General features: G+C 29.6%; 3 protein-coding genes across 11 annotated transcripts; 1 reads left to right on the top strand and 2 right to left on the bottom strand.

The window, feature by feature from the left end:
• Positions 1 to 8239: 8239 nt before the first annotated feature.
• LOC142319452 (beta-1,4-glucuronyltransferase 1-like) lies at positions 8240 to 22413 on the bottom strand. Its single transcript, XM_075356758.1, has 3 exons — positions 21312 to 22413; positions 14131 to 14256; positions 8240 to 10410 (listed from the first exon to the last, which is right to left on the bottom strand). Exons 1-3 carry the CDS (start codon positions 22395 to 22397, stop codon positions 10204 to 10206), a joined length of 1419 nt encoding a protein of 472 aa, XP_075212873.1. The 5' UTR covers positions 22398 to 22413; the 3' UTR covers positions 8240 to 10203.
• Positions 22414 to 25963: 3550 nt separating this feature from the next.
• Positions 25964 to 69846, top strand: LOC142319453 (transmembrane protein 41 homolog). 3 transcript variants are annotated; one of them, XM_075356759.1, is made up of 6 exons: positions 25964 to 26006; positions 32560 to 32716; positions 45975 to 46103; positions 52544 to 52742; positions 57463 to 57601; positions 60424 to 69846. In XM_075356759.1, exons 1-6 carry the CDS (start codon positions 25979 to 25981, stop codon positions 60591 to 60593), a joined length of 822 nt encoding a protein of 273 aa, XP_075212874.1. In that variant the 5' UTR covers positions 25964 to 25978; the 3' UTR covers positions 60594 to 69846. The 3 variants fall into 3 exon arrangements, with proteins under 3 accessions (XP_075212874.1, XP_075212876.1, XP_075212875.1); XM_075356761.1 differs by lacking the exon at positions 25964 to 26006 and adding an exon at positions 26253 to 26618; XM_075356760.1 differs by lacking the exon at positions 25964 to 26006 and adding an exon at positions 26254 to 26417.
• Positions 69847 to 78347: 8501 nt separating this feature from the next.
• On the bottom strand, positions 78348 to 110728 carry LOC142319451 (UNC93-like protein MFSD11). Of its 7 annotated transcripts, none has more exons than XM_075356756.1 (8): positions 110330 to 110726; positions 105510 to 105651; positions 98438 to 98614; positions 94297 to 94562; positions 91491 to 91616; positions 89595 to 89766; positions 80406 to 80541; positions 78374 to 78675 (listed from the first exon to the last, which is right to left on the bottom strand). In XM_075356756.1, exons 2-8 carry the CDS (start codon positions 105551 to 105553, stop codon positions 78520 to 78522), a joined length of 1077 nt encoding a protein of 358 aa, XP_075212871.1. In that variant the 5' UTR covers positions 105554 to 105651; positions 110330 to 110726; the 3' UTR covers positions 78374 to 78519. The 7 variants fall into 7 exon arrangements, with proteins under 7 accessions (XP_075212867.1, XP_075212868.1, XP_075212871.1 ...); XM_075356755.1 differs by having other exon boundaries at positions 78375 to 78675; positions 110326 to 110725; XM_075356751.1 differs by having other exon boundaries at positions 78376 to 78675; positions 105482 to 105651; positions 110330 to 110725.
• Positions 110729 to 111664: the final 936 nt, after the last annotated feature.

The following is a 111664-nucleotide window of genomic DNA, read 5'->3' as shown; positions in this document are numbered from 1 at the left end:
GGAGACACAGTAAAACACTGGAGGTAATGTCAAAATTTAATAGGGCTGCTTGTCTTTTGGGAGATAGGTTATGCAATTGTACCATAGCTGCTTACACCATTTAGAAATCCTGATAGTAATGAAAAAAAAACTCTCAATAAACAACTAAACAAAGAAAGCAATTATTGAGAGAGTTTTGGGTAAATGAAGCAGTTATTTCCATTGTTGGAAGACTTGGTTCGAGTAAAATTAGAAAAAGTTCCAAAACCTTTACTTGCTTGCACCATTTTACACAATTTTGGAAAATTGATGAATGATATAAACAAAATAGCAAATGAAGGAATCATGCTGATGATGAAGACATTTTGGAAAATGATGAAGTAGAGCAGAGGTTCCCAAACTTATTTTTCTCATAGACCACTTTCAAAATTTTGCTGGTTCCGGTGGACCCCCTGCAGCTACATTTCTACCATATTTCCAGTCGACGGAAAATGTGAAGATTAGATCTAACTATGAAAATTTGCGTTACGGCTGAGTTCCACGAACTAACAGCTTCCGAAAAAAAAGTGAAAATTGATTGGTTAATTTTTAATTGACTGTGCTGTGAGTGGATGTCAAAAAAGTAAAGTTGGCCAATCAAAAAAAATGCCTCCATCCAACTCTAAATTTTTGACATCTACTCACAGTACAAGAAAGCAATCAATTCTCACTTATTTTATTTAGAAAACTTCCCATTCAGAGTGGTAAAAAGCAAAAGATAAATAGTATATTTTTTTGTGTTGCATTTATTCAAATATGTAATCATTACACTATTAATTATTATTGTTATCATATTGTAATGTAATATAATAAAATTGTGGTAATATGATTAAAATTAAACATTAATAGCGTAATGTAACTTCTACAATGACAATCACAACATTTTAGTTCTTCACTATCGAAACCAGATGAATTTTCGTGGACCCCCGCTTACGAATTGTGAACCCCCATTTTTTTGTCACGCCAACGTAGACCCCCGTCGAATCTCCCGTGGACCCCTGGGGGTCCACCTGGACCACTTTGGGAATCAATGAAGTAGAGTAAGAATTAGGTAGACAGATAAAAAGAAGAGGAGAACAGAAGAAAGATGAAGTAATGGTACACTTTAAGTTAATAATTGAAATAAAAATCCAAATCTTTAATCTTTTTGTTCTGTGTGCTTTCATTTGATTAAAATAAATAATTAATGTTACAAGAATGGAGTAATGTAGAGAGTAAGAATTTAGTTGTGTCTAAAAAAATTGTAAGTAAATAATGTTAAAAAAATTAAGCTAAAATTAAGCTAAAATGTATGTTTGTAGTACATATTCAGGAAAAATACGTACGTATATGAACACACGTACATACATATGTATGTACCTAGTTATGCCTCAGACGTATGAGACTACTAAACGTGCACAGTTTTTTTGTTTGTTTTTTATTGATTTATTTATTTATTTTTCATTAGAATAGGATGCGATAAAAGAAAACGAACTTATTTACAAAACACGTTTGGGAAAATATCACATTGAAATATCAATTGAAATAAGACACATCTAATTGATCATTAATTTGTTCATTGGAAGATGCAAACGAAGTGCTATCAGTTTTCTTGTCGTATTCCGCTTCTTTTTACAATTTGTTGAACTCCAGTACAATTCTCTCTGCAATTCTATTTCTTTCTTTTCATTTTCACTGCTTGACAGTGCCCCTAGCTTTTGCGGAGACCGGGGCAAAACTGAAATTGCGGGACCCTTTCTAAAAATAAACTAAGTATTAGTAAAAAGAAAAAAACTAATAAGTGAAATAATTTAACTGTAACTTTTCAAAAATTTATTTAAGGAAAACTGCGGAAATTATAAAACAAAAGTGTAAAAAAATATTTTTTTAAGATTGTATGTTTGTTTTTATTTATTTTTATCTTCATTTTTTAATGAATATTTCGTACTATTTTATGAAATATTAATTTTCCGGGCTTTTATTTCAGCAAAATTTTTTATTAAATCATCACAGTTTAATTATTCACATATTTCGTGCTCAATATATGTAAAAGTGTCAGATTTTTTAATCGTTCCTGTGACATTATTGTCCGTAAATAATTTTTAATTAGTTTTAATTTTAAAAAACTTCGTTCTGCTGATGCTGTTGAAATCGGAATTGTTAATAATATTCTTAAACTAATGGCCAGATTTGGAAAAGAGTCGTGCATATTTCTCAGAGTATTCAAGCACTGTACTGGTGTTGCATTTTCAATATTAGTACAAATCGAACAAAATATTTTAATTTCTTCATATAAATCTGCTCCATTAAATCACATTATCATCTTGCCTTAATTTTAAATCTAAATCCACACAAAACTTTTTAAGTTGGTCGTCTTCCATTGTTCGTAATTATAATAAAACATTATTATGGTGCATCCTCTTCAGCGCGGGACCCGGGGCGGTTCCACGGCTCTGCTTCTTGTTTCATTTGAGTTCTGATGAGTTGTAATTGTTCACTGAAAACAATTTTGTTTGACAAGGGAGCCGTTTCATCAATGTCGTCTATTTTTCGTTTCAAAGTCGGCTTGGTATTACGATTATTCGCATCAGTTACAGAACATACCGGTGTTTCACATTCTTCTGGAGTATGTTTATCTTTTCCATCTTTGACTACAACACTTGCTGCCGCTGGAACTTGTTTGAAAATGGGATTTTCATATTCTTCTACGAGACTTAACAAATCCTTCTACCAATTTAATAATTTTATCGTCTTGTCTGTTTTCTTTTTAATCTCATGCTTCATATTGTAAAGCATTTTCTTTATTTTTACCAGTGTCATTTTCTTTCCCGTGGTCTGTTCAAATTCTTTCAAAATGTTTGTCCGTGCTTTTTCTTAACTATATAAATTTAAAGGCTAAAGACTTATTTGAAACAACTTTATAATTTCTTAATATATTTACTAAATTTGCCATACCGTCTGCCACATTATTGGTATAGTCCAAACCCGGTGAAAATTGTTCTTCTTCTTCTTCTTCACTTGACGAAATGTTTAACAATCCAATTGAAAAATAGAATTGACTAGCAAGGAATACGTGATATACTTTTTTTTCTTTTTTAACCTCCGGGAATACATGATATACTTTTTTTTTTTTAACCTCCGGGACCACCGTTAGGTATTGCTTCAGAGGATGAGATGGATGACAAGTAGCGTGTAAAAATGCCATGCCTGACCGGGATTCGAACTCGGAACCTCCGGATGAAAGGCCGAGACGCTACCATTCACGCCACGGAGGCCAGTAATACGTGATATACTTACTTTCTCCTGTTTAGCCTCTGGGAATCACCGTTCAGGGTTTTATTTCAGAGGATGATATGTATAAGTGTAAATGAAGTATAATCTTGTACAGTCTCAGTTCAACCATTCCTGAGATATGTGGTTAATTGAAACTCAACCACCAAAGAACACCGGTATCCAGGTTCTAAAATTCAAATCCCTATAAAAATAACTGACTTTACTAGACTTGAATGCTGGAACTCTCGACTTCCAAATCAGCTGAATTGCAAAGACGCTTTCACCTCTAGACCAAGCCGGTGGGTAATACGTGAAATACCGAGATGATTACCTTTAACGGAAATAACATCATCATGGACGGACGTGAATCAACAGGTTCTTTCCATTTTTGTACGAACAAGTTTAAAGACGCAGCCTTATGTTTGAAATCAAGGTAGCATCAGGAATTTCTTAAAGAAAAGTAATTGATTAGAGAAAGATATACTTTTACTTAAGTAAACTACACACAAACTCTTAATCTTAAGAAAAAGAAAAAAAGATTTTCTTTTCTTAAGAAAAAGAAAATGTTTATTCACTAACTTTTAAGAGAATACTTTTCTTAACAAGTAATTATTGATCAGTATTCAGTATAGTTTATTCATTCACATCACCCAATTAGTTTTTACTAATTAGCTTATTTTTCGCCCTTTAAGGTGTTTTTGGACAAATTTGGCAACCAAAGAGCCTTTGCTTACCACCATCTTCTGATCACCACTGAAAAAACAACTAAACCACTATCATATTCCTTTTACCGATTATACTAGAAAAGGAAACAAACTAGGCACGTTCCATACACACGCGGAGTAAAAAAAAACCTACCTCCCACCAGCATACCAGGGTCGACAATGTGAGAGCGACAGTGCTCTCTCTTCCTTGCAGCTTCCTATGTGCGCATGTACATAACAGCCAAACACCATGCCCCTGGAACGGTGAAACGCACAGTTTCATACACAGGTTTTTGTACCTTTTTCATAAACAGGGGAATGGCTACTGACATTAAGCTTAAGGATTATATATTGTACAAGTATAAACAAAGAATTAAGTAAAAAAGGGCACACTATATTAAATGTTATTGATAATATCAAGTGGACATAGGGGGTGCTGCAGTTCCACAGTGCCATACGCGAGCTGCCATTGCATATGATGTTTGGCAAAATGTATATTGGGAGGAATGTTAATATCCATAACAAACTATCAGACTTTCAAGAATTTTGATTATGAAGAGATGGAGATTGGATGGACTCCAAAGTATCTCATGTCATAAACTTTATACAACTGCAGGAAACAGTATGTCATATGTAATTATAAAATAATAAATTGAAACAGTGTTATGTTACTTTATTGCTGAAGTCTGTAAAAACAACATTTAAGTGTGTAGGAACCACTTGATACATAATTTATATTAATCTGCATACAATTTGTCATTGAATTCACAAAAAAAAAGTATATTTTATGTTTTCCTACTTTATTTTCTGATTAGTTCATTGTAATAGTTAATATTTCTACCAGAGTTTACCAGTTAAATAAATGGAAAAGAGTATTAACAATACTTAACCACTTTACTTTCCCATCTAGCACTACAGCTTTAGAAAAGAAAGTATTGCAATTGGTCCAATTGGGGCATATGCAGTATTCACTGAATCTTTAAATTTTGATACCTAAGCAGTACAAAAAACCAAAAACACCAGATGGTATTTTTCAGATATTCAAATGCATGTGCGTGTATGTAAATCATACAGTGTGCCACACTGTAAATCACTTTATATTTCCAGAACTACTGGTCTAATTTTGGCCAAACTTGGTCAGATGTCTTCTATGTATGGGTCATTAATGCCAATAAATTTTCAACATAAAAAGTCAAGGGGGTGATGCTGAAGACCAAGGTCACCTTTTGTATTTTGAGATTTCGCCAAATTTAGATCTTATTTTTCTTAGGCATATTTGTTAACAATTAAAAAATAATATTTTCAAAAAAGGCTTTGCAAAATTGCACTCCCACCCCAAAAAAATCTCTAAACTATTGGTTAACAGGGTGTACTCCATCAATAGTACCCCCAGTCACCACAAAGAGTGCTAATGTAGCACTAAGTGCTAGATTAAGTTATGTGTGTATGCGTCTGTAAGTGGCATGACAGGAAAGTCTTACAACTGTGTTGTCAGCTTTTTTTTATTAGAAAAGAAAAAATTTGTAATGTATTAATTACATGGTACTTCTTCCTTAATTCATTCATTGAGAAGTTATTGCCTATCAAGACTTGGTAAAACTGGCTAGTGAAATATCACACACACTTCTACACAATGAATAATTACTTTTTACAAATACAGCTAAAAAAAATGAGCTACATACAGTAAATGAGTTAAATTCTGAAATAAATGCTCAAGAATGTAAAAGACATGAAATGATTCAATCCAGAAAATCAAGTAAAAGATTGGCTACAGATGAAAATTTATATTACCCACTACAGTTTTTTATTTTTGTATGATGTAACCACCTAACAATTACATTTAGGAAATAACAACAGAGTAAAAAATTTAAGTGTGCTCTTTTCTGTCACAAAATATCATGAAAAGTAGGAATTACTTAAAAAACTAATAAAGTTCAATCTGCCATCTTTGAGCTAAAATAGGAAATAGAAATTTCTCCAGTGTTCAAGCTATATACATTCACATTGCTTTTTATTTTCCCTAATCTTCTGTTTAATATTTAAACCATACCTCAACTTTGAGACATGAATTTCCATTACCTAAGAAAACTCATCCACATCAATGTTAGTATAACCTCTATTTGCACAATCTCGCAAGTCTCATAAACACTAATCAAAAGAAATTCATCACAAAGGTTTTGGATTCTCTACATTTGAAATTAGAGGAGGTTCCTATATTTAATTATTTAATGGCTGAGATTCAATGACAAATGAAATTTAATGACAAATGATGTGATGGATGATAAATTTTGCAGCATGTAAAAAATTCAAGGTCTGACAGAAATCTCTCCCATGAATCTTCAGGATAAAAAGAATTAACTCCAGCACAGAGATCAGCAATTATTAAATAAAGTATATAAACAGAGTTATAAAATAGAGTATACAAACAGTTCTTAATTAAGTATTTTTTTATATTACATAAAAACTTTACCTTTCAATTAAATATAATTAAAAAACAGATTAAGGAAAAGTATTTCAAGCAATTTTCTACAACATTGCATCTTAGTGGTATTAAAAATTAATACCAGGTGGTATTAGTTGCGTGAATTACGGAACAGGTGAATTTAAGAATTTCCACATGCCAAATATTGAAAATCTTCATGATTTTTTTATTTCACTCTATTGCCAGTTGTACAGTCAAGATTTTCTGTATTTCCTGCACCTTTTTTTTTTGTCACTGACGAAGAGGAAACATTAGTAAACAATCATAATGCCATACATTACTATATATATATATATATATATATATATATATATGTGTATATTTTCATTAGCAAAGAGGAAATAAATTTGATCACTATTACCAAATGAACCACCAAACAGATATTAAGAAAAACAACTCAACAATTAAGAGGAATTCTTAATAATTACCTTGTTCACTTGGGTTTTTTAAAATATCATTTACAAGTATATTATTGAAATAATATTCTGTTAATACTAAACAACAGTTACCATAATGGTAATCAAAACAGTATAAGATTATAGGTTAGTAGTCTGTTTTTCTATGACAGTCAGTGATGATGGCTATGATAATAATCAATCCTACAAGTTGTGAAGGCCAGTCTGTGAATCGAATAAGTAAAAATAAGGCAAATTTATCATGAGTTTAAAACATATTGAATAAATGTTCATAATGTAGTTGGATAGAGACGTAATGCACTATAAAAAATATTACCAAGTAAATGTAATTTAAAAAATAATAAATTTTCACGATTATTGTTTCTTCAATGGAATTTGCAGACATTTCAACCAATGTCGTGCAGATAGTAATTACAAAAAAAAACTAGTTTTTGTAAAAGCGTTGACTAATAAGCTCAAAAAGCAATTGTGCAATCTATCTGTGCATTAATGAACCAATATAGAGAGACAGTATTTTCCCACATCATAATTAGTAATTAAATGTTTTATTATTTATATTGATGATATTTTTACATCAATAATGCAACAACATAAGGAAAGAAATTTAATGAAATTCACTCAACAGGAAAAATCATAACCTCTGCTTTTTTGGATTAAAAACATAACCATTTAGTCAATATTTGACCATGGGAACACTCAAAACACAAGTATAATGTGAAATGTTTCCACATTATACACACACATGATACTCATAACTCTGGTCGCACAGAATGTTTATATCAAGAAATGTTCTAATTCACAGAAATGCTGACTACACTATTAAGAATATTCCATAACACTACAAGAAAATATATCAAATTCCTTAGTTCAGTAACTTCTTCATCTTCTTACTTACTTGCACTCAAAACACAAGTTGGTTCTCATTAATCTGAGAAAAGTGAGGAGTTGAAAATGGTATGATGAACTGGCAGATATATTGGGCAGAGCTTTTATGAAAGATATAATATAGGTTCTCCTTTAACATAAAAAGGCTTAGAAATCAATGTTGATTGTAGAAAAATAAAGTAGGAGGGCATAAATATTTTAATAGTAATTAATTTTTTCTATGACCAACATATTACGTTTTAGATACCCTATGTATTTTACTTTATTGAGATTTTTACTCCTTCAGATTTTTCTTAAGAATGCTAAGAGAAACAACAGTAGCATAGATAATCATCTATGTCACTTATGTTTACTGAAAATTCTCATATAGTGTTTTTGTTTTTTAACAAACATTTATTTCTGATATAATAGCAGGATGATTTTAACAAACATTACATTACTAAATTCTTTTCAAAATATATTTATATCACGTATAATTTATACAATTTTTGTTTAAAACAGTAACTCCTGTACCTCAAACTATCATATATGCTAAATGTTTATATTTTATACAACTGCGATTAAGTTTTTTTAGTTATAAACTTGGCTGTGTTGATAAGTATTATTTTTTAGGGATTTAAATAATACAATAGCCTAGAAATGTAATTCTAACGAAAAATAATTTAACAAACCTCCTTTAGGATCTCTAAATAAGAAGAATAAAAGAAATAAATAAGAATTTAAAAAAAAAAACAATAAAATTTATTCATTATATTAAAAAAGGTAACAAACAATGCATAGAAAAATAAGTGGACTGAAAATAAGTAGTACATAAATGATTAATAATTTTCAATTTTTAACAGTAAAGTAACACAATTATTTATCACAAATATATTTATCATGTAGCCTACTTCCTGATGATTCATTCAATAACATGAATTTGTAAAAAATTTCAATAATTTAAAGGTTTTTAAACTCAATTTTTATTTGTAATAATAATATTAATAGTAAATGTGGTCAATTAAGTACAAAACTTAATTTATACAACTTAATTATCTTTATTGTATTTCCATATTTACTTTAAACACAATGAATATTAATTATTTGATTTGTAAGGCTTTTAATAGTGATGATATTGATTTATCATTGTTGTTTAGTTCAATTATTTTTGCCATTTTGTCTTTTATGTAATTATTTAGAAAATGCCTCTTTCTTCATTGTTCACTGAATTTATGATAACAAAATTTTTTATTTTGTTTGAAAATTTTTTAACTGTGTATTAAGTAATAAGTCAGATCATGTTCAACAGTATAAAATTGAGATTTGCTGTACCCAAGAACTCACAAAAACTTGTGTTGGACTGTAGCCATCTTATTCACAACTGATATGTAACGGTGGCACAAGCACTCTAGCAATCATTTGCATAACTACATGTACTCTAGTGATGTTATTCAAAACTTCAGACCTACTTTCACAACTACTATGTAGATCAGTCAGTTACTAAATTCAGTCCATCATTTTGAATTGCCCTGCATTATTAGAAGAAATTAATTACAGAACAAGACTGCTATTAAAAATACTGCAGTTTTCATTCTAAGTATAATATAAAGGTGTTTACTGCACTTATGTGCATAAAGTGTTACAAAAAAGTGCACCTGGCATTCATTTTTGGATTCTATATAACAAAATGGACAAAAATGTTTTTACAAAAACAAAAAGGTAATTTCTTCCTCATTGTGAACCAACTGCTCAATTTGATTTGTTTCAAGAAAATAAAACTTCAATTTTATTAGCAAAGCTTGAAAATTAGTATATTCCATGAACAAATCTGATCTATCCTTCAGCTAACTCTCTTGACCTTGAATATTGGCTTTAACCTGAATTACAATCAAATTTTTTTTATAAATCAAATATTTTTATCTATACTGATGGTAATTAAGATACTTCTACAAAATTATCATAAATAAATATTTATACAAAGGCTCCCCAGGGCTATGGGGCTGACCCCAGGGCCACAGAGCTCACTTTGCTTCCCATTCCCATCTAGCCAGGATCCCTGCAGTGTTTGTTACCCTCATGGTTGTAAGAATAATTTACTGATAAATAACAATTAAAGTATTCAGGCATTATAGAAATCTGAAAAAGAAACTAAATTACAAAAGACAGAATAGTAATATTATAAACCTTTGATGAGGAAAACTTCACAACTTATTTCTCTTGCAAAGGTGACAGAACTAATTTAATTTTTAATTATTAATTTTTTCTTCTTTAATTGACTTCACCCTCCAAGGGTGCTAGGGCTTTGATCTATGGCTTAAAACCTGCCCTAGTATAACACAAATACATCCTGCAGATTTAAAAGTAATAAATTGGTTGGTTCTTGCATGATGCAAGAACAAACAGACAAACAAAATTTTGACTTTATATACAAGACAAACTAAAAAATAATCACACAATCTTTTAATCATTAATGAACTTTACAGCTCTGCCTAGAACCATGTCTTTTTGTCATTTTTTCAATAACTGAATCATAATGTGCCATATTTTTTACATGATGATTCATACGCCAAAGACCAGAATCAGTTGTTCCCCTTTTCTTCATACCAGGTGCATGTACAAGGAATGCTCCATCAAGAATTACAAATCGATATCCAAGAAGACACATTTCATGCATCTATTAATAAACAAACATAAAAAGGAAACAAAAAATGAGTAATCACTAAACTAATACAACAAATAAATAAAGTTAAATAAAATGTGTTATTTTAAAGCTTAAATCCCTGAGAATAATATTTCATTAACACAATATTAAATTAAAAAATCATGATATTTTCATCATTTATGAGTTAAATATTATTTTGAATTTTAATTTTATGAGAGATTAGGAGGCCTGATTTTGCTTGATGGACATTTTAACTGATATACTTGCCAATCAGTCACCAGATAACACAGTCTCAGTCAATCCCCTGTCCAGATTACACCAAGAATGCAACACCATTCAGATAGGTCTCCACAAACCTACGCCTAGTCTGACCTACGACTACAACATCGAAAGTAAAAAAAAAATCAGAGAGAAGGGAAAGGTAAAGTGGTGAAAAGGATATTTCATCCATGGAGGGAACCAAAGCAGAAGGCAAACAACCTCAATTATAAGATAACTACAGTTCTCCTGTAGACACAGGCGTCCACTCGGCTTGCAGCCCCCCCCCCCCCCCCAAAGGATATCAGCACATTTTTATTAGGATGGGAATGCAACATTACTGATATAAATGACCTTTCATTAACCAGCTTAAATATACACCTAACAAAATTCCTGAAGAAATTAAACAGCCGAATGATAAAAACTTAAGACTTCAATAAGGAACTATTTCATTTATTCATAAAATTTTCTGGAGTGTTAAAATAACAAAATCAAATTATAAATTGTTTAACTAGAACCCTATTGGATAAACATAATTAGTTAATTACACTGGTCAACAAAATGTAATTTTTTGTTTGTTAAATGAGAGTGAATGACTGATTCTTATTGTATGTTTTATGATGATTTCATATATGCTAATAAATTTTTTCTGTCGGGCTCTTTGTAATTGAAACTTCTTTTGAAACAAAAAAAATGTATGGTGAACGTAATATGACAATACATTACATACATTTTGTACTCACCTAAAAATCTATTTCTATTGGATTTTCTGCTGGAATTTGCTGTAGGTAGATCCCTTTTTTGATTCCAACAGTAATCAGCTAACATTTTTGGGTTCCATTTTCCCTGGTATCGTGTTTCCATTATAGATATCTCCTGGTGAAAGCTTTCTCTATGTTTATCACTGATTTTTTTAGGGAAAAAATCCAAGAAATGGATTTTGAGCGACATGTTACACCCAAGTTCTTTGTAGTTCTGAAGGAGTTATGTCACAAGTTCTCTGAAGTTACTGGCCTTATGGTTTCCAAGGAAGTTGATTACCACATTTTGAAATGATTTCCATGCAGCTACCTCCAAGTCATTCAAACATTCTTCAAATGCCGGATCACTTATTAGTTTTCTTATTTGTGGTCTAACAAATATACCTTCCTTTATTTTAACATTGCTTATGTAAGAGAATCTGTTTTTTAGAAACTGAAACCCTGCACCATTACGATCCATTGCTTTAACAACATTTTTTAATAAACCTAGCTTAATGTGTAGCAGTGGAAGATAAACTTTTTCTCGTTTTTCTAATATCTGACTAACAACATTCTTCTTTCCTGTAGTCAGTACCTCTCTCTTTGGCCAGTGCTGTTTTATGTAATGGTTTTTCCTATCCCTGCTGTCCCACTCGCATAAAAAACAAGAGAACTTAGTGTAACCAAGTTGCAGTCCAAGTAAAAGTGCAATTAGTTCCAGTTCTCCACAAATATGCCATAAATATTTCTCATACTGAATCCTGCTCAACACAAGTTTCATATTTTCATAAGACTCCTTCATGTGAACAGTGTATGCTAATGGTAATGATGGGTATTTATTTCTAATGTGAAGTACACCAGCTTTCAAACTAAGCTTTTACGAGTCAATAAAAAGTTGCCATTTGTCAGGATGGTGCATATGTCCCAAAGCTTCCAGTAAAAAGTCCACATAATTTTAGTATAATAAGTTTTCATACCGAGAAAAGAAATGTTCAAATTCTGACTGTCTGTCAAGGAAAGCATTTATTTTAGTGTTTGGTTGTAAAAAATACCATCCTTTCAGTCTTGATGCCAGTATTTCTGCTTTTATTTGATAAATTTAGATCAAAAACCAGATAATTTAATTCAGACTGATTAGATAAATGGGGTTCAGTATTTCTATTTTCTAAAAATTTTGGATCTCTTTCTTCATCGCCTGATATGTCAGCACAAGATCTGACATTTTCATCTTCATCTGGTGGTACTGGAATTGGAAGCTCTTGGCTATGTGGATATATTTGTATTCACGTTCACAAAATGCTATGCTTATGGAGTTCATGCATGATACTACCTGAAAATAAGAATGGTAGTTACAAAAAAAACTAAGCCTGATAGAAGAATTCGGATTTCATATTTGAAATCAGCATGAAAAATACTATAAAAATCAGTTATTCACTCTCATTTAACAAAATCATTGTTGATCAGTATTATTGTAAATATTAAATACTAATATTAGTTAATATTATTGTAAATTATTATTAAATACTATAATAAATGCTCTAATAAGATACTGGAAATTAAATCTATATTTGAATTTGCAACAAATCATCAGTGATTTTTCAACAGCTAGTTTCAGTTTATCTTATTCATTTAGTTAAAATATGTTTTGTAAATTGTGACTGTGATCACTAAAGTTAACTTTTAAAACTGGTATTGGTAATTCCGTAATATTTTAACAACACGTCAGTAAAGTTAAGTAGAGAAATAAACTGGGGCAACTTTCAAAAGTGACAAAAGTTATAATTCTGTCATTATGCCCTAACCTGCTTTTAAGAAGAGTATTTACATTTGTACTGGAAAAAATGAGTCTAATATCTCACATACAGGAAGAATGATTCTTGTATGAATCGTACTATATACTTTGTGACAGTGTGTCTTCAGAGCTTATATAACAATAATGGATATCCAATGATGAATTCACACAATATGAAAAGCAATTTACATGATCACAACACTTTCCCCTCAAATACAGAAAATATGTCAGAGTAGAAATAAATAAGTATATTAAATTACTTCATATGCTATAGACCACAGATTAAATAACAAACACTCTTAACAGAACTCTTGTTAAATCATCTATTCATTTTAATAATGAACCACAGTCAAAATTGACAAGGAATAATAAAAAAGTGTGTGTTGTTTCAATTCAGAAATTCATAGGTGCTTAAAATAAGTAATAAACAAATTAATACAGATACAAATAAATTAAAAATTACAATTAAGATATTTTACAACTGTCTAGAATGTTTTGACTGAAAAGCCAGTTTCTATGAGTTTATCTATGAGAAAATAAATAATTTTTTCACTAAACATCTGAAAAAACTTCACTATCATTTGTATCAAACAAAAATGTGTTAATATCAAAATACATTTTGTTAAATAAGAGCTAATCAAAAATTGTGTTCCATTTTGGTAACTAATGGTACGTACACCTCTTTAAATATGTATATAAAAAAGTTAAACACAGTAGCTGCTATCATTTGTCTTTTTTTATTGATCTCCATATAATTATTGACAAAAACTGCAACTGAAATTCTCCTGTGAATGAAACTATATTTTTAATTAACCAATAAGAATACCAAAAACAACAGGAGAGAAATACCTTGTTAAATAGATAAACAGAGAGAGAGAAAGAGACACAACTTATTTTAAAGTATATATATACAATTCTATTCTCATATTAGACACAGAATACCTGAGTCATTTTATCTTGCTGCCCCTCCCAGCTTAACAGTTCACTGTACAGTGGTTCTTGATTAGTCCCGATATAAACTGGCTCCCATCTGTGGTAAGGAAACTCGCGTCGTACAACAAGGAGAGGCTAAAACCAAAAAAACAAAAGATACTGCCAAAATGTTTCTGCTCATTATATCTTCAAACGCTGAAGTAAAGTAAATACACTGTAGGCTAACTTCTTTATTTCCCAAATTTCGACTTTTAACATATCTTCAAGTGCATAGCATATTAACAAACTTTCAGTATGGTTTCATAAAAAAAAATTATCAACTGACAGCCATTTCCGAGTTATTGAAAAATATTTAAAATTTTGTAGATAACATAAGATTCCTCCATTTTCAATTTCTTATAATCTTAGGTAAAGCATTTAATATAGTTCCACATTTTTTACACATGAAAAACTTATTATCTATGACATCAGAAAAGCAGCTTACAGTTGGTAAAAGTTATACCTCACCAAAAATAAATGAGTAGTTTAAATTTCATCTTGAAAGAATATACTTGAAAAATGCAAGTCCTCACTTCAAGGAGTAGAATGTGGAGTGCCACACAGAAATATCTTAGGTCTTTTGTTTTTCTTATTATTTATTAATGATCAGCTTCAAAATCATGACCCATTCATTGTTATCCAATTTGCAGTTGATAAAATTATATTTATATCTGAATATTATTATTTAAAAGGAATTGAAAATTTTATGTTAGCAGTTCAAACAATTATTCATAAGATGACATCTAACTTTAAACTGGAAAACAAACCAAAACAATGTGCTTCTCAGGTAGACAAAGCCTTACTAATTGCAATATTAATTCTATCTAAGAAAATATTTCTGTTACCCATAAAGGAAAATTTCTGGGTATTTTACAAGATGAAAGATTCTCTTGGGATAATCAAATAAATATTTATTATGCTTACATATCTTCTATTTGAAATATATCATCTCTTGGGGCTTACTGAAAATGTTTTCTAGATACAAAAACAGTAGTCAGATCGTTATTTGGCACTTATAAGTATGAATCGTGAAAATCAATATTTAGAAAATGAAAAATCTTAACTTATCCTTGTGTCAATATGAATGTGCAATCTGTAAGAATATGCACTTATTCTTAAAAATAATAATAATATTCACCTCCATTAAACCAGACAGCTTACCAGAATGGCCTTATTAGTGCTTTCATTGCCATTTTTAATAAATTACAGAACCACTTAAAAAATCCTTCCACAAATTCATTTTAAATATAATCAAAAAATATATTTTATATTCATTGACAAATTCCTTTGTCAATGAATATAAAATAACACTAATTAAAAAAAAAAGTTCAAAATTTTAACCTTAATATAATTTCATGTGTTTATTTTTTGAATTAATAATAAAGACATTAATTACATCGATCTTTTATTTTATAATTAGTATGTATTTTGTGATCCTGGTCTGACCAAGATTTTATCATGGTTTCTCTTGATCCATACAGGGTGGGGCAGCTCCATTTTTTATCTGTGGAAAAGAATATTATAAGTTAGATGTCATCTTATGAATAATTGTTTAAACTGCTAACATAAAATTTTCAATTCCTTTTAAATAATAATTCCTCATGTTATGTATATAATGTACAATCACAAATAAAATATCTATTTATTGATTTATACTCACTTCTCATGAATCTTCTACATATATGATCATAATTTAAAGGTTTAATAAATTAAAAAAAAAAAGAAAACCGTAATGTGGACATTAAGAAATCTTTTGGCTAACCTTTATCAGAAGAAAACATGGAGCATGTTATAATTATGTATTTGCAATCCAAATAAAAGATTAATTGTTTGTGTAGCTTGGAGTTAGTATGCCTAAAACAATCATTCATAGACTACTTCTTCATAGATATTTGAAGTTATATGCCTACAAAATTCATTTCACACATGGCATTTATATCAACATCTGAAATAAGCTGAACTTACAGAATAAAAACATGAGTTCCCACAAAACAGTATTCTGATAAGCAATGTTTCATACAAAGAGATGCATCAACCGATCACAACTGCAGAATTTGAGGATATTAAAAACCAAGCTAAACAGTTTAATATGTAGGATATGGTAATACGTAACATGAATGGTCCATTCATGTTTAACAAAAAATAAATAAAAAACAATACAACCAGTTACTTGGATATGGTGGAATATTTTATTTTTTTCTAAGATTATTAATACTGACAGAGATAGAGGCAGTGGTCATACTTCAGCAAGACAGTGCACCACTCCATTACAATCACAATTTTCCAAGATGTATTCTACAGTAGGTTTGTGATCAATGGATTGGAAGAGACAATCCTGATTTCTGGCCAGCAAGAAGTCCTGAAGTGACTCTCTATTTAAACCTTAGTCTATGAAGAAAAGACTCATTCTTTACAATACTATTGGTGGGGCAAATATAACACCTAACATGATCAATTTTACATTCTTTCATACCTGAAAAGTTGTACAATATCATTTAGATGTTTGCCAAGCAATAAGGAGAGCTCACATTAAAATGTGAAAGTTATATAATAAATTGATTTTTCTGTATATCTTGATAAATAAGGTGATTCACAAAGAGTGTAACATTCTTTCAGAACATGTTTTACTGGTGAAAATAAAGCAGAAAATTCATATAAACATCCATTGAGAGATGCTTCATTAGGAAAAGTCATCTGGTAAAGGTTTTTGCCCTGATTTCTACATCTTCAGTAAAATTAGTCCAGACTATAATTCTTGGGATAAATTTAGTGATTTTATGTAAAATCTGACCTGAAAAATTGACAAAAATATTTCCCAGAACTATACTTTTAGTAGTCTTTGAGAAATATGGGGTAAAAAACAAAAGGTTTAATGTAACCATTTTAACTGCCGAACAATGCATTTTGAAGCAACATATGTATTGAGTGAAATATATATATATATATATATGGTATATAAAAAATTACCTAACCATCCCTCATTCTCAAGGAATATGACATTTTTATCCAGTCATTTTTATGTTCTGTAAAAACCAATCTCTTCTGATTATAAATATGACTGAATATAAGTCATACTTATATTCAGAACAAGGTTGTTAGCCAGAACAAATTATTGGAGTATTACTTCTGAACTAACATTTTTATCCAGTGGATGAAAAGATTATTAGATTAGTAGTAATATACTGCTGAGGGTCAAAGGTAACTTAGCTCTGTTAGTACATAATGAATAAAAATTAACAATTAAAAAAAGGCTAGATGTTATGAATGTGAAGGAAAATAATTTTTACTATTATCTTATTTTTAACAAGGAGTAAAACACTTCCTTGCCTATTTATTTGATGACAATGTAAAATATACAAAGCCCATCACACCACTGAAACTTAAATTGATTAAAAATTAAGACACAAATTCTAATTAAAGAAATAATTTTTACTAATCTAATTACCAGTTTTAATAATTTTTAGGCAAGTTAGTATTAAGAAAAAATAAAAAGATATTTATCTGAAAACATTAAACATTTCATAAAAATAAGAAAAAAAATTAAACATATAGAAATACGACACTAAAGAAGAAAATTCCTAGGCTAGTTTTGGTGATGTTAAACCTTAGTGTTATTGGATTCCAGTGCCATATATCATGTTGACTATTTTCAACACTAACAGACTTAATCAAACAAATAACTCTTGTTACAAAAAACACTATTTCTGTGTTACAAGAGTAATAAATATATCATCCTTTATTTCTACGATAAAAGGCAGAAAACAATTCAGGAAAGTAAATGGGTAGAAAACCATGGAACTCCTCTTTTTAGGATTGGGAGATGTATACTGGCCATCCTATTAAAAAAAATTGTAACTGCTCTTATCACAATGCATCCGATAAATACAAATAATTTAGATCTATAGGTTAAAATACAAAAGTTTATAAAAATCAAATTTATAGGAATTAGAAGGCTTCTATGAATTTATTTTTCCAAAAATTGATTTTACTCTTGGTAGTCTACGTCCAACAATATTATTTTTATGAACTAAAAAAATGTTCATATATCATGTTATGCACATGAATAAAATGTTCATTATATTCTAACCACTCAATATTTTGCACCTTCTCATCTGAGAAAAAATTAACAATCTCTGATAAAATGCTACCATATCAAATTTCATAATCATCTGTTAACTATTTCTTATTCAGAGAGTATCACGAAGTTCTCTTGGGACTTTATCTCGTGACAAACTTTTTCTACCCTTGAAAAAAAAAGTAAAAAGTTCATAAAAGCATATATCCTAAAACGTTTCCTTTGTGAATTATGGCTGGTGAAAGATTTTGCTCGAATTTCAGCTAGCCCGGTGAAATGATGTATCGAAATTTTTAAGATGTTAATTAGGGGCAGCAATTAGTGATTTCTAATTGTTTTTGATCTGAAAAATCGAATAAAATAGGTCCAAGAACCGTATCTGCAGTATTTTGAGAAATCTGGGGTGAAAACCAATAAACTGGGGGTAAAACAAAATCCTATTTTTTATGTTTTACGTACAATAACTTCGTTAAATGAATAATAACACAAAAACTTTTTAAAAAAACTTGCAGAGAATTTAATTCTGAGCAAATTTTAAGATATGTTGAATAAAAAAAAGAAAAGTTAGAATCTATTTAGAAACAGTACACTAGACCACAGTGATCAAAGATGGGCCGCCATTTACAGCACATTTCTTGGCACGCTTCTCTACGGCTTTTGTTGCTCTTTTTAGTTCTTTAGGGTTGTCCTTATTGCTCAGCTGCATCCATAATGAGGACAATTAAATTCCTCACGAGAATGTATTTTTGTTTTGTATGAAATATTTTTCATCCATCCTTAGACGCAAAAATCTAAAGATGTTAGATCAGGTGATCTTGGTGGCTACGAATGTGAACCTCCACGACCGATCCATTTTTCACAGAAATGATTTAAGCGAGTGGGAACAGCGCAAGAAAACTGGGAAGCGAGCCATCGTTCTGAAGTATACTTCGCGTCTCAGTGCTACAGAAACATCTTTAGCATCTGCGGCATTTCTTATTGAGGAAAGTGAAAGTGGACCTCGGCATTTAAGCGTACGATAATATGAGCGGTCATATGAAGGCCGCACCATACATTGACGCTAAATCGGTATTGAAAATTTGATTCCACAGTTCATGAGGATTTACTTCTGTCCATGTACGCTCACTGCGTAAATTGTTGACGCCATCTCGAATGAAATTTGACTCAATGGTAATTTACCTTGTAGAATTGTCTTCAACATCTCCTGGGTATAGATGTTGAACTGGTTGTTTATGATAAGGATAAAACTTAGTGTGTTGTTGTTTATGTGTCCTCTAAAGCATCGAATGCAAAACTCAGATCCGCTTGGAAAGACGTCGTGTACTGACGCCTGGCTGCGATGAACTGCATAGATAATAATCTCATCCATAACAGCGTCGTGATGAACAGATCATTCTTGGCTGGTGCGAATACTACTAGCTAGTGAACATATTTCCCGAAGATTGCCAAAAGTTGCGCTAATTGTTTTGGGATCTGGAAAAGTGCGATTCGAAAAACGTATTTCATATTCTTCTGCAGCAGCTGTAGCATTACCATTACACACACACACACACAAAATGAATAACACATTAGCCTATTCCTCTGCTTAAATTATGTACATCATTACTTAATGGTAAACAGATCACATTGAAACTATAATTCACAGTGCATTGCTGATCTGCTCTTATTTTAGGGCCAACTGAAATAATAATTTATTGTAATTTTATCATAAATAAAAAAATGTTCTAAGTAATTTTTATTTTACAATTGTTATTTAATTTCCATTTTTTTTTTTATTTTTTAACAGCGATTTTTAACAGTAAATTTTGTTTTTACAAATTTTTCACAACACCAAAAACAATTTAGTTTTTGTTTGCATTAAATAAGTACTTTTCTGACAAATGTAGTATTGTACAGTTTCTAAACAAAGAAGGTGACATTTTTCAAACGTTTCTTTGTTTTATTCAACTTATCCTTACACCATTTTATGTCAAACATAAAAACAGGGTTTTTTCATCAATTTTTTTTTGTTTTCACCCTATTTTTCTAAAAAAATTACTGCGATACAGTTCTGAAACCTGTTTTATTTGATCTTTCAGATCAAAAACCCTGAAAAAAATGACTAATTCTATAATAATCCCATGCACAAGATTCAAGCTTATGTAGCAATATCATCAAGCAAAAAAGGAGCACTACATATAAAGAAGTAAATATAGAAATGCAAAAATGTTTATAATTTTTTAGTAAAATTTTAATAATTTTGAATTCAGGAACCTCAAAATACAGAGATATATCAGAATGCAGGATCCAGGAACAATATTTTTCATTTTTAAAATATTATAGCACCCAAGAAAAAATGAATAAAATAATACATTAAATTTAAACTTGAAAAACTATCTGTATAAAACATGCTGGGTAATAATTTTATTAGCTACAAATTGAATTTTTTAATAGAAAGTGGTATTTAAGCAGAATTTATGAATCTGAGCCAGATTTTAAACTATCTTATTTTTTTCCTTTCATCTCTCTGACCCCATTACAGATTCTGCCAGGGGCAGGGGTGATCTACATAAGGTTTTCCATGCTGAGGAAGCCATGACCTGAACAGCCAGAGCATTGTGGCAGGGAGAATGCCTTATGATAAACTTGGGAACTCTATTTACTATTTAGAGACTGTACTACAAACCTAATTATGTGCCTTTTCAACCTGAGACTGTACAAGACTACAATTCATTTACATTCATACATATCACCCTCACTCATTCTCTGAAGGAATAAACTACCTTATGGTGGTTATGAAGGCTAAACAGAAAAAGAAAGAATTATGTGCCTTTTGGGTAAACCAGACCTCTAAGTCTTTCCCAAAAACCCCAGTAAGCAAAGTTAAGAGTTATCTTTAACTGCACAATAATTATCTTTATTATTTTTTTACTGTTACAGAATTTATTTATTAATATATGAATTTTCTTTATGCAATGTCTATACTACACTACAGCTATGTCTACTAGACTATAAGCAAATTATGTACAGGGCCAAAAAATGATAACCTGCTATCAACACAAGCAATTAAATTAAGTTGTACAACAAAATGATTTACCTGAACTGTATGGTCCAATATTGATAAATGGCGATGAAGCCACCTTTGTAAACCAGGAAACCTTTGACAGTGTAGACAAACCCAACGATGGAAATATACAGCTTTACTTATTGCATAAAGATTTAATAGTTCAGATTTCTTTTTAGGCACCTCAATAACATCACCATCAACTTCAAAAACTGGTAACACATAAACAAATCTCTTTAATAATGATCTAAAATCTGATCTACTTTTTGTCCGTAATCGTTCAAGCATTGCTAAAAATCCTGATACTAAATTATGAGAAGGAAATAGTTCTACATCAGAAACTAAGACAAATGAAGTTCTAGCACTAGTTCTTGCAACATTACGTCCAACATTAACTGGATAAATTAATCCTTCGTTGTTCCTAAAAGTTTCTAGTCGGCGTTTAACTACTACATCAGGTAGAGAACAATAATTTTTAGGCACTGATGACAAAGGTTGACATTCCATATGATCTGGTGGATAGTCAGCTGGAAATACAAAATGGACACTAACTTTCTCCATACCCTGCAAACAGTGGCACAATCTTTCAATGAGACACAAAGTCAATGATGCATCAGTACTTGGTACAAAAGCAGAGACACTAACTGGGCCTTCCCATCTATTGACAATCTCGGCTATATAATAGATAAATTCAGGTGTAACATGGGTACAGTATGTTACACTTCTTTTAAGCTCATCGCTTAAGCTAATAAAACCATTACCATAAATAGCATTGTAGACTACTCTATAGTTACTATCTTCTCCAAATTCTGGCGTAAAAGCAATGTCACTGTTAATTATTTTAAACGAATTAGGAAACCCAAACTTATACTGGCAGTAACTTTCATTACGGGGTTGAACATTTTTTAGAAACAACCCTGGCACAAACATGGAGGCATTAAAAGCATTACGTGACCTCTGATAGAATAAATAATCATCATCATTGAAAAACATAGAGCTATTACTTGAATTTCTACGATGTTGAAATAAACGCCCTAATATTATAATAAAAATTATTAAAATCAAAAGTAAGCAAGTTCTACTATGAATACAACGTATAATCAAAATGAATAATTTCATTTTAAAACATGATCAATTAATTATACCACTATTTTTTTATCACAATAAACCAGAAAACCAAACCCCTAAATTTTTTGTAGACGTATGTATAAGTTACTAAAAACAGTAATCAGGCAATTTTTCGAAGTGAACAATCACTGTAATTTCTACAATTTCATGGGATCGTCCTTATACAACTCAGAGAGCAAAACATAACCAAGAAATTCGTTTTTACAGAAGGACGTTAAAACAGCTGATTAGGTATTGCTCTTTAGCAGACGGTAAGTACACGCTTGCGCATTTTCAAGTTCGAAAATATTCACGATCAGCACCTATGCAGAGATAGTTTAGTGTCAAGACAAGGCAACTCAGTCGATAACGACCAACGGAAACGTTGTAATAACTTAATCTTTTTTATTTCAATTATTAAAATATTAAATTAAATGATAACGTACATTCATACTCATCTCTTGTTTCCGTAATATTTTACTCTCTATTTTTGGTATCACGATTTATTTTTTATTTATTTTATTATTAAATGAAACAGATCAAAGTTGTAAATTAGTTCCATTTTTTGCTAATCATTCTTTTGTAATTTAATTAGTTAACAAATACAAAAATTTTCATGTAATTCTCAACTACATAGGCTTATATTGGTGCTCACTAAATAACAACCAGTGACTCCTTACTAAATTGCGGCTTTTACTAAACATTCTTTTGTAGCATTTTTATTATTCATTATTTTAACAATTCCACAGAATTATTAAAATTATGACGTACTGAAATTATGTGTAGCAAAAGTGATAAGTAGAAAGGAGTTATTGATTGCTATTTGTAAGCTCCCAAAAGTTATCTGCTTAGTTGAAAAGTAACCACTCGTTAATTTTTCTACACACACGCGCGGGCGTGAGCGCGCGCACACACACTGTATATATTTTTCTTTTTTTTTTGAAAATTAATGTAATGTTATATAAGAATGATTAAAGTTAGTTAGGCTGATGAAATAAGATGTTTTAAGAAAAATCAGGGTAGCAGGAGTTTGTGGATTAATCTGTTATAACAAGTTTTTTTTAAAAAATATTTAGTAGTACACAATCTCACTCTGAAGTTGATTTCTATTAGATTATGTTGATTTTCTCATCAAAAGAGTGAACAAAATAATTATAAAAGAAGAGAAAAAAGAACCCCATATGATTTCTAATGGCAGTAATCTCTGAATTACAAAATAATACATTCTTTTTTTTTTAGTTGTCATTTGGCTTATTTGATACTTTTTTCTCTTCCTCTTGTTTTGTATAGAAATTACCTACCTAATTTTCAGTATGGTCCTACAATACCAGATTTCAAAGATATCTGTATTTTTCCCTACTGTTCACATTTTGCTACCATTAAATGTTGTATTGCCCACAGATATATTTCTAATTTTTACAGTTATATAGAAGCAGACCCAATTTTCTATGTAAAAGTCACCTTGCTTTTGATTTATATCTTACTTTATTGTAAATATAACATTTTACAAATTATAAAAATTTATTATCTAAATAACAAATAATTTTCCTGACATTTTACGATTCTCTATATTAATGTTTAATTCCTAAGTACTTTTTCTTTGTAATTCTCTTTCTAATTGAATTTCTTTTCTGCTACATTTCATTACCTTTGTTTTACTGTGATTTAATTTTAAAACTGAATTTCTTTCCTAGATAAAAATTCATGCCCCTTACAAATTTTTGTTTCTGCCAAAAGAACAATCATCAGTGACATTTTTATCTTTTCTCCTTCGATAGTTATTACACTAAAAGTTTTCCTTCCTTCCCAATATTTCTTTTCCTATATCTAAAATTGTTGAAAAATAACAAGGGCAGACTATGTCCTTGTCTTACTGATTTCTAATGAAAAGGTTTCGTTATCTCTGATTAGTGAAAAAATCACCTTTTGTGCAATTTTTCTTTTTCAATAATTTAATAAATTGTAATTTTTCTATTTAGTGAACCTAATATTTGATGAGCCAGTAAATAAAAATTGAAAGAATAACACTATTTGTACTTTCTTTTTATTAAAGTAGTTAATTGTCTTGAACAAAATGTTTCTTATGACATTTGTTTATTTTCTGTACAAATAATTTCTTTTCTACCAAACATAGTATCTAATAATTAATAAAAAATTATTTAATAGGGATTTGTTCTTCTTAAGAACTTTTTCGATATAATTTTACTGCTCCTCTTTTAGTAAAGTCTTGTCGCACTGTAAATTAAAAATTTAAATGTACATTTTAAAATGTAATTCTCCAGAAAATCTTCTGGAAGAGCAATCCCCACCTAATATGAGTCAATAATAATTTTTCAAGTGTTATCTGGGTTTCATTATTCTGTTAATAAATTTAAATAATATGCTTTATACCTATTTTTGAAATATTGATACTTTCATTAGGAATTGCAAAGGCAATGTTGTAGTGTGACCAAAACCTTGGCATCTGAAACATTGCTGTGGGTTGGATATGAATGGTCGTACCCGGACCGAGAGATAACCCACTTTAATCTTCTATGGTGGAACAGGGAGATTGAATGTTAGTATAAGAGACGGTGTCGGTTCTTCTGTTCCGTTCTGTATATAATAAGTGTATATCCAAAATAGATCACTCTTCTTGATAAAGTTAAGTATATACCAATAACATACAGTTATTCAGTCAAACTGATAGATAGCACATAACACCATTATTTAACTTTTTGGCACTAGCGAACCAATTTATTAAATATGACTTCAATAAGTGTTTGTGTACCTTTCTATTTTGAACGTGTTTCTGAAATGCTCCGTATGACAGAATCTGATTCTTTTTCAACCTGATAGTTTCACAACACTTGAATCATCTCAGAGAGCAGAATGCTATAAACAGAAGTTATTTTGAGAATAGACCAGTATTTTTACATATAGCACTTTGCACTGGATTAAAATCAAGAACTGATGTTTGGTTTTTATTGGTACATACAGTGTTGGTGAAATGATCAACAGTGTCTCTGAAGCTTTTTTAGAATGTAAGCTCTAGCTTCCAATCCAGAAATAAGTAATACTTAGATTACCTGAATCAAGTAAACTAGTTGATTAAAAAGTGGTGTGGTATAATTAACATGTAAAAGGAATCCTTAAATATATAAAACTACATTCAGAAAATTGTAATTAACACTGGGTTAGAGTAATGAGATTAAAATATTTATTGTTTTCAAATTACACAATAAAAAATGCCTACAGAAAATTTAGAAATTAGTAGTGTCACACAAGTTAGCTGAAATTAAGTTCACTTATTTGTCTGAAATTTAGAATTAGTTTTATATGTAATAGATATATAATTTATTTTTTTATGTCAAGCTTCTCTAGCAAAAAATAAATAAAAATGTTTTTATAATAAACAATAGATTACAGACAACTTTTACGATTATAAAGTGGAATACACAGTTCAGAGGTCGATGCTATATGATAATTTCAATAAGATCTATTTTCGTTTTTTAAAATTCAATATAAAAAAAATTAGTAGAATAAAAGTTCAACATTTTAATTTATTTAAAAGATATAATTAGAGAAACGTATTTGAATTATGCATCACTACAATGATTCCGATATATATAAAACAGGATGGTAAATAATAGAGATTTTTAATTGCTTATAGTGAAAAGATTAACGTAACAACTATTCAAATCATAAATGTTTTTTACATAATCGAAAAATAACGGTATTACAACTAAATTTAAACAAATCTAAATCATTAAGTGACTTCTCTTATAGATATTATCAATTTAATTACATCACTTAGCTATTGATCTGCATTAAGTTACAGTATATTGTTAATCGAATGTATGCGCTCTCTAAAGATTATATAACCTTATTTTCGACGAAATAGAGGTTATGTTTATGTACTTACAATCAGCTGTGTTTCATGTCAGCTGCTGAGATTGTGTTGTGTCGGAAATTTATGTTTAGTGGCTGATTTCGCCTGTTTATTATTAAGTTAGATTTTTAGTATATGCCCAACGATGGAAGCTAATTTAGGTGACTATATGAATTGAAGATAACAAATTATTTGCATATAATGCTTTCAGCGTAAATTACAAGATGTATTTTTTGTTCACTAAAAGTTAGGTTAAACATTTTTTTTTTTTCAAGTTTTACAGATAAATTAAATTGGTGATTTTGTATTATTGAACATTGCCGTAAAGAAATTACGTGCCCCAATCATGGGGAAGGTACCTAGTAAGCATTTTCGTTCTTAGTTACATAATTATTTTCTGTTTTTTAATGCTACTAAAAAAATGCCTACTAATTAAAATAGGTTATTTTGCGGTAGTACTAACCTATATTAACTGATAAATTTTGTAGTCAACGTTATTGTTGTTAGCGTGAATGTTGCGAAATTAATTTAAAAACTTTATTTTATTCTTTGTCTTTTATTAAATGCTTTTCAATTATTTTTAAGATTTTAATTAATTTAACCCATTTTTAATAATTTTTGTGTAATTAAATTTATAACTTGTTTATGTACTTAAACTTTTTTTTGCTGTTTTACATATTACTTAGTCTTTGTTGTCACTAAAACAAAAAATAACAGTTTGTAATATAAGTTTGAAATCTTAATAGCAAATTTTACCATTTCAGAAAAGTATATTTTAGTAATATATATATGTAATTAATTAATTTTCCATCAAAATTGGAAGCTGTTTCATGAATTTATTGCTGTGATAAGAGTTTTAGTTCTTAAAACAATATTCTCTATAGTTTCCTAAATTGAAAATTATGTTGAATCGTGTTAATTTTATTAATTTTTACTCCTTTTTTGTTAATTCTGTGAATACTTTTGCTATATAATATCCTTATGACTGTATTGAATTACAAGTTCCCTTTTATTCTTATTTGAAGTTAAATGGTAATTATATACTGTTATGAACTCGCCTCTGATTTTAATGAAATTTGGAATATATCTTTTTTAGGACCCAAGTTCTTCATTACAATTGAAATTATGTATCGAAAATAGCTTCATCAACAGAGTTATTTCCCTCAAGTTACACAGTTCCCACACCCAAACTTGCATTATACACATGTAGTATACATTATTTGCTGACTGAATAATTTGTTTTCAGTTAAATTTAGGCAAAAATAAGGTTAAGTTGGGCAGAAGTAGTGAATTGTGACTTTTATCAGATAAAAGACTGTAAGTTTCTGTCAAATTTATAAACTACTTTTAATCTAACCTAAATTTTGACCTAATCCTAACTAAAATCAATTAAATTTCACTTAAACAAAGTTATTTACTCTGTAAATAATTTATATTGTACATTTTTACCAAAATTCAAACCTTAAGCTTAACCTAACTTGATTTAGTTTTAAGTGAATTTAATTTAATTTTTAACTTAATTTTCACTGAAACCAAATTATTTAGTCAGAAAATAATACATATTACACTTGTACAGTGCTGAATAACAAAAGTTTTGATTAGGATGCTGTGTAACTTACAAGGTATGTAACGTGGATGAAAAGTTATTTGGACAAATAATTTCAATTGTAATGAATGACTTAGGTCCTAAATAATGTAGGCTATATTCCAAAGTTAACCAAGATTAGAAATGAGTCTGTAACTGTATATAATTACTGTTAAAACATAAACTTGTAACTTTATGTACTATGTAATATTTTAAATAAAGATAATGATGGAGTGTAGATGTAGTTCTTTATACAATATTCTTAAAGCATCCCACTTAACAAAACAACTTAAAAATTATGAAGAAACTGAAATTCTTTAACATCATAGTTTGACAGTGCAAATAGACTGGGCTGATAATAAATGCAAATGATGAATAGGTGAATAATACCTATTAATGACAAAAAAGTGAACCTAAATCCAAAATTATCTAATGAAGGAAATAAAATTAGAAATCATTCAAATATACTCAAGAATATTGATTTGCCATATCCTTCATATTAGTACCATCATTAGGTCATTATATTTTAAATAGGTGTAGAAATTTGCCAAATTGAAGTGCTGTCTATAAAGGTGTATATTTATATCATTATAATTTTTAATTTCTACGTAGATTAAAAAAAATTGGTCTACAATACCTAGGGATAATAATATCAATATTCATGGTTAAACAAGATTAATACCAATAATACCTTGAGCATGTAAACAGATTTTAGGTTATGAACATTTTATTTTATTGGTGTCCAAAATAACAAAGTTCCGCTGTATTTAATGCACATTTTTAACATTAAATGCACATTTGGTTTATATTTATTTATTCTTTGAAGTAACTCAGGCCAGCTCCCAGTTACTCAATCTCACTTTGTTTTAATATAGAAATGGATTTTTTTTACCACATGAAAAATGCCAATCCTGATTTGAATCTACAATCTTCTGATTGAAGGCAGGGATGCTACTACACAACGATTGGCAAAAATGTAAATTACTGCCACAAATGTATTATATAAATTAGGTTTATAATTCATACAAATTGTTTCATTGTGTTGACAGTTAAAATATGGTTTCATTGTGTTCTTTAATTTTACCAAATGAGCTGCAAAATGATGCCATATATCATCAAATTGTCATAACAGAACTGCTGTATGTAGCAGCAGATTTTGAGAATGCAAAACAAAATTAGAAGAATCCATTCTACAAGAAATTTATAAATTTTTATGTTACCAAAATGCTTACAAAATAGTTGAAATAAATCCATTTTTATACTATATCTATTATTTGATAATATGGTCTTCAATTTTTCATTGGTTGATATTGTTAACTTCGATAAAAAATGCATTTTATTATAAATTATTCAATCCTTTTTCTTATTCATTTAATGCTTTTAGGAAAATTTAGATTATTATAATAATAATTGTGTGTGCTGACTTGGTGTGAAGTGCAAATTATATTATTGATTTCTTTATAAATTCTGCCTTATAGTTATAAATGGATATTAGAGTTTAGTTATTTAGTTTTGTAGCCATTTTGCTTTGGTTTGTAGAATTGAGATCTTTAAGAGATATTCCAGCAGTTAAAATCAGACATGGGTAATTAAATAAAAATGCTTTTCTATCAGCTTATATTCTCTGTTTGTACTCAGCACGCTTTTCATTTTGTTATAAATTAGTGGATAAACTAATCAATATTTTGTGTAAATAATTTAGTAACAGAATCTGGGTTTTTCATTTAAGCTAGTACTTCATTTTATGAATTCTTTTTTTTTATTCATTTTTTTACTATTTTGGATTAATGTAATTTAGTTGTCATATTTAAAAAAGTAGTTCTGGATGTGTAATCTATTTGTCATTGAACTGCACATTTTAATGCACAGTGGTCAAAGTTCAATCTTCACTTTTTATTATTTGACTTAGAAAATAAAAAATTGAGAACACCAGAAGCTGTAAAACCACTAAGTGAATTTATTGTATTTTAGGTATAATTAACATTATATCCAAATGTTTATTTTCTAAAAATAACTAGATTTTCTTTCACAAGCTTAACACATGTTCATGTGTTATTCTTTTATTAATCCAGGATTTACCTGTGTCAAAACAGACTTTAAATGTAACCATAGGTTAGTTTAGTATTCCAGGTCAATCTTTCCATAAATTACAAGATACAGTGTCATCAATTATTCCAATTAGTTAATATTTTATTCAGATTGGTTCATAATTATACATTATGTACATGTGAATGAATATTATATCTACTTTAAATAAATAAAAAATTGTTCATTTATTATCAGGGTATGGATCAAGGAAAACTGTGATCACAGCAGTTAGTGATTAATGAAGAATATAAGAGAATAAAAAATGTACAAAAAAATCATTAATAAAACTTATTTCAAAACATATTTTATTTATACTTGTGTTAAATAGAGATGCAGATAATTTAAGTTTATATTTAAGATTTGAATTAAATAGTATTAAATTAGAATGTTTTTATATCTCATGAATGAATCTATATTTTAATATTTGCATTTTCTCCGTTCTTTAAATAGCATGTAATATGGTAATGTTATTTTTTTAAATTTCAAAATTGCAGCCACATTAAATTTTAAATCATTAATATCCTGGCAACTCATGGTAACAAGTATGTTTTATCAGCTAAAGCATTAAGCATTATAACCAATAAAACTATACTTTCACCTGTGTTTTTATTGAAACTGGCTATATAATGAACTAACTGGCTGGTCCAGTCAGAACCTGACTAGACAAGTGAACTGTAAATCCAACTCAGGGCCTCCCAGGGCCATGAAACTTACCCCAGGGTCGCAGAGCTGACCTTGCTTGTTATTCCTGTGCTACAGGGGGACAGGGCCATGGACATCCCACAGCTCGCTTCGGTTGCCATTCCTGTCTACTCAGAGGGCTCCGCTCCCTGAGTACCGAGTACTGTTTGTTATTCTCATGATTGTGAGAATAATACTGATAGGTAACAATTAAAGTATTCAGGTTTTATAGAAACCTGACAAAAGAAACTAAATTACAAAAGATGGAATAATAGTAGCTTTGGTAGCTAAAGTACACATACCTTTGATAACAAAAAAATTCATATCTTATTTCTTTGCCATGGAAGCAGAAATATAATAATGAAGTAAAAAGATTAATCCTTTTTTTCCTTACTCTCCGTGGGGGTGAAGAAATAATGAATATTTTAACATCAAGGGAGTTAGAGTCTCTGTATGTACCTTAAATGTACCTTCCATGGTATAATACGAATTTGGTTGCAATTGATAGAATAGTTTTTTGTTTATTCTAAAAAAAATAAAAACCCTCTTCTTCTTTATGTAATAGTATAGATATAGATTTTATTTAATGTAAACTTAATTCTATTATTTTTGTAATGGCATTCATTTGATTGATTCGAATCATTCAGTTCAAATCCAACTCATACAATGATATAGACAGATTCAGACAGTGATAGACACTGATATAGTTCACAATTCATTAAAGTTTGTGCTCAACCGGCAAATCTCCACTATTATATTTACATTTATTTATTTTTTTCAAGATGCAATATATCTAAAAACCTTCTCAGTTATGTCAAGTAATATGGCTAAAAATTTGGTTGCGATTGATCAAATTGTTTTTTGTTTATCCCAAACAAACAATAACCCTCTTTGTCTGTATATAATAGTATAGATATTATTATTATTAGTGTGTAAAATGTTGCTCTGATGAATGCTGCTTGTATATTCACGTTATTCATGTGTGAAAGTCATAAAAATAACTAGAACAGAATACAAATCAATAAATTGATATGTACCCCTTACTAGGGAAATTGGATTTGTACTGCTTCAAGTCAGTCAGGTGGTAAAATTTAACATGCTTTTTAATTTTAAGACAAACATTTTTTCTTTTATTTAAAAAAAAAATGTTTGTCTTACGTAAAACAACTGATAATGTAAAATCCAACATTAGTTTTATATTTTCTAAATTCTATTTTTCTCCAATTCACATTTTATCAGATATGGCGTTTCAATTTAAGAAATAAAAATAACATTCATATGTATAGTATTCTCTAGCGCAAAGATAAACTCAATTAAAAAAAATATATTTATTGTGTCCAATGCTTATTTTTGGGGAGCCCTTTATTGAAAAATATCTCAATATAATTTTTATGTTGCGCATCCTTTTTTTGTTCAAGATCTATTCTGTCTTTTTTGTCCTGATCTGTTATGACAAAGGAACTGGAAATTATATGAGATATGAAATATTTGTTATTATTTAATATTCTTACTAAAATATGAAATAGATTTTATTTTTTATTCATGTAAGTTTTTTTGTAGTGATCACCTTCTTTGTCATTTTAGATTATAAGAGATAATTTTTCAATTAATATTGTAATTTTTTCATAACTTTTATTATTAATACAAAATTAGTTATTTTGCCATTATTTTATCTAATCCATTGTCTTTTCTCTATGAAAATTTCTTTTTGTAAATAAATATATGTTCCAACTAATACTTGAATTTTGTTTTGTTATTTTATTAATGTTTATTAAATTAATAATTTTACAATTAATCAATTTAATTAATTGTTTCTTTTTAAGTTTTTCATGTTGATATTCTGATAAATTATTAAAGTTTTATTTCTGTGTGCATGCACTTATGTCTATTTCTTGAAGATTATGTACATTCTTTCATTATTGTATTTTTCTTTACTGCATTGTTCACAGATAGTAATAAAGTCAATAAGACTAAAACAATTAACACTGAAGTCAAGGAGGAAAGTGAAGTCAGTACACAAAAAACTGTAATTACAATTTTACTTGTTTTCGCCTTCTATGTCCTTGCTTTGTTATATATTTACCTAAGTTTTCCGGAATTAGAACCGTAAGTATTCAGTGAATTATCTCTTAGGGGCATTCCATTTTAATTCAACAAATTTTTAACAATTTTATTGCATCATTATTTTTGATTTTGATAACTATCCATCTTTTAGTGGCAAAAAAATATTTTTTTACATTTTAAAAAAAAATTTTCATGAGTAATAGAGTATTTTCTAATTTTCCAACAGGTAAAAACAACCATTTTCATCACTTTTTCCATGAGCTGTAGAATTCTTATTTTACATTATACAGAAATCAAAAAACGGCTTTTTTGAAAGAGTAAAGATGGAACTTCATCTTAGTGTATTCAAAATTCATTCTGTTACATTACCAAATTGTAATGTTTACTGAAGTTGTGTTTATAAATTATTGTTTTTTCACATTTTGTGCCCAAAATAAGTAATGAAGGGCTTAGGATAACAGGCCTGTTTTTTACCTTTTAACTCTTAGGTACTGTTAGTACTTCTAAAAAAAAAATTGGAGTGTTACAGTGTCCTTCATTAAAAAAAATTGTCGCCAAATTGTAAAATTTAGAAAATATCTCATTTTTGGGCCGCAAAAACCACATGTGGAACAAGTGGCAAATATCTGAAATGTTTACAGCAGTAAGTACTTTTTATGTACTTTAAAACCATATAACATTTATTTTGTTACTCAAAGGGGTTGACAAATAATGAAGCCATCAAAATTACTAAAAACACTGTTCCTTCTAACCGTAAACAATTATCCAAAAAATTCATAGAATGTGTTTTTTCAGATAATGATGTAGGCCTATTAGACAAATTATTTTGAGACATCTATAATGAGATACTTTACATTCTAGATAGTTTGTTACTTAAAGTATGACTTGTACACACAAACTCTAGTTTAAACATGAAAGTGAATAGACATGCATAAACATGAATGTTTGCGTAATCCTTAATGTAAACATTGTAAAAGGCTCAGTTACTGTTTTGATTTCAATGTGATATGTTGTATTGTTGCTAGTGTTAATACTGTTGTTAGGTAATGTACACTTGAAGCAAGTAATTTTTATTAGCAGTCAACTTCTATTTTATGCGATATCTTTTATTTTTAATTTTATTAATTAGAGAAATTTTTATTTTAGCTGTAGAGAAACTGGGCTAAGACAAAGTGAGGTGCAGTTGGTAGTTATAATTTATACTAACTATTGGTAGTATAATTTATACTAACTGTATTGTAAGAACCCTTGCATTTTATAAAAACGGATTATGGAGTGTTCAATTTACATTCACACTGAAACAGTATGTCACAAATTGACTTAGAAAAGATCTTCTGTATTGCACAATATTTTAGAATTTACTGAACAGCAAATGACATTGATATCATTAAGAAGTGGATGTACTGAAACAAAAAATATCTATACTTTTTATAAAATCGAATATTTAGATAAATAATTTCATATTAATGGTAAAAGTTGCACTGACCCATATAGCTGTCACACTAAACCAGTTAAGAAATTTCTTAGAGAAATATCTTTGATACTTTCAACAAGCAATCCAAATTTAAAATTAAATCCAGGAAGAGCACTGTGTACAAATTGCTTAAACAAAATACAAAAACCAAAAGATGATGCAGAAAGCAAACTGGAATGTCAAGATAAATTTGAGTCTCAATGTGTTATAATCAAGTCTGTGAATAAACCTTGTTCATCACTTGGCATTTCCCCTGTTACGGTTCAAAAATTATCGAACAGTGCAAAGGAACCAATTTTGAAATATAGTTAACAAAAATAGCTGTCAATTATCAGTAACTTAAATGATTCCTTTGATTTAAATATTTCTACAGAAGAAACCTCTTTAGTAACCACAAAATTATGCTGATTTAGGCAGGGAATATGAAGAATTAATCATTAAAATGAAGGATAGAATGAAAACAGTTACGTCAACCCAGGAAAAAATAAGTTAAGTTTATTAACAAGTAGCTGGAGCATTCAAAAAATTCAAAATGAGTTTAGTGTTAGTCAGTAATTAGCCCATCAATCCAAACAATTAATTAAAACAAGTGGAATTTTACCACAAACTGCCAAAAAGAAACCCATAATAACATGAAAATGTTATTAAATGTGCCCAAGATTTTTACCAGAATGATAAGCACAGCCAAATGATACCAGACAAGAAGGATTGTGTAATCTGTCTGTAATCCTTCTTAAAAATGTAAATAATCTAAAAAGGCATCGTTTTGTTGCAAAGAAACAAGATAATTTCCTTAATATTAAAAAGGAAAACTTGTTGGAGGGTGAATATATTGTAATGGTAGACTTCTCTCAAAATTTTCCTTTTGTGATGCAGGATGAAGTTCAATCATATCACTTGTCAAAAACTTATGCCGCAGTACATCCATTTCTCACATATTTTAAAAAAGAAGGAAAATTACAAAGCCAAAGCCATTGTGTGATTATTGAGTACTTGAAACACAATACTGCATCATTCTTCTGCTTCCAAAAGCAAGTAAAAATAAAGTAAAAACAATGTTACCACAAGTTAAATAATTTTTTGTAATTTTTATGATGGTTCCTCAGCTCAGTATAAAAACAAAAAAAAATTCATTAATTTATGCTACTATCAAGAAGATTTTGAAGTCGTAGCTTAGTGGCATTTTTTCCTCATACCAGGAAAAGGATCATGTGATTGTATTTAGTGGAGCTGTAAAAAGGACTGTGATTAAAGCACCTTCGAAGGATAGTCGACAATCAAATTGTTACACCTTCTGAAATGTACAGTTATTGCAAAGACAATATTAAAAATGTAACATTTATTTTCTTCTCTAATAAAGATGTTCAAGAGACTGAAGAATATCTCGGTTCTTGTTATCGGGTAATCACAACAGTCCCAGAAACAAGAACTTTCACAGTTATATTCCAACAAGTCAGAAATGCATTCTTAAAGCCCTGGTGACCTCTGAATCAGAAACATTTATGTTACTATCATTACACAAGGACATTAGTATTTCTGATTGCTTTATAGGTTTACAAAAGCCAAAATGTAAAAATTATGTCTGCTGCATAGCAGACATAAGTAGGTGGGCGAAGTCATTGAAGTCAGAATACATGAAAATGAAGAGGAATATCAAATACACTTTTTTCATCTGCAGGGTCTTGGTACTTTATTCAAGAAATCATTGAGATAATCAAAATGGGTTCAACTGGAAAATATTTTAATGATTCTTATGCCTTCAGAGTTTTTTCTATAAACTACTTGAAGAGGACGCAGTGTTACACCAAAGATGAATCAGAACTTATAAATTCTACTCAATAAAAAATGGTGGGAGCACTAAGTTATGTTATCAAAAAATGAAAGATTTATTCATAAATTCCAGTAGCAGGAGTAAAATAAGGTAAAAGTGAATTGAACAACTTGTTAATGTATTTGAATTGTTTATCATTTGTAATTATTATTTTCATTCTTTATTTATCATTTTGTAATTGACTATTTATTAATTATCAATTTATTCATTTTAATGAGTTTAGTTGTAATTTTTATAAACTGAAATAAATACATAACATCAGTATTTTTGGATACGTTGTTTAAGGTTAGAAGGAACAGTGTTTTTAGCGGTTTGTTGGCTTCATTACTCGTCAACCCCTTTAAGTAACAAAATATTTATATGATTTTAAAGTACATGAAAAGTAATTACTACTATAAGCATTTCAGATTTTTGTGATCTGTTCCACGTGTGGTTTTTGGGCCCCAGAAATGAGATATTTTCAAAATCTTTGGCGACCCTTTTTTTTAATGAAGGATACTTGGTCACAGTCCAATTTTTTTTTATAAGTTCTACTAGTACCTAAGAGTTGAAAGCTAAAAAAACAGGCCTATTACCCTTAGCCCTTCATTATTTATTTTGGGCCCAAAATGTGAAAAAACAGCAATTTGTAAACTTAACTTCAGTAAACATTACAATATTTTGTTATGTAACAGAATGAATTTTGAATACACTAAAATGAAGTTCTATCTTTACTTTTTGCAAAACGCTGTTTTTGACCTTCTGTACAATGTAAAATAAGAATGCTTACAGCTCATGGAAAAAGTGACGAAAATGGCCGTTTTTACCTGTTGGCATGTTAGAAAATAGTCTATTACTAAAGAAAAAAAAATTTTTTTAAATATAAAAAAGTATTTTTTGGCCACTACAAGGTGGGTAGTTTTCATATACCAAATATCAGAATCAAAAATAGTGATGCAATAAAATTTCTGAAAATTAGTGAATTAAAATGGAATACTGCCATATCATTAATTTTGTTCATTCTCTAATTTTCTATAGGTATTAAACTAGTAGTGAACAGGAAACATCACTCATTTTATACTAAATTAAACAAATTGAGTCCTAGTACAAAATTCATTTAACTAACTAAAAATAATTGTATATTATACAAAATGGAATTGATGATTGTGTCAACTAACATTATCAGTGCACTTTATTAGTAATATTAGCAATTTGTATTTTCAGACATCCTAGATTGATTGATTGATTGATTTTTAAAGTGGATTTTCTACAATATTCCAATTTTTTGTTTTAATAAATATTTTTTTTTTATGTTACGTTATAAGGTGTTTCAAAAAGAATGCAACACCTTTCACGACATGAATTTATTAAAAATATATTAATGGTAATAAAATACTTATGTAACATTATTCAAATTATCTTTAACACATTCACTGCTGCCCCATGGAGTATATTGTCCTGTACTCCAGTCGCCTGTGATGCGGCTGAGAAAGAAATAATGTTCATCTGCTGTGCGTTGAGTGTTTAACCTTGAATTTTTTTATGACCCAGATACATCTTGTAATGCAGTGAAGTAATAACAATAGTATGTGGAGTGTGCATTTTCTTTTAATATTTTTTTTGTTCGTAATTTTTTCAATATACAATATTTTGAAATTATAGGTTTAGTAATTATTCATGATCTAATATTAATTAGTCATATATAATTATCTCATAATGTATTATAATGGTGATATTTCATATGACTAATGATTGATGTTGTTTGTATTTTTGAGAAACAGAAACTAAAACTTGATAGCTTTTCTCACAATTTTCAACACTCTTATTATGACTTATTTATTATTTTACTTACGGAAAATTAACACAAAATAAATTATTAGTAAGTCATTATTATGAATTTATATTTTTAAATTCTCTATCTTTTATAATTGAATATTATATTTTTCATTTGTTGTGTAGTAGTAAGTATTAATTTTTATTTCAAAAGTATCTAGGCTATCCAGATTGTAGATCATATTTGAGGTCTGTAAATAAAGTAATGAAACTAGATTTTCTTTTGGTTGCCAAAGTGGCAACACTGTAAAGTTACTAGTAAACATATGATATGAACAGCTGATTTATATTAGGTATTATATTTTTAGTCTATTGTTGCCACATGAGATGTAAATAAACTTTTTATGACGTAAGTTTTTGTTGTGCATTATAAAAATTATTGATACTAATTATGAGCAATGTTGTGCAATCAAGTTTTGTGTTAAACTCTGTGAGAATGATACTGAAACTTTTTAGAATTGAAAATGGCATATGGAGATGATGCTCTGTCATGAGCCCAAGTTTTTAGGTGGTTTAAAGCATTTTCAGATGGCTGAGAATCAGTTACATCCCAAAAAAGCAAAAATGAGCAAATCAAAAATCAAAACCATGCTAATTTGTTTCTTCGATAGTAATGAGATTGTCAATAAGGAGTTTTTGCCTTCAGGACAGACTGACTGTAAATCAATATGTTTACCAAGAAATTCTTGAAAGACTGTGGAAAAGAGTTGCCTGTGTGAGACCAATCATTAAAGACAACTGGATGCTGCATCATGACAATTCACCTTGTCATACTGCATTCCCAATTAATGAGTTTTTTGCAAAGAAAAACATTCCTATAGTTCCTAAACTACCTTATTCACCTGACTTTGAGTCTTTGGAACAGTAGAAAATATAAAAAAAAATATAACTGACCATCTGAAGGATATTCCGGTTTCTGAGTTCCAACACTGCTATGAATACTGGGAAAACCGTTTGAAACATCGCGTGGTTTCTCAAAGGAACTATTTCAAAGGTGATGTATAATTGTATTGTAAATAAAAAGTTTTTCTGAACCATTCTCATTACTTTATTTCCAGACCTCATATATATATAAAACTTTATATTCAAAAATATATTTTATTTCATGCTATATTTCAAGAACTCAAATGATATTTTTCCTAATTCCAATGTGAACAAAGTTATGATTTATTGCTATTAAGTTAACCTTGTTTTTCAATTTTGTTTTGGTTTTTCCAGTAATACTCTCCCAATTTTTGCACATATTATTATTAGTAAGTTACATATATTTTTGGTCACTGATAATTTTTTTAATATTTAAGGGGTTTATATGAAGGCAGATCCAGAAATAAGGTTCCCATCAATTTTACAAATAGACAACATTGTTTATTCTCATAGAAATTTACATCGTTGGAAAGAAGAAACTTTGCTCTATTTTTCTACATAATTGCCATTTTTTTCTATCCATTTTTGTAGATGGTGCTCCAATTTCTGTATCCCGATGTCTTAGAACTCTGCCGGCAACCCGTTGAAGAAGCGTTTGACTTCATTGTCACTCCGGAAGTGTTGGCCACTCAAGTGTTTCTTTAACTTGGAGAACAATTGATAATCACTAGGAGCGAGGTCCGGAGGACTGTAAGGTGGGTGTGGCATTACAGTCCACCCAAAATGTGTCAAAAGTTCCTGGGTTTGACGGGAGACATGAGGTTGGGCATTGTTGTGAAGCAGCGTTACACCGGCTGTCAGTTGTCCTCGCTGGTGGTTCTGGATAGCTCGCCTGAGTTTTCTTAGTGTTGCACAATAATTGTCTGAGTTGATTTTTGTCCCAGGTTCCATGAAATCGATCAGCAGTATCTCCTTACGATCCTAAAAAACTGCGACTGGTGACCCTGAGTGACGCCACTGTTTGGATTTTTGTTTCGTTTCAGGAGTGAAATGAAATACCCACGTTTCGTCTCCCATAACAATGGAGTCCAACAATGCTTCCTTATTTTCTTGACACTTTTGAAGAAACTGGCGAGCACAGTCAAGGCGTTTCTCCTTGTGTTCTGATGTCAATAGCCACGGTACCCATCGAGCACAACACTTGTGATACCTCAATTTTTCAGTCAAAGCGCTTTCCACTGTACCGTAAGAACTCCCAGGAATCTGAGCAACACGTTCACAGACAGTGATCCTCCTGTTTTGAAGCACTTCCCGTGTGACCATCTCTATAACCGCCTCCAAAACTAACAGTCTTCCACTCTGTTCTTTATCGTGGACTTCCTTCCGACCTGCACTAAACTCCCTGCACCACTTTTGGACGTGTTGAACGGACATACACTTGTCGCCATATACCTCTGTCAACTGACGATAAATATCCATGGGTGGAGTCCCTTTGGCGTGCAAATAGCAAATTACAGAACAAATCTCGCACTTGGTGGGATCAACAAGTGGAACCTCCATCTCAGACGGCTGCTGAGCCAAGATTGAACGGTGCAGCGAAGCGCAGCTTGGCGGAATCAAGAGTGGAGGAACAGCCGCACACAGCAGTGTTGCTGGATTTTGCCTCGCACCTTCCTGTCTGGCTGGAGCTCATTGAGAACCTTATTTCTGGATCGATCCTTGTATTAAAGTATTGTTTTATAACATATAATGAAATAAATAAACTGTCAGATAGTTTCTTGAAAAATGAACTTTTGACTGCATTTTATTATCTGTTTTTCCTTAAAAACTAATTTTACGCTATAATATGGGTTAATAATAAGTATCTAGAAAATAACTGTTTTAAATGCTCTCACTAAAAATAAAATTGTTGTATTTCATAAAGATGAGGTAAAAATTTGACCTTTTAATGAAAAACATGCAAAAAATTCTGTTCACTTGTAATACAACACAAGACACTGGCTAGGCAATGTTTCTGCTGGAAGTAGCTCATACTTCTATCAAAAAAATGTACTTAACTGTTTGACTCTATAAAACTGTGTATTTTTTGGCCAGGAAGTTTTACAAAAGCATTGGTGTACGGGACAAATGAACCCTTGTACCGCAGGTAATGAGAAAACAGTATGGGTCATTCATATATGCCCTGTAATGCAGGGAAGTGATGCAAGCTATTTAGGCTGCCACAGTGAATGTGTTAATAACTTTATAATTTCCTGTGATCTCAATGCAGGTTCGTACATATTTCATAACATTTGCAGCCACTTTTCATAATTTTTGAAATCTCACTCTCAGTGTTATCCTTCAGTTTGTGAAGTGTATGAGGAATGTTTTTAAAAACTACACTTTTTTAATACTCGCAAAGGAAAAAATCTACTGGTGTAAGATCTGGGGGTCTTGGAGGCCAGAACCCTTTTTATATCAACTAGATAAGTATGCAACTGTAATTTTTTAGTACCCCTGAAAGCTATAGATAGTGAAAGTCCAGCTTGTGAAGATAACTTTCTGGATGAGCGAGTCAAACATTCTTTTACATCCTCCAAAATATTTACTGTTAACAGTGATGGTCGACCTGTGCTTTTCCGATCATGTACACTCTGTCTCACAAAACTTTTTAATCATACATTATTGTCGACGTATTAGGAATTGAAGAATTGAAAAATTTTATCCAGAACTTCTCTTTCACTTGTTTATAAGATTTATACACACAATAAATCTCTATAATAAACAAACATTCGTCCATGGAAAACGACATACTTAGCACAATAGTGATGAATTTATACTGTTGTAGCGCTAGTGCATAAGAAGGACATTTCAACTGTTACAAACTGCTAACCTTGAGTACATTGTTGCCAACTGACATGTCGGGAGAATTAAAATTGACCTATGTGTGACTTCTACCTTCTTAATCTTAGGGTTGTGCGTCCTTTTTGAAACATCTGTTACAATGAAGTTAATATTTATAAAATAGTACTTAATATTTATAAAGACCATGTGCCAGATGGTGACTCAGAATCAGTGAGTGAGGTCTTCAGGTTGTATTTTGTGCTGGTTGCCATTTTACAACATATTTTTATGAAAAATTGTCACACTACTATCTTAAAATTTCATATTATAATACTAAATTTCATTATATAATAGTCAAATTTCATAAAACATCTGAAAATGTGTTTAGCCATAACTGAGTCTCAAATCCACAAAAAACTGATGAATTGCTAAGAGCTTGAGTTAGAACAGGATCTCACAATCCTTAATCCAAGCAGTAAGGCTGCTGTTGAAATCCATCTAATTTAACCCAAGAGGATCCTAAAAACAACAACTTACAAGTAATCAGATATTTGCTGGATACTTTATTTATTGAGCTTATACATTGTCATCACTAGAAGCATCAAGAATTGTAACACTTGTTCCAGTACCAGGAATTTTGAATACTCAATTAGAAAAATTACATAAAATAAGATGGTTAGTTCATAATTTAGTAATTAAAAATTGTTTGATTTATCAGAATTATAAAAATGTTCAATAATGTCAATTAAACAGGGCTTCAAAATCTGTTAGTAAAACTCTAAATTTAATTCTTGTTAGTAATATTCTGTGCATTTAAATGAAAAACCACAATAGAAAATTTCCTTCCATTGTAAACAAATTACTTTTCATATATCTAAGTTGTAAAAAATTTATTTCCTGTTAAAGATAGTTTTTAATTTATTTACAATTTTATTTTTTTGTTGCTATAACTTTTAATAAAAAAATAAATAAAAATATTTCTCATGTGATAAAAGCTTTAGTACTTACGAAGATTAGTATTTTTTTTGAAGCAAAGGAAAATTTGAAGATATAAAGATTAGTCATTCGAAAACAATTTAAAAATAGTTAAAAAATTTGGTGTATATTATGGCTTATTTTTAAAAATTTGAGTGCCATTCTTTTTTAAACCATTCTGTTTTCTGAAGTTACTTTGGAAAAGTTCCATACTTGTTTGATGTGTTTGCTTTTTGTGGACGTCAAAGTAACTTCCCATAAATTTTCCTGTTAAATTTTTATTTTTATTGAAAGTTGTGAATAAAGACTATTAAAATAATTTTTATCCAGTTTTTTTTAAAGCTGTAAAACATTTAAATTGTGTAATGTGTAATTTAAAAATTTTTAAATTCACAGTAAATTTAAAAAAAAGAGAAGCATTAAGTTTACTGTGAATTTAAAAAAATTTGCCGAAAATTGATAAATTAATAACTCTTGTAGATCTAGGTCCATTACAAAAAAAATGCTTGTTTTCATAAAAATTTTAGTTCTGAAAACTTTTGGTATCTTTCGCAAAGATAAAAAGAAAAAAGAGAAATGCACACTTTTCATTTTGCCAAAAAATGATGAATTTTTTAAATCCTTCATTACTGTTCTGGTATATAAGTTATAAATACCAATTATCCTAGACTCAGCTCTTAATATATTAAGGCTTTTCTCACCTGGCTTCCTGTTCTTTATTATTTTATAACTTTGTTCTCCTATAACTCATTCTTAGTTATGCATAATATAAAATTCAAGATTTGTTCCAAGTTAAAATTCCAACTAAAATGAATGACCTCATTATAATATATAATAAACAAATTAGATTATGAATTCATGGGTAAATCAACCATAATGACCTGGCAGTTGTCTTATCATAACACTTGTTAATATTTTATTTATAACTGTTTTTTGTTGAGTATTATGCTTGCATTCATTTTGTTGTTCTATTGTAACTGGATCTATCCATTAAATTGCTTAATAAATAACACTATTTTTAATATTTATGATGTCTGTACAGTCTCTGGTGAAGATTATCTAAAAAAAAGTTTATTTTTTAATGATAAGTTGAGCTGAATTATGAACATGACAACTATAAAAAACATTTAATTGCTAGAAAAATAGTTGAATGAAACCTGCAGGAAAATTGCAGTGCCAGTGTCACTGAAGGTGAAGACTGTTGCAAGAGTCTAAGAATAGTTAAAATTGTTAAAGTTACAACAAATTTTATTTAAACCAAATTTGTTAGTTTTTTAATGAAAAAGTATTATTTTATATTTTTAAAACGTCAATTCAGTGTAGACTATTACAAATTTATAAAAAAAAAAATGTATTCATTTATTTTTAAATCTTTATTTTTAAAAGTATGTGTTTTTTTATCTTTTTAATTATGACTTCAAATATTTCTGAAAGTGAAAATTTTCAGTGGTGTACCAATTTGTACTAACTGAAAAAAATATTCAAGCTTATGTGAAAGAGAAATTAAAAGAGATTGCTATTGGTCAGATGTAAATATTTTTATTTTAAAAAACGTAATAATTAATATTAATTAAAAAAAATAAATAAATAAAAAGTTTATAAATTACTTTAATTATAATTTTAAATCAATAAGGTTCTAATTTTATGTTCTCAGCCAACTTTAAGAAAATACTGAATTTCTAGATCAGCTCCAGAAAGCACTACAGATAAAATTATTTTTTTAAAAACAATCTAAGTGGCTTAAAGACACTCAGGATAAAGTCAAAAAATAAATAGCATCATGTCATAAAGGTATTAATGTAGTGATGGCACCTCTGAAATGCTACATTGAAATGTGGAATTATTTTTGTTTAATATCGAAATTATTAATATAATCTAACCAAACTTAACCTGTGTTTGCTAGTCAAGGTTAGCAAGTGAAGTGAGCTTAGGTTAAGTTTGGTTACAGTATATTTATAATTTCGGTATTAATTAAATAAAAATAATTTCTTATTTCAGTGGTGCCATCTAAGAACCAACTAACTACAGAGGTAGATCGCCTACTATATTAATACTGATAATTACACCTTATTACCAAATTATACTAGGGAAGAATTAATTGATCACTGAATATTATGTATTACAAAGTAAGAATTTAATTTGGTAATTAATTGTAGTTTTTCCTTTTTTACTATATATTTTATTATTGCGAGGTTTTGTTTTAATTTAACACCCTTACATAATGAGAAAAAAAATGAATTGGGATGAATGGAACATATATTTTTCTAGTTCATGTAGATCACAAGATTTAACAAATTACAAGATAGAGCTATCAGAATGGTGCAACACCAACTGAAAAATGCTAAAAGGACTGAGTTCATTATAAAAATATATCATTAAAAGTAAAAGAAACAGAATATTTAAATTTGTCACAAGAAAAAACTGGAGACTCTAGGGCTGTTTTACAAGCAACACTTTCATCTGGGCTGATATGTTAATAGCAGGACTAAAATATGTTTGCACTAGCTGTTTAAGTTAAAAGCATTGTCAGATAGGAAATACCAGCTGCAGTAGTATAGTATGTAAGTAGTAAAGAATAATGATGCCCTATTTTAAGTGGAGTATATGGTGGTAATTAAAGTACAGAGATTTATTGAGGTTAAATAAAAACACAGAATTATATTAACTGATGAAACAGCGAGATTGTGCAGAAAAGCCAGACTTTGTTGAGCAAGACATTTTTTTATTTAATAATTGAATGAATTTGCTTCATTTGTGAGGGTTCATATCTCGGCAGTGACTGAAAAACCTAGAATAAGAAAGGTAGATGAGCTCTACAATGACCTTGTATGAGGAATTGTTAAAAAAAAGAAGCTCAAAACAGAGTGGGTATGTATATTGTGAGGCAATGCATGATCATCAAGGTATGTAATCATTATGTAACTTACTAAACAAGTTGTGAATGTTTGAAACTAACTTTAGATTCTTGATCAGTATAAATGTTTTCCTTATTCCTTGATTTGTAGTTGGTTTAATTTTTTATTTTTTTTAAGAATAATTTTACATAGTATGTAGTTGTTACAAAACAATTAGTATATGAATGTTATGTTTTTCATCCGGAATAGACATTCCAGAAATGGTAGCATAATATTTTGCTTATTCATGTCTGGCATCATAACGTTATCACAACTCCTAAGGTAGGAAAACAGCAAGTAAGGTTTCACACCCCTGATGTTGTGCATAGTATTAAGATTACTAAATTGATTTAAAAGTTAGGGCAATGTGCATGAAAACCTACCTTATCAAATTAATTAGTAATGGTTGGAAGTTTTTGTAACCTGCATTAATAATATTGTAACATACGTACTATCTAACCGTAAATTTTGCTCTGTTAGTGTATAAATATATTTATATTTAGAATTTACTATTAACAGCTCCTTGTAAACATCCAGTGTTACAAAAATCACCTTTATAGCTGTAGTTTTTAGTTGAAAGAAGAGTTTATTTATTTGAATATTTTTTATTTAGTTTTTCTTTTACAGACATGAAAAACAGTTTGTTAAATTACCATATGACATCGAAGATGCAAAGAGCCTTGGAAGAGTATTGTCAAAGTATAAAGATAGGTATTACTTTGAAGTACTAGCAGCAATATTTGTTACTTATATATTGTATCCTTTTTTTAATTTAATTGATTTTGCAATTTTATTTTTAATTAACTAATTAAATCATTCCTTGTTCTGAAAACAATTTGTTTTGTGATTGAGGAAGTGTCCTCTTGAAGAAAAGAGAATAATTTTGTTGTTTTAAGATTAAAAAGTAATCCTTAACGTAATTTACTTTTCAGTAGAAGATTGTGCATTTTGAAGCGTTCTGACATATATTTTATAATATGTTAAATATTGGAACATTGCTGATTTTTTAAAATTAATTTAGTCAAAGCCACTGACACCAAACTACTCAAATGTGTAATATAAGTAATGTACATTCCAACTCAAACAATTCCCATACATTGTAACTTAGACAGCTCCCTATAACATTATCAATAATACAAGGAGTATTAGTTTAATGCCAGAGAATTACACTTGGGAGAAAAATCGTCGAGGGTAACAGTATGGGGCTAGTAATGAGATTGTGTCTGCAGGTGGACCATAAAATGAAACAAACATCCCCATCCAAAGGATGGTTTGAAGGCCTCTTCCAGGCAGTGGATATCCATTTCCCTCCACAGTCTCTTGGGTAGTTAAGAAAACTTTACAAAGAATGGAGCATCATCACTGATTACTTTTGAATCAATTAGTTTATATATATATATACATATATATATATATATATATATTCGTTTCAGCATATCAGCTATTCACAATGTGAGAACTAACTGTATTGCATTAAAATAAAGTAAATAAAAATTATGTTTTACAGTATTTATTATTCTTGCTGGTTTTTCATATTCAATTAGTTCTAAAGCTATTTGACACACAGCTTAACTTTCTGTTTTATCACTACTTGTTTATATGGTGATTCTTCCTGCATGCTGTTTTTAATTTCACAGCAACTATCACAGATATGTATTTATAATAGGAAACCTTATTACATGTTTGCCATATCCTCAGTTTTCTACAGATTGAAAACTGTGTAATATTACATATCCAGAAAAATTGATTGATTGTTTTTTGGCCAGATAGAGAACTAGAAATGTTTTTTTTTTTACATGTTCCGGCAAAAATAACACCCCGACATCCCACTGCTGCTGGTTGAGCGTACAATTAATACTTATTGTTTATCTAAGAATTGGTCACAGAAAAAAATTGGTAGAGTTCAATTATACATATCATGTATATGAAGATGTAATGAAGAAAATGCAATGAAGAAAAAAATAATCAAAGAAAGTTAAAGGAACATGATTCACGTTATTCTGGGCACCACTGGGCATCAGCAAATCCAGATGAGACAATAAAGGTCGAACGTCGAAAAACATTTTGTTACTGAGAAATCACAACCTAGAGTATCAATAAAACTATTTTACAATAATAATAAACAATATTTACAATACTCAAATTATAAACTAGATCATTCAAATATCAATGATATTTGACAAAATCCTGATTATCAAAATAGCATTACAAATACAAACGATAATATTATTGATTGTAATAATAACCGTAATCCTTATCAAGATGTAAGGCCATAATCAAACGAAGAACATAGCTAATAATCATATTCAAACGAAGAACAGAGCTGTATAGGTTTTAATGATGTACTACCACTACCACAAACAAATTCGTTCAATCTTATCCAGTTATGATTCGTAATGGCAGGCAGAAGTTTAAGACCTGCATAAATTAAGCCTGTTAACAATCTCAAGTGGTTTATTTAAATAATATTTTTAAGTAATATATTTTATTGATGTAATCATTATCATTTTATATTATTGTAATTTCATTTGATTTACATTCTTTTGATATGATTGTCAACATACTCATAAATTTTGTATTAACATTCATAATTTAATTTATGTATTTGTATTTCACATTTGTATTATTACATTATACTTATGTGTATAACTTATTTGTAATTTCTAATCATGTTATTGTCTGTAATATATTGGCGGTAACTTCATTTACATTGTTAAAAAAAAAATCATATAACATTCATTTACAGTTAACATTATTATCATACATATTATTATTGTAACATTTCATTTTAATAAAAAAATCATCATATGATTTTTTTGTGGGCAGTATGTTGAGACACAGCTCCTAACAATTCACACAGCTCCTGACAGTTCACTTGGCTCTATACTATATAAGCCAGTTCCGCATTAGAATCAGGCAGTCTCATTCCATCGCTTGTCTTGTTATAACTATGAGTTATAACAAATATATCAGTAATAAATACATAAACAAAAACCATAATAAATACAATTTCTATAAATAATTAATTCAAGGCTCAATTTAAATAATTGAACTAGCACATAATCAACTTCATGCATAATTCAACCTAACTGAGGTACTTCACCAAGGCAGCAGTTATTTGACTTATACCATTGGAAATGGCATGAAAAGTAATGCGGAATTTCAGGGACAGGTTAAAGACATGTATATATAGTAAAAAGGTGGTACATGAATGGCATAATTTTTAAAAATGAAAGAAAGGTGTGTGAAAATAAATGGCAAAAAATTTTCTTTCAGAATTCATTTAATTTTTTTTATTATCTTGTAATGTCTATTACAACAAGATTATGTCTTGTTTTTAGTCTGGTTGTAATATCTCTTATTTACATTTCTAATCGGGGACTTATTTCTGCTGGACCCTATACTTTGTTATTTCTGTCAGACACTAAACAGTTTTGTAAATAGTATCTAAATAGTTTTAAATTGCTGAATAATTTTCTGTAAATTTTATAAAAATGTTTAATGAATTTGTTTAAATAAAAAAGTTTATTATTAATAATAAAGTACTATTTAAAACATAATAATTTGTATCAGATCAGCCTATTTCATTTTTATACTCAGAATTAATTAGCGGAAATTTTAAAAACATTACTATACATAGAATGTTTTTGTAATGTGTATAAATATTGAACAAGCTGGTTAATTTTGTGGAAAAAGCATTAATTTATATTTTTGATCATTTATTATCATAAATTTGGTTATAATGAGAAATATCGACAGGATAATAATTACAAACAAAAATAGAATTTACTCATGTTGCATGTTGTTATTTTGTATTGCGCGCGCGCATGTGTGTGTAAAGAGTATGAGGTGGGGCAGAAAAACTTGGTGATGTCTAGAATAGTAAAATGAAATAATTATAAAGAGCTGTTTTTATTTATGTACTAGATTTAAAGGCACATTTTCCAAAAGTGTGGAAAATATACCTTTCAAATATCTTTCATTTTGGTCTATACACTGCCCAAAGCTCTGATTGCTGAAAGTTTTTTCATTACGTTTTGCAGGTAGCATTCCAGTATGACAGCCACCTCTTGTTGAATCACTGTTCTTAGTTCAAGTAGTGAATTTGGTTTTCCAGTGTACTCCATAGAAAGAAGATGCATATAAAAATAGGACATGGGTGAACAGGATGGCCATATGGCATCTCCACTTAGCAAAATTAATTTTTCTGGAAATATTTTCTCTAAGTCTACTATTGAAATCTTAGCCATGTGAGTAATTGGCCTCCACCTTATTGGAATCAAAGTTGGGAACTTTTATGATGTTCTAACGTGAGGGAGTTTTGCAGGATTAAATTGTACATTTCTGTGTTCATTGCAGCTGTTTTGACTGCTTACATAAAAAAAAATATGGGCCAATCACCCCAAAATTGGCTCATGAAGCTATCTTAGAATTACATCAATACAGTACTGGAAGTTCTGTTTATTAACACAACCGAACAGGTGGAAATAAGCTTCATCATTCATCAGGATTATTGTTTTCGGTCATCATTTTCAATATCACCTCTGCAAAAACTACCTGCCTTGGCTGCCTTACCTGTTCAGAATTCTGTGGTATTCATATGGATCTGCCTTCCCAATGGTTTTCTTTTTTATGTTGATCTGAAATTCTCAATCCACAACATGATCGTGTTACAAAAAGACTAAGTCTGTCGCAACCAATATTGAATTGTTGACAGGATTTCTACGTATTGTTGCTGAATGGCTTCGACGGCACGTGACACTTACTAACCTTATGGTGGCCCTGAAAAGGGATGTTTTTGTCATCAATTAGCTTCAACAGCTCGTTGTAATTGTTAACTGCACGGTAGCCCTGACAAGGGCTGTTGTCGAATGGCTTCGACAGTTTGTAATAGATAACCTTGTGGTGGCCCTGAAAAGGGCCGTTTTTTGCGTTAGCTCTGAAAAGAGCTGTTGAGTCCAGAAGCTGGTCTCTGGCGAAGTTGGGGAATTGTGGAGTTGCAGCTTGTCCATTGAAGTTCAACCGGGCTTTCCCTCAGTGGCAGTTTGTGTCCCCACTACAGCGTGGCAGTGGTGGCCCCCAGAGCCCCACAGTATTGGGTTGGCATTGGTCGTCCTTCACCGGTGTGGCCGAGGTGGTTCTCCCCGAGCGATCCCACGCTGGGCCAGCTCTTGCTGCTGAGTCTGCCAGCCAGGGCAATTGAAGCTCGGTGAGCTGGAGCTGGAATGTCGGGAATGTCGCGTGCGTCCAGCAGCTCCCTCGGCAGGCCGGCCAGCCAGGCCTGCTGCTCTGGCAGGGATGTTGGCTTCCGCCAGGAAGTCCCATGTTGAGCTGGCCAGGGAACTTCTTCTTGGTCTTCTTCAGGTGGTGGTCGACGATGAGTTGCAAATTCTCCCTCGTGCATGCTCTTTTATTGGAGCCTGAGAGTGGTGGGGCTGCAGTGCTGCTATATTGGGAGAACTGCGTGGTGGGAGTGATACTTGTATCAGTGTGTCTGTATACTGACACACCGAGTTGCTATACCATATTCAGCCGCCAATATTAAATTAGGCATGTATGTGGGAAAAGTATGCACAATAGATTTAAAAATGATTTCACAGCAAAGCATAAATTCTTGTATGAAGCATTCTTTGACTCCAAGGTGATTGAAATAGCAGCTAATGACTAATGGAGTCCCCACTATCCCGTCTTCCCATGATGTCTTATTATGCACCCAGTAATTAATAAAAAAATTATCAGATTTTTCTGCCTCACCTTTATATTGTAATTTCTAATTACAAATCCTTTTAACAAAGGGCATCTAACTCAACATTATACATACAAGGATATAACTTGTGCTTAAAAATGATTAAACTTTTATAAGTTTGTTATTTTTTTTAGTCACAAAGACTGTTTAAATCAACCACATGAACTTCATTTACATCAGATAGTAGCAGTGCTCTTTATAGCTCTCCTGCAGTGAAAGGGTTACACAATGTGTAGAGGTGTGGAAGGTAAAGTTTGGGATAGCAGCCAGTTCCATTAATTCCATCAGGGAGATGGTGTGGTCTGAATCAGTAGATGAAAAACAATTTTGTACAATGAGTTTAATTAAACTTTTGGATTAGATAATTTAGTTAAATGAATATAGGATCAATGCAGTGATAAATATGTTCATCATTTCATTGATTATTGATCCTGTTTAATTAGTGAATAATATTATAAAATTTAATTAATATAATTTAATATATATATGATGCATGTTTTATGTTTGTATTTTAGTAATATGTATTCATTGTAAATATACAAAGTATGGCTATTAAATAATGAGAATAATGCTGTAAAATATTTTATTTTAAATTTATACATATTACATCCCTCCTTTTATATACATTGCCAAACAGTGCTAGAAGTCTTATTCTGTGAGCTCTTTCATGATGCATGCTGCTCTTTCTTTCACAGCATCAATGGTCTGAAATCTTGTTCCTTTTAATGCAGACCTTGGGGAACAGATAAGTCACATGGTGCCAGGTCAGGTGAATAAGGCAGATGGTTTAATACTGGGATGTTATAGTTGGCTAGAAATGTCTTGACAAACACTGCAGTGTGAGCCAGTGCATTATCTTGATGAAGAACCCATGACTTCCTCCACAAGTCGGGTCGTTTTTTACTTATTTTTTTTATCAATTCCTACAGTTTCAGCAATCGCCAATAGTTAACTGATGGTCAGATCGGATCAGATTCCAATTTTTGCAATATTTTTATTCATTTTTTATGTGGAAGAGTGACCTGGGTAAACATTATCTTCAATGTCTTCTCAGCCATCTTGGAAACTCTTAAACCACTCAAAAACCCATGTGCGTTATAAACTTTAATTCCCATATACTTTTTTTAATAAAAGATAAGTTTCAGTAGTGGTTTTTCCAAGTTTCATATGAAATTTCACGACAATTCTTTATTATTTTTTTGACAAAACAAAAAATAGATGTTATCCAAATGAAGGCCACGGCCAGACTAATATGTCTACAGAAACTGGAGTGACAACAATCGAAAGAGAAGGTTTCACGCTACACAGCTGTTGGTCATATGAATTTGGCGCATGCGCAGTAGCAACCTTAGTCTGGTTATTTAATAGCCACACCTTGTAAAGTAATGCTTCCATGAATTTTACAATTAATAAATATTTTCTTTGAATTACAATTTTATCTCTTCAACAGCCTTCAGACATTTGCAATACCTGGATCGATATCATTATCGATATTATCTGGTTTCTTGTTTCCATTCCCAGTAGCTCTTGGCTTAATATGTTTCTGTTCTGCTACTGGTGCCTCTATGTGTTATTTAATTTCAAAGTTTACTGGAAGACGAATTGTATTAAAATACTTTCCAGAACAAGCAGCAAAATATTCTTCCATGGTATGTAACTTTTTTAACTGATGTATTTTTTTTTACTTTCTTTCTTAGCTCCAATCTTTTATTACATGTTGATGTGTTTCGGAACCACTCCATTGTCAAAACTTATTTTACTGGTACTTTTAAATTTCTGTTAATCTTTATATAGTAGTTAGTCTGTTGTCCCTTCCTATATTTGACATCATGCCTTTTTTGGCCTTCTTATTTACTTGTTATTAATGGTTATACTTGTTTTTTTTTTCATTTTATTTATCTATTTCCCGTTTTCAATAAATGAGGTTCTTGAAAAGAACATTGCTTGATTGTTGATCTGTCCATTTATGATTGTTGTATTGTTACTTTTTAATTTAAAGATTTCTAGATTTTCTAAAACATTCATTCTTTTTCCTTTAATACATTTGTGATTTAATTTTAATTTCATTGATTCTTTCATTTTCATTGGGGTGTTCTTTTATTAAACACATTGCGTAATTATAATCTTTTTTTGATTTTCAAAAGTTTTTATGTGTTGATTTTATCGTAATTTTAATTTTCTTCCCGTTTGTCCAATATGTATTGCTTTGCATTTACATTTTATTTTATATTACCATTACTGTTATATATATATCTTTTTCTTCTGTGTTACTATTAAAATTTTTTTTTGGTGTATTATTTGTCTCTATACTTACTTGTATTTATATTTTGTTACAAATATTGTGTTGAAGAAACAATTCTTCAACAAAACCAATTTAAATTTAATAATAATAATAATGTTAAACAAAGGATGGATTAGCCATGGGTAACCCATTATCAGCAATAACTAAACAAATATTACTACAGAATATGGAAGAAGAGAATAAATCTGATATTATGAAAAAATACAGATGTTTATTATAATACAGATATTAGGTACATGGCTGACACTGTTAATAATTAAAAAAGAAATAAATAATAATGAAGAAAAGATTGTGAAAGAAGTGAACAAATTCTACCATAACATTAAATATACGATGGAAAAAGAGAAAGATGAAACTATTAATTTTTAGGTCTAACAGTAAAAAGAAATAATAACAATAATCTAGATTTTGAAATATATAAAAAAAAAAATCTATACAGATTATATAATAGCTTATGATTCAAATCGCCCAATGTAGCATAAATTAATGGCTTTTAGATACATGATAGATAGACTACATAAATTACAATTAAAGAAACCAGCATATAAAAAAGAAACTCTACTTTTCAAATAGCAGAAAATAACAGATATAAATAGATCTGAAAAATGAATATAAATAAAAGTAAAATTAAATGAAATTAAAACAAAAAACCTTTAAATGGAGTAAATTAACATTTATTGAGAAAGAAATTCATCCAATTAGAATTAAACAATTCTTTAGTAAATATAATATAAAAATGGTTATAAATACAAATAATACACTAAAAAAGATTTCTAATAGTAACATAGAAGAAAAATATATTTATAAAACAGAAATGGTACATATAAAATAAAATGTAAATGCAATGCAACATACATTGGACGAATGGGAAGAGAATCAAAATTAAGATATAACAAACACATGAGATCTTTTAAAAATCAAAAATAAGATTCTAATTATGCAACCCATTTAATAAAAGAAGGACATATCCTAATTAAAATGGAAGAATCAATGAAATTAATTCACAAATATGTTAAAGGAAGAAGAATGAATGTTTCAGAAAATCTAGAAATATTTAAATTAAAAAGTAACAATAAAACAGTCATAAATGAAAGATCAACAATCAAGCAGATGTTATTTTCAAGAACCTCAATTTATTGAAAACAGGAAATAGATAAATAAAATGAAAAAATAAGTACAACCATTATTAAAAAATAAACAAGAAGAAGATCAAGCATGAAGAAAATAAAGCATGATGTCAAAAATAGGGAGGGGAATTAACTAAACACTATGTAAAAGATAAAAGGACTGTATAAAATGCTATATAAAAGATTAACAGAAATTTAAAAGTACCAGTACAATAAGTTTTGACAAATGAACGGTTCTGAAACGTGTTAACATATGATAAATGAATGAAGCTAAGAAAGGTACTCAACATAGAAACTATGGTGAACTTAGCAGAAATATAATAGTAATTATTATTTTAATAATATTTTTTACTAGTTAATTAAAATTTAGAAAATTATATGTAACACTAGTTGATAGTATCTGACATATAATTATCAGCTGCTACACATTACCAGAAGTGGTAACTTCAGTGAAAATTCTGAAAATTGTAATTTTAAAATCTAAACTTTTGTTTTATGTTTCTTCTCCTGAAATCTTTTACTGAAATGTATTTTCATTTAGTAAGTCACAGTAAAAAAGCTGTTAGACCAAGAAGTTCAGCCTAGTCACAAAATGTTTGTTATTGTAAGGTAATTGATGAAAAATTATTTAAATTTTCACAGTGATTGTCATTGATAGTATTTTTAGGTTATGTTTTTAAGAGAACAAAATACCTTTTTTTATTTGTGTATAAAAAGGAATGGATTATATATAGCACTATATGAGAAATTTGGATTAATCATCACATTTTATTTTTAAAATTTTATATAATTATTAACTTGAATTATTAAGAGTGTAGTGATTACCATAAATCTGTAGTGCCTCTGTACATAGCTATTCTGTTATTTACGTACATGTATTCTAAAAGTCTAATCTAGATTTTCAGTTAAATCTGTTTAGTTTAAGCCTGTTTAAAATATGAGATTTCTAGGAAAAATTTAGTAAACCAAATTGAACATTTTCATACATTTATACTTAACTCTGGAAAATTAGAAGTAGTCACTTCTGTCAAATCGATGGGGAAACTATTCTCATATTATGCATCATAATACTTAAGCTTATGTTCTTTGGCCATGTATTAAATACCTGAAGATCTAAAATATCTACTGACCAATTTACAATCAAATTAAAGATCTTCCTCAGCAGTGGCAACTTATTGATATGTTTTTTAATTATACTCAACTTAATATGCCTGAATTTTCTGCATGCTCATTTAATTTGTATGATGATCTATCTCTTGACCAGGGTTAGATGTAACCCCTCTTTATATGTATGATTTTAGTGTGAATTGTTTTATTATTAAGTATATGTTAAATAAAAGCTGTAACTATACATTCTGGATACTGTATAATATAGATGTAATTACAAAAATTAAATTACACAAATGATTCAACTATATTATAAAATGAGAAAGATAAAAGACATTTTTATTGCTCATGTTGATAGACAAAATTGGTAAACATATTATATTCAAAAAGATATATTTTAATTTGAATAAATTATTTTTTATTCTTATATAAACTGAATAATTAATGAATTTTATCTCAAATCTATTTTATATTACAGTTAAACACAAATGAAAAGTTTGAAAAATTCTTATCTGTGAGAAAGTCAGTCTGCAGTTTTACTTTTGTGCTTCAAACTAATCCTTCAAACTTTTCAAATTCAAAACTGTCTGGACTTGAAGTGTGTGGCTGTTCAATTTCAAAGCTATTTCTAGAGCATCTTTCCTTAATGCAATTAAAGTTTGTCCTTTGTGATATTGCTCTGATGAAGGTTTTTACCTTGTTTTCTCTGATCATTTCAGACAAAAGCTGGAATAATTAACAATGGCTTTCATTGTTACTTGTGAAGTTGGATACCTATTATCCCTGACGCAATCTTTATAATATGTAGTTATATATTCATCTCATTAGAATTCTTGCTTTTTTATCAGAAGAAAATTTTAAAAAGAAAGTATAAGGCAATTAAATTTGTTTAAATTGTCATTTATTAAAAATGACTTATAAATATTCCATTTTTATATGTGGGTCAGATTAATATTACTAATATAGTAAAGTAATCAAAAGTAGAGAGTAAATATCAAAAGTTTTATTTAAGATTTTTTTGAAATAATTAAATTTTAAAAATTCTGAGATTAAAAGATGGAATGTTACAATTATATTAAAAATTGGGACAGATAACTTCTAGTTGAACCATTGGTCCAAACCAAGTGTGGATCTGAAGCCCGCACTGATGTTAAGGGTAGATTATTGAGTTTAAATCCGTTGCTTCTGTTTATGATGTCATTTCTTACAGAGATTGTAATTTGATATTTAATAAACTAGTATAAAAATAGAGCTTCAAAGATTAAAGATCACAAAAGGAGACTGAAAATAGTCAAGGTATGCATATTAATATGATAGAACATTTTATAGTGTGTGAAAAAACGCCTTGTCTGATTGGAATTCAAACCAAGAGCCTTCCTGATTGAAAGGAAAGGTGATAATAATCTGTTATTTAGTAACAGTATACTTTATTTTTCATAATCTACTTTGCAGAACTTTCTCAATTCTTTGCCTAATTAGATAAATATTATTTTCCCCATAATGATTAAATGTTACATCACAAGTAGATATTTGTGTGAATATGTACTATCATTTACATGTGAAATTTATTATATTTCATCAAATGAAATAATTAACAGGCATTGCTAAATTAAATTACAGGTGGCGTAGTCATTGCTTGTAGTAGTTGTCAGTTTTATTTCAACTTTTACGACTGTTATTGTTATCTATTTTATTTTATTTTTTTAACTGTGAAAATCTAAAGAAGCTTTAACTGTAATAGCTGATAAGACTGGCTTCATTTACAGCCTTGCCTTATAATTACAGGAATTATAGTATATAATTGTGATAAACTGTAATTTTATCTTTTGACAGGTCTTAAAACATAACGACAATATACTAAATTACATATTGTTTTTGCGGATGACTCCTTTTCTACCAAACTGGTTTATAAACATTGCTGCCCCAGTCATCAATGTACCATTGTTTCCCTTCTGGCTTGGAACATTTATTGGTCAGTTTAATTTTATATAAAGTAATTTATCAGATTTTTTATAGAAATATATGATGTATTGCCATATTAAAAATTGATTGCATTCATGCCAGTTATTTGCCCAATTTATGACTTTTGTTTTCTGTAGACCAAGTTTAAAATTCTCTTACAGGTAATAATTTTCTGTTGGAATATATACATTATCAATGTCTCATTGATATCAGCTAGAGAGTGGAGTAGAGCAACTGCAAAAATATTAAATTAGAAAAAAATAATACATAAGGATCCTAAATGATTTCAGTTAACATTTCCAGCATGAGATTGTAATGCAATTTGTGAACTGCCTCAGAGGTGAGCACCTAAGAAATTGCATGGAGTAAGGATAATATTGCAATATTTAATAAGCAAGTTACTAGATGTTACTGAGCTTGAACTACTACCATATTGGCTAAATTGCCTTATTGGTAGTATAATTTTTTTTTTTTTTTTTTTTAATATATTAACTGCAAGTATTTATAATTGTTTCCCAAATAAAAATTTTCCTTATTTTGTTAATTTATAGTATAAACCAAACAATTTAAGTGTTATGAACGTAAGGCTCCTGAGATACATAATTGCTTTTTTGAAGTAATAATGTTATTGTACAGCCCATTCTGCTTTGGTGGACAAAGTGAAGCTTTTGTTTATAGGGATGAATTTAACCTTCAATTCAATGGGCATGATATGCTGGCTAATTTGCAGCATTATTTAAAAAAAATGACAGGAAACAATTTCAGTTCTATATTTTCCTAAATATAGTGTCTTGTTATTCTGGGAGTAGCTGTGAATTTTTTTTTTGTATGACTGTTGTCGCCTGTATTGTCTAATGCTGTTATGTTTTGATGAACAAAATACAATTAATATAATTCCACTGACTACCACTTATAAATGAAATAAATGAATACAACAGTAGAGTGGCTGTTATCTAACCTGCAATTAGTCAACAATCTGTTTCGTTCAAAATTTTTAACTGTTAATGACTTACTTTAGCTTTTTTTTTTGCTTTAGCTAATTTTTAAGGGGTATGTTTCTCTGTAGTGATAGTTGTTTACAGAATTATTTATTTTTAATATATCATGCTTATATTTTACTGAAGAACAATAGAAACTGACTGACCACACATTACGCTAATAATAAATAAAGATATTAATAATGATAATCCTGAAAGATGATATGGATTAAGGTTGCAAACACATCAAAAGAAACAAATAACTTTGGCATTCAGAGGATGGTAACTTACATTAATAATATGCTCCTACAACACTCACGTGATATTACTGCAAAAAGGAGGAATAATCATAAAACCAAACTTCAATAATACAGAGTCAATAAATGTTAAGAACTTTAATTTACAGGTACTCTTCTATTCATATGATATATTCTTCATTAAAAAAAATAAATAAATATTTCACTTGATAGTAGTGTATAATATTTTACTTGTTTTGATAAATTCTTTACAGCCTTAAAAAACTGGGAAGGTTCTCAATTTGACCCATGTTTTTTTTTTATTTTCAAGCCTGAATTACCAAATGCCATGATTATGTTTTCAGTTATTCTTGTCTTATCTCTTAGAGGAAATTTCTGGTAATAATTTTGTTCCAAATTGAAATGGAAGGTTTTTAAAAAAATTATATGGTTTGTAAAATAGATGATTTGAAGATATTTTTAATGTGTTATCTTCATCCATTGCATAGTAATGGATTATTATAATTATACACAGCTTTATACTCATATACTATTCTGATATCCAACATATTTTCATAAGAAATGTCTAGAAAATAAATGTAAAATTTCTGTTGTGCCCATTTTGTAAAAAGTAAGTTTAAAAAAAAAAACTTGAAAAGAGTCTTGATTTAAAAATACTAGAAAAAAGGGGGGCCTTCGGCCCACTGTGAAAATGTTACACGGTTTATATTTCATTGCACATGATTTTGTTAAATGTTTTGGCTAATTGTAACTAAATAACGTTCATGAATTTAGCCTACTAACAACAACAAAAGCGTCAAAATCCTGAACATTTTTAGCTGTTTTTTGAGTTGTGATTTTTTAACACAGCTCTAACTCCCAATATTTTCCTTTTTTATATCCCAAAACATAAATATAATTGCACTCCACACAACTGCCTGGTGCACCACCATTGGTTCACTCTGCGCCAATAGCAGCTAAAATCAAAATGTGAGCACATATAACAAACAAACAAACCCACATTCCATCCTTTTTTTTATGGATTTTGTAAGAACACATATAAAGTATGTTTAATACTTCAAAGGCACTATTCTAGTGATTTTAATTTATATGTGTATAAACTAGAGGTAAAGTGCTCAAACATGTTTGTGTTTTTGTTGTTTCTTTGCTTTCCTTTTTATATTTTGATCAGATTTTTCAATTTTGATTCATTGTTTTATAGCGGCAGTTTTTTTGACATGTTATGGCTAAATAAAAAAAGTTATATAAAATACATTTAAAAAACTGACTACAAAAAACAAAAATGCCCAGAAATAAAAATTTTTCTAAATCATTAATTTTTGTTTTGAATTTGATGCTTAATTCCTTAAGGGTTGGTAAGTTTGATTTTAATTTGGCAAGAAATATAAAACATGTTTAAAATATGATTATGTTGTTTTTACTACAATGTCTTTTTATTGGTTTTATATTATATATTAATTTTCAGGTGTGGTTTTTCAGTCCACAAAGCTAGTAAATGTAAATTATAGAAGTTGTACTAATGTTTGTGTTGTGTGTAATTTTTATCACTATTTTCTAATTTTGATACTTTATGTTGTTTTTTTTTTTTTTTGTTATAGGAGTTGCACCTCCATCTTTTCTTGCCATCCAAGCTGGTCAAACATTATTGGTTTTGACATCAACATCTGGTACATGGTCATGGACGTCAGTTATTTTACTTGGAATATTTGCAGTTTTATCACTTGTACCTGTCATCTTAAAAAATAAACTTAGAAAGAAATTTGATTAGTTGTAATAGTTGTTAATAACTGATTTGTTAAAAATGTATTCTTTTTTAAATTTATTTTATTTTTAACGTGTATAATATTTACAGTATTAAAGAGATGATGTGTAAAGAGTAATTAGCATTATTTTGTTGTTTATTTATTTGTTAAATTTGTTTTAAAGTTAAAATTTCATAATTATATTCAATTTGAAATCTTACTTTTAAGTTATAGCAATTGTTATATCATAAATGTGACAGGTGGTAGTTATTTTTTGTGATAATTATATGTGATACATTTTTGTTAAACAAAGTATTGATGGAAATGCATTTTCTGCACAAACATGAATGTATTTTTTTCGTGTGTGGAATTACATTCAAGTGGTAAAAAGGTATCTGGTATTTACTTAAATTTTCTTTTACGAAATTGTTATTAAAAAAAAAAAAAAGTAACTTTTGTAACTTTGTCTAGCTGAAAAATTTTATGACTTTATATTATTGTGTTAGTTGTATAATTTGTATTTAGTGCTATGGTCATATACATTTTTATTTAACATAAAAGAATGAGTGTGTAGTATTTATTTTTTTTAATATTCATTTATAAAAAAATATTTTTTTGTTCAAAACTTAGCAGTGTGGTAAAGTTATCTACATAAAGATATATCACTACTTTTTATTGGGCAAAGAGAGAGAGAAATAGTCTTAGAGAATGGTACAGTATATTGTTAGGTTATGTCTTAATCATTGTTATACTCCACAGACTATTAAAGTATCACAATAAAATTTTCTATTTATATATATAAAATGCATTTTATGTGCCATATTGGCATGTTTTTATTTAATTTAATTAATGGTTGTAAGTTTAACTTTACTGTTAATTACATAATTAAAATCATAGATATTATATAAAAACAATTTTAAAATAAATATTGTAATAAAAAGTGGATGCTTACAAATAGAAAAGATTAAATTATAGTAGTTTTTTTATTTATTGGTGGTTATATGCATAAAAAATATTAAAGTGGTCTATTTGTCATGAAAAGATATTTTCATCTGATTTATATAAGTTCAAAACTGGCTAAACGGGCTAGTTTGAAAATTGGTTTTGCCATGTAGTTTCTGTTAAAGACTTAATGAACATAAAATGCTAGTCTTACCATTGTGATTTTTCTTTGCTAGAGAATTTGATTTATTACTTACTGGTCATATAAACTTAGTGTAAAACTGTTTGTAAGGGGTTGACAAAAAATTAGTTTCCAAGTTTATATTGTTACAAATTACTTATGTTTTATAGTGTTTCTGTTTACTTATATTAGTAAGTTCAAAGCAGTAAAAAACTTGTCAGTTTCAATTCCCACTTTACAGATTTGATAGTTGACATAATAAGTCAGTTATGAAATGTTTACTGGTAAAACAAATCCTAGAGATTTAAAAGAATCGAGGCTTAAACTAATATATGTAAAATGTTGAACAGTCTGGTAAACTAAGTAGCTGCATATTTCCAATGCTAAGGTGCAACATCAATTAAAAGATGCAGCACTGTTATGTTTCTGTAGCAAAGAATTTCAGAAAGATTAGGTTGACTTTCACTTTCTTCAGGTTTACAATTTCTTAGCTCAAAGAAAATACAGTTTGAAGCAAAAGCAGTTTTGAATTGAAAACAAAACATAGGTTTTCATCTTTTTTTTAAAAAAATTGCAAACATCTGGAACATTGACAGCAGTATTACTGTAAAACTCTTTAAGAAGTTTACCTGAAAGTGGCCAACTGTATTGTATGACTGAATGATAGCTAATGTTTGGTGTATATTATTTTATTTTGTGGAAGAATGAATAAAGTGATGCAGGAAAGACATTGATTTATCAGTGTATTTATAAAGTAGCAGGAACATATTACAGATATGGTGTACAGAACTGTATTCACTTTTTCTCTTTGAATTTGAATGGATTCTCATTTAAAAATGTTTGTAGATGTATGTAATTGCCTATATTTATTTACGCAGTTTATCTAGACAGAAACTTTAATGCATTTTTTCATTTTCCCTATATTTTTCAGCTAAAAATGTTTTTATATGTACAAATTATATTTGTAAATATCAACTTGTCAGAATGTCTAATATTTTGAGTTTATCAATATTTTTCATTATCTATTTTTCTCTTTAAATACTTTCCACTGTACTCTACAAGTAAAATAGTATGGTGAATACAAGAGTATTTCAGGAAACTGGTTTTATTTCTAGCCTATGTAGTCTACTGTGAGATGTAGTATTATACATGCTGTGAGATGAGTGTCCATAATAATGTGCTTTGGTGGCTTGAAATCAATAGAGAGTATTCTTAATAGTAAATAAATAAAAGTAAAAGAGCCATTTACGATATTAGTGAGTATTATAGTATTATTGAATACTACTATATTATACAATATTTTTATTATAATTAAAAACTACTTAATTACTTATTTCCATGGCCATTTAATACCCTAGCTGGTATTTGGCCTCAACAGCATGTTGCATCATGTAGGTCTCTCTCTCATCACTTCTTCTGTTATATTCAATGACTTCATATCTTCCTGGACTTATCCTAGTAACTTGATGTTTGTCTTTTCCCTGCTGGTTTTCCATGCCAAACCTTTCTCAGCATAGATTTTCCTCCTTTCTTATGACATGCCCTGCCCATCTTAATCTTCTGCTCTTGACCTCCACTACAATATCTGGATTTCTCTATAAATTTCTCTTATTTTTCTGTTGTCCCTTATTCTTCATTCACTATTTTTATATGTAGGACGAAAAATTTTTCATAGAACTTTGTTCTCATGAATGATAAATTTCTGCTCTTCTTTCTTGTTAAGGATCCAATTTTCAGCTCCATATGTTAATTCTGGCCTATGACTGTTTTATAAATCCGAATCTTGTTACTCTTCGACAGTAACCTGGACATAGCTGTATGGTCTTTTATTTTAGCTGTATGGTTACATTTATTTTGGATCTCACTTTCATTACTATTATTAGATGACAGCATGACTCCTATTATTTCTTAAACTAGTAAAAAAAAAAATGTGGTCTGCAACCTGGATTTGTTCTGATTGTTTTGTGGTTGTTCATTTTTTTCTACCAAATTGTATGAGTTTTATCTTGGAATCATTAATTCTAAGACCTACAAAATCTGCTTATTTAATTAAGGTTTTGACTATTTCTTTCAGATCCACATTTATATTAGTACCTATGCTTATTCTCCGATTACTGTTCTTAATTTCTGTAGTGTTCCTTTTAGAACTAAATTAAAAAGAATTGATAACCTCATCTTGACTCACTTCTATATTTACTTCAAAAATGAAGAGACTATACAATTTACTTTGATTTTACACTTGGAGTTTAGTACACTCACGCTGGCTAATCTAATCAGATTATCAGGAATTCCAAAGCATTGCATTTTATCCCATGTTTCCTTGCAAATTAAGCTGTCATAAGCTTTAACAAAGTTTATAAATAAATTATGCACCACTTTATTGAATTCTATTGAGTTCTGTATTGAACTCTATATATCTCAAAAAAATGCAAAATTTTTACATTTTTTGTTCTCCAAAGCCCCTTGTGACTTCCTATTCCCCAAGTTGAAAAGGATCATGAGAGGATGACGTTTTGCCAACATTGAAAAGATAAAAACAGAATCACTGAAGGAGCTGAATGCCATATCGAAGGTTGCAAACCAGAGGTACTGAAGATTTTTTGAGAATGACTAAAATTCCATGTATTTTTTATCAAACCTTATATTTACTTATGAATCCCTTAAAATAAACACTTGGTCTGTTGTTGATCTTGCTTTGATAAAACCACCTGATGTTCCCCTGTTAATTGAGTCTGTATATATTTTTGTGTTACCATGGAAAGGATTTTGTACATAGTTCAGTAAAGCTATTACCTTGTAATTATTGCAAGAGTGTTGGTCCTTTTTTGAGAATGGATATGATAATAGACTCTTTCCATTCCTCTGGCACAATTTCTTTCTCCCAGATTTCCACTAACAATTTGTGCAGACATTAAGTTCTGCCCTCCTTGACTGTTTTCAATATCTCTGCTGTTATACCATCTTCATCTGGGGCCTTTTTGTTTTTAATTTCTTGAATTGCTTCCTTTACGTCTTCTTGTGATGGATTTAGGATCCGGACCTGCACATTTAGGCATTCCTAACCGCTCTTCTCATCTCCTTCGTCTTCTCCATTTACTCCACAGGCATTGTAATCTTTCTTAAAGAATCTGATGGTATGATAAAAGTTTATTGTATTGTTAGCACTATGATCTTCCTCTTTCTATCTATTACTTTATCAATCCATTCTCGTTTTTTCTTTCTTAATGTTCTGATAGTTTCTTTCAGTTGGATTTTGTAGTTTTCTTGATCAAATTTATTTTGTGTCTACAGCCAAATATCTTTAACTTTCTTTCTTCCTACCAGACTCTTGCTGCACATCATCAAACCGTGATTTGTTTGACTTCTTTCCCTAACTGACATGTATACTCACAGACTGGATTCTGTAAATTTATCCATTTTTCTATTCTACTCTCTCCTGAACTCTTTGTTTCTTCAAAAATTTGGATTTGTTTGCCAGCTTTATTTAAAAATTCCTCAATGTTTTTTTTTTCTTTTAAGTTTTCTACACTATCATCTTGTTATTGCTTTGCTTCTTTTGTTTTTCTACACTTATTCTTTGGTTAAATTTCACCTGCACTAGGTTGTGGTGTGATCCAAATTCAGCTCCTTTTAAGCTGTGAACATCTGTTATGGTGCTTGTATGCTTATGATCAATAAGGACATGGTCTGTTTGGTTCTTTGTGGCATCATCTGTTGAATACCAAGTCTCTGTGTGTATTTTTTTTTTTTTTTGGAAGACGTGTGTGCTGCTAACCACTTCCATATCTCCTATTATTGCCAAAATGAGAAGTCTGACCCCATTGTCATTTGATGAATCATTAAGGCTTTCTCTTCCCACAACATGCTTCCTTAAATTCTCCTTCCCTACCTTAGCATTTGCATTACCCAACATTATCATATATGATAATTTGGTAGCTTATTCCACTCTTGCTCTAGCGTTTTATAGAATGAAGTAACATGATCATAATCTGCTTCTTCAGTGGGTGCATATAGACTTGTAATTGATGTACTATTAAATCTATCCCTAAATCTAATATTGTGCATTCTTTTGTTTTTGGCCTCAAATTTCATCACAGCCTTTCCATCCTTTTATTTGTAGAAAAATAACTGTAACTCCTCCACAGAAGTCACCTGTTTCAGTGCTACTAAATTACACAATGTAATTTTTTATGCTTATTTTTCCAGCTTAAGGCCATATAATCTCTTACAAAGTAACTATATCAATTTTTTAATTACTCATTTCTTCTGCCAGAATATTGCTTTATCTTGGTATTGCTAAAGTTAACATATTCCATGTTCCAAGTCTTAAATTTGTTTGAATGTATATGATTTTTTAATCTACATGTCCTGTCATGCATCTGAGGCTAGTTGTTGGTGTTTCATAACTCGGTCTTTTTCTGAAGTGGGTTTTTAGCCCACCTCAACATTCACAACCTTGGAGGTCTGGTTTCAGGTTGCCTAGCTCTAGCCTACTTCATTAGTGCCAGGACCACCAAAAAGTAGTTTCCCTCTGCAATATGGGAAGGAGCTAGGACAACCCTTGCCTATACCTTTGCTTTCATATCTCTGGGTCTGGTAGTATGATGTTTCCACTAGTAACCAGAGAAGGTATCGGCAGGTACCTTTGGCAGGGATTAAACTACCTTGTGTTATCTTAACTGCCTAAGATTGAGTACAACTCATTGAGTTTTATGTTCTTTATATATGTACAATGTATTTTAAATTATAATTTTTCAGTAAAGATTTTATCTTGAATATAGCAGTGTATTGTTTTTTATGTACAAATTGACATAACACAGCATTAAAAACTATTACTTAAAGGAAATAGTTAAATTAGCACATTTAAACAGTAATATTGCATCCAATAATATTTAACAGTAGTTATCTACAGAAACTAATTTTCTGGTGAGCTATTTATTGTTTTTGTAGGTAGCTCTTCTTCCAGTAATATTTAGTTTATAATCAAAACAAGCTTCTTTAATATTTTTACATTTAATTAATTTTTTATCTGTGTTCATCTAAAATACCATAATTAGTTTTAAGTATTAATTAGAAATTTTTTGGATGTGACAGGGCATTCTACATTTGAAACTCTGTACTTAATACTTACAAAATATTAATCTACCTCACTTATTGACTTTTTTTATCGTTTATGTACCTGAGTATTTATTATCTGCTAAATATATGAGGGTAAGTCAATTATTATCCGCAATAGTTATAAATTTTTTTGCAATACAAATATGAAACTTACATGTACATCATTTTTCAACATAGTCCCCTTGCATTTCAACGCACTTGGTCCATTGTTGCACAAGCTTCCTGTGTCCTCATAAAAAAAGGTTTTCGATTGAGCTGCGAGCCAGGAATGCACCGCTTCTTTCGCTGTTTCATCTGAGGTAAATCAAAGGCCCCTTAATGCCACTTTGAGTGAACCAAACATGGTAGTCGGAAGGGGCAAAATCAAGACTGTACGGAGGATGAGCCAGTACTTCAAAGTTGAGTTTCTGGAGCGTTTCAGCAGTGTGGGCTGCAGTATGTGGACGGGCACTGTTGTGCAACAACACAACACCTTTTGACAGCAGTCCTCAGCGTTTGCTTCGAATTGCAGGCTTCAGCTTGGCAGTAAGCATCTCACTGTAACGCAGACTGTTTATTGTCATGCCCCTCTCCTCGTAATGTTCAGCACTGAGCCTTATGAGTCCCAAAAAATCTAAGCATCAGTTTTCCTGCAGATGGTTGGGTCTTGAACTTTTTTTTTGCAGGGTGAATTTGGATGTTTCCATTCCATATCTGCTGTTTACTCTCTGGCTTGTAATGATGGATCCATGTTTCGTCACCAGTGATGATTCTGTCTAAGAAGATGTCCCGTTCGTTACCATAGCGATCTAAATGTTTTTGGCAGATGTCCAAGCGTGTTTGTTTATGCAACTGTGTGAGTCGTTTTGGGACCCATCTTGCACAGACTTTATGAAACCCAAGCCTGTTGTGGATGATTTCGTAGGCAGAACCGTGACTAATTTGCAGACGATGTGCCACTTCATCAATAGTTACTTGTCTATCTAAGAAAACCATGTCATGTGCACGCTCAATGTTTTCCTCATTTGTAGCTGTAAACAGTTGTCCAACTCCTTCATCATGTGTAACACTTATGCGATCATTTTTTAATTTTTCAATCCACTCCTAGACACTCTGTTGTGGCAACATTCTGTTCCCGTACTGTACCGAAAGTCTTCGATGAATTTTGGCCCCTGATACACTTTTCGACCACAAAAAATGGATCACTGAACGTTGTTCTTCTTTGGTGCAAACAGAAAGCAGAGCATCCATGGTTAACGGCAGGGCAGTGATAATGGAACTAACCTAGCAGCATCAAACCTGCACAGACATAACAACAATTAAACCACACATGCGTCATCTACGTAACACGACAGTACTACCAAAAAAATAACTAAATTGCGGATAATAATTAACTTACTCTTGTAATTTTAATATCCACTGGGTCTGGTTGAAATTTGTAGTTAACACATTGCACACAATTCCAAGGATGAGAGAGGTGTTCCTTAAGAATTCTGAACCCATTCTTGACGGCTGTTTTATTTCTGGAGTAATTCAATTCATTTTGGTAATATTTTACTGGTCAATGTTAAAAAAATTATGGGTAATATGAATCTCTCATCCTGGGTAAGAATACTTTGATCTGAGAGAGTTAGAGCATCAGGTGGCTGCCATGTAGGACCATGAAGTTCTTTTTTTCAGTAGAATTGCTTATCTCACTTTATACTAATTGTGAAATCTATATCAACACCAAACATTTTTCATTTAACACTTTCCCATTCTTTGGTGTATTTACAAGGTTTTGCTAAAACTCAGTCAGCTGTCATATCTATCCTTGTTCAGTGTTAACCATTAAGATTAAAGAACCAAAATGAGGACTCTGTTTCCTCATTTAGGTGTTGCACAAAAACCCAAATTTTATTAAGTAGAAAATCTAAATACTTGGCTACTGGGCAAAGTTAGACCTAACATTAATTTCAGTTTGATATTTTTCATTAAATGTTAATTTATTATGTAATGTTGATTAAATTAATATTTATTTGGTTTGGATTTATGTGTAACATTAAATATTATTATGTTGTGCATGAACAGTTATTTGGTAGCAATTATAGTAGTACATTTTTTACTGAATAGTATTAATTTATTTACTTTTGAAACAACTGGCTGACACCCAGATATAGTGACACACTGATAGATCAATTTTTAATATATGAAAAATATCTATCTTTATGAGGATTCAAACTCAGTTCCTTGTAGAGGAATGGAGGCTGGTATGAGTGGTTTTTTTATTAAAGTATATGTATTAAAGTACAGGCCAATACATCACTCAAGAGAGATTTTACTTCGTATATATGTATAAAATACCTACATTTATCTTTATTTCAGACAGAGATAAAAATCTAGTCATAAAAATACATGCTTTATGATAAAATTTATAAATTAATAACTGATTTAACAATGAAAATAAAATAAACATGATATTAAGTAAAATTAAAAGTAAAAATATTTTCTTGCCCTCTATATATTTAAAAAATGTCAGAACTGATGAATATCTAAGACCTAGTCACAAAAAATTACATTATTTGAAAATATATTACATCTTTTTTACTGTGTTTAGTCATTGTTACAAACAGTGCCTATTAAAAAAAAACTAACTTTATTACTTGACAACTATTTATTCTGAACTACTGATGTTAAAGTATTTTAAATGTAAGAAATGATTAGTATTGTTAACTTTTGTAGCAATATTTTTTCAAAAAAAAAAAAAGTTACTGATAAAGAACTATTTTTATAATAGTTTTTCAAATTTTATTAGTGCATGCTTCACACTTGTATTGAATTTGTGTAAAGGAATAAAATTAATAAGCTGTTGTTTCTTTTTATGTGAAAAGATAATTTAATTAGGTACTAATTTATGTAATTTTTAGGAATTGACAATTTAGTTACTGCTCTGAAAAAGTGCTATAACTTAAAAAATATTTTCCTATTTTTTTTATTTTAGTATAGCGCTAAAGCTATATTTTCTTGTTTATCAAGCAAGAAAAAATGTTTAAAGATAAAAATAAATACCATTATTTAGTTTACTGCTTATTTTTTAGTTTTATAACCTTTTTTTTTTCTTTATTCCAGTTAGGATGGACCAGCATTGTGCATCCTCAGTTGTTGCCTCGCCTCTAACCTCCCGGGACTCCGCAGGATTCGGCTATGCCATGCCCTATACAGGTATCCCAGTAGGCTGGGATTTGATCTTTTATGTTACCATTGCCTCTAACTGTACCCTCTCCCCAAGGAAGGGAGAGGGTCCAGCCCTTCCTTGGGGAAGGGTCTTTGTCTTTTATTTTCCCATGAACTCAGGGGGGGGTCCCCAGTCTGTCATCAAGGTTGGCCCACCTCAGCGAACCACCCTCTCATTAGCAGGGGTGCCCCTGTGAGTCCCTACCTTCAGACTGCACCCCATTCCATTTCCTAGCGTCATATTCTTTGGTCTTTATAATCCTCTTGACCATGGTACAACAGTGCCCCCATTCATGTTTATGCCATAACATCGTTTTGTAACCTAAATAATTGTTTTTTAGTTGGTGACCCACAGGCTTTGTCTACCTTGCAACATGTTAAAATGTTTTTGCACAATTCTAGACTGACTTCAGAGTCAACAAATTTAATTTTTATTTTTTTGTTCAGATAACCGTTTACCTAAATTCAAAAAAAAAAGTTTATTAAATATAACCTAAATCTAGTAGTAGCATAAGTATCATTTTGTTCAAAATTTTTTAATAAATAATTTTTTTTTAATACAAAATATAATTTTAATGTTAAAAGGAAATGGTCTAGCTGGTCCACAGCATCTGAACAGGTTCCATTTGACGTCCAAATGTTGGACATCAACATAATGATAATTATCTAAATATCAATTTTTCTTGGTTTTACAGTTAATTTTAATGATTTTTCTTGGGTGTATTGAAAAATATTTAAATTAAATTTAGTATTACTTTGATGTAATTTTAATCAATTTATACAGAATCTTTTTTAATTTATCTTCTTAAATATTGCTCATTACACAATTGAATGAACAAAAATTTTTCATCAGTATTTTACTGGTGTGGTGCTCTTTTCCATCCTCTTGTAAAATATTTGTTTTAGTCTTAAAATATGTTCAATATTCTATAAATTCATTTTATTTGTTTTATGGATTGTAACATTACCATCCCTCCTTTATATTTATTAAATTTTAACATTTATGCCTGTTATTAAATTACTACTGTCTCTCTTATTAGGTTGACATCCTATCAACATAGGTCTTATTCTAGAAAAGTTTTCCACAATACTGGCTTCTCTCTGTTCCAATTCATCCTAGAGCTCTCTATTTCTAATTTTATAAGCATACATAATTCTCAACTCTGTTCTATTAAACCTCATTTTAGAAATTTGTATCTCTGTTTTCCTAATGCCCATGTGCTATACTGTTTCATTGCCATCAAGTGCTATACTCTGCAACTATTGTTAAATCTCTATGTTCAATAACAGAAATCTCTTTTCTGCAAATAGGTTCTCCACTCTAGTGATAACTTGCAATTTGTCAGGCTTTTCCTCGTGTATTGGTGTTTATTATGTAATTTGGTACATTTAAAAAAAAAAAAAAAAAATTTTTTTTACTTAGCAAGTCCAATTCTACTTTTTTTTTTAAAAAAGTGATAAATATGTTAAATTTCTGTCTTGGTATTTATTCCATGCTGTTGGCTCCCTAAACCCACAGTTTTGAGATAATACAAAAAAAGGGTAAAAAGAGTAACAACAAGCAATATTGGCAACAATAAGCAGAACCCCAATTAATTTCACTTTCTTTTTTATGATGAGAGAGAATTTTCTTGATGAAAGTTATACTACTATTCCATTTCAGAACTGGCATGGTAAAAATAAGTATATATGAAACCTGTTGGCAATTTAAAGATCTTTGGTTGGGGATAGTTCCTTAAAAGAAGCAGAAATTAAGTTTAAGCAAATTTCAAAAGAAACATGCACAATTATGACACAAGAAAGTTAGGTTTGTGGAGGTTCATAGAATATTTATTTAGCGTATGGCACCAAAACAAAACACCAATTACAGTCAAATATTTAACAAATTAATATATGCCACTAATTCTGGAGTCACCATCAGGAAATCTTCAGGATTCCCTTCATAAGCTGTCCTAGGGCTCCAGACAATGTCTAAGTGGCCGATAGATCAACGAATGGAGCAGAGGTTTTAAGATTTCTTTGGGACTCCGCTTCAATGTACATTGTGAGCGAGAGAACTTGGTCGGTGCAACTTCGTTTTGGCCTACAGCCTGCTTGTTCAATCGATATAACATCATATATCCTCTGACAGATTCTATTGTAGATAAGCCTTTCTAGTAATTTATATGGCACTGATAGCAATGCTGAAGGCCTGTAGCTCTTAGGTAAGTTTGCTGGTTTTAAAATGGCTACAACTTTCGATTACTTGAACTCTGGGCATGCTACCGGTCTGCATTATGTCAGCGAAGAATCTGGCCAGCCAAAGTTTTGCGTATTTTCCGCACTTTAATAAAAATTCCGGATTGATACCATCGAACCCTGGTGCTTTTCCTGGAGCAACATCTTTGAGCACTGACTCAATCTCTTCAAGTGTAAAAGAGTGAGCATAATCAGATTCTCCTGCCTTCCTCCTCAAGTTTTTTAGTGCACATTTTATCTCAATTGTGTGCACCCTATCTCTTGGTGCTCTGGATGTTGCCGCTATGTGGGATGCTAAGGTGTTTGGGGAGACACTTGCTTTTGGTCTGAATAGGAGATCCACTTCCTAATTTTCTTAGCAGAGTCCATGCATGACGACTCAAGGTCTGAGAGTTCAGGCTTTCCACCATTTCTGTTGTCTTGCAGCATTGAGGCTACGGAGAAGCTCGTCTGCCACCTCTTGATCGCCCATCTCGAGGAAGCTTCGATAGAGAACTTCGCTATTTTGGGACCACCCAGGGATATATTCTCTGTGAAACCATCTAGGGATGTACTCCTTAGCGGTACTTGTTACTGCTCCAATAAATCTGCTATAGTTTTTGCTGATTGGTGGTATCCAGCCTAGGCATTTATCCAGATCCCTAAAAAAATTTTCCCAATTAGCCTTTTTGAAGTTCCATCTAGGGCGGGGTACAGAGGTCACAAGAGAAATTTGGCTACCTGCCTCTATAATAACTGGACGGTGCTGGCTATGAAGAAAGTCGCAGAGAACTTTTCGGATGACTAGCAGCGGTCAACTTTTGCTGTCGGTTGAGGTGAAACATAGATACGGGTTATACTCCCGCCTCCAAGTCGCCGGTTTAAAAGTAAATCGGTCTTTAGCATCAAAGAAGACTAAGATTCTCATCCTCAGCAGAGCCTCACCGTTCGTATCACAATCCTTATATTTCCATTGCTCGTGGTGGCTATTAAAATCACCCAAGTAGACCGCAGGATGAGGTTGTATTTGGATTACTGACATTGGCCATGATACAGCTGGCGGTTTAAAGATATTGAACACTGTTATACTTCCGATTTAACTACAACATTATGAATATCATTGTCTTTGGAGATGGAGATGAGAATGGCGTTTTCTATATCACATCTAACTTAAGTAGCGATGCCATACGCATCATGGTATGTGGCACCAAGTAATTCATATCCAGATATTTTGCCTCTTTTATGCAATTGTTCAATTGTCTTGGATTGCAATCTTATCAATATTGTCATTCTTCGGTAGTTTCGATAAATACTGGCTTTTAGAATAACTTTTGCTTTCCATATTTATTTGGCAAATTCGGACCGAAGATACAAGATTTCTTGTTGGCAAGTCCTGAAAAGGACTGTTGGGTATATCTAGCGACATGGCCTGCAGTCTTAATACTGTAGGCTTGTGTCTACGTGGTCAGGAGAAACCTATCTTGGTTTGTCTGACTGCCAGTATCTGCTGTGAAAACATTAACATATATCATTAGTCATGTAATAACTTTTAAAGAAAAGTGCTAATGTAATCTATAATTGAAGAAAAAATTTATGCACCAGTAAAGAATTTAAAGGAAGTAGCTGTATCCCAAAGAAAGTAGTTGTATATTTAGGGTTGGATTTAGCATTAGTGTATTTACTCTTGATCATAATGGTGATAATAAAATCACAGTTTGGTCAACAGTAGATTGGTAATCAAAACAAATCTTAAATAAACAAGGTTTTAATTCATTTTCAATTTTAGCTAATGTCATTAGGAAATCCTAATATCTTTGTTTTTACTCCTGTTGTTAACCAGAAAATTAAAAAAAAAATTTAAATCCTTTGTTGCATCGTTTATTTACCAGTCATATATAATTTGGAAATACAATATGCTCTTCAAGTCACCAATGCCTATGATGGCAATCTGATAAAAATTTCTTCTTTCCCTATATTTTTCTTAATTTTTAAATATTTTATTTAATCTTAGTTGGTAAAATATCATTTTAGTGTACATGAAAGATAAAAACATAAAAGGAATAATATAATGGAGAGCTGATGAACGACACAAGTTTCTCTTTAAAAGATTGTTTAGTTTAATTATTTTGAGTAAGTGGTACAAATACTTGACTGTTCATAATAAAAATATTGTATGGAACGAAATAAGTAAAATTATTTTTAATAAACATTTTTGCTAGTTATAATGTCTAATTTAAAATGTCTACATTCTTTAATGTTTTAATGTCCTTCTTGATGTCTATTTTAGAGAATTATAAGTGGCAACTTTGCATTGTTTCATTAACTGTTTTTCAGATGTGCATGTATACATGCAATTTACTTGCATATGGATTTATAATTTATTCTTCATAACAAAAACATTTTTCTTATTTGTTAATCAATTTCTATTTTGTGTAATAATAATATTAATAATATATTTTATTTTATATTATATATAACTTTTATTAAAATTGTAATTTTTCAAGACCTTAATAAAAAATGTAAAATATCTTGGATAAAGATTGTCATTTTATTTTTTAAATTCTTAAATTATATTGCTATCATTAATGTACATAAGGAACTGAATTAATTGATTTGTTTAAATGAAACAAAACTATTGAGTACATTGGAAACTCAGACATTTACAAACCATTTCACATAAGCTTGTATGGTGCATGATGTACAGTTTCAGAAAACTGCATTATTTCATTATTCTTTCTTACCCAGTTACTCTTTCTAATAGAAAGGAAATGAGTTTAAGAAAAATTCACAAGCTTGTAAAATTAGCCCATTGGCTAACTTTTCTTTTTCTGTAGTCTCCAGCATCACCATAAGGTATTATTACTTCAGAGGATGATATGTACTGTGTGGATGCAAATGAAGTGTAGTCTTATACAGTCTCAGGTAGACCGTTCCTGAGATTTATGGTTAATTGAAACCCACCCACCAAAGAATACCGATATTCATAATCTAGTATTCAAATCCATACAAAAGTAACTGCCTTTACTAGGATTTGAACCTTAGAACTTTGTACTTCAAAATCAGCTGATCAGCAATGACAAGTTCACCACTCACTAGACCAACCCTGTGGGTAGCCCATTGGCTAACTGTATTCTCTGCACTGAAATGTACAGTGCAATGTTTACGTGTTAGTTTTATTAATAGTTAATTATTATTTGAATTAATTATCAATAATTGCTGAAATAATTAATTATACTTATGTAATTAAATATTCTATATTAAATTATTTAATTATAATTTTATGAGATTGTGTTCTTGATTCTGCTTCCGCTATGTTAAAAAAACAACTATGTTGGTTTATATAATTAACTAATGAAAGTGAATTAGCTGTTTTTCCAATAGCGATTCCTAATAGGAGGTGATGTATTCACAGCTGAACAAATAAACATTTTGTTCATATTGGTATCTAATATGAGGCTACTGCAAAACTGACTTCTGATTTGTTGTTGAGAATAAATCAGTATATAGCATGTGTCACATTCATGTCATGTGTTCAGAAGCTATAATATTGTGACACCCATTCTGTTTACTGTTGGCAAAATACAGATGATGAAACTTGGAATTTATCATTTCCACCGAACTGTGAGAAATGGGGCATGATTTTTATTTATTAAAGGTAGAATTTTTATTTATTAAAGGCATGATTTTTTTTAAAGGTAGAAGGACGTCGTACCTCAGAGATCCCCCAATAAGTGTGTCATTTTTCTGATAATAATACTATGAGTGTCAATATAAGTCTAGCTTATTACTCTCGTGAAAACAATCAGGAGGAGTTCACGGAAGACATTAATAGCTGGTTGGGTATCTCCCGATAGTGGTGGCCTTGCATAAAGGCCTGCAAAAGCTGGTATTGCATGGTACAGTAATTGCCAGAATTTTAGTGGTGAATATCTATAAAATAATGTAATGTAACATTTTTTCTTTACCTACCAACTGGAAGCCAGCTTTAAAATAATCCTCATAGATCATGTCAGAGAAGGACTGTGCTTAAATGTACTACTCTCTGGTTAACAAAAGTAACTGTTCCAATATTGTCCTGTGTCAAGTGAACCACTGAGGAAATGTTGAACAGGGTAGGATCATCATCATTAATTTCTATGATTTTGATAATGAAATACCTGAGCTTGTCATTTAAATATGGGATAATTTCTTAATTTCATTAAGTACTTTTATGTAAAAAAACTATTATTCTTTTGATTTAGATAGTATTGAATTTTGGTCCTTTGTGTTTTATTTGCCAAACTGCAAATAAAATTTACACTCAAGTTTTATTTTGAGTAGATTAAATATACTGAACATATATTAATAAACTTTTTTAAGTTAAAAAAAAACTTAAAAAATATATTATACATTACATTAACATAATATTTGTAATATAATAATTTAAAATTACAAAAATTGCATAATAAAATTGTTCATTTTCTATTCATTCACACATATACAAATCCAGTTCCATGTAATGTGGATCTTGGCAAGCCTTGCTTATTGTTAATAATCACATGTTCACAACCTCTTAAATTCTTCACAGAACTCCTTTATATGTTGGCCTTTATGGTAAAAAAGTAACATGGCCTCTTAAAAGTAACATGAATTCTCAGTAAAAATATTCACAATGAGGTAAAAAAAAAAAAAAAAAATAGCCAATAGACTTTTCTTGCAACAGAACATTTTTAGAGCATCATTGTTGTCAACCCCATAATCAAAATGTTGTAAGATACTAGGTCTGTAAATAAAGTACTGAGACTAATTTCTTTTGGCAGCTGAAGTGGCAATACTGTAAAGTTACTATTAAACATATGTTTATATGAACAGCTGATTTATATTAGGTATTAATATTTTTAGTCTATTGTTACCAAGTGAGATGTAAACAAACTTTTCATGAAATAAGTTTTTGTTGTGCGTTACAAAAATGGTGATGCTAATTATAAGCAATGTTGTGCAATCAAGTTTTGTGTTAAACTTGGTGAGAATGCTACTGAAACTTTTTCAAAATTGAAAGGAGCATATGGAGATCATCTCCATATGCTCTTTTCAGAATGTCATGCTCTGTCACAAGCCCAAGGTTTTAGTTGGTTTAAGGCATTTTCAGATGGCTGGGAATCAATTGCGGACAATCCACACTCTGGAAGACCATTAACGTTAAAAAGTGATGACAATGTTGAGCAAATCAGAGACTTGATATGGTACAACCGGCGGTTAACTATAGAATAATTGCAGAACAATTGAATTTGAACCATAGCAAAGTCCATCAAATTTTGACAAACGAATTGGACATGAAAAAAGTTTGTGCAAAATTCATTCCAAAAGCCCTCACTGTTGAACAGAAAAACAACAGGGCCATGATCTTCTAGGGCAAATTGAAACTGATCCTGATTTTCTAAAAAATGTTGTTACTGGTGATGAATCTTGGATATTTGAGTACGACCCAGAAACAAAATGACAGAGCAAGGAGTGGTACACTTCAAACTCACCATGTCCCAAAAAAGCAAATCAAAAACAAAACCATGATAATTTTTTCTTCGATAGTAATGGCATTGTTCATAAGGAGTTTTTGCCTACAGGACATACTGTAAATCAACATGTTTACCGAGAAGTTCTTGAAAGACTGTGGATAAGAGTTGCTGTGTGAGACCAGAAATCAAAGACAACTGGATGCTGCAGCATGACAATGCATCTTGTCACACTGCACTCTCAGTTAATGAGTTTTTGGCAAAGAAAAACATTCCTGCAGTTCCTCAATCACCATATTCACCTGACTTGAGTCCCTGTGACATTTTCCTGTTCCCGGCTTTAAAAACACCTCAAAGGACACCATTTTGGAACAGTAGAAAACATTAAAAAAATGGAATCGACCATCTGAAGGATATTCTGGTTTCTGAGTTCCAACACTGCTATGAAGAATGGGAAAACCGTTTGAAGCACTGCATAGCTTCCCAAGCGAAGTATTTTAATGGTGATGGAGTCCATGTATAATTGGATTGCAAATAAAAAGTTTTTCTGAACCAGTCTCATTACTTTTATTTACAGACCTTATATATACTTACAATCGTAGCCTTAATTAAATTTTCACATTCAAGTTTAATAGTTTTTTCCTTGCAAAGATATTCTTAGCATATGGAAAGCAGTTGTTTCAGCATGACTTCAATTAAGAATTCTATATTTATGTGTAGACATAATTTTAGTAAATAAAATTACAATAATTTATCTTGTTATATTTAAAAAAATATATACTTCAGATTTATTAATAAAATAAACTATTTTGTTTATGTTTTATTCATTTTATTATGAGATTTGACTACATTAATATCTATATAGATGAATGAAATAAGAGCAGAAATTGCCATTAAAGCCAGACTTTTAAGCTGACAATGTAAATTTAGGTAACTTGATACTGAGAATCCAACTGCTACAAATACTGCCTGAAAAAAAAATACAATAAGTGATTTTTTTCAGAAAAATTGATAAGAAAAGACTATTACAGTAATAGAAGCTATTTATTTTACTTATTTATTTCACTATTCTAGACACATGTAATACTAATTACAACTTATCACCCTGTTCTGTCCACAAAATTTTTTTTTCATGAACTAGGACAGGTTATAGATATATTCTTGAAAAAAAAGGAAATGGAGTTAATTTGTTATAGTTTATGTTGAAAGAGAAAGTGTTTATTGTAATAATATATTATTGATTAATTGGTATCAGTATAATATAAAAAAAATGGAAATGATTAATGTTGCAAAACTGAGATTAGTAGATGTCAGAAGCAGATTAAATTGTATACAGCTGCAAAAATGCTAGTGAAAGTGAATCTGAAAATTGTATATAACTACAAAAATAATTTACTAATTCGTACAGGATATGAAATTTCTATCCAATGTCTTGCATCCAATTTTGTTACTTTCTTGTATGAAGTAAAGCAAGTATTGTAATCGCAAAAAATTTTGGTTTTCAGATTTCAACGATAATAACCATTTGACCAACCTTGAATCCATTTCAGCACGACATCTGTACATACGTATGTATGTATACATATGTATCTCACATAACTGAAAAACAATTAACTGTAGAATGTTACAACAGTTCTCTTTGATTGCAATTGACTTGACCAAAAAAGCCAAAAATCCCAAAAATTTGGATTTTGGACTATTTATTAACTGCAGTAATAAGCCCTCATTGAGAGCTTTTCAACGATATGTCATAAGTAATTCTTATTTTCATCGGTTCCAGAGTTATATGAAATTTTGATTAATGAAATATTTGGATCTTACAAGGGGAGGTACATCAGTTCAAATCCAACTTCATTTCTTTTTTTTTTTTTAAATTAAATATATTGATTTATTAATAATTATTAACCTCCGATTGTAAAAAAAAATTACAATAAATAATTCAATAATAATAAAAAAGAAATGTAAAATCAGAAATTCACATTCATAAATATAAACATAAGAAAACTTTTAACTTACTAAACGTTGATCTATATGTTTTAATAGTATGAGAAGCAAATAATAATATGACAGCACATTTTTGTATCCAACTTTTTATACATTTTTGAGGGAATTCCAAAAAAATAATATTATCCTTCAGACAGGAATCAAAGTAATTATAAAAAAATATTTATTAATGATAACAAGCTTAGCATTTTATTAAGATATTTCAAAACAAAACAGTATAATATAATTTTTTTTGCAAATGAAATCAATTTGATTGTGCCACAAAGATTTGTCACCTAATAAAACACAAATTTTGTATATTTGTTCTTATCAAAAGATGAAATTCAATTGACTGTTTATTGTCTATAAGACATGCTTTTAACATTTATAATAGTTTATATAGTGAGGAAAAATAAAAACAATAGCTTGAAATGGCAGCATACAATTAAAATTTGTAAGTTTTGATCAAAGAAAGTGTTCATGGTACAAACAAACTAGTCTTGTACTATTTACAGAAGTTGAAAAAACAGAAAACTTGAAATGAACTGATTACACAGATTACTTTATAAAAATTTTAAGGAATTTTACTGAACATATTTTACTTTATATTTGCTTATCATCTGTTAATAATAGGTATTATTTTATTTAATAGGTAACATGTTTATTTTTAAAATATATGTTTACTTTTTTAAATACTTAATATTTTTTATTAATACCTTTATAAATTTGTAAAGTGCACAAGATTGGGCACTTTCTTCAGGAAATATTTCTGCAATAATTGAAAAATTTTGTGTGTTCAAACATCCATCCCCAAAACCAAGCAATAAACTGCAGAACAATGCTAGATATATGCTGAAACAGTTTTAAAATAAATTTAATTTCTATGCTTTTTAAAAAGAATAAAAATAAATATTTACTTGGTACTCTGAATTATTTGGTGAAACCAAGCATTTCAGAGGGACCAAGTCCTTCATTCAGAGGGCCAAAATATAAAAAGATAGTATGCAAAAAGGAACAATAGTATGATGATAATTATCTGAAATGAAACAAATCTGTGAATAGATAAAAAATCATTTTAAAAATTGGGCAACATTTTCTCTCTTATTAACACAACTCCTCAACTGAAAAACATATCCTGGAGCAGACATTGCCGCAATCATAATTTAGTGATAATGAAGTGTAGATTGGGGTTTAAAAACCTGAAGAAAAGGTGTCAGATGAATTGGTGGAATTTAGAGAAGCTTGAGGAAGAGGAGGTAAAGAAGATTTTGAGAGGACATCGCAAAAGGTCTGAGTAAAAATGATGGGGTAAAAAATATAGAAGAAGAATGAGAATGTTAAAAAGGAAATTCTTAAATCAGTAGAAATGAACTTAGGTGGAACAAAGATAAGTGGTTGAAAACCTTGGATATCAGAGGATACATTGCAGCTGATGGATGAACGTAGAAAGTATAAGAATGCTGGTGATGAAGAAGGTAAAAGAAACTATAGACAATTAAGAAATACTATAAACAGGAAGTGCAAATTAACGAAAGAAGAGTGGAAAGAAAAGTATTCAGAAGTGGAAACAGAAATGATCATTGGTGAAATAGACAGAGCATACAGGAAAGTTAAGGAGAATTTTGTGGTACATAAATTTTCAAATACATCAGCCAACATCAGAACATCCAATTTCATACTAAAATCGTGGTATTCACCGAGCATGTTGATTTTAAAACAATTCCAAACATTTTGCACATGCCTATAATCCGATTCGTAGATGTGTTGTCACTTTAAATGATCATAAAATGCTTTGATGACTGGTAGTTGTGTTTCATCGAAAACAGGTGCTGATTTATTATATGTATATGGATTAACGCCTTTTTGTTGAATTAACAACTTCAACATACCTATTTTTTATTTTATTTTTGTGATAATACTTTTTTATATTGCTTTGAAACTGTGAAAAAATTGTTTTTAATTTATATGCTATTTGACTGCTTGAAAATTTACAACTATGGAATAAACCTTAAGGTTGTAAGGTTTGTCAAGGTTGTAAGATAGAAATTGATATGAATCTATAAATCAATATGATATTCTTGAGTGTTATAGATATAAGCTTTTCACTATTGTTTGTGAGGCAAGAAATTTTGAATTTATCTTTCAATATATCCATTGCCAATACAATGTGATGTGAATCGTAACAGTGTAAATTATGAAATATAACTGGAATAAATGTTATGAGTTTACAATTTAAATTGCAATTTTCATGTGCTGAGCTAATAGGTCTACTACCAGTATGAGAATGATGTCTTACACAAGTCTCATCACCACATATAACACATTTAGTGTCATTTTTAAATCTTTCTTGATCTTCTGCGATCATAGTAAACCCTTTTCTAGTTGTTAATTCCTTTTCGAAATACTTGTGTTTTTCACATAAATCAATGAGAAATTTCTCAACAATTTTTTCATCATCTGTTGAAGCTCTGAATAATTTTGACTCTACAACATAACCAACCGTTTTAATTTATTATAACATAACAATATCCAGACAGTTTACAAGTGTCTGTTTTTGTTGTATAACTAGTGGTTTGTTCAAGGTTCGCAATGTGATTTGGAATGATAAATGATCCGATCTGCATATATTACAAAAGGTGCACGTAATGTTGAAGAATAATCTCTAAACGATACTGTATTACCACATCTATATTTATCTCCCTCTCCGATCCATTCTTTCAGCATTCTACTTCTCTGAACTTTTCCTTTCTTACAATATTCAACATGTATTTAGAGTCTTTTTTTGCTTTCACTTCACTAGTCCAAGATTTAAAACAATGTAAACAATAGGGACAATATTCACCTTTTCTATCACTTTATTCAAACCACCCAATAGTCTTGATAAACCGTTATATTTATTTTCCATATGTATTAGTGTATGACTTTGATTTAGTTCAACATCAGTAGATAACCAAATCACAATTTTTCAATTATTATTATTACTCGCACATTTTACATATACATTATTAGAATTAAATGATTCTTCATCCCATTCGATATCATAACAACACATTTACAATAATATCTGGGTTTTGAGCTTCAAATTTATCAATATCTTTCACACAAATTGGATAGTTTATTCCTTTCACATGTTTAAATGATTTTCAAATTTTTTATACAACGAAACATGATAATGGTTTCTACTTTGAGAGAATAAGTGAGCACCTATAGAATCCTATATACTTACCTACCCTATAAACCTATACCCTTATACACCTAAGAAACATTTTTCATCATCATTTTATATATTTATTACAGCATGTTTCTTAAATAAAGCTTTTGGTAAAAGCTTCCTCCATAAAGGGTATTGAATTCTGATACAGAAATATCCAATCTCAATATTTTATTCATTACCCAATCGCTTCCCATTTGAATAAACCTTTCAAAAGATTCGTTAAATATTTCATAAGCTTCTAAATACTGTTCTTTCAAATTGGCTTGATTTTCACAAATGTTTAAGAGTATAAAAAGTTCTACTATGTAAATTGACTTCACAGAAATTCAAATGATTATGCACTTTTCTTTACCTCAACAACAATATAATATTTAATATTGTTTCTTTTATATTTTTCTGCTTGGGATTTTATAACACTAAATACCTTCGCTTTAATAGACATTAAAAACTCATAAATATTTATATGATTTTTATCGCTAACATTCCACGATTGTTTTAATAAAAAAACCTAATGCTTGTTTTTTATTTGGAATTTCAATATACAACTACAAATCAGAAACAGAAATTTTTTTTTTTAGTTTGTGTTTCAATTCAAAATACTGTTCAGTTAAATCATCAAAAATGCTAAAAAATAGATGACATATTGTTAACAAAGAAGTATATTTTTTGACTTGAAATCTTTAAAAATCTCTCTTGGGGAAGCCTTGAAAATAATTGTTTTTATATATTCACAGTTTAATTTAATATTAATTTCATTGAGAGAGTACTTCTTATATAAATATTCAACATCAGTTTGTATGTTATTTAAAAATGTAATTAAATCATATTCGTTAGATAAATTTTTATAACAAAATACTATATTATTGAGGTCAGATGCGTTAGAATCGTTTGATAATTTTAACTCATTCGAAGTTCATGTTTTCTTGCTTTCTATTTAATAATGTTTATCTTTTAAAGATTAATAAGATATTGCTGTTAACATTCACTATATATATAACAGCAATATCTTAGCAGCAATATATATATATATATAATGAAGATTCGAGATATTTGCAGTTAAATTTCACAATGAAAGATTGAATTCGATGAGAATATATTAGTAAAACAGTGGTTCCCTGTATAGTTGAGAAATCATTATTTAATATATTGAAAAAGCTCAGGCATAATGATAAAGCAACAGTAATAGGTTAAAGAATGCAGATTATTTAATTTAATAATAATAATTTAATTTTTAATGACATAAAGCTAATGATTGACATTACAAAGAGATCAAGGATCAATGCTATTATATCTATCTAAACCAATTTATAACAAATAATTATTACTTCATTTAAAAAATGATTGACAGCTGATGTCATGTTATAAGAGGTGAGATTCCCCATAGTGTGTATACTATACGGGGAATTCTCATGATATCATCAACAGTATGTAATGAATGAAACACCTGAAACATATGTTTTAGTATGAATTTTTCAGTAAATCAACTGTTTTAACAAGTAAATTTAACATGAACACACATTCATAATTGTGAGTAGCCGTTCTTTAATGTATCGAATAAACCCGTGAAAAGAGACATCAGGTTCAATAGCCAATTCTTTATTAGTTATTTGTTGTAATTTTTGTGATGCACCTCAAACCTGTGTTTTACTATGTATTTTGCAGTAAATCCACTCTTTCAGCTTGTAAATTTAACTAGAAACATATGTTCATCTAAAAAAATGATCATTACTTTCACAGAAAGCAAAATGGCTATTGAACGTGAGGTTTTCACACTACTCAGATGGAAAAATATCAATTCAGGATAAAAGCGGTAATGTAAAATTGCAATTTGAACAAATCAGTCTTACAAATGTAAAGGTAATACAACAAAAAAATTGTAGATTGTTACTTTTGTTTAATATAAATTTCAAAATTTCAGCCTCCTGTTTTTTTAGAATCATTGGTGTATTATATATATATCTTAGTGTCTTAGTAAGTTAATGGTTGAGGTGCAGACTGGAAGCTACAAGGGGATGAAAGAAAAGACTTGGGACAGAAATGAATAGAGACAGTGGTGGCACAAGGGACTTACCGTTAGGCAGAACACTAGATGATGATGACCTATCAGAAAAATATGAAAAACTAGTGCACTGATTTTAATACATTTCAACTAACAGAGTAACGATGGAAACAAGAGAAAGATCTAACACTTGAATCCTGCAAGGATAGAGCAGCAAATTAAATTTAGAGGTATTTCTTTTAATCCACCATAACACTATTGACATATGAACAATTAATGCAGTTACAATTCATATTTATTAGTGTTCTAAAAAAACATTCAAGGAAAGAGGCAATAAATTTTTATTTTTAATCACAGATGAATGAACAATATACACAAATGATAAAACATAGACAACAATATTCAAACTTATTATTATTATTATTACAGTCTTAAAACATTTTTACAATTTTTTAAAATGATGTACTGAAATGTCGAAAAATGATGCTCAAATTTTTTAATTCTAGATATATTTTTAAAAATTTTGCAGTAAAAAAAATTGCAAAACAATTACTTTCATCATTGATCCATTTTATTTTATAACCAAATACGATGTTTGTATGAAGATAAAATGATTAATTAAATCTATTATTTATTCATTCCAGAAACAAGCTGATACTGAACTGCAGTATGTTAATGTTTGATGAATTTTTGTAGCGTATGAAAAATGCCAAAGGCTGACCAGGTTTTACACCAGAATTTCCAAATACAGGGCAGAGATGCTATCACACACCCCATGGTAGTTGACTGTAGTGAATAACGAACAAGAACAAAATATAAAACAACCCAGTTCATATTTTTTGTTATAAATAAAATTTAACTTATTTTTCATGGTTTTTCCTAAAATTGAATTAATTTTAAAACATGTAGAAGGCTTTTACTTAACAAAAGCTAGAGAGTTCCAAGTTATCATGAAAACAATGTGGATTATTAGTGCATTGGAAATCTAAGATGAAAGTGGACTTAACTTTCTATGCCTATTAACAAAAATTTTATTTTGGATAAACAAAAATGTATAAGTTCACATAGTAATCCATCTTAATTAGATGGAAACTACAAAAAAGCAAAATTTTACTTTCCAAGCAGTGAAGGTAAAAAATTAAATAAGGTTTTTCTAAATATACTATAGGCTAGTGAAAAATTATACAAACTAAAATCAGCAGATTTAAATTCCTAATATGAAGGTATTTTTCTTTATTTATTTTTACTGTTATAACTAATAAATAATGCAAATTTAAAGGCAATTCTTAAAGTTTAACTTAAATCCTATTTCATATTCTCTTTGTAAAAAAAAATCTTATTAAATACAAACAAGCTTAATGTATTTGAACTATTATATTACAATTACTTCATTATTAATGTTAACATCATTTTGGGTGAGTGAAAATTGGACAAACTTTTAAAAATATTTATCAGTAACTGAGGGGAGGTATAATACGGTTATATTAATAATGTTACTATACACCATACGTATAAGACTGCAAACAACCAAGTCACACTTTGTGTCAATTCTTTCGGTACTGAATGGATAGAAACTTTCCAGATATGAAACGAGTGACCTCTGATGCCAGCTGAGTTTGAGATCGAAACAAAGTTGTTACATGTTCTAGTTCCCGCCTTTCCTGTTTCATTAGTTTGAACATAAGAAAATGAACAAGAGAATAAATTATACATCCAGTGTACTGTTAATTTTGAATTTTTTAAATTAAATTTTATAATGTTCTATTAACTTTTTTGCAATGGATAGCAATTCAATTTTGAAGTTTTCTAAAATTTGACTATTGTATTTACCCGCAACAAAACAAAGCATTCAAAATGAGTTAAATCTATATATATATAAAATGAATGTTTGTCTGTTTGTATGTCTCTTATGCCTTCCTAAACCGTTCATCTGATTGCAATGAAACTTTGGTGAGTTTGTGGGCACGCCTGCGAAGGTTTCTGAATTAGTTTAGACCCGCTAGGTGGTGCTGAGTTTGATATATTTTGAAAAATTGTATTTATGGTCCGACTTGGCTCATATTCAGAATATATGTTACTTACATGGAAAGAAATGCCTCTGCAAAAAATGGACCCGCTAGATGGCGCTGGAGTTGAGATAATTGGAATAATTGTATTTATGGTCCGATTTGGCTCATATTCAGAATATACATTAGTTATGTGAAAAGACAAATTTTTGCAAAAAACTATAACTGCTAGGTGACGCCGGTGTCAAAATATTTACAAAACAAACAAATATACAAACAGACTTTCTTCTTCTATATATATAAAAGGTAATGTTCGTATGTATGTCTGCTATAAACTAAAAACTGCTGGACTGATTTACATGCTGAAAAAAGGGAAAAAAAAGAAAAGGGATTAAGGTAAATAGGGGAAGAGTGAAGAAAGGAAAAAGGGAAATAGGGGGAAAAGGAAAAAAGGGAAATGGGGACAAAGAGGAACAAGAGATAAAGTGAAAGGTTAAATTTTGTGATGTTCCGTAATGTTCATTTTTTTAATGTTTTATCAAACTTTCAATTGTGTTCATTTAATATATATATATATATATATATACACTCAAAGTTAGCAATAGTGAAGCATTGCCGGGTCTGCTAGTTAAAGATAACTCCTAAAATAAAGATAAAAATTGTTTTTCTTTAAAATAAAGTTATCGCACATAGTTATAGCACAATACAGTTATGCTTTTTTTCCATTAAAAAAAAAACATATAAAATCTTTCAGTTTTCATCTGAGTGAAAAATGGATTCCTATAAAGAAATTAACAAATAAAGACTCATGGTCCAGGAAGATGTTTGTTCATGTAAAGAAAATTATGTTAAATTCACCCTTTTTAATTATTAATAAATGGAAATGTTATTTTTGACAATATTTCCATGTTTATGATAATTAAAAAACCAACAGAAGCGTTTTCAGTGATTTGCGACAACCTAAAAGTGTCACTTTATCATGAACAAAAATATGTTTGTGAGAAAATCTACCAATGATAATTTCATTAATGCCCACTTTTGATTTCCGAAGTAGGACATAGATTTTACAGACCATATAATGATAAGAGTTTTCAGGTGAATGTAACAAAACTAATCAAAATTTAATTTTGTAAGCGATAAACCGGTAAAACTATTTCTTGTCAAAGTTTAGAAAGCTAAGTTGATGCACAGTGTGGGGATGGATTGCTAGATTGGCGACTGGATTCTTGCTACTCTGTAGTCCTGTTGGAGCATGCTAATCCCTCCACTATACTATTAGCAGTGCCAACGATACTTTTGACACCCCAGGTAGAACTACTCTGCATGTTGGAGTTTACGCTTTCTAAACTTTGATGAGTGTACCTTTACCTAACTGAATATTTATTTAAAGATGCAGGCTGAAGAGGAAAAGTAGATTCGGCAATTAAAAGGACTTCATTTAAAAGAAAATTGTTTTTTACTTCTTTAAACAGAAAATATAAACTAAATAAAAGTTGCTTTTAAGAAGCTCTAAGTATTTATTATCTTCTTGTTGAAAATAATAAAACAGTAAAAGCTTCTATCTGATTTTAGAATAAAGCCAAATAGATAAAGGAAATTTTGATGGGTTTTGAATTGTTGAATTTTAAATGTAAATTTCTAAACATTTCATTCATTCTTATCGGAGAATTTATTTTGATAGTGAAAACAGTACTTTACGGCACATCAAGTTTAATCAAATATTTAAGTAATTTTTTAATGATTTTTAAGTAGCCACTGTTGGTAACATGGTTTATCTACTTATTCACAGATATATATCTCAACAGGTGAGACTGTTTTTTTACATTTTCTATAATGTTTGTTAAATTATTTACATTTTTGTGTAAAGATAATTTATACCAGCCGATCTAAATTTTAGTGCATGCAGAAAAAAAAATGTAACTGAGTGACTGCAAATTTAAGAAAGATTTTTTCTCGAGAATGAAATTTCACACATTTCTTTTTTAAAATCAAATTCACTAAAAATAACTGAAGCTTAGAACTGCAAAATGTTTCTTGAAGATAACCTAGTCTGCTACCAAATTTCACTAAATCAGTTGTGTAAAATAATACAACATTTAAAATTACATTTAACATGCTGTTTAAAATTATCAGGATTAGATAATTAATTTTAAGGTTGTGTACGTTTATGTCAAAAAAATATTGTTTGTATATTACTTTTAATATGGGTTTTTTTGTGTTCTCAATATTACTTGTGATTTATATTTCTTAACAGCATTTATAAATGATAAATAAACCTAATATTTAATGATAAATATTAAGTTGTGTTAAATTTATCCAAGTTTGTTAATTAAACAGAATTATTAAATTCCTAAACTGATATTTATTTATTCATAAGTTAGATGTCTGTGGGTATATTTGTTTTATTTTTATGTATGTTTTAACATTCACTCAAATCTCAAGACCCTTTGTTCAGATCAGAAAAATTCTATTACCAGTGTAAGAATAATTTTAGGCCTAAATTTCAGAATTTAGTCAAATCCAAAAAAAAAAAACATATTCCAGTTGAATTACATTGATCAGGGTAAAAAAATATTGAAAATTCCATGTACAAGTAGTTATACTTAATAGTTTAAGTGTATGTTTTATAGAGCAATGTTTTTTTATTTTCTATCATATTGCAATGTTGATTCATTAGTTAACTTACTTGCTTTTTACTATTGCTTCATCGGAAGTATTTCCAAAAACAGCCGATGAGGGAATGTTGATATAAACAAGCCCAAAAGAGAGAAGATGTGCCATAATACCTGATGTTATAATTATTCTTCGACTGCAGGAAAGTTTACTAAGATGAACTTGAAGCATTTGCCAGCAACCACCTTAAATATTAAATATCAGTTTAGAACATGAATTTTTTATTATTTAGCTTTATTTTTCAGACTATAGAAATTTCAAAAGTTTTACATTTAATATCCTTTAATAAAGAAGGCAGTTTAGATATACAATGTTCCAAGAGAAAATAATTGAAATTTAAATAAAAGTTTGTAACTCGGTCTAATTTTTTTTATCAGTGTTTTTTATTAGTGTTACATAACAATTTGTTTGAAATATATTTGTATCTCTTCAGGAACAAAACTGTTTATAGAGTTTCCAAATTTATGCTTTGCGTCACCAGGAAGTAACAAGAGGCAGTTTGAATATAAATGATCTTCAAACAGACCGTTTAATATGTCAATTGCCAATGTAGTCAGCCCTGGCGATTCAAGCAGGCTGATATTAATAGGTTGGGTTTGAAAAGTCTTTTGGTTTATGAGTTCCAACACTTAGAATTAACAAGAGCTACAACTCAACCAGCTCAGAAATATTACCTATGTTTGAGAAAATTCTTAAAAGAATTTTTATGGCTCGCCTTCAGAAGGATGAAGCCAAAAGCCTGACCACAGTGAATCTGAGAACCTGGGCATCGAGTGCCTTTTCTATATTCTTTCTTTTTTCTGTGATATTGTCTGGATCTCTCCTCCATAAAGCTCTAATTTGGCTGTCCAAGATATGGGTGCAGTAATAGAAGGTTCGTGATTGGATAAGATTGAACACAATGTGGGTATGAAGAGCAATTTTTCGAGCTAGTTATGCAGCTCGATCCACAGTATTCCATTGATTGAAAAAAATCTCTAAACTAGCTATTTTTATATGACTGCCCAAAAAGGAGTATGCTTTTAGGGTGTATGTAAGTAGCATATTTGTGTGTGTGTGTGTAAGTGTTTGTTTCACCATAGCAGCTCAATTGCTGAACCGATTTAGATGTATGACCATCCCGTTGGAATCTGTATGTTACTGGGAGTGTAATAGGCTCTATATATATATAGAGCCTGTTTATATATATATATATATATATATATATATATATATATATATTTGTGTGTGTATTTTAGGTGTATATATGTATGTATATACAAATAAATTAAAAATATTTGAAAAAAAATATATTTCTAAAATTGTCACCCGCACGCTCTTTAATTAAACTATATTAAAGAGCAATATTTAACAGAAATGTTTTTTTTTTTGGCAGTCGTGTTTATCACTTGGTTATATACTAATTGATTAATAGTAACAATAGTATAGGAGTTAATAGGTATGATACTTCATACTTAATGTTACTTTTATTTTAAATTATTTCACATTCCAAAAGTAAATACCTGCCAGTTTCATCGAATTAATGTTTTAAAAAATATTTTGCATCTATTTGAATGAGATGTATAATTTTAAAATGATCCCTAAAATAATTTGAGGGCCCCTGAGGAGAGGAATAGCTTGTGTTGCAAAATTCATCTGCTGCTACGTTTATATTCTTCTGTAAGGTTTTTTGTACAATTGAAATTGTAATTTTATTGTTCTTTCTAACCAGCTAATTCATGTTTTTAGTTTCCAAGTTAAAATTGTTAATAGTTTTCTTAGAGTAATGAGGTACTATAAAAATAAATAAATATAAATATAAAAGGTATGACAAATAGTAAATAAAAAAATTATCTGGATATTCAACATCACTTAAAAAAGAATAAAGTATTTATATACATTACAATTTATTAAAACAGACATTACTAACCTAATATCTGTCCTACACCAACTAAGATACCAGACAGTGGAACAAGCTCTTTTGCTCGGTTTACAAACTGAAGGGTAAATCCGATGCATGGACTATAAATACCACTATTAAATGCTTGTTGTAAACCTGAAAATAATTGCATTAATGAATATATATATAATTTTTTTATAAGCAACTCTTTTAATAACCGTACTTCTCTGTACTAATACAAATTAATTTATATTTAATAGATCAACCCCAAGTACAGCATAATTGAAATAGGATAACTAACCTTATTTCATTACAAGAGCAGAAGCGCTTTCATAAACTTGATTTGCATCATCAGCTGCATTATATTTATATATTTCAAAAAAACATCATAAACTCGCAATCCATGATATCACACCACCTATCATTTAGAATTTTAAGTTAAAAATATTTTTAAATTAATTAAATTTAATTTAAGTAAATTCAGTGAAATGGCTAGCACACAATTTTACTTTACTTAAGTTTTTGGTTTTACTTTTATTAAAGTTTTAATTTTTTTTTTAATTATTTAATTTTTATCTTAGTTTTAACTTTAATTTTATTTCTTTATATTGACGTCATATTATTCATATATGTAAAAAAAATATATATATTTTAATTTTAACTTAATTAATTAATTAAATTAATCTTTATAATTTTAAATATAATTTTAAATGTTTAATTTAAATAAAAGTTTTAAATTTTTGTGTAAGCTTTTAAAGTATGATAAGTTAAATTTAATTTAAAAATGAAATGTAATCTCTTTATATATATATATGTTAGCTATAATATGTATTATAGCTAATTACAAAATTTATGTTTTTAAAAATATTAATTTTTTGAGACCAAGGATGGTTGGAGTTTTATTTATAATAATTTCATTTGAGGTAGGTTTTTAAATGCTCCAGTTATTATTTGATTGTGTTCATTTATTTTAATAATTACGTCTAAATATTTTATTTTCCGGTTATGTTTTATTTCATATGTAAATTTCAATGTTTCATGAAAAGAATTTAATTTATTTAAATTTTTTTCGTATTCATTATTTATACTTGGTTCATACGTAACTAAAAGATAATTTACATAGCTGACCCATAATAAAATTTTATGTATATGATTTATACCATAAACAATTTTACTTTCAAACTCCTGCAGATAAATCTCCAACATTACTGCAGATAAGAGGAAACTCGTAGGTAAGGTATTTTCTTGTGTATAACATGTACCATTAAATTCAAAATAATTTTGTTACAAATGTTTCTAATTATTATTATAATAGTATTTATACATTTTTGGTCTTCACCTGTATTTATTAATTTGTTTTTTATTAATGAAATTGTATAATAGATGGGAATACTGGGAGGTATATGTTAGTTATATCAAAGTTTAACATTTCTGTTTTATTATTCATATTTAATTTATAAATCAACTTATACCCATTTTTATATTATATTTATATTATAATTTAATTTTTGATCTAATTATTTTATCAATAAGTTTAGTAATTATATAACTAGGAGTAGTTTTAAAATTGAGACCATTAATCAATATCAAAAAGTGGTCCCAGAGGTTAAAAGAAAAATTACTTTCTGCAACAAATTTCATCTGCTAGTTTTCCATTTCAAAATGATGAAATTGCAACTTATATAAGCTATAGTTGTGCATTTTAATCAACCATGACTCATAAAATTTTTTAAAAGTGTATACTTACTCGTAGTACATTCTACAAGAACTAATACCATAATGCACAAAATTGGATTAGAAATTTCAACAAAGAATTTAATATGTTTTGAAGATAAGGGTTTTTAATGGTGTGGTGGGTTTTCCACTCAGAATCTAAGGGTAAACATTAGAGTTTAATGTGGAATTTTCAACCAAACACCACATGAAAAGAGTAGTATTCAAACTTCACATTTCTAAGAGGAAATGTGGTTGTATACTGGGTTCAGAAGACCTACCTCTTTTGTTAATTTCAAAGCTAAACAAAACAATAAGATGAAATGTAAAAACTAATAGGATATTCCTTTAGATTTAAAAAAATCTTAAAAAATAAATGAAAAGAAAGGAAGTGAAGGATTGGTTAAAATTTAATATGATAGAATTAATCAACTTTTAAAAATATTAAGTACTCATTTTCAAATTAAATAAAAATTATTTAATTTCAAATTATACTTTGACAGTTTTATCACTAATTAGTTTTTGTCAAGTTTAGTGTTTGAATATTTATATTGTTTAAACTGCTGAGATGTTTTTTTGTGTTATTTGCATTTATGGCTAATTTCTTATGTTTGTCTTGTTTTTATGGCATGATTATCTAATCTGTTGTTGGTTATAATGCTTTTATATGTTCTTTATATCTGGGGTGAAAAGTACCCAGTCTACCTATTCTAGTATTTAGTGTAGTTGCGTCAAATTAATTAGTAAATTGACGTAACTGCATTATGGCATTATACAATGCCATTATATTTCATGGCAATGTATATTTGTCCAGTGCTTCTTAACTGATCTAATGGGAACTGATGTGTTAAAACTGGAAGACTGATATTAAAATTATTGTCTAATAAAAACAACTTTATAGAATACATGCTTTATATTTAAAAATATTCTAATTAAATGTACATTTCAAATATAGGCCTCATAACTAGGTAAATGACTGACAAAACTAAATTAAATATTATTTTAATATTCAAATTAATATGTGAACTCAAATGTTTGTGATATAGACTAAAAAAGATGCAATAAACTTAGACAATCAAACAAAAAAACAACTTATTCAGTTTATTTTAAAAAATTTACTTACCAGTGTATAAAAATACAATACTGAGAACTAGCATCTCTTTAGTTGTGAAAACTCTCCATGTTTTTTTCAGTTCTTTACAAGGATTTATCTGCTTCAATTGATTAATCTGTGTTGTGTTCTTTTTTATTGGACGCAAAAAAGCAAATAATATTGTTGCAAGTGCTGAAAGAGTTGAAAGAAAGCAGATGATCAATGTTCGACTTTCTTGTTCAATGTACTCTTTACCTTGTAATTTGTAATATGTAAATATGTTACCGAGGAATGATCTAAAACAGAAAAAACAAAAAGCACATATATGCTAATAAATTAATATAATCTTTTCTGATAAGGTAAAAAAAAAATTTTTTTATTAATAATAAAAATATTATTATACATTGGTAGTTTTTGCGATTTGAGCAATCTGACTAAATATGAAATATTACAAGCATTGACCAGCCAAAGCAGTAAAAGGTTCTGTAAATCTTACGGTTTGTTAAACCCATTGTAATTTTTTTAAACATGTGTTTTTAAGAATATTTGTTAATAACATTCTGTTTTTATTGGAAATGTTTAGCTACTTTCATTCAAATTAAGTACAAAAACCCTTTTCCAAAGACTGAATCTTTTTTTAGACAAACCTTCTTTTAAAAGAGATTCGAGAGGATTTTAATTTTACCTTAGTTCTTCTAATGGCCTACATATCTTCTTAAGTGTTTCATTTTCTTCATAGTGCCTCAACAATTTAAATGTGCACTTACAACCAGCTTCTTAAAGTCTTGGTTCACATTGTCCAACAATTAGTCTTTTAGCCTGTTTTTTTTCAATAGCAACTCCATTAAAAATAACACTGAGAAGTCAGACTCAGACACCAATATACAACAGCTTGCAATTTAATCCTAACGTGGGATTTTGTTTCTTTATATTTTTTGAATACACAGATGGACCATATCCATTTTTTATGTTCTCAGAGCAATTTGAGATTGTGCTGTTTGCTTAACAAGTAATTGATATGCATTAAATAGTATTTTTCAGACATATATATATTCAATGTTTTATTACAAAATCACATTTTCAATTTTTTTCAAATTACATTGTGTATGTAACTTCAAGAAAATTTTCAAAAATTATTTCCTTCAGATATATTAATATGAATGAAAATACCATAGATTTTGAGTATAGTAATATGGCTTAAATGCAAACACCAACACTCAGTTCATTTAATGGATTTTTTAATCAGTAAAATTGTTGCTTATAGTTTTAATGAATTCGTTGTAATACTACTCACCTTTACCATCTTTTTTATAATATTTCCTCCCCTCAAAAAAAATAGTATTATAGGACACTAGTGAGGAAAAGTAAAATTAATCTTTGAGTATAAGGCAGATTGAGAGTTAACAGCTAAAGAATTGAATGAATTTATGAAAATTGGTTGCAGTTGAACAGAAAGCTTACCAACTGACTAAAAAGTGACTTCTGCTTCCATAATGTACAAAAAAGGCATATTTTGGCCTAAGATTTTGCAAGCTTGGACAAAGACAAGTGTTATTTTTTTGGTAAATTTTAGTTTTATGTTTAGGAGCAAAAATCTTTTGTAAGAAATACATAAATGGATAACATCACTAGTCCACGTTCAACAATCAGAAAAAAAATCAAAAAAGGGGAGAGAGTTGCCTGGTCACAGAAGCACTTGAATGTTATTGTTTTTTAGATATTTTTTTATTTACTTTGCTGGCAATAAAACACAGCACTTAAACTTGTTTGAACTCCCAATTTCTTTGTTGAAACAATTTTTATGCATACATTAACTTTTAGTGCACTGGCGCTAATAAACTGGGGGGCATGAAATATATAAAAAAATTAAATTTTTATTTAAACATTTTTTTATTCCAATTTTTTTTTTGCACATGAGCTGGTAATGTTTTTTTCCTTTGATGGCTTTCTAATAAAAAATCTTTGCTCCTAAACATAAACTAAAATTTACTGAAAAGTATAACATTTACTTCTCTGATTTGTTCAAGTGACAAAATCTTTAGGCAAAATAAGCCTCTTTTTGCACATTATGGAAGTTGAAGTTGCTTTTTAGTCAGTTGGCCAGCTTTCCGTTCAGCTGTAACCAATTGTCATAAATTCTTTTACTTTTAGCTGCAACTCTCAGTTTGTCTTAAACAGCAAAATATTCTAGGACTAATTTTACTTTTTCTCACTAATGTTCTATAATACTATGATTGTTTATTTTTTCTTTTTGTCACACTTAACGTTTTTAAAAGGAAAAAGGAACCAGTTTCTTTAAATTGTTTTATAACATTCATGTTTCATTATGTATATGAACTAATTAAGCATAAGTGAGCACATATTAGCAACTATTTATTCACAAATATGAAAATTGTATTGGTATGAAATTTTTAAATTAAAATCACATTTTATTAAATTATAACAAAGTTCAGCTTAAATTACTTACTAATGTAATATTCAGTTTACATTATAACTTTTTAAGAATTCTTAACTCAATTTAATTTAACCTAATGAATACAATGGAAGGTTCTGATGTATAAACTAAAAACCTAAAGAATAAGAATCAATAAAATGAATTTTTGTATGTGTGCGTGTATATATATATATATATATATATATATATACACACGCACACACACAAATATATATATATATATATATATATATATATATATATATATATATATAAATAAAAATAATTAACACAAGATATGTATATACCATTAACAATATTATTAATAGGTAGGCAAAAGATGTAAATGAAATGTGTTTTAGGACCAAAATGAAGTGTCAAGTGACATAACTTTAAGTTGTCCAAAAAACTGAGGGATCCAAAAAAATGTACTCACTGTTTGCTATTCCATATCTCATGACAAATTTGACTTGACATGACAATTTCTGGCACCAAGAGAAAGTTATCTTATGTGTTTGAAATGAGCACCAGGAGCTTCTAAACAACGCCCATGGCGTTGAACTGCACATTGAACTATGGTGTTAGTGTATCTGGTGTAATGGCAGCACGTGACTACGATTTTTTCACGTAGCTTGTCGATTGTTGCTGGTTTTTGTCGATACATGTTTTCTTGATGGTCCCCCAGAGGTAGAAGTCCAGACATATCAAATCAGGAAACTGAGGTTTGTACTCAACAGCACCTCTTCGTCCCACATACCATCTGGGTAGAGTTTTATTGAGGTACAACCTGACATCTCAATGGTAATAAGCTGGGACTCCATCTTGTTGCATGTAAAAAAGTTCATCATACAGGTTTCAGATGGCAGGCAAAATCTTTGTCTGAAGCATATCAAAATATGCCTCACAAGTTACAGTACTCTCGAAGAAGATGGGACCAATCAAACCATGCACTGATAGATGACACTACACAGCAACCCCTGGTAGATTCACTGTCCTGTCCACATTGAGTGTGAAGATTTTCAGGAGCCCAGTAGACACAATTGCGTAGGTTCACAGTACTGTTAAATTCAAATTGTGCCTCATCAATCTACACAAACTTCCCTGCAAATTCCTCATCCTCGGCAACCATGTGCTGAAACCATTTACAGTAAGTACTCCATCCTTCGATCTAGATCGTCCTCATTCATCACGTGTAGCAGCCTTGGAATGTACATAGAATATGTCTTACACTTGACCAGCCCACCACACTTTCGCGCGCTTCCCGGTTCACTGATTTTTGGAGTGATCAGATGAAATGTTGAAACACTGCAGCACTGGATGCACAACTTGTAGCTGTTTGTGGTTGGGGGCCACTGTTCGACATATTGGTGGCAGTGTTCCAAACTCTCTCTACCACTGCCGTTGAACCTATGAATGTTCTCATATTTCCAGTACCACTTCAGTACAACCTTGTGTTCAACAAACAATACGACAACCTTATTCACTGCTGCTACTTAACTGTCTTCAGCTGTATTGTCTAATACAACTAGCTCATTCCACCACCAACCCACGCATGCGCGGCATAAATTGCCAGCTCCACCTACCATGACAAATTTAATACCTTATACTTCACTACACATTAGATTAGTGAGTGTGTAAGTCTTTTTGTTTAGATATTATTTAATTACAAACAGTGAGTACATTTTTTTGTATCCCTCTGTAGTATGTATCTACGACAAAAAATTATTAGCCACTTACGACGAGGAATAAAAAGTCCAAAATATTCCAATGTTTTGACTGACCAAATTTGGTTCTGAACTCAACACAAGATATTTTCCTTCTGCTGTCCACAATAAACCAGCTCCAACTCCTCCTATTACTGCTGCTCCATACAACAGCCATTCTTTTTCAAAAACTAAAGATATATTATTTAGTCTGAAAAAATCAGAAAAATTTTTAATATATTTCTGATGATCTTTTTATCAGATGCTGTTATAATAAAAATAAAATTTCTAATTTCATTTTTAAATAGTATTCTATATACAACTGCTTCTTGCAAATTAAAGTTTATATAATATTAAATTAAAATAATTATTACATTATATTTTAATGTCACCTTACTTTCAGAAAATTTCCATTACCTAAAGTGATCCTGTCAAGTACACAAAGTAATGACAGATCATAAAATGAGATCTTCTTCTTGTTATGACATGACAATTTCTGGCACTGAGAGAAAGTTATCATATGTGTTTGAAATGAGCACCAGCAGCTTCTAAACAACGCCCGTGGCGTTGAACTGCACATTGAACTATGGCTGTTAGTGTATCTGGTATAATGGCAGAAGTCCAGAGGTTTCAAATCAGGAAACTGAGGTTTGTACTCAACAGCACCTCTTCATCCCACATACCATCTGGGTAGAGTTTTATTGAGGTACAACCTGACATCTCAATGGTAATGAAGTGGGACTCCATCTTGTTGCATGTAAAAAAGTTTTCATTGCAATACTGATGAAGAATCAGATCCAATAATTGTTTGATGTTTACTAATGTCTCCAAAAGATTCTGTTGTAATCTTTATGTCAATTTTGGGTGAGGAAAAATTTGTTGAAGATCTATTATTCCTATTATAAGTGAATGACTTTAATTTGCTGATCTCCATGGCAGAGTGATAACATTTTTGCTTTTCATCTGGAGGATTCTAGATTTTATTCCTGATCAGGTAGAATTTTTGAAATGCTATAAATATTTCACATCTATTCCTGCACAAAAGCCTCTTGAGCTTATTTGGTAAATTAATCATCTAAAAAAATGAACATAATTTTGAGTTATATGGTGATGATATTAATGGTCTTTTCACAATTAGGGTATTAAAATCTGTTAAATGAAGTTCAGATAACATAAATAACAAGAAAGTCTATTTCAGGAATAATAATTAACCCCTAATTGTGATATAACCCATATAATTCAGTTTTCATTGCAAAACTGATAATTCTTCATGAATGATTCCAATAATTGTTTGATGTTTACTAATGTCTCCAAAAGGTTCTGTTGTAATCTTTATGTTAATTTTGGGCGAGGAAAAATTTGTTGAAGATCTGATTTTTTGAATAAGAATTAATTAAGCTATTTTCAAATCAGGGCTATATCTAAGAAAAAATTGTTGAGAAAGGGCTGGCCATTGTCTTTTAGTATTTTTACATTTAATAATGAAATAGACTACGTTTACAAAACAATATCAACAAGTTGTCAGTTGTACTCAATTGAGCAGGACAAAATCAAAGCTTGTTCACGAAGATAATAACAAAATTGTATAAATTCATATAAATATGATGGCTAATTTCCTGAAGTCGCAACAATTTGAGAGTGCAACTATGTGTGAATATACTTTCTTGAGAGGTGAGGACAGAACTTTTCAGAAGCATCTGCACACACTAATTCCTTTCAGACAATCTGTATTAAATTAACCAACAAAAATATTCATCTGTTATACTCGATCTTTCTAATCTATCTTATGGACTAACCTTGTAGAGTAGTTTGTTAGGGTGTGTTAAAATACTCAAAAAACAAAATATTATTAAAATTAATAAATTACCGTATTTATTCGAGTACCCCCACACTTTTTTCTTGGAATTGGGAGAGAAAAATTAAGAGTGCGGGGCTTACTTGAAACATAGCCTTTAGCCAGGATAATTTATGTAAACGTTTTCTTAAAAGTACCTAAATTCAATCATATAAATATAGTTACATTAGGCTTTTGTTTATCAATACCGGATGCCGCTTACACAGAATACATCCTTAATTATTAACATCCTGTTCATATTATTGATAGGAACAAAGTTACGGTATTTTTATAAAACTGATTCATTCTGTATACGCTGCATCCGGTTCTAATGACACTACAGTTACTCACCGTCGTCTTGTCTATTCGCCATAGTCATTGTACTGTTTATATATGTGGACAGTTATGTACATTTTATCTATTTAGTTTATCTTGTAAAGTTTAATAAGGTGATTTATTTTAATTATGGCATTAAAATGAGTACAAAAGGACAGTGTTTACGATCTTTTACAGTAAATGAAAAACTGCGTGTTATAGAAAAGGCTGAAAAAATTGGAAATCGGGTGGCAGGAAGAAAATTTGACGTAGATGAAAGCTGCATTCGAGACTGGTGTAAGAAGAAACAACTTCTGGTGAAAGGCACTGGTAATAAAAGGGCTTTTCACGGCTTAAAACCAAAATACAGAGACAGAAAAAACTGTATGACTTTGTTATGTAAAAAAGGAAATGCGGTTATGCTGTCACGACAGAAAAGTGTCAATCATATGCTCGTGAAATCGTTAAATCATTGAATAAAGTTGATTTAAAGCAAGCTGTGGATGGATAACACGATTTTTTGCACGAAATGATTTGTCAATAAGACGAAAGATGACTATTTCTCAACGACTTCCAGATGTTTATGAACAAAAAATATTTCACTTTCACAAATACATAATAAATCTTACAAAAGATAAAGGCTATTTCCCTTCTCAAATAGGAAACGCTCGCTGATCAAACCCCCGTATATTTTGAAATGCCATTTGATAAAACCGTACACAAAAAAGGTGAAAAAAGTGTTACGATTCGCACTGGTGGTAATGAAAAATAAAGGTGTAGTGTTATGCTTTGCGTTACTTTTGATGGATCAAAATTACTTCTGTACATTGTTTTTAAAAGAAAAACTCTTCCTATCGTACAGGTAAATGGAATTATTATCAGGGCACAGGAATCAGGTTGGATGGTTGAAACCTTAATTTTAGATTGGATCAGGTGTGTATGGCAAAAGCGATCAGGAGATTTTTTTAATAAAAAAAAATACTGGTATGCTAATAATGGATAGTTATCGGGGGCACACGACTGATAAAGTGAAAGACATTTTAAAAAAGAGTATGACAGACCAAGTAGTAATTCCAGGCAGATTGACATATCTATTGCAACCACTAGATGTCTGCATTAATAAACTGTTCAAATCTGCATTAAAACAACTGTACAGTAAATGGATGGCTGATGAAAATTTCTTTCTCACGCCTACAGGAAGAATCAAACGCCCAGATTTTAACCAGATTTGTGTTTGGATAAAAGATGCTTGGGAAGGTATTTCCACGGAATTAGTAAGAGGAAAAGTTTAAAAAAATGCAGAATATCTAATGAACTTGATGGTAGTGAAGACCGATCACCTTTGGCAGAGCGACGTGGAGACTACCGTTTACTCTTCTACAGACATTGACAGTGACAGTGATTAATTAAAAATAAAATTCCATATTAAAAAGTGTATTGAAATGATCCTTTTCAACATGATACTTTCTTTTCGCTTTATTGGCCTACTGATTCTGAACTAAACTTACGGTAAACTAGTACTTACGGTAATTAATTATTAATTTAATATTAATATTGTAATTTAAATGAACAAATTAAATGCTTTACTTTCTGAATATTTTTGTATTTACATATGTTTTGCACTTTAGAATACCGGATATACTCAATTTTGTTTTTAGATTTTCGGTCTGGAAAATCGAGGTGCTTGAATAAATACGGTACTTAAAACAGATTGGCATATATTAGTCACACATCTTGTAAAGGAGTTTTCAGAAAAGTAAATATGCTGACTACCATAATTTTTTATTTTTAAATAAGTATAATAATTATTTCTGTCATAAAATAATGAGGCTGTGCAAAAATAAATACCTGGCTTAGAAATTTATATAATTTTCCTACTCGTCAATAAATACTTGTATAGTTTGAAAGGGGCTTTTGTGTATGAAAATATTTAACCACCTTTTTATAAAATCTCCTTACAACCTGATAATTCCCCTTCTTTGGAACAGACACTCATTTCTCAGGACCTTGAATGTCATGAAAGCTCTTAAGATGCAGCATCCTGAAAATTGAAGTGAATATGAATGTCAATGACTGAACCTGCATTTAAAGGTCTGTTTCAGTAGGTCACAGAAATTAAACAATAATGGATGCTGTGTAAAAAATAAAGAATAACTTGTACGGAAAAATGTAAAAATGTATACTATTAAAATAACACTTAATAAATTACCTCCTGTTTCCTTAATTGGGACCCATATTAGTGACTGGTTTTCTAGCTTGTTAATCTTGGTTATCAGAATTTATTTTGATTTTTTTATTGGTTAAGGAGATTAACTGTATTCAGTTCTAGACACAGTTTCTTTTTAGGTCAGCAAATAAATGTTACGAATATTTAGAGGCTAATAACCACATTAATCAGTATTTATCTAATTTTAAAAAATAATGATAACAAAATGCAGACTTCTTAAGCAGTCATTAGTAAGTAATATTCTAAAGTGAATGAGAAATGTGCAATGAAGTAAAATATCTACTACTATTAGGATATGAAGAAGACAACAGTAACCGAGGTGTGTAATTTTAATACTTTAATTGTCAGAAAAATGTACATATATTTCTTATGAGGAAGATGCATTGACATAAATGATAAATGTATAACATCTTTAACTTATACCAGAAATCACCCTATCATAAATTCACTTACACTGGACTGTAGATAATATTGGTCAGTACTTGCAATTACACTGGACTGTAGATAATCTTGGTCAATACTTGCAGTTACAACTTGAATTTAATATACACCTCCTTCATTTAATGCCATGTTACAATATACAAATTTTTTGAATGGCCATTAGTTACAAAATGACAACATTACAAAGGGCAATTCCATCCACATTTACACAACTGTAGTGTTTAATAAAAAAAAAAAAAATCCCGCTGACTTCCATTCACAGTATTCTTTCTTACCTTCCTCCTTATTATATCCAGTACTGAGAATAACGAAATCATCAAAATAGGAAGTATGAATAGATTTACCAAATATTTTTCACTGTATTGTATCACTGATCAATATATAAAAGCTGTGACCAATGTAAACACTTTTACACGGAAAAACAGCAGATAATTTAAAAGCAAATGTAGTACACATATGCTATTTTAAAAAAAATAATAGCTGTAAATTATCAGATGCAGTAGAACATTTAGCAAAAAAAAAAGATATCTATATTATTACCAATACCAATATTAATTTTAAACTTTTAGAAATTAGTAATAAGAACTATGATTTAGAAGATCTAGAACAGTTGTCTGTTTAAAAATATAAACTTAATTTTTATATAAGAGTGATAGTATAAATGAACTTAAGTTGACGACAATGTTAATAACAGTGTAGTAAATTTAAGTAAAGTGCAGTTCATTTAACTGCTTTTCAAGTTTTGAATTAAATAATTTGGTAACCGTGAGCCTGAACGTCCTCAACCTTAACCTTTTTCAAATTGAATATGTTGAAAAATATGTTATATAATTAATAAAATTACTAGTTTCAAAAGTCGGAAGAGTGAGATTACCTTAGTCTTCCTCAAAATCTGTAATGGCAGTAGCATTGTTATCAGCTGTTTCGAGCAACTCCATCATATAGTCAGGATACAATGAAGCAAGACTGGACCATAAATGATGAACTCGACTCTTGTAGTCCCTGTATTTTTTTTTAATGCCTAACCTAACCTACCATGTGATTACAAAAAGTTCTGTGCCAGTAATTATGGTTAATTCACAATTATTACAATCATGCCACGGTACTTCCAAACAGCTAACCATAACTCAGTGCACTACAATAATAATAATAATATAGTAAACAACCTTTGAACGCTTTATCAGCTATGAAGCCTACACAGATAAAGACTACTTTCCGACGACTACTATATGTTTTTCTGTTTAGTACTAGTTTGATTGTCCATCATATTCTAATATAGGAGATATTAACGTTGAGGATGTTCAGGTTCACAATTACCAATAATTTTTATTTTGACAACTGTTGCCTAACAAGATTTTTTTAAAAACTAATACGTTAATTTTTTAACGATGATACATTTAAGAAAATAGATAACATTTAAGAAAATATTTGGTAGGTAGACTATTTGTAGTTTCTGATTAGGTGGTTTCATTATTGTTAATTAAAGACTTCAATTAATAATTCATAAGTGGGAAGATATTTAATAAAATTATATATACATACATAATTTAATAATAATATTTTATATTTTATCTAGTGTTAAATCTAATTTGTTTTTGTTTTTTGTATTTCATTAAATCTATTGTTAAATAATTTAATATTTTTATATTTAATCTAGTGTTTTGATGGCAAGCCATTTTCACTATCATCAAAATGTTTTTTAATGTATTTGAAATAAAAAAAGTAAAATAATTAAATGTTATTAACATTTTTCAATCATTAATAGTTACAAGCAAGCTAACTCTACTGCACATAAAGATTTTAAAGTTTATTTTTTATAGTATCTTTCAAACTTATAAAAAAAAAAATGTTAAAAGTGATGGTTAGCCATCAAAAGTATAAAACTCAGGAAACAGTATTTAATAAAAAAATATAAATTAACATTTTACATATATATATATATTTATATAAAATACCCTTACATTTCCTAAATATTTATCCTTACAGGAAATTTTTTCTCTGAGGTAGTGTCACTGTAATAGGAACTACCAGGAAGGGGAGAAAGGACATAGCTGATTATCTCACACTGGACCCAAAATAGATGTACATCTATTTGTTTTGGTAGTACATTAACAAAACATAATTCACATTGTTAAGGCTCAGAATGTTAATGAATCGTTGTGATAGATAATACACATCATATAATCTGGATTCACAAAAATATAATAAAAATTAAATTAATATTTTACTTATTTTCTATTTTAAAATTGCTTTGTAATTACGTGAAAAATAATGAAGCAACAGTCATACTTGTTCGAAGACCAATTATGTTTACAGCGGATGGACCCAACCATAAACTTAGACCAAATGATAGGTATATCAATGCGAGTACATTAAAGCCATCAACTTGAAAATCCTTGTTATCATCATGTATACTAGATATAATAATTTTCTGAAATAATTAAAACAGAGTTTGTATAAAAATAAATTATTTTATAAAATACATGTTATTTTTTTATTTATTATATACGTAGACTAAATAAAGCTTGTAGGTTAGCAACAAGAAAACTTATGGCACCTGACCATAAAAATTTTTCCAAATCCTTTTTATATAAGCCAAGAATAACTGATTAAAATAGACCAAAAACACAAAGCATAGTGTATAAAAATGGACTAAAAATAGGTATTAATAGATCATTAAAAGGTATTAACAAATCATCAAATAAAGTAAGTGATCAGAACTCACAATGTCAACTGATCCTTACATCAAATGATATTTAAACTTTTGATTTTCAATTATAACTAATCTATGTAATACTAAAATAATAATAATAATGATGTTTATTTTGGGAAAAAACAATCATAAAAAAGTTGGCTAATTTCAGTCTAATCAAATATAGAAAAAGTTAAATTAAGCCTTTTCTTAATAAATATTATTATTGTAATTATAACTCGTGTTAATAGTAGATTACAAAATATTAATAGCTGATATAATGTGTTACACTGAAGGTAATGCAAGAATGAGAGACATTTCCAGTTGGTGAGTTTTCTAAATTTCTCAATTTGGTTGTTTATACTGATGTTGATAATAAATTACATGAAAAAGGTATTAATTTCTTTTACTAATTATTATTATGCAACTGATTTTCGAAAAAGCAAGTTTCAAATGAATTCAATAACAAACTTATAAGGTCAATTTTATTTGTAAACGAAGCACTATGGCTATCAACTGTTAAGAGCTGCTCTGTCCAACTCTTTGCTTTCTCTCAAATTTAAGAAGGGCATAAAAGTTAGTGGTGCTATGCTTTGATTGAGCAGTGCCACACTTTAACTTGGAGACTGGAAATATGTTAAAAAGTAAAAAATTTCCTAAATAATGTACTAATTATACAAGCACTCATTTCTTAGCAATCATGAACTCCAGATCTCACACAGTTTCCTTTTTTTGAAATGGTCACCAGAGGTATCGTTTTTTCACTGAATGTTCTTGATCTAGATCAATTGTAAGAAGCTGATGTATGACCAAAACAGAAATTATCTTACAAAAAGAAACAAAATATTGTTTTGATATCTGCCATGTTTCAAATGGTGCCCATACAGAAACTTACTAACACAGATAACAAACACCTACATTTTCTGAACAAAAAAAAAACTTTTTAGGTCTATCAAATAAAAAGTTATCAAAGTAGTTTTTAATGTACCTAAAAGATATTGTGATTCTTTCTCAGAAACCCTATTAACCACCATAACAGTCAGTAGTCTGACACAATTCACTTCCAGTGATATGTTCATGCTCAAGAAAAACAAGTAATCAGTTCCCGGCACAGTACTAGTTTGCTAGACAAAGTGAAGGGTGAAGATGTCTCCTTCTTCACTGCTGACAGAAATACAATACTGCTTTTCAAAATGCCAAGCCCATTATCAAATTCCTGCTTATCAAACATGCTACATAAAATATACAAGGTAAAGTACAGTTTGTGACAAAATATGTTGTTACCACATATATGCTTAATTTAATATGGGCGGGCGATAACGGTAGCAACAATGTGAGAAGGGCGCACAGTGTATGGACACACAGATACAAGTATCACTCCCACCGTGCACTTCTCCCACCACAGCTCCGCCACTCTCACGCTCCTACAAAAGAGCGTTCATGACAGTGAACTGGCAATTCATCATTGACCACCACCTGAAGAAGGTGGAAGAAGAAGAAGTCTCCTGGCCGGCTCAATGTGGGACCTCCTGGTGGATGCCAACATCCCTGCCGTAACAGCAGGCCTGGCTGGCCCATTGAGGGAGCTGCTGGATGCGGATGCTACATTCCTGCTCCAGCTCCAGCTCGCCGGACTTCAGTCAGCCTCGCCAGCCTGCCGAGAGAGCCACTGGATGCAGATGCTACATTCCCGCTCCAGCTTGCCAGGCTCAGCAGCAAGAGCCGACCCAGCGTGGGATCGCTCGGGGAGAACTGCCTTGGCCGCACCGGCGAAAGATGACTGACGCCGACCCAACACTGCAGGGCTCTGGTAGTGTCAGCCGACCCGACACTGCCACGCTGTGGTGGGGACCCAACTGCCGCTGAGGGAAAGCCCAGTCAGACTTTAATGGACGAGCCACAGCTCACTGACTTCGCCAGAGACCAGCTTCCGGAAACAACAGCTCTTCTCAGAGCTAATGCTAAAAAACTGCCCTTTTCAGGCCCACTGCAAGGTTATGGATTACGTGCTGTCGAAGCCAATCGGCAACAATGTGCAACATATGTTAACCAAGTCATACAAAATTAGCAACATTTTCATTAAAGAAAGGTTACAATGTTGCTATCAAAACAACATACAAAATGCACAAGATCAAGCAATAAATTACCAAAGTACATACAGACAAGCAAAGGAACCCTGGATTACACAAATTAATCTGCAGTAATTGCATTAAAAAATTGTACAGGAGGAGACGGGATTCACATTCACCCACAAATACAATGAACACATTAAGGTAATAGAATCATACAATAAAATATAATATAATAAAATCAAATTACGAAAATTACTGTACTAAAACAAGATACAGAAGCAAAGACAATAACCATAATATGCAAATTTACAAACATTACAAAAGTGCAAAATATACACTGAATATGTTATTTGGTTACAGTGTTTCCTAACTTTTTTAATGCAATCACCACCATTAAAAACACCAGTACTAAAAACTCTACAGAAGGTGCTGTTTATTAGCTTCAAAAGGATCTTGAAAGAAAAGTTCTAATATTTTAGAAGCGAGTCATTGAATAAATTATTCATTTTAAACTTTTATAATTTTGTTCAATGAGGTAAATACGGGTTATTCAAAGGCAATAGTTTATATTTTTTAAGGTCTCACCAAAAGGAAAAATATGTACATGGTAATAAAGAATTTATACGTAAATCAAATAAATTGACCTTGGTTGGAGGGGCAAATGGCAATTCAGTAGTGGAAATGCAATACTGTGATAAGAATAGTTATTTTTTTATTAAAACTCTTTTATATTTTTTATTACAGGTACTTTTACAGGTTTTAATTTTTATTTCAGTTCTAACTTTCTGTAATAAAAAGAAAGATCTAAACCTTAAATAAGGACATAAAATGATTATAATACAATCAAATACGATTGCACAAAGTCTTCTAATCTAAGAAACATACAGCATCTTCAAATTTGAAAAAGCAAATATTTAAAAATTGCTGTTACTATTTTGCTGTTCATAAAGAAACAATCTCAGACGTTGACTATAGCCTTTACTACACGAATTCCTTTAGTAAACTGCTTGTCATTCTAGACTTTGAAGTCAGTTCTTATATTGAATTATAACAATAAAAGAATTCATTTACAGTTTTTTTAGATTTGATTACATGCAAATACAAAAATTGCTGTTAGGAAAACTATTTTATTTTTAACAGTTAACATTGCAGAAATATTTTTTACATTCATAATATAAAAGACAGATCTCATTTATTTTTTTATCAATTAGATATTATCAACTTTGGTCATTTTTTATGTGAATACTACTTTTTTAATACCAGAGTAAAATTACTCTAAAAGCTCAACAAAAATATTAATGAGATTTCTATAATAATTTAATATTAAGAGCATTTTTAGTGATGTAAATCGCATGTGCTGGACTGATGGGGCCAGCTATCAACAACAGATGTTGATCAGCACATAAACTAAATTAGATATTAATAATGACAATAATGTTTAAAAAATTATCTTAAATAAATTAGCCTTTTTCTGAACAGTTTGAATTAAGTCTGTTAAGAATACCAAGTTAAAACAACCCTGGATATCTACCTCAGGGGTCTTGTGTGAAAAAATAAACAACTGCTAAAAATAAAATCTGAATGACAACAATAATGTTTTTAACACACAAATGAATATTGGGGTAGTTAGAATGTAATGAGCAGGAGCATAGCCTCTTCTAATTATTAGTCAATAGTAATATAAAAAAACATTACATAACATCTTTAGATCATTTACATATAAGGCATCATAGGAAATATAAAGTTAATAAATTGTGTGTACCATTGCCTCTTATTAAAATGAAGAGAAAAACTTTAAGTTTTTAAAGAAGAAAATAAATTGTTTTATGTACAAGTGCCATAACCAAAACTGTAAGTTAACTATATAATAACTGCCATAAGTAATCTAACATAAAATATAGGTTACTCCTGAAATGACCATAGCTGTAGTATTTCAGATAACTAGGATTCCATGCCAGGCTTTCTAAGCAAGTTGAGGAGTGAAGTGGTTTCCTTCTTTGCTGAGATAAAATATTTTTGCCTGTCAGTACCAGAGCTCACCAAAATGCAAGAGTATGCTCAACTCTCAAGTAATGCCTTCATTCAATTCGTCAAAGAGAGTGGCTGTAGTTGAATCATTATTAGTACAGAAAGCAATTTCAGCTAGCCTCATAGTGACTTGAGTTACAGCCATAAAAATGACAGCAACAGATAATGTAAAGCAACAAAAAGTATTGCTTCTGTTGAGAAACTATATACTGTATATACAGATTCTGCACAGAAGGGGAAAATAATTTATTACACGATAAATAAATGAAATTTTTTTATAATAATCAAAATAATATATATTTTTTTAAATTACCAACATGTTTTGAAGAGTTCCATCTGCAGAAAAAAGAAATAAAAAACATACCGACATAAAAATTACATTTAAAGTGCCTGAATTTATGTCACGTGGTGAGGTCATATTTGTTTTTCAAATCTGATTTTTTGTTATGGTATCTAATAAGCACTTCATATTACAATAAACTACTGGGTTTTCTATACTGACGGCTGGATACACCTTCACTTTTTACTGATTTGATTCACAAACTTCTAACTTGCTTTGCTGCTTATGTAAACTGATCACTTTCGACTACTCGATAATCTCTTAAAAATAATCAGTAATGATTCACTTCAATAGTACATCATACTTTTAACAAACACTCAAGTTCAATTTATCTGATAAATTTCCTGTTATCAGAAATAATTTTATTATTATTATTGAATAATTTTGATATATTACTAACAAATGGTTTATTTCGATTAAAAGAAACTTGTTTTAAGGCAATTTAAAAGTAAGTTAATAATCATCATTACTGTTATTGTCATTATTGCATTATTATTATTATTATCAATGCTTATTACACCCAATTTGACCTAATATATATATATATATAATGATAGAACTGAATGCTGGTAAAGCGATTAATGAACATAAATGAGATAAGATTAACTAAACTTAACAAAAAAAAATAATTGCACCCAAGATTTCAATGGTCTTGTTAATTTGCATCATTAAATTGTTTTTTTGTGCCATAAATAACATTCATGAGTACAGTTTAATTAAACTATTTTAAAACTAGTTTTTGTTTTAATTAAACCAGTAATTTTGTGAACATTAGTAATTTGAATTAACAGATTAAGTGAAAGTACAAAAAAAAATTAATAAAGTGAAAATTAAAGAACATAATGTATACTTATAATGTTACTTATATAAAATGATAATTCTGAGATTACATTAAAATAAAATCACATTATAATTACCAATAATTTATAGAATTACAAATCAACATTGAACTTACTGTGGAATATTTCCCAAAAATTATTCCACTGGCAAAGAACATTGCTCACTGATGCCTAATGAGAAGATATTTCCAGTACATCCCAATGCTTTTATTGTTTTTTGTAAATCCAACAATACTTTTTTAGTATTTACTTTTGGTGTATATAATAAATACAGAACAAAAATTTAATACTTAGAAAGCATTTTGTACACATAGCACCCACCAGGCGATGACAAAATATGCGAGGCTAACAGTCATCAACTTGATAACTTTGTGAAAAATCCTTGCTTATTCTTCACTCCATCTAATATTAGGGAATATTATTACTAAATTTGATAGAAACTTGAATACACATTTGATCACAACTGAGTTATG

The sequence above is a fragment of the Lycorma delicatula genome, chromosome 2 (genome assembly GCF_047948215.1).
Source record: "Lycorma delicatula isolate Av1 chromosome 2, ASM4794821v1, whole genome shotgun sequence".
Lineage (NCBI taxonomy): Eukaryota > Metazoa > Arthropoda > Insecta > Hemiptera > Fulgoridae > Lycorma > Lycorma delicatula.
Note: the sequence above shows the minus strand (reverse complement) of the source record. Positions and strands in the feature narration are given on the sequence as shown.

What these genes read in the sequence shown, in the direction of transcription:
- LOC142319453 (XM_075356759.1), top strand. Translation starts at nt 25,979, where the DNA reads ATGATTCCGATATATATAAAACAGGATG. An exon ending in ATATTTGTTACTTATATATT is followed by an intron (nt 46,104 to 52,543) that starts GTATCCTTTTTT and finishes TCTCTTCAACAG; the next exon opens with CCTTCAGACATTTGCAATAC. An exon ending in CAGCAAAATATTCTTCCATG is followed by an intron (nt 52,743 to 57,462) that starts GTATGTAACTTT and finishes ATCTTTTGACAG; the next exon opens with GTCTTAAAACATAACGACAA.
- LOC142319451 (XM_075356750.1), bottom strand. Translation starts at nt 110,430, where the DNA reads ATGACCTCACCACGTGACATAAATTCAGGCACTTTAAATGTAATTTTT. An exon ending in GTTGCTTCATTATTTTTCAC is followed by an intron (nt 98,615 to 105,481) that starts GTAATTACAAAG and finishes TGATTTTTTCAG; the next exon opens with ACTAAATAATATATCTTTAG. An exon ending in CACTTTACAAATTTATAAAG is followed by an intron (nt 78,676 to 80,405) that starts GTATTAATAAAA and finishes TTTTTTTTTCAG; the next exon opens with GCAGTATTTGTAGCAGTTGG.
- LOC142319452 (XM_075356758.1), bottom strand. Translation starts at nt 22,397, where the DNA reads ATGAAATTATTCATTTTGATTATACGTTGTATTCATAGTAGAACTTGC. An exon ending in TATTGGACCATACAGTTCAG is followed by an intron (nt 14,257 to 21,311) that starts GTAAATCATTTT and finishes TTTTGGTTTTAG; the next exon opens with CCTCTCCTTGTTGTACGACG. An exon ending in AGCAAGATAAAATGACTCAG is followed by an intron (nt 10,411 to 14,130) that starts GTATTCTGTGTC and finishes GTTTATTAATAG; the next exon opens with ATGCATGAAATGTGTCTTCT.